We start from the raw sequence: 144,179 nt of genomic DNA on the forward strand, positions 1-144,179 counted from the left end.
ACTACCGGCACCTGGATGCGCCTTTGAATGCAATGAATTTAAGTTTGGCTCGCCTTCAAAAACTGTCAACACCTCGGCGAGCATAGGAAGTTATGATCGACCCATGTTATTTGTCAGTTATTTTCAGTCTCCTGTCCGGCTGATACTTATTACCTTAATATATGCATGCTAGTTAAAGATATTACAGCAGCAAAAACAAACCCACTAGTTGCGAGAGGCAAGAAGTGCTGACGGTCGTTTTTGAACCGTAAACAGTTCTCGCTTTCAGTAAAAAAATCTTAAAATAGGAATATAAGGCAAACCAAAGTATTCCATTCATCTTGTTGTACCAGTATTGGCGTAATAAGTCAGTGAGATTCTTGGCATGTAAATTCCTCTTTGATAGTTCCATTCGACAACGCACTATGCAGAACTGCACATGGAAGACACTTATACCCTTTCAGCACTTTAGAATGGCTTTCATTTAGTTCATTTTAAAAGCGAAACTTTGCCCCCATTTCCTATATCTCGCGTGCCTGTATCCAGCTCCGAATTCTTTGAGAAACCTGCCTCATATTCAGTGCTCTCGACTTAACCGACATGTTCTGAAGTCGAAGTGCAAATATTTTCAAATTCCCAATTTCTCTTGTGGTAAATATTCATAATAAAGATTGCCGTCATCGCTGCGTGTGATAGAGATGTGTTGCCCCGTTGCTTGTTTTGAGTAGATTGAAAATTACTAGTTGGCTTGCCACGTGCGTATGCAGAAAGCTGCACACCAAGATAGCCGTTTTTCTCCCTTTATGAAAAACTGCTTATTCTAGATTGGGTTATGATAAATTTCCGCTAGTCAAAAGCTTACCTCAAACCTGTCAACACTTCACAAGTTACAAATCCACAAAAAAAGAACTGGTTTTCTCAATGATGTTACCTTGCGGTTGAATGCACAAAAACATTTCATAGGTAAGTGCTTTTTGCCGCTGGCCGGCTAATATCTCTATTTTGTAAGTATCCGACCTCACACTTTGCCGACGTTTGTTCTTGGGGAAAGTTCTTGCACAACCCAATTTTTGCGAATGCGGGCTCTATTACCTAATTTATTCAGTCCCCAGCATATATTGTATAAGATTGATTTTCCAGTTCGTCTGGGTAGTGCTCGTGATGCAGCATTGGAAGCTCTTTTCAGCATTTTACCATCCAACCTTCTTTTACCGTGAGCTACTGAGATAATAACTCCTCGGTGTGACGTGAGGCCGTCTGGTTGTGGAATAACCATGGCACCCTTGCGGATAACTGTGGGCATATACAGAAGTGTTCAAGGATGAAACGTTAGACAATGAGGAATAATGACAAACGGTAAAGCGAGACAGTGCGTTTTTCCGAGAAATTCAATGTTTATTTTATTTCAAGCTGTTCTTTTTAGAGCAAGAAATAAAATCTTTGAACTGCAACATTCAGTAACTTATTCAGATAAAAACATTGAGCTATTGATCCAACATAATATACTTGGTATAATTTTTTCCTGTCATATAAGTTGGGTTGCTCATTTTAATCAACTTCACAGTGAATTTTCCGCAGTAGCCGGTGTGCTGGCTTGCTGTAGAGCTCTCTGACCGTTAAAATCCAAGTTACAAATTCATCATGCTTTCTTTACCTCCCAATTTTATTATTGTCGTTTAATATGGGGAAGCACAACACAAACGAACATAAATAAAATAATTACATTACGAAAGGCGCTCCTCCGGCACATTGCCAATACCGATCCCCTATCGACGACAATTACATAGTCACGCAAATACCAAGTTATATGGGTAGACAGCTATTACGAATATCGCGTTTTACATACGTTTTTTGCAAAAGAAGAGTTGAGAAATTGGCTTGCATCCATAGCGGCCTTGCTGCGCCATAAAATACCAGTACATCTAAGAAACGCTGAACCTTGGTATGTGCCGTTTTTTCGCACTAAATACAGATTACGATCTATTGCACAGAATTTACCAAATATCCATAATAATTACGTTGACACTTCTCATTTTTCTGGCAGGGAATTGAAGATATGTTTTGTTCACATATAAACATTTCTATATTTCATGTATAATGATACTGATTGTGTGGTGCTCTTTGATCATTTTTTTCTTAATGTTATCAAATATCTTTGAATGTTGTTTGTTTCTGTATCGCAAGACAATTATCCTGTCAACAGGCTTACATTTCAGAATGTTACAATTTTTTGTTTGGTTTTATATGTTTGATGTTATAAAGTACTCTCTGTTATCGCCCTGCCATGTACAACAACGTCTCTTGGGTCCAGTCAAGCCGCTGATGGCAGCTTTTAGCCCAGGAAGACGTTCCTAGTGTGTACTAGAAGAATATAAAATGTTGAAGTTGAAGTTTAATTAGCATATATGCGTCACCCAGATTGAATATAGCCGAAGCGCACTCCAGCTTTCAGCGGATTGGTGTAGTATAAGAAAGCTGACGTATGTTATCAAGATGATGCTTTAGTTTGCGTTTGGGGAAGGCACGAAATCAGCAGCTGCAGGGGTTCAGAAAATCTTACGACCCCACTGCGCTTTACCAGGGAAATAAGATTGAAAACACAAGCTATCGCTAGTTTATAGTACAAATATACTTGATTATGCAGTGAGCTCTTTGTTCGAGAAGCAGGTATTCGAATTTGTCTCGCAAGAGATCTCCGCTGGCAATCTTTAGGTGCTAAGCGTTAGATGTCGTTGCTGCAAAAACAAGACTCGGCTTCATTGTCAAGCGAGCGTAAAGTGCTTATTTGAAAGAGCACACTGCGCGTTCCCTTCCGCTATAATTGCCTCCTTTAGCACCTAGATAGCTTTAATAAATAAGGCAACAGATTGCCATTTTCGTTGGTATACCTACTGAAAGTTCATGGTATTTAATTGCCTTTAAATTTTTTCCCAGAGATCTCCTGGTATTTCACAAAATGTTTCCGCGCATGTTTCCGTTCTAAAGTGTCGAAATACACAGGCAGTTCAGTCATGAATGTGAAGGACATTGACTCGGCATCCCGCCCGTGTGAAAGTGCATGTCCAGTGAAAATGTTGACCACAAGCACTGCAGCTGCAGAGGATGGTATGCATTGCTATATTGCTTTGCATTATTGGTAGTAAAGAGAGTAATGACAATTCTTTGAGCATGCAGCCACCCATACTGGTGTTACAATAACATTGAAATTGGTAGCAAGGCTGGCTATCTTATGTACGAAAGGCAAGGAACGCCACTCCCCACCTCGCAAGCTGCCGTCACTGCGGCAGCTTGCACACCAGCAACCTTTAACGGGAACCGTATGCAGTAAGCACTACGTGCTTCGCGTTGTTATCAAGCGCGCAATATAATCAATTATGTCATTCCTATGCTTGCTTTGTGCTTGTTCTTTACTGAAACGCATGGTGTTCCGTATGGAGTATTTCTGATTTCAAAGAATGAAAGCAGTGTTCACTTCTCTTATTTGAGTGCCGGGTGTTGCTGTTGAAACTTCATTGACACAAAGAACTATGCGCGGCTTTTTTTTCTGGGTGGTTCCTTCTGAAAAGCTCCGCTGAGTGCTTGAGGCGTTTCTCTTACAAGGGTACGAACCAGTGCTCCGGGTATAAGCGGCCTCACGGGTTGGCCTACATTTTTTCGTAACAGACGCTGACACGATAAATTCCTACCAGTGAGAGGTCAACAGCTTCGCTGTAAAACGGCTTCGCGAAAGAAATCATTTTAGATCGATAGCTGAACCACAGATAGATGCGCGCTACCGAATGAGAAAAACAAGAAATGGCCCGCCGGCGCATTCCTCTGTTAGCGTGTTTCGTTTGTAATTCCGTCACGTAACAATATTTCCTACAATCATGAACCAACTGAGCTTAATTGTAGCTGTATTGCCCAACCTAGATTCCTTCACCCGCTGTCTCTAGTTAATCGTGTCGTTAGTGCGGATTTTTCACCATAACCTTCTTGCAATATCCCAGATGTCGTTTTTTTATTGTGCAAATTTTGCACCTGTTCACCACGCTTTATCCCAGAAACACTACAGATTATCGCTCGCAGCCCGACATAGAAGTAATTTAGGGCGCAAAAAAACGTTCCTTTTAAATCTAGCCCTCGTTCCTTGGTTGCTTTAATTGCGTGAATTTTCAGTAAATAATAGGCATAAGCCTATAAACTCCTCATTTTCTGTTTCTATGCAAATGACATGTTAAGATATAGTGAATCAGAATTAGCGTCCAAACACTCAAGGTTCCAAGGGTACGAGCGACGCATGTAGCGCTGATAAAACCAGATATCTCCAATGGCCTGCGTCTAGGCATGACACCTAATTGTACAGTGTCCTCGACTGCTGTCCTCCTTATCAAGGCTAAGACATCTGAAAATAATTACTCAAATAGCTTTGAAAACAGCTAAAATACATTGGGATAAATAAATGTACCCATTCTGGTGCTTTACCAATGTACGTTCTTACAGCGGCACTGCATATTGCTCAGGTGCCTTGCATTTTACGTGTTCGTACGTCAAAAATAACCGTGAGCGTGGACCTATGTCGGAAATAATGAAATACAGGGCTGAGCCACGCCGATGGTGAAGTAGGCTTCAAGCACGCTCTCCGTAATAAAAATGGTAAATAAGAATCAATAGAAAAATATATCAAAATACAATGTCTCAAGTATTTCGGTATAGTGGGCTTGTTATTGAGCAGCATATGGACTCACGAGCAGGAGGCGTTGCCACATCAGCAGAGGACAAAATGCAGGCCAAGACATATGCCCTTGATTCGCAAAAGCGCAATTGAAACGACTGTGGGGATATCTGCGACGTACAAGCGAAACACGGAATTGTGATATCCAGTTTGTATAAATACTAGGCCCACCCAAGCGTCATATCGAAGAGGTCGCAATCACGCACATTGCGTAGATTATCTATGATGACATTACCCCCGACATCATCGTTGTAAAGTTCAATATTGACACTTCAGAACCAGGCAACACATGGTTCTCTTAGCTTGTGCTAGAAATTTTTGGTTTGAATTGCCAAACCAATCCAAGTAACTCAACTACTCGGCAACGGTCATTTATTGATTTAATATTGACCAAGAAGCTGCCTAAGGTTGTAACCGAATCAAGCGTTCTAAATCATGGTAAATACAAAGCTATCGGTATTAGAATTACCAAATCATAAAAATTAATATACCTACGCTTTCTAACCGTGTCTGAGGTGCTACAGCACAGCTTGTCGACCCCCTGCAAATTTTTTTTTCACGAACTCAATCTTCCTCATTTAGGAATCTCAGATATCTGTGATATACTACATAAAGTTACCGTTCGTGGACTGCGGCGTAAATTAATGCTCTGAAATTTGCATTCTTTTGTCATTATTGCCATGTTGTCCACGGCTCATTTAAGCACCAAGGTCACGCTTTTTCTTGGTTTCCGTTGTCACGTGTTATGACACTACTGCTAGCGTTTTATGTGAAGTCGTCTTTCGAGACGAAGACGATTTTATGCCTAAAGTGCTATTTACACTTACATTTGCAGTGTTGCTACGTCGATGCTAGAAACTTCCGGTTGTGCATCACAAATATGGTTTGCATTTCGACTTTCTATTTTCAGTTGCCTGTTTTTGAAAACATACGTTTTTCTCGACCTGCTAGCGCGTCAGCATAGGAATCGAGTTCAGTGACAAGCAGTGCAAAGGCAAGGGAAAAGTAACGGAGGCACCTTATCGCCTGTAGATTCAAGAGCGCGATAGCTCAATGCACGAAAAGCGAACAACTGTACTAATAATTTACATGTACCGAAGAGTTCGCTTGGTGCACTTGCTGAATGCCGATGCCTTTCTTTCTTCAAGAAATATGTCCCATGTAGGCTAAATAAAAGTACTTTGAAACACGCTCCAATGCTGAAAGCGGTATTTGACGAACTTCATTTAGGATGACGGTGGTAAAGAATCTGCGTAAAATGGAACGCACATGCAAGAGCACGGGATGTGCAACAAATTACAGAACCAGGAATCGAAAGTAAACATTGTATGATCTGAAGGACGACGTTGTGCGCCTTTCTCCGGGAACAGCGCTTTTTTCCGAAGCAATAGCAAATATACTTAGCACACCGCACGCAAACAGACAACCGGTCGACCCAAACCTCCTTAGGTGTAGTTACTTGGGATAACGCTAACTTTTGTTAATGTTTAGGCGTTCTAAAACAATATATGTTGTTAAGAAGCCATGTTTCTGGTACGCATATATGGTGGCTCTATTGTCCATGTGATGAGTTTGCTTTTGTTGATATATTACAAGAGGGTATAGTGGGTTGAATTTCTTATTACATGAAAAGAATTATATGTCGTCATTCAGCCACATTCTAACACAGCCTTATCTATTGCGGCTACCGCCAGTTATTAATTCTACGTGACAGGTTCGTCCTCGAAAAAAGCTTTCAGCACGGACGTATATCGTGAGAAACACGAAATCTAACGCTTGAATGAGAATTTTCTTACATCATGTCCAATGACATTATTCACATTTACTTTCCAGCGTAAACGTGTGTGACAGCCCTTTGCCAAAGGTCACGATCGCTTTGATTCGTGACGAACAGAGCACTTCCACTCCGCAAGTTCGCCATTTCGCCAATACTCCACGGTAGCGTCACCGCTGTTCTTTGTGTTTACACTGTCCACGCCGCAGCATTAGTGATTACTCTCGCACCTCCCGCTGCGTCTATTTGTCGATAAGCGTTCGCCTAACTAGAAAGGTTAAAAATCAAACATCTACGTCCTAATGCTACACACCAGCGACCTTTACTGAAAAGCATTATAATTAACATGCCACCAATACCTTCCTCCGAACAGTTTCGTGGGTCGCCCTGCGTTCATAAACAAGTCCTTTACCATTACACATGTGTTTTTTGTTATTATAACCTGTCATCTGTACATGTTCTGTATTTCGTTCCACTCCTTTTGTTACGCCTTCGGGCCTTAAAATGCACTAAATAAATAAATAAATAAATAAATAAATAAATAAATATTGTGCCCTGCTGTCAAAATGAGCTCACATTTTCATTACCTTTGATAAGAGTCTCCGGCATAACCCAGCTTACTCGACCCAGCCACAAATCGGGGACATACATGCTTTAAATATATAGTTGCCAATTGCCTTTCAAAAATTGCATCAGCCTTTGAACAAAGAGTGAGCGGCATGTCCACGACATAACTTTAACGATCCGATGCCTGGCCTCATCAATGTTTATGATCGCAGTGCCATTTCTACCGGTTTTTTTTTTTCCGTGGGCGCCCATGGTAACATTTCGAGGTCGGCATCCGATATGCTCTCCCGAGACCAATACAAGACAGGTGACAGCATTGTCCTGACAGGTGATGATGGAGAGCCTTGTCGGTAAACAAATTTATATAGGGGAGGCGGAGAGGGTGGCGGAGGGGGCATAATGACACGTGTATCTTTCACCGGTTAAGAAATGTTCAGCGTTATCATTCGGACACAGCATGCGCCTTGTCGGCAAACAAATGTATATAGGGGTCGCGGGGAGGGTGGCGGAGGGGGCACAATGACACGTGTATCTTTCACCGGATAAGAAATGTTCAGCATTATCATTCGGACACAGCATGCGCCTGCATGTACCGAAAGATTCTCGAATGTTATAAATGTTTCAACCTGTTGTCTGATGTCACAGAACCTTATGTAACCTGGTTGTTTGAGCGACGCGAATTCTGTGCTACTTGCTGGAAGACATTGGGCACTAGCCATTACTCTAGAACCTTCGCTGACTCATGTATAAATCCGATGCACTAGACCCGCTCATGAGGTTTTGACGCTCACCGACCGTGTTCGCCGATATCGCTTTGCTTTGAGTGCAACTTGCTTTTATGAGCCCAAGATTGCCCAATAAAAAAGTTTATTTCAGCATTCATAGTTTTGCTGGTGTATTGTACACCGCCACCACAACGCGACAATAAGACTTAAAAAAAAATAAATCCCCCTGAATAATGCTTGCTAATTGCTCCAGCCTTAACTAGTATTGTCACCGGTTCGAAAGAAAGCCTAGGAAGTGCAGCGTCCCAGTGCTCCTTTATGTGTCGAAAAAGCTAACAATCCACTGAGTACATTATATGCGCTAACCGCAGAACAAACAAAGACTTGGGAATTCAAGAAATGTTAGGCTGTGCGCTGAACTTCGACTTAACCCCCCGTGGTTGCTCAGTGGCTATGGTGTTGGGCTGCTGAGCACGAGGTCGCGGGATCGAATCCCGGCCGCGCTGGCCACATTTCGATGAGGGCGAAATGCGAAAACACCCGTGTGCTTAGATTTACGTACACGTTAAAGAACCCCAGGTGGCCTAAATTTCCCGAGTCCTCCACAATGGCCTGCCTCATACTCAGAAAATGGTTTCGGCACGTAAAACCCCATAATTTATTTTTTAGGAATTCTTTTCAATGAAAGCAGACACTGCATATGGTTCAAAAACGTCCGTCAGCAATTCTAGCCTGTCACAGGTAATGGGTTTGTTCTCGTCACTGTAGTTTCTCCTCTTAACTGCCATACACAGTTTGAGGTGATAATTATCTGATCCCGACTACAGACTTACATTGACTGACTACTTCATTGGTCGATCAGAATTCCAGTATATTCGTATACTCGCCGTGGCGTTAGCGTGTATATTAAGGGGAGTCAATCTTAAAAACAGTGCTTTGAAAAGCACATCCTCATGCCGGTACTGGTAATTTTATCGCGTTGCACTAACTCAGGTGCACCATATTGAGTTAGCTTCTTTGTGTGTATATCTGTGGCTAGCCTCGCTTAACATAGTGGGGGAGAGAGGCAGATCTCCCACACAACTGCGTCACGGAGATTGAAAGCATGGGTCTAGCTGTGACATTTGTGCAGAGGAGTTTTCAGACTAAGCATTAACGTGCTGACGCCACTGCAACTAAAGTCATTGCAGCCAACCGAGCTCAATGCGACAGAACCAACATTTACCGAAGTGTGAGATGGGCAAATGCAGTTTAACATGGCTTTCAAAAAGGTGTAGATGCGGTAAGTGTCAAAAGCTACATTTCGTATTTCTTGGTACACAAATTCCTACCGCATTCGTCATGTTTGTAAATGTCATGGAGGGTGCTACTCCGGATGTTTATCGTATTGTGTATGAATGCGACGTACTAAAAGCGTTCCAGAAACAAAAACACGGCTTAAGAAGGTGACATCCTGGGAGAACTGGGTGCCGTCGTAGGCTAACGTCACAGAGACGCCTGACTCTGTACGAAGCTTCTCATGTAACATACCTATTTTTAAGAAAGAGCCACCTTTCTCCCCTGCAACAATTGAACCATCTTGCCCTTGTGTCATCACGAATTAGACTGGACGGCCAATAAACGCGTTGATGTTGCAAAATTATTCAACAAATTTCTGCGGAATATACTAGAAAACTAAATGTTGTAGATTGTTCTTCAGAGAATTTTTTCATCAGTACTCATGTTCATTGAGCAATGAAGTTGAAGTGCGCAGTTGGTCATGTTACGTTTTGTTTTCTGAAAAACTATTATACCACCTAGAAGAAAATTGTTAGCAAAATATTTTAAGAGAAACGTCATGAGTACATCTCCAGCGCACACGTTCGGCCCTTAAATCGGGTAGAGCCCTATCAAGCTATTCAGGCTTCCCAAAACTACTTAAGTGGTGGTTAAAATCCCCTTCGCCTTTTCCCATATCTTGTAAACGGCTACCTGTGCTGCTACAAGAATATGGTAGCGATGGACACAGCGCTCGATAGATACTGAACCTGTGCCTGCAAGTTTGGCTTTTCTGCCTTCAGGCAAGTGTCCGCCGCGCAACCTAAGTAATTGTAACATTGAGGTTATTCAGAAAATATATATTCGTTGTTGTCATATCGCGTATGCCCTGTCTTCCGTAAGAGAATAAAGTAGTGTACCCGAGCCTTTTTGTGATTGATAGATATAATTACGGACTTATTCCGACTGGGCAAGTAACCACGTCTTAATACCATAGCCTAACAGTCTACCTCATCAGTCTCACTTCAATGTGCAAGGATGAAAACCTAACTCGTACTATGGTAAGTGCTTTTGCTTTCTACCGTGTATCCACCATCCTATTCGTTAGTATGCGGTAGCGCTGTTATGAACGCCCCCCAATGCGAATTGAATTATAAAAAAAATGTAGTGTGCAGAAAACGTGCGCATTTCTAGCAGCCTCAATGTGGAACACTACTGCATTCAACAGCTCTTCTGTTCATGTTAAGGAATCTATGATCTCGGCGTACAACATAATAATACACAGATTATAAATTCGAAGTGTTGTTCAAAGGACGAACAAGTGAAGGTAGTAGTCAGGTTTAAGGTTCGGGTCGGGCTCCTTGGTACGTGTTCCACCGATACATGGTGGCAACATGCTGGACATGAGGCAGCATGCGATACAACTGTGGTCGCGCCGCCTAAACAGTGTTAATAGGCGTTCCGAATTCTGGCGTGATATGGAGCGGCCCCAGCGATACTGTGAGCTTCGCGCCTGGGTCGTCCACAAGACCAGACCACAAGACCAGAATTTCAGCTTTTCGCTCACTCTTCATTCCAATTTGTTTGATGACCAAGAGATGTATTCTGCGACGATCACTTTCGGCAGTACTATCGCCTTGGCCACCGGGCGGGCGCTGATAGGCTGGCTGAGCAAAACTGGACAAGCTGATTGGCTCCATGGGCACTACGTCACGCGAAGATGATAGTATCGCCGAAAGTGATCTTCCGCGAATACGTCCCCAGATGTGTACACCGCCGCTCAGCAGAAAGGCTGGTGTTTAGTGTGCACAATGGAGCGCACAATGCTAACAGAGGTAACGCTTAGCACAATGTTAAGCGGAAGGCAGAACGCTCCCCTGGCTTCGCTGCCGAGGTGACTAAGTGGAGCGTAGTGAAACGTTATTCTGGGTTCGTCATTTTTCCGGCCAAAATGACGGCGGGCTGCTCGCCTTCCTGGACACCCGATAGCGTGCGTGTATCAAACAGGGCCCCAGTCGTCTGGCAATAATTTCCGCGACTGCCGCAGACCATGTGACCTCATGTCCTCGGCACGCGGGCCGCGCATGCGCCTTTGTTACAAGTACACCATGGTGACCACAGCATGGACAACGGCTTGAGCGCGCCTCCAGTGGTCATATAATTTATTATTGCGAAAGCATTATATGCCTCGTTGCGCGAAAATCCAGTGTTGCTGTATGCGGCGTGACCGAAAGATGGTACCAAAAATGGTCGACTGTGCGAAGAGTAATCACAGGTAAAGAAATGCTGGGATTGACGCCAAATGTGTCACGCAGTATCCTACAAAAAAGGTAAAGTATTGCCATCTGAAAGAAAATTCGGTAAATTTTGGTCTGGGTGGGAATCGAACCCAGATCTCCGGGGTGCGAGACGAGCATGTTTGCGCGATTCCAAGGTGTATTTTTTTCTTAATTTCCAGCTTGGCTGCAAGCCTCAAAGGAGTTTGTGATCATAGATCACACTCGTTTTATATGTGGTAAAGTATCGAGCATTGACCCCACCTCTTCATCACACCAGCTAGTTATGGTTGACTAAAGTTTTGCGACACGTCACTGCCTCCGAAATTGCTTCGCATATGTCACTTGCTCTTCAGGTTTCATCGGTGCGGTGTTTACAGCGATGCGCTCTCGACTTCCAAATCACAAGTGTATAAAATGTCGATTGCCTGCTGCGTGCGTCATTGCACACGCCACGTCGTTACCTTCCACGCATCACTTGCTCCTCGGAGTTCATCGGTGCTGTGCCTGCTGCTATGCACTGTGTAGCATCTGCCTCAGCTGCAGCTGTGAAGCGTCGTCGCCCACAGAATCATGCAACAGAAGCCGAAACAACGGCACACACTTATAAAGACGGCATAGTCACGACAACTCTACCATTAGGCATAAAATAAAACTAATTGGTCTTCATCAAGATGATCAGAATGTTTCCAGCCTGTCGCCAATGTATACGCAAACACACACCCAAATTAAGCAGAAAGAACTTTAATGCATATTGAAAACATTATTCAAAAGCATTTCACCTGTGCGATTATAATTGTTTCGCATTCCCACACGTAAGCAGTCTTAAGTGTCCTTGCTGCTTCTGCTTCATTCATTCATTTTTTCACAGTACTTTTGAAGGCCGCCAATGAACGGGATTGTGTAGGGTTTGGTGAGGTAAAGCATAATAAATATAAAATTATCGCAATGTATTACTCGCAAGAAAAATACGGCGAAACATAGAAAAAATATGGTAACAGAGTTCACCAGTTAAACGGACACTAAACAGAGAAATGATTTCTTCTAGATGTGTCCTTGTTACAGATTACCGCATACCGTAAGTATTTCATGTCAGAAATGTATCCTCACTTCCGGCAAGGACAGGGATTATTTAAAAAAATTTAATGATGTAATTCAGTACAATAACTTCGGAAGAATATGTGAAACAGCTCATTTGGTTTTGCAAGCGGCTTCCAGGTACAAAGGCGTCCTTAGTCTTCTGTCAGTACCCCTAATATCATTTAAACTGCGCCTTGAGACCAATCAGCCTCAGAATTCAGAATGCGGTGGGAGCCTTAACGGGCGTAGGTATACCCGAATGTAAAACAGTTAATGATGGCCACTTCGGTCAAGGAATGAAGAAGTCAACTCAATAGAAGACACTTTCTTACTGCTTCCCATTGTGCTTGGGATACGTCAATTCTTTTATACACAGTAGAACGTACTTTATCACCCAAATGCGCAAGGGCTGCTGTTACTTATTGTCGTCTGGGTTTATTTGACTAAACGCACGTGAATGCCTCCTCCCTTCTACGCAAGCAGGTAACCATCGTAACTTTCTGCTGGTTGCATGTATAAGTATCATGCACTCCTCGTTTTCAGATCTAGCCGTAGCTTCGATGTTGATAATGTACGCGGAGCTGTTGCAGGCCAAGCCGTCTAGTGTATATCAAAGGCGCAGCATAATCCAAGGGCAACGAAAACGGCAGCATGTAAGGTTCGATTTGAGACGGGCGTGCGTAGTCCGATTCTTCGAGGCAAGACGTCAGAGCTATGATTACGAATGCTTACAGTCATCGAGAGAAATCTATTCAACTTTTGGGGGGTCCCATGACACCTCGCATAGCGTAACACGCAGTATTGTCGCAAAATAGGCGCAACATTTTTTTACTAAGTAGCAAAAGCTTGCGGGTAGGTATAGGTCAGCACAAACTCGATGCACTTGAGGGAAGCACGAAATAGGTGACAGTCTCTTTTGTGAGTTTTTCATAAGGGTAGAAGTAATGCCCATTGAAATTCACTGGAGAATGAAAACTAAGCGTAGGTGTAGTCTAGTGTGGCTTCCGGAGCTCTTCCTTGATCAAAGAAGCCTACAAACTTCGCACTGTAGAGAGGGTGCGCGTATTCGGCTAGTAAAAGCAGCGCCCTTCTATATCTTGACTCGATTAATAGCAAAAGAGCATATCATAGCGTTTGCCCCGTCGCAAAATTAATATAATAAGACGTGTTTGTCCCATCAGCAGAGGGGCAATTCTGTAGTATTCTACACTCTGGACCATCCATTTCGGAAACCACTAATAACCTGGAATTTATAGACCGATAAGGAACTTTCAACGCCAGACCAAATGTACTTGTCCACTAAGTCACATTTATAGAATAGCTCCCCAGGTGTATGAATGGCTTAAAAAGGAACTGTCAATGCAGCATTGTGTCTTCCAATACCTGCACAAATAAGATCTCGCCCCGAGTTACTTTAACACGTTTAGACCGTTTATAAAAGGCCGAAGAGTAAGAAGCCCCACATGTCAAAATTAAGTCACCTTAATAGCATTGAAGCTTATATTCGTCGTCGGGGATATAATGTAGAATACGACGCACAAACCCCACCTTACTCCCCGTAATTTATTTGGAAACACCCTTTAAGATAATCATTTGGCTGAGCCCCTTAACATACTTCGCTATCGCAGCTAACGATGCCCTTCGCAGCCGAAACTGACATATATTCTTTAAACAATATCATTAACAGATGTATGATGCAGCAATGCTTCTTTCATGCAAGGTAGACAACTCTATCTTTCATTAAATGTATTGCTCTCTCGTGAATTGAAACGACATCTGGAAATACAGCCTGGTGATTTGTTTAAGGTGTTTCATTGATGATACATTTCAGTCTCTGCCGTAGTATGTGGGGTTAATATGAAAACATATTTATTGCTAGAGAGAGAAAAAGGAGGCTAAGTGACGCTGAAGATGTCAGTACTGCTACGTGCAGGGCCTGGTGGTTCAGATGAGATGTTTGAGAATGTGAAACACCGAAGAATGCGTTAAATGGTCGCCCTTAGTATGAAACGCCACTAAATTGGAGTACATAAAGCAACTAGCAGTAAAAAAAATATGCTAAGGGAAATGGTATCTCATATCAGGACAAGCCACTTGTGAAGATTTCTACGCCTGCCCGCCAATTACTACCCATTACTAAGTTATTAAAAAATATGCATTCGTAATGGTCATTCTGCATATGTGATGTTTACGAAAACGAACACTGTGCAATAGACATGCCATTTTGTGATTGATTGGCATGCATGTAGAATACAGCACAAGCAGCAAATAGGTTCCTGAAAAACAATAGGGTGGCACTAAACTGAAGAACGAATGGCGATATTTTAATTTCAGTGGACGCATCAGGCTCCTTTCTAGATCAGTCCTTATTTACCTAATTAGGTAGTGTGCTGCACTGTTCTTAATAAATTGTAATGCCAATATAAACATAGGGGTTGTGTTGTACAAACAGCTGTGGGCTTTCGAGCAAACTGATTGGCAGCTATACTTCTGCAAAATAAAAGAAATCAGAGTGCTCTCTTAATGGTCTAATGCTTCTTTGGTCTGTTAATGCCAATACGTAGTAATACAATTATGTAATCCACAGCTTATAAATTCCCAGCTTCGAGCATAAGGAGAAGCATTCACAGTCATTGCAAGGTTCAGCGTTGGTCTCGACTTCCTCTCGCAGTGAACAAAAAGTTGTTGCTGCGGGAGTTGTTAGACTTTATGTCAGAACGAAGGCCACAAACACATACAAATTCAATATATCACGTAATAAAGCTCGCCCCATTTTGTCACCTCATACATTACATCACTATTGATTTCATGCACATGTTTCTGCACTTCGCGCTTTCATACCTCTGAAAGTTTTGTACAGATACGTCAGGGAGACTTGTTGACGCGAGGTAGTGATGCAAATGCTGGTAAAAGCAGAAACAGCCCCCTCGCATCTAGCAGGCATGTCTCAATGCATGTGTACTAAGGTGGCCCACCAGCCTTGCTACACACGTCAATCCTTGATGTTGCATGAGATAAAGCATGCGAAACCCTTCCCTGACAATAATCGCTCGAATAAAGCATTAGAAAATTTGAGCTTGTTCTTTACACTGCATTCACTGACTGACTGACCGACCGGGCTGGGCTGGGCTGGGCTGGGCTGGGCTGGGCTGGGCTGGGCTGGGCTGTAAACGGCTGAAGTAGGCAAATAACACTAATTGCATTAAAAAATCTTTAGGCTGTATAAACGACGCAACCATGATGAGGTACGTCAAAGAACTTTTGCGTGCTGCTGAGGACGTACGAGCACAAGTTTAGAGTTATGATGTAACTAGACACGCAGCACACAATTTTTCACACATGTTCAGCCTAAGGTATGGCTAGTAGAGTTATCACGGTCTAATTTTGTACTGGGCACAAAGGAGCAGAAGGTGCCACCGTTCACGGGGCGCACGAAATATCCAGTGCTTCTCGCAACCGCCGCACTCCGGAATGGTAATAATACATTTGCTTGCTCAAAGCTGGGCGCATGCACTCATTAGAGAGATGGGCGTGGCCTGCAATGGTCGAAGGGTTTGGGCTAGAATCGGCATCCCCATGGCTTGCTCTGTCAGCTTATATTACATGTCTAACCCAGAGGCGGAATAGCCGATCAAATGTCAAATTGTTGCAATGAATGGGGCACTTGTCAGGCTGAAAACTATTGATTAGCTGCTGCTTGAGCTAATATATATATATATATATATATATATATATATAAACTGTGACAAAGTGAGTTTTTTCAAAGGATACCACTCCCCCACTGATATACAAGCATCCGGCTGAACTACACCTGTAGGAACGCAACACGCCAAGCTAAATTTTGCCCCGACTGCCTCAAGCATCGTGCGACGACTGTGCCCGCTGGGCAAGTGACACATGTATGATCGAATAATGTATTTCTTCCTCTATACCACGGTACAAAAGAAAGCTGCATCCCTTTTATTCACGCATAAGAAAGTTTATATGATTCGCCATTCAATTTGACATCAACATCTTATAAAGTTTCTGTGCGCAACAATCTTTTGATAGCGTAATTCAATTGTGAAAGTATCATTAGTTGATCTTTAACCCTTTACTTCACCTTGTTGCATTTACGCAACATTCTGATGAACGGTGTTAAAAACCGACGCAAAGTCTGTTTAGAGCTGTCTGTACATGTTGTTGAATTTCCGCAACATTGTTCTGTAAAACGCGCCGCCTTGTGCTGCCATCTGTGCTCATCCTTCGCATCTCCTACCAAAACAAACGTGGTGGAGGCTGCATGCGCCCGCGAGCAAGGATATAGGCAAGTTTTGCGAAATATAAATGTACTTGTCCACAAGAAAATGTGCAAAAGAAATTCTTACGTGAAACTCCACATCCTCCTGACTCTGTAAATTCAAAAAAAACATTGTTGTCTCGAAATAGTTTGTTCCTGGCGGCGGAACGTTGCTATGTTGCACAGATGCAACAACGTGTACATGGTTCATTTTCTTCGGAAAAGTGAAATGGTTCCCAAACGCTGGTATGGCTGAGAATTTCCTCCTGATAGTGAAGGCAGTAACCTTTCAATTAATCACGGCAACCACGAGTGTAAGTCTGTTTCAATTTAATATGTGGGCAAGATGTTTTCTGGTCGAATTTCCTTTTTTTCTTCAAAATTATACTGTGGATCCACACATTACTGTGTCGCGTCGTCACAGGCACAGCCTTACGTCTGTGCTTTTATGTTTTGAATTTTGACAATAACCCGAAAACACTACATGGCTTCCTGGCTGCACGGAAATCTGCATGACATACTGCACGAAGTGTGGGAACTACCTGTGCTGCACAAGCATGTACAAGTGCTTCTGTTTGTTCCACACTAAATCATAGGTGCACCAATGAGTGTCACGTGCAAATAAGCATCTCAGAATGAATCACAATAAGTCGATCTTGCACTTTCAACTTCTTCTTTATTTGCACATTGTTGCAAATACGCAACATACCCTTTTTCTGCAAATTCAAACCGCAGAAATTCGCTAAACTAAGTTTCCATGGGAGTACAGCTACTGTTATGCTTCCCTACAACTCCATAAATAATATTTTGAGGAAACAAAAAATTGTGCAGTAAAGGGTTAATCTTTCGGATTCACCACTTGTGTACTGTAAAAAGTACCTCTAATTGTCTGATGTTCCGACTGAATACGTTTTGCAATAAAATGTGTGCAACGGTTGCTTTCAATCCCGGTTTCCTTAGCACTGCAGCCCAATGTTATGCATTACCCAATGTCCAAAGCTGGTGTGAGAGCTCCCACGTATGACAGCATACCGCAAATTGGTGAAGTTCCTAAATATTGCTAATCTCCATAAGACAAGCCAGTAAGGCGATCATTGATACCAGCTATTTCCGTCAACTGCACTCACCACTGCACAAGACAAATTTATTTGAACAGTATCAAAAGTAAAAATAACAACTTCAGCAAAAAATCTCATTGATAAGTTCTTAAAGGCGGTTAGGAACAGCTACAACCAATTTTCTGCATAGAAAAACTTGAGGAGTCTCTCAGCAGCACTGCACAGTCAGTATATGTGGTGTCCGAGTGGCTCGCTTCTCAATAGCTACTCAGAACCCTAAACAAGCGGCATGCATTGTTGCTACTAAAGCAACAGCCAAAGCCAGAACAACAGTGGAAGTCACAACCGAGGCCACAGCTGATGCCGCAGCCAATGCCACAGTCGGTGGTACAGCCGATGCCACAGCCGGAGGAGATGCCACAGCCGGCGGTGATACCGCAGCCGATGCCGCAACCGGAGCCGGCGCAACGTGTAGTGATACAGCTGCACACGGCTGTAAAGCGAGCAGCGCGGGTTCCTGACAAATTGCCCGAAGACCGGAAAGTCGTTATGATGCTCCAGTCTCTGATGAATACCCTTCCAATTCTCTTAAATAACCTGCACACTCCATCAGTGCCAAGTGCATTGCAAGTGCTGGATGCTCTGAATTCAATACTTGCAACTCTTGAGTAAGCATCATGGCTCGCCCGCCTCATTATATTCGCACTGAAGTCAGAACGGCCGGGGTTTAGCTTAAAATATACTGCCACCCACTGCAACGTACTGCTGACGCCCACCGGATCCTTGGTCTTCACTGGTGACTTCAACGCGCATCACCAGCTATGAACCACCAAGATTGACGGCAGCCTAACGTATAAACGGAGCACTTGCTTTGACTTGACTGATTTCCAAGCACTTTCCAAGCACTTTTCCAAGCACAGTCATTGTTCCCTCTACCCCGCTTTCCTCTTTCTGTTCCCCATTTCCGTTCTCCCAGTGTAGGGTAGCAAACCGGACGCTCGTCTGGTTGACCTCCCTGCCTTTTCTGTCTTTGCTATCTCTCTCTCTCTCTTGAACACGCAGCAACTTTGGATGATTCCTGTGTAGAAGTTCTTATCTCGTCTGGGTTTTAAATGAGTCCTCTAAGGGGTCTCTATTTGTGTCTCGAATTATGGTAAATGTGTTGTATCCTGCGTGTTGAAAGGACTAGGATTAGCTCGTGGGACTTTTACAGGCGCGGTGACGCGAGTTTAGGCTTTTTTGGAGCGGTCGAAAGATCCTCGCCTTCCTTGGACGCTGGGGATGCCGTCTTGCTGGTGGTTGTGTCCACAGCTTCTTGGGAGGCGGTGGACACGCGCTCTTCCGAGCGCTGTGTTTGACGTGAATATCTCGGCACGTTGAACGAGCCCTTTGAGGCCACCTGTGCAGAGTTGAATGGCCCCTTCTGGGGGGTGGGGGGGCGGAGCAGCGCGAGCTGCAAGCGCCGGCGTGACAGATGCGTCACCGCCGATTTACTGCATGTGGTACGGACGGCCGCCGGAGGCCATTGTGGAGCTGTCCCGTGATGCCCCACATCGGCAAAGCTGCTCTTAGGCGGGTATCACACCCGTATACGTGCCTCCTCGAAAGAGATATTTTCTTTGATTGTGACGATTTCTTCTTCTTTTTTCCAGGATGGGTACGACTGTGAGTACGCGGCGTGCTCCGCATCACAGTGTACACAGTGGAGAGAGTGTTCTCGAAAGAATCAGAGGTATGTTCATGCGCCCTGAATTTCGCACAGCTTTGGCGGCCACGGCCGCTCTGTGACCTGTGGCTGAAAAGTAAAGTAGGCATTTGAAATATCTGAGGGGATTTGGCACATATGGCCTAACTCGGAGCTTGATGTACCCAGCCTTATAGACTCGGCTAGAACACTTGAGCCGTATGTGAGAGTCAGGTGTCGATTTTTTTGCTATCACGCCTCATCTTAATTATTTTGACATTGATAACATTCTGTTCACTGAGGCCCTCCAATATTTCAGTCTCAGTGAGCTCCAGCAAGGCATCGTCCGAGATAATGCCGAAGGTTGTGTTCATCGTACTGTGCGGGGTAATAATTACTTTGGTTTTCCCAAATGACACTAGTTTTGGCACTTTCTCATACTGCTTCTGATGGCGGAGTTCGAAGGGGAGATCACCGCTTGCCATCCTAGATGCCTCATACTAGTTTTTCAGTATGAATGGCATGAAAACGGGAAAACGATTCTTTTTCCCGACCAAAAAACTGGAATACTTCATCAGTGCGCCCTCTTTTCTCAGGGCGACCAGGGAGTTGGGAGAAGGAACTATTGATAGAGGAATGTGTAGTTTTGGGCAATAACGCCAACCACCCACCGTAGAGCCCTACAAGGGAACACTACAGGAACTGTAAAAACAGGTCCTGCAAACGCCACCTGTATGTTATCACTATAACCAAATTTGAAATAACCTATGTTGGTTTTTTCGACAATGTTAACCCTTGATGCCTGGAAAAATTGGAAGGGGTGCCAGGCGAAGAATGGACAGTTGTAACGTCAGAGAAAGTCGAAGGTTAAAGAGAGAGAGACAGGAAAAGGCAACTACCGATTTCCCGCGGGTGGGTAAGTACGGTGGTGCCGCCTATGAGAAGCAGAGGCTAAAGAGGTATATTGCCTCCGCCGGGGGCCTAAATGTCCGAACACGCGACATTAGCTCAACTCCCAGGATCCTTCTTTCCCCGACACGGGTAAGCCGAGCACGGCTACACGCGGGCGGGGGGGGGGTGCAACCCTCGTGTGTTCTGTACGTGGTGGCACAACTCACCAATGTTTTCCCAATTTAGGCAAATTCGAATTCGCAAATAATCTTGTCGATGATATCAAGAACTTTCTTAGCAGGAGTATATCTTTAGCCTTCGCAAGACACGAGGCTCTTGAATTAATGTCTAAGCCTAGAGTGCATGCCGCGCTCTAACCTCATCAGTAAGTTTCCGGAAATCACATATAATGTTCCTTATGATGAATGCAAATTTGCTTGTATGGAAGAAACAGAGAATTTAAACAGCTGCATTATGCAACATGAGAATAATGTCGGCGGGAAGCAGTCTTCAATAAGCACTGCATCAGGAAGCACTGTGGCTCGCACACATAGACTATCGAGCAATAATTATGGGGATGACTTGAAATTCTGTCTGTGGAAAGAAATCTTTCTTCTAATCTATATCTAAACTCTTGGATTGTTCATTCTACTACCACTACCTTCACCAGAAGCGTTCATATTTATTATCCTATTTGCGCGGAATTATCCTGGTCAATATTCAAGCCTTCATAACCTGCTTTTTTTCACTGCTCATTTTTTGCGGGAAGGAGGTGCCCGTATGAAGACCATACCGTCTACTCATTTCCCGTTTTTTCATAAATGAAAAGGGAAGAATTTCGCACTTCAACTGCATTGAACTTGAGCAAGTTCTATGTTTGAAACAGTTCATCATTTTTCCCTTAGCCATGTTTGACCCCGCTTGTTAGCTAAGTCAGCAGAAACGCTGCAGGAGGAAGGTGGTGACACTAAATTACACTTGTGCCTCAGGGGAGCTTTTCACGGTAATGTAGGAACTGCTTGTGGTCTTGGCTTCTGCAGACAATGTTTGTGGCCTCGGCATCTTTCTAGAAGGCCATGGCCATGTCTAAGAAACCTTGTTTGCACAGCATGGATAAAAACGATAATTTTCTGAGCGAAGTCTTTTTAAAGGAACTCACTTAGGCTGTGTTCGCAGCTTTGCGACACAAAATTGCCGTATGACTGGCCACTCAAGAATCTTTATGTATATTTGCGGGCTTTCTTCTTAGAAAAACAGTTTTATGTAGAACACAAGGAGCAACTGAAAACTGTATGAGGGAACCTTCTTGTTGCTCGAAAATTTTTTCATTTACACTTCATCTATTTGAGAAGTTTATTACCTAATTAAGAGTATTTATAAGGCAGAATGCCGAAAATAATATGAGTATCTCCAAGCAACGGAAACAATGTTACCTTGATTCTGTCTAGTTAGACGGAATTTACATATTTATAAATCTACCTGCTTGATAGTTGGGGGCGCCCTATAGTTCACAAAACAATATTACAATTTTCAAAATCATGTCGTGCGTGTTATTCGTGGCTATGGGTGCTTCAAAATGATTTTTTTAGTAAGGTGCGAGGAATTGTGAAGTTAACCTGTTTTGCACAAGGGCATGGAATGTAGGTAATCAAGCACGAGGGCAAGTTGTGTTCACTATTCAGATTTTAACTAAGAAGCTGTTGAAAAACAAAACAGCGCAGAACACCTAAATATTAATGCAAAATTTGGAAATTTCAAATGAACAAGAAACTAGTTTTCGGAAAATGCAGCAGAAAGTCACTAGATTATGTGGAGTACACCGTTACTATGTACTCCAAGTGAAGTAGTAGTACATACTACTTCACTTCGGCATGATATGAACCTAACAATCAACAACTTCCTGCAGAATATTAACACCACTAAATGAATTGGGCTTTGAAGATTCTGGATCTGAAATTCTCAACAACTTTTTTATGACGTTTAATGTGTTAGGCTCTATTTGTATTCTTGACAGCAGGCACTCAGGAAGCAAGCTGGCCGCAAAAATGCCTCTAAAGGCAACATCAGCTCAAGTCTCAACATAGAGTTGACCTGCAGATGAAGCGGATAATGCATGGGAAACATCATGAACACTTTTACATCATAAAAAGTGGGTCACTCACGCAGCCATGAAATCATACGATGCAGACACATGATATATTGAGGCTGATTCGTCTCCTGTTGTGAAATCTGCCTCGACTATACAAATAAAGGGTAAGAATAAAGAAAGAACTTCAACATGGTAACAATACGTTGGCCATTTGCAGTCTTTTTGGCTTATAGCTTGCCTAGTGCAAATATACTATGCTACAGTACTTGTTTTGTCCTTTACCAGCCACTTTAAAATACAATCTATTGAGGGCCCTTGCCCTCTCTTCTTTTTTTTTGCTTCAGAAACAGTTTACCATGTGTTCAGTTGGCATCGACAAAGGGGCAAATACACTAAGCACGATTGATTCCTAATGTTTTGCTGGATGCCGCTCACTGCACCTTATGCATGAGAAGCCAGTGGAAATGTCGTGTCGTGAAGCTGTTTGTCTTGGAAGTAGAGCATACGGTACACCTACAATTGTGTTTGATCAAATAACATTGCTACCGTAAAAATTTTTTGTGGTTTTTGACAGTTTACGAGATGTCGTCTCTACGTGTCTGGTAAATGCGTTTATGACAATCTGAGCCCGTATACCATAGTGTTTTCTTACATAAAGTGTTTTTCTCATTTACTAGTGGTTCCAGTGCGCACCACTTATGTTAGCGAAGCTGTGGGTGCTCCAATGGAAAAATTATGGACATCTTTACAAAACACTGTTCTGGCTTCTTTGTGTAGCTTACGGCACAACAGGTAGGTATTTTAGACGAAGAAATGCTACACACCCGAGCAGACGAAGTGCTGCTGCAAAGTCGTGAAGCGTCAGCTTCCGATACAAGGTTGGCTTCAGTTGAGGCCGCTCGATGTGTTTTCACTCCATGTAGTAGAAGTAAATGGTGTGGACACTTTTGTACGGGCTTTCCTTTCTGCTCGTAACCTTGGCAACAGCTCACACCTTACTTTCTTTAACCTGCAACATGTCGAGAGAAAGTCGTATCACTCTGTGTTGATTCTATGTCTTCATTTTTGTACACGATCTGCCTACATATTCTATCAAATCATTAAAAAGCAATTGGCGAATTTTTACTATTGCTGCTATACGTGTTAACCATGTTACCAGCCCTCTGACATAATGCAGCAATAGAAGCATACACGTGAAAGCTACACTACAATTTAAGTTTACCTGAGACTGTAAGAGCATGCACTATGGGTACTGTATGCTTTACCCTATGTGAACTAAAAGGTAATTGTCAATTGTTTAAGGCGTATTCTTACTTATTCCGTGTCATAAAACCGCGCAATCAATGTTCCAAGTTCACACATCGTTGGCTTTTGCCTGCTTATGTGTTTGCTTCCTACTTATAATTGCAGTAATCCTACTGCTATAAGAAAATTAGAAAAAATAAATGCCGTGGTAATCTCCTGCATTTGCCGAGGGCAGGAGCATTGGCCTGCAGCATGTGGTTGAAGCTGCATAAATATACAGTTTTCACACAGCCTAATTGTTCAGCAAGTAGTGAATTGGTGCGCTCTGCACCTCTACATGACCAATGCAATCTATATATTAGAAACTGCACTGAGGCTGCTGCTTGGTGCTGTTCGGCAATTAAACTTTGGTTTTTGCTGTACAGAATCGTTTAGGTACCAGTAGCTTACTCAGTGATAAAATGAAACTTGGAGCACTGGTGATCTGCGCATAAAGAATGAGACTGTGGATATAACAGAAGAGGAGGACCATGGACCTCTTAGAAAAAGAACACATATTGCGATAATAATGTTATGTGATGCCACATTAAACAGAAAGCAATGATTAGACGTGGACGGCGCTTCCAGGGCTCCAAGGTTAATGGACAGGAAGTATTTCAGAAGTGCCCACGAAACAGTCAAACAAGGCAAAGTTGTGTTTACTCGTGTGCGTCTGAACACAGCTCGACACTCGGTAGCGATTCCACTATTACTGCCCAGTGGTCTAGCTCGCTGCAATTTGAAGTGCCAAGAAAAAGTAACCACAGAAAACTGCGTCATGGTCTTGTCGCGAACAAGAATATGACGTGAAGTACATTCCGAGGCCAGAATGGATCTAAAAAAATCTTGGAATATATTCATGCAAACTACTAAGCTGCATAAAATGTTTCACATGATACATTTTCCCGATGCACCAGTGTGCAGGGTTTTATAGAAAAGGTCAAATAGATGTAGTGCATATGCCATGCTAGGATGCTACGCAATAAAGTGATCTCTGCTAATACAAAAGGCGTTGCCTTATGCCTTAATGTTAACCAAAGTTGACGTTATTCAGAGCCCCGTAAGTTTAAGCATGCAGGCGAACCACTTGGTTAAACAATAGCGATGTAATCTCTATGCATACAAGTATGACCCATGTATTTCTGCTTTTGTCCAAGACAAATAATTTTCCCATCTATATCTATTGACATAGTGACCCTAATAGGAACACTTCATTTGAACTTCACAGCAAATAGACCTGTTTATGCTAGCCTCCTACAATGCCGAACTTTCGTGCATGCTTTGCAGAAAAATTATAGTGGTATCGCCTAACTCTAAGGCTACACTGGACTGTAGCATTGCAGCACACATCTACTAATGTCCAATTTCATGTGTAACAGCTTGTCATTTGCTTACACCACCTTAAGCGCAAATTAGAATTAATTCTCCTTGTTTATCATTTTTGCGTGCTACACCGAAATCGCATGCAATTAACCTATTAACTCAGAGAACCTAATTTGGCTTATATAATACCTTCGCATACTGCCACAGCTACACTCTTCCATATGTGTTCCAAAGTGAGGGGGTGCTTGTCCACCAGCACTGTAATATCACTAACACTGATCGCCTACACAGCGAAGCCGATGGTCATGATTTAGTTTGCAAAATTCTGAGAGATAGAAAAATCCACTCACTTTGAGAGCAAGAATACTGCCTTAATTTGAGAGAGATGAGCCCAATGCAGACAGCCGACCTCTTCTCAGCTCCAGCAGGACAAGAGCAACTAGTCTTTATGTAAAAGAAAACGATCCATTAGTAAGGAAAAGTTACCTTGTTCCTGCTGGATATCAATACAATGTAGTTTAATTCATATCTTCTCTCCTATTTAGTAATACAACCTATTTATTTGTAAAATACTTCGTAAAATAATCGTCTGTGATTATTGCACCGACTTCTCTGGTATGTCCAATTTTTTTTCCAACTGATACGACATTTGCAGCTTGCTTACTGACACGAATGCCTTGACTGCTCAGACACCATTCGAAGTAAAACGTCTTCCTGTGCCGGAAGCAGTTGTACCAAGGAAACACAGAGCAGAGCAGCCAGAGCGAAGATCTTTTTTTTTTCGTCACTACAATAAAAACATGCATGCAAGCAAGAAAGTAACGATCACACGAAGTGAGCCACCGCTTATATCTGAAACGTTTAGTTCCTTATTTTAACAGAAATTCTTGTCGTATCGGCTACAGTATGCTCTTAAGCCGGTACAAGCGTGAATACTAGTGAGCGATTGAATGCACTTTTATTCTACACTATTAAAGCAAGTGAGCAAGAGGGTCACACAAAATTTCAATCGCGATAGAGCCGATCTCGCTGCCATCAAAATCGATGTGAATTGATAGCGATCATTTTCCCCATTCACGCATCATTTTCGCCCTAAGGTGGCCTTTTCAAACAATAATTCTGTTCACGACGCTCACTTACCATACATCATTTTATCAGTAACGTTGTGCAAAACGAAGAAAATTAAAATGGGCTTACCTCATGAGCAAGTTACCAGCGTGCGTAGTCTGCCGAACATTAGTTGAGAGCAGCCTATCGCGTGCCCAAGTGCATACTTGGAACCCGAACACAGGACAATTTCTCGGATGAGTGTAGTTTTGTAAACGAGTGAAACACATTCAGCGCCAATATTCTTGCGCTATGACGGCACATGACCAGCACACAAGCGTGCACCACGCAACGACAAATCCGGAACTTTGCGAATTCGAACATGCCGAAACTCAAGCAGCGCCACAATCTATCGATTCCTGTTCTGCGCTACCGATGCCTCAATTTCTCTTCCTTGGGACCTTGCTCCACTATGGAGTGCAAATCAAGGCATATTTACGGTAAACTTACAATTTTTGTATTATGAAACGATAAACGGCGGCTGACTACACATGTGCATCTTTGTCTACCACTCCTTAGATCGGAAGCACAGAGCGCGCTGCCCCTGGTGGTGCACTCTGTGAGCACAATGAACAAAGCCATTTCGCATTTTGGTGTAGCAAGTGCCTGAGAGTCTTTCAGAAGTCCGTTAGGGAATTAAGAAAGTGTGCGCCAGTTTTTTTAACACATTATAAGCAAGACTCAATTGTGTAGTTGTCGGTCAATCGCCATGGCCTTGACATCGTCTGGCTAAGCCCAAACGGATGGTGTGCACACAGGCCTTCGAATGCAAGTTAAGTCTGACGAAAACGGCACTTGCAGATTTCCAGCTTTTTATACGGTTAGCATTCCTAGCCTACGTCAAGTGTTTTGAGCATATCTATCTATCTATCTATCTGTCTGTCTGTCTGTCTGTCTGTCTGTCTGTCTGTCTGTCTGTCTGTCTGTCTGTCTGTCTGTCTGTCTGTCTGTCTGTCTGTCTGTCTGTCTGTCTGTCCGTCCGTCCGTCTGTCTGTCTGTCTGTCTGTCTGTCTATCTGTCTGTCTGTCTGTCTGTCTGTCTGTCTGTCTGTCTGTCTGTCTGTCTGTCTGTCTGTCTGTCTGTCTGTCTGTCTGTCTGTCTGTCTGTCTGTCTGTCCTCTTCCTCTTCCTCTGACCCACTCGCCGAAGTCGTGTACGAGCTTGCACTAAGGTATGTCTTCGTGGTCGTGATGCCGTCGTGGTAGTTCAATCGTCGTAATTCCAACTTTGTGATCTGACTGTCGTCATTTAATCGTCGTCACGTTTTTTACGGTGACCCATTGGCCCAAGTTGTCTAATCGCTGCGTCCACTACATATGTGCTCATGGTCGTGATGCCGTCCCTGTCGTTGCATCAAGGTCCGTCCATTTTTATCATCCGATTCTCGTCATGCCATCGTGTCCACGTCACTTTCATTGTGCAGCCGGGCTGCATTCGCTGTCACGCCACTGTCGTAGTCGTTCCATAGCCCTGACTTCAGCTTCGTCAACCAACTCTCCTCATGCCATCATCAACAATGCAATTTGGTAAGCCGGCTCTCATAATGTGAATGTCATGAGACGCAACCTTCTTCCCATGGTCATCGTCACGCCATTGCCGTCATACATTCGACGCTATCCTCTTATCTTTAAATGGTTGTCATGACGTCGTGCTGATTCGACTCTCGACATGCCGTCGTAATCATGCCATCAGCGTCAGGCAGTGGATATTATAGCATTTTCCTAATTTCACTGTCGTGCATACGTTGTCACTTAGTCGTCGTGATGTCGTGGTGGTCGCTCCATTGCCATTATTCTAACATCGTCATCTCACGCTCGCGTTGCCACCGTCACCATGCAGTAGCCGTCGCACAGTCATCATCATATTATTTTCTTCACGACGTCGATGTCATACAACCTTTGTACTTCCACTGACGTCACTCCTACTTTGTCATTATATGATACTCTGAGCAGACGTTACATAGCAGCAAGCACGGAATGTGACAACGCTCCATGCATCTGTAGTTTGCCGCTATATAGCTGTGAGAGTATACTAAACATTTGTTAGATGATGAAACATGATCATTCGATAAACAAGTACACGTGTCAATATTTCATCAGCAGGAATTTGACTTTGTACCAGAATGTGCCAGACGGCTATGTATTTCTGTACGCGTAAGGAACAATCGCGATCCGCCTTTAACTGCGTTAGGCTTACCCCAATCGCTCACCATTGCATAGCAGCTACGCTCACCAACCGTGTCCTATCTTCTTCGATTGACAAAAGAAGCTAAATTTAATATGGCAGTCCCCGTGTGTGAGGGTTTCTTGAATGTCTTGTATTGAATCCAACCTTCAACGGCTCTTACAGGGTATTTGCCGTTTAACGCGCCCTCCTTCAAGCAGTCAAAAAGCGTGCCTAGTTTATGGAATGACAAATCAGCCTTGTTTGACGCACTACGAAGTCGTAGAAGTGTCGAACTGAGTGCATTCCATTCAGTTGCACTAAGCCTCAAATAAATGACTTTGGACCTGTAGGACATATACTTATATTTGATTTCCACTAACTGGCCTTTTCTACGTAGCTGCAAACAAAACATTAGTGCACCGCGTTGCTGTGGTTCTATGGGTCAGGAACAGATATTAAAATGTAAAGTGCAGGTACAGGGATTTTACGCTTTTTGTAGATTGCGTCTGGAAGACACCCACGTACCTTCATTAGCAGCTTGTGCAAGAAACACGTGTGTGTCTTCGAAAAAGAAACAGCCTTAGAATGGCCTGTTCATTCTCTGTGCAGTGTGCAGAGCGTAGAACCGCTTCTATTTTGACTGATGCAAGTATTTTCATGTTTTTTATTCTCGGGTTATTTGACGGCACGAAAACTTTGCCTCAAAGGTCCTCTGCACTTTTATTTTAATTTAGGATTATGTTATAAATGAATGTTTCGGCTAAAGGCGATCTGTGTTGTCCACTTTGCTGAAACCACACTTCGCCCCCCTCCCCATATTACTCAAATGGTATTCCACCCCTTGTGGAAATAAGAGCATCGGAGCAGCATTTGGGCTTTCGCCTGCCGCCGCGACCTATAGGTTGAGTATCCACCTAATAGGCGCGAAGTATTGGGTTCAACTGCTAGTGCTATCAGAAAACTAAAAGATAGATAGGTAAATATACAGGAATATAAAAATCACATAGGTTTCCTTACGTGATTGAAAATCCAGCTCAGTTCCCCTTAATCCAGTGTAATTCACATGAATTCGTCTTGCTCTAAATTCCAAACTCTACTTTAATCCACCTGAATTCACGTTGCGCTGATTTGCACCAAATTTATTTTGCCCTAATTCACTTTATCTACTCTATTTCCCCTTAACCCACCTTAGTTATTTTCCGTTCACCATACTCCCCCTTAGGTCACCTTAGATTAACGTGTCCATCATTTACCTCGTCTTAATTCCCACTAAATACGCACAGCTCTTATTATTTAACGTTTAATACCACTTACGGCCTTCTGTATTACTATGGAGGTCGTACAAGACACTGATGACAACACCTCCTCCCCATTGGCTGCGCTGACAGGAGCCACTCGATGGACGCACAAGTCCACTTGGTTACTTAGCCAAATGGCTACGTCGTAACGTGTGCGATGACGCACGCACTATGCACACCATTAGTCCACCATAGCTGTCGAGTGGTAGTGGCCTCCCGGAGGCCCGAGCTAGATTACAGCCGAGACCCAAATTCACCAAATCGGCTTCTCCAATGCACTAGTTTACTTTGTGTAGAAGCGCTTTATTGAAAGCAAAATACAAACAACATTTTGACCGGCTTGTGTCCTCGGCGCCTCTACCGGTGGAGTAAAGATGGTGGTATGTGATTTATGTCTTTGTAAGCGCTTTATTTTCGTGTGTAACCCGAGACTATCCACGAGGTACTTAAATGAACGCTTGGTTGGTCTTTTACTGAAAAGACTATCGCATACGAAGTCTCAAACGCAGCTTCTGGCTTCGTTAACCTTTTCAGTTAGGCGTCGGTGCCTCGCCGAGTAGTTGTAGTGCGATGTGGCACAAACATCTGCTGAGCTGCGGCGGGGTTTAAGCAAACACGAAGAAAAGCCTCGAGGATAGCGTGCAGCATTCGGGCTGTGAAGCATTTGCGTTTTACAACGGGCTTACACGTCACAATTGGGGTTTTGTGCTTCCCCAAAAGAAATGCCCCAACGCTTAGATTTGGAGGTGCAATTGCTCATGTCTATGCAAGGTGCATCAAGGCACCCAATTGTAAGTGTTAGACTTCGTATTTCTACGTACTTAAATCGTTATAAGTAAATAACCAGCAAAGCAAGACCCATAACGTGTCGGTATTAAGACTATGATTGAAGCTGTTATGACTGCGGACAATTTTGAATGTGTGGGAGTGTGTACCATGTACATGGTTCTAGGAATAAGGAAGTCACCCCCATGCAATGTCATGTCATGCATTACCGCAATCACTGTCTCAACATGCATCATATCAAGAAAGCGTGTAAATAACGTTATCATGCGACGTAAACGCTACATTGTAACATAATCAATGTAACTGATAGCCCTATCAAAGCAACTATACAGAAGAGAAGCTTCAAGCCACCAATTTCGAGGACACGTGTGGTTCCCGTAATTCATATACTGTGATATTGTACATTGATTATTTCGGTTGGTAAGCGTTGTCAACAAATGAAAGCTAAAAATCTAAGGATTTATATCATTGTTCTCAATCTTCGAAGTACATTTTATTTATCTTTTCATTGCCTAGTGCCAACACGTGTTGTGAAAAGAATGCCAAAGTTCGCTCACTGGACCTTTGGCGTAAACTGCGTCATGTACCACGTCAAGCGAACACTCGGATATTTGTAACATTCGCGTATTGCACTCGGATTGCCGTCATGTGAGTCAAGGAATTTTATATGGTTCTGCAGGTTGTAAAATGTTTCATCTATTTCGTTTTGCCTGCGCTTCACTAGTCTGCGAACACGTTTTAAATGTTGACACGCATGCACTCAACGCAAACCACTTGCTTTAATACACGGTCTATTCTACATACATTATCCAAATGGCTACCATATTAGGCATCAAAGCACGAAGATTCAGACAGTGGTCATGCAACAATGAAATAATGAACGGCCATTACATCCTTTTGGCACCTACTCGTTGTGGCAACCAAAGGCGCTGGCACACAGGCGGCTTGTGTTGGTAGTCCCGTCAAAAAGGGTGATTTTCGCGTATCGGTGCCGTATACTTTACACCCTCGCGAAATGCAGAAAATAGCGAAGCCAAAATTTTCATTTATGTCACAGCCTCCACCGGTTACTATAACAGCAGCGTGGTCCAAAGATCGCAAAGGAGCAAGATTATTTTCCACGAAAAACTATTTTAAAACAGTTGAAGTGCAACACCTATATACCCATACGATTTTATTTTTCTTCGAAATGTGTTTTTGTTATTATTTCCAAGTCCCTTCATTACAAAAGAAAACTGTCAAGCATACCACAGAACAGAGTGCAAGGCATATATGGAGGCAATGGAATTTATCGGCTTTTTTTTTCACGCAAGTGTTTCATGCCGGGAGTCACCAAAACTTGATGTAAAGCCGTGAGCAAAAGTATGGGAACCAGGAATTGCACGCTCAAGCTTATTTTCTCTTCTGTCTGTAAACTAAACTTCAAACTAAAGACTGTAGCCCAAACTTGGCATTACCAATTTTCAAATGCACTTCTGAGTTTCCTTTTTGGCGTGTTAATTATGTAGAAATTCTGTTTTTCGGCAAACCTCTGGTCCGTATACTTTTCCTCATGGGTGTACGTACGTAACTCAATCAACATCACGCTAGCTCGTTGGAATTCGCGCGAGATTGCACTACTCTGTCATTTTGTGAGAAGAAAGTTGCACGGTTGGAGAACGCTCCAGATTCTCCAGATTCACCAGATTGTGTACCAGGTGGTGTTGCCGTCCGGGCATCATTAAAGTCACTGAGCCACCAGAAAGCTTTTCTCTTTGCCGCCGCGCCACCGATTGTCCAATCGCCTTACGCGTTCAAACGTCATCATAAATTGTACACGCCGCGATAAATTGCAATCATAGATAAAACCAAAGGGGGTCATCATCACGCATCCCGTCTGTCGCCTTAAGCTAATCTTGTTACAGAAAAAAGGAGAAAATATAATAACGCTAACGATAGGCCAGTGTAACTACTATCGATATTTGAAAAGGCTTGAAAAAAGTAACTTTGTCAAGATTGCCTAGCTTTTGCAATAAGAATGAAATAACACACACTGCACACATTACCCTCATTAAAAAGCACTCAACAGAACTTGTTCTACTAAAACATAAAAAGTTCGTGTTGGAATGCTTCTGAGAAACAACATTTGGCCCTGAGAATCTGTGTAGATATTACAAAAGCCTTCGACAGTCTAACTGCTATGTATCTCTAACTTGTTCCTAAAAGCACTAGAAAAGAATAGATTTTGTCTCAAACTCCTAGCCCTCCTCCGCGCATATTTAGGTTGTAGGCACCACTTCATAAATATAACTTGCAGTTCATCGGATCTTAGGCCGATTTTATCTGGTGTTCCACAAGGAAGTATTCCTGGTCCACAACTCCTAGCGCTGTGTTTGATATGAAGGCCTCGGGACGATGGGTGAGACCTTTGAGGCCACATGCCCGGAGGCCGATGACACCTTCTGTGCGGGGAAGCGGAGCAGTGCCACCTGCAGCCAGCGGGGACGCAGATGGCTTGACTGCCGACTCAATGCGTCTGGGCCAGACAGCCTTCGGCAGCCGTTTTGTCGCCATCCCCCGACGTGGCACATCGGCAAAACTGTTTTTGGGCAGGTATGAAACCCACCTGCGTGCTTCCTTGAACGATAGATTCTCTTTTACTTTGATTGTCATGATTTACTGCTCTCGTTTACAGAAGTGGCAGGACCGCGAGTATGCGGCGTGCTCCCCATCACAGTTATTTCAGTGTAGAGCATTTTCGCAAAATTCAGCTGAGTGTTCGTGTGCAATGCATTCTGCACAGGTCAGACAGCCACGGCAATTATGAGAACTGTGGTCGTATCTTTGGCATTTGTAGCAGCGGAGAGGGTTGGCCATATAAGGCCTTACTCGGATTTTAATGTAACCAGTTTCTCTGTTTTCTGGCAGCACATTGGAAGCGAATGTGAGAATTATGTTTTCAGTGACAATTTCTTATTCGTCAAAACTCCTTTTTATTGGTTTAGCGTTCATAACGTTTTGTTTTTTACATTATTCTAGATGCTCAGTCTTGCTAAGTTCCATCAAATCAGCAGCAGACATCACAACGCGGATGGTGTTCATATTGCAATGTGGGGTCACTGAAACAGGTATATCCCCAAAAGAGACTAGGCTGCGTAATTTATCGTACTGCTTTGTGTCATAAAGTTCAAGGAGGAGGTCGCCACTTGCCAGTCTAGTTGCTTTATAGCCGGGGCCAATTGTTTCGGTTCGACATTTAGAGACGAGGAAAGGGGAGATCATTCTCCTTGATTTTCCTGGTTTCTCTTAGTGGACTACTTGGCAACATGGAAAGTTCTCGGTGTTCCGACCAAAAAATTTAAACACTTCCTCGGTGCGCCCTCTTCTCGGAGGGCGATCGGGTAGTGGAGGGAAGGAACCCGCAATGGTGTAGACGTGCAGCTCTCGGCAGCAACGCCAACCACCCACATGGGGTCTTGCAAGGGTACTCTGCAAGGTGTGCTAACGCCAGCTGTACGTTGCCACTATAGCCAAATATGACGTAGCCTAGGTCGCTTACTCACACAATGTTAACCCTTGCTGCCAGGAAACTCGGAATAAATAAAGAAATGAGATAGAGACAGGCAAGATGGAAAGTGAGAGAAAGACGAAGGTTCGAGAGAGAGAGAGAGAGAGACCAGAAAGGCAACTACTGATTTTCCCCAGGTGCGTCAGTCCGGGGGTGCCGTCTAGTTGAAGCCGAGGCAAGATGGATGTGTTGCCTCTGCCGAGGGGTTTTAGAGGTGCTGACACTCAGAATCGGCTCAACTGCCAGGATCCCCTTTTCCCCGGACATGGCTAAGCCACGCCCGGTTAAACGCGGGAGGTCCAACGCTCGTGTGCTCGGGTACGTGGTGTCACAGAGCACCAATCGCCTGCTGACACAGACGCCCGGGCGGGGTCCAAGAAAGCAATCTTTCTGCCCATTGTTAACCGATTGCAGCGCGATTGCTTTACCGGGATCGGCCCACGCATTCACTTGGCTTACTTTACAACAGAAACTGACCCTTTTATATCAATATTTAAAATTTTTGGGCTTTACGATGCAACACTACGATGTGGTTACGGATGACGCCGAAGTGTGTGACTCGGGAAGAATTTTGACCTCTTGAGAATCTTTACCGTCCGTCTGAATTGATGTACCGCAATATCTCCTTCTTTTTCATTTCCCTTAATCTAACTGCCCCTGCTGCGTGTGGGATCAGACCGATAACCTCGAGCTCATTACTGAAACGCCATGGTAAATAACCTATTATGGGGGTCTCCCAAACCTTTGATGGGACATATATTGGTGGCAGGATCAGCACACCATGTGAGCACATTTGATTATTCCGGTCCTGTGATCAGCTCAATTTGGTTATGATAAATAAATTGCAGATATAACATCTTCCACTTTTGAATAGGAGTGCAGAATTGTGAAGCTGCGAAAACACGTGCCGTAACACGTTCCCTGAAAGCAACGCTGCCAGACATCTCCCATTCCATCTTATTTCCAGTCACCAAGGCAGAAATTTGTCAAATACTATTATCACAAAAAGTAACGCAAGACTTTCAATTTTCTACGCCACTGAGAACGTTAGCTGCTGAAAAACTCGGTGTCATATCGCTTCCGTATCAGCCCTCCCCCCCCTTGAGCTGAGCTATACATGCATATTTCTTATGTCCTTTCAGCCCAGAACGTCGTCTTTGAGTTAGTTTAAATGTTAAACTGTCTGCCATGCCTAGACTTCGTATAAGCGTCCTGAGCCGACGACATTTCCTAAGAAGCGAAAGGTATGCTTTGCTACTGACGAAAGCAATGAGCTATAAAGCAGAAATGTATGTTTAGATTCGCTGCTGTAGGGAACATTTCCCTGAATTTGACGTAGTAGTTCTGCGGAAACCCGCAAAGTTGAGAGAAGTAAGTAATAAAGGGAAAATCAGACATCCACCCGTTTCGTAGCAATTGCTACAAAGGAAACCCATACGGGTTCCTTTGTACAGAAGTACAGAATTGTGAAGCTGCGCAAACACGTGCTGTAACATGTTTCCAGAAAGCAACACTGCCAGACATTTCGCATTTCATCTTATTTGCAGTCTACCTGGCAGAAATTTGTCTACTATTATTATCACAAAAACTAAGGCAAAGCATTCAATGTTGTACGTCAATGACAACGTTAGCAGCTGAATAATTCGGTGTCATTTGTCTTCCGTATCCGCTTGAGCTAAGCCATACATTCATATTCCTTATGGTCTTTCAGCTCAGAGGTTAGTCTTCGAGTTACTTTAAATGCTATACGGTCTCCAATACCTGGACCTCGTGTCAGTGTCCTGAGCCGATGACATTTTTTATAGAAATAAAATTATGCTGTGGCACTGACGAAACCAATGGCCTTTAAAACCGAACAGCATACAATTTATTATTTGGATTCGCTCCTGCAGGGACCACTTCACTGAATTTTCGGTATAATTGCTGTGCCACATGGAGACACGTTGCTCTATTACATGCTTGGATGCGGGCCAAATGAGATGTATTTTACTCAAATTTTTCGAGCGCTTAATCTAAGTACGTGTTGGTACATAAATTACAGCCTTTCAGTAGAACCATGTAAAATCGGTAGCGCCCCTCGAATCCCTCAGTTCATCTTACTTTATTCTGAGCTGCTCCTACTACACGATGTTCCGATAAGCTGTTGTTTCTCGAAAGCTATAGCGAAAGTGCCGACAGTGCAACTATACTATTTTAATTCTTCAATTCGAAATATTTTGACGCCAGTAACAGACGGTGCTTGTAGCTCCATGACGACCTTAGGCATCAGTTTTGCAAAACATACAAACACACTTTAGTATATTAACTTTGCATAGCGACAGACGCGGAGATACAGTCATTTATTATTCATGTAGTCAAGGAAGAAACACGGGCTGCTTTGAGCAGCGGAATGAGCGCTCCCTCTCTACAGCGCACGTTTTAGCCTTCCTTCTTCAAAGGAGTGCTCTCGAAGCCACACTAGACTACAACTACACGTCGTTTTCATTCTCTGGTGAATTTCAGTAGGTGTTTCTCCGAGGCTTATAAAAACTGTTCAAAAGGATTGTTACTGATTTCTTGCTTCTCTCAGGTGCACTGAGACTTCGCTGTCGTTTATCCAACCTCAAGCTTGGTTTACCTACTCAAAAATGCTGCGCGTCTTTTGCGACAACATTGCGTGTTACATTACGCAAGGTGTCATGGCCCCTGCCCCCGTCCAAAAAAAGAGTGAATAGATTTTTCGCGACGACCACAGACACTTGTAACCACAGCGCTGATGTATTGCCTCGAAAGATCGGAGTGTGCACGCTCGTCTCAAATTCAACTTTCCGTACTGCCTTCTTTCTTGCCATTCGACTGTGCCGTGCCTTTCATGTACACCAGAGTGCGCGACCTGGAACGATTCCGTGCACATATAAACAATCAATGATACGGTTACATGCAAAAAAAACGCGTGATTCTTATATAAGCAACCAGCAGAAAGGTACGATGGGTACCTGCTTTCCTAGGACGAAGGGAGCATTCAGATGCATTTAGTCATATAACCCCTGACAATATTAGACACCAGCAGTTCTTCCGGATTTGGGTGATAAAGTAATTTACACTGTGTATCAAAAATTACGGTTCGCAAACCCTATCGGTAGCACTAAGAAAGAAGCTTCTATTGAGTTGACTTCTTGATTCCTTGAAAGAAGTGACCATTACCCACTGTTTTGCATTCGGGTATATCTACGCCAGCAAAGGCTTCCACTACACTCTGGATTCTGTGGCAGATTTCATCTCACGACGCAGTTTGAATTGATAATATGGGTATTGACTTAAGAATAAGGGCGGCTCAATACCCTCACAAAGGCAAGATCAATTGAATTCCCAATCGAGGCATCCGTAAATGTAGCACGTTGTAGAAGGACTTCATGTAGGACTAGTTGTTGTTTGCTTAATAATAAAATGTGGCGCGTAGGTACAATTGCAAAGAAGAGACACAGAACACACCACAAGCACTGCTATTGCATTGAACTATGCGAATACAAATCGTGAGTCATAAGACAGCTCAACTATGCATGACCTTCCTCGCTGAAGTCTGCCACGGTAAGGTCACAGCTATTTTTCACGCTTCCCGTCTTCGCGTCAGAGCTCTGTGGCAGACCTCCAGCTACGTTTACAGTACGAAACACCGACTTGACAGCCGACGAGAGGGGCAAGGAAGCTATGTCTCCGTTCTGCCCTTAAGCAATTGTAACGCAATATCTTTATTAGGAACGGCCCAAGCATGCCTCTTTACTCGGCTCATTTACACCAGAAATTATCACTTTTATATGAATATTTAACATTCTTTGGCTTTACGATGCAAAACTACGATGTGGTTACGAACGACGCCTAAGTGTGTCACTCGGAATAATTTTGTCCTCTTGGGAATGTTTATTGTCCTTCTGAATTGAGGTGCCGCACCATCTCCTTTTTTGCATTTCCCTTCATCTAACTGCACCTGCTGCGGGTGGGAACAGACCGATGAGCTCGGGCTCATTACTGAACCACCATGGCAAGTAACCTACCACGAGGACCATCCATACCTTTGCAAGGCCATATTTTATTTCCAGGATCAGCCCACCATGCGAGCACGTTTGATTATTCCGGTTCATTGATCAGGCAAATTTGATTATGATAAATAAATTGCAATTATAATATCTTCCACTTTTGAATAGGAGTGCAGAATTGTGAAGCTGCGAAAACACGTGCCGTAACACGTTCCCTGAAAGCAACGCTGCCAGACATCTCCCATTCCATCTTATTTCCAGTCACCCTGGCAGAAATTTGTCAAATACTATTATCACAAAAAGTAACGCAAAACATTCAGTTTTCTACGCCACTGAGAACGTTAGCTGCTGAAAAACTCGGTGTCATTTCGCTTCCGTATCAGCCCTCCCCCCCTTGAGCTGAGCTATACATGCATATTCCTTATGTCCTTTCAGCCCAGACCTTCGTCTTTGAGTTAGTTTAAATGTTAAACTGTCTCCCATGCCTAGACTTCGTATAAGCGTCCTGAGCCGACGACATTTCCTAAGAACCGAAAGGTATGCTTTGCTACTGACGAAAGCAATGAGCTATAAAGCAGAAATGTATGTTTAGATTCGCTGCTGTAGGGAACATTTCTCTGAATTTGACGTAGTAGTTCTGCAGAAACCCGCAAAGTTGACAGAAGTAAGTAATAAAGGGAAAATCAGACATCCACACGTTTCGTAGCAATTGCTACAAAGGAAACCCATACGGGTTCCTCGAAAGAAAAGCCTCATAGTTGAAGAAAAATTCGTCCTGGTCCGGGACTCGAACCGGGGACCACCGCCTTCCCGGGGCAGCCGCTCTACCATCTGAGCTAAGCAGGCGGCTAGCAGATCGCAGGGCGAATTCGAATTTGTCGACAACAAGAAGCTAATGCATGAGTTTGACGTAGTAGTTCTGCGGAAACCGGCAAGGTGGAGAGAAGTAAATATTAAAAGAAAAATCACACATCCACCCGTTTCGTAGCAATTGCTACAAAGGCAATTTGCTACAAAGGGTTTCCTTTGTAGCAATTGCTACGAAACGGGTGGATCTCTGATTTTCCCTTAATTATTTATCTGAATTGTTAGCGTAATTGCAGCTCCACATGCAGAAACATTGCTCTATTGCTTGTTTGCATGGCTGCTAAAAGAGCAGATGTCTTTTACTACAATTTTTCGAGCGTTTAATCTAAGTACGTGTCGGTACAACATCTACAGCCTTTCAACAGAGCCATGGTAAATCGGTAGCTGCCCAGGAATTGTTTAGTTTACTACATTTTATTCATAGGTGCTGCTACTATACCATGTTCCTATAACCTGTTCTTTGTTGAAAGCTACAGCGAACATGTCGACAGTGCAACTATATTATGGTAATTTTTCAATTAGAAATATTTTGACGCATGAAAAAGAGTGTGCTTGTAGCCCAATGACGACCCTTAGGATCAATTTTACAAAAAGTTTAGTTCAATGGTGCATCTTCCACAAGCCGGCCACCTTCACTGTGTCCATCGTCCCATCTATCTCGCATTTTCCCCTAAGGACTATTCTTGCATAACTACACTTGTAAATACTACTTTTCTTCAATCACTTATGCATATTGTACAGAGCCCCCGGAATATGACCTCGGCTTAAGTTGCATCGTTAGGTTAATAATCATTAGATAATTTTTAGGGGATGTTACTTTTTTAAATATCCTTAACGTATGCACCAGCTAGCGCTTCAAAGCATTGTGATAGGCTAACGATAGCGAGGCTAAACAGACGGTAAACTTTTTTCAGGATAGTGGTACTGTAATATAGTACTGTATCTTTACCATGAGCTACAAAGAATGTTGTATTGTAAATTATATTGTATGATAAATACCGCATGTATTGAAGCGAAGGAATGGTTTCTATGCATGCCTTATCCCCAGTTTACATGAAAAGAACTTGTGCTAATGTCCTGTAAGTGAACAAGAAATTTGGCGTAAGCACGAAACAATTTATTGATAATAGGCTATGGGCAGAGGATGTAATAAATTATTTGAATAATACCTTTCACAGCAATATTGAAGCCTATATATATATAAAAAAATATTCCCTGGTAATATTTAGGTTCGTATTAGCGCTTTTGCAACGCTGTCCTACTAACCAAACCGAAGGTAATAGTTGGAAACATGTTTCAATGAGTTCAATAAGACCAAGCAGGCATTCCACAAGGATTCATTTTCGGACCTTTCCTGTTTTTATTTGGTCCAATTATTTATTATATACTTATATATAACAATTATTCTAATATAATATATAGAACATATTATTTTTAACACTTATATTTTCATTTTAATTATTATATATTGACGAACACTAAAGGTACTTAACGCCAGAGCGAAGACGACGAACGGCGCAGGTATGCACCGGGTTTTTTTAGTGTCGGCCATTGTTAAAAGAAGGCTGTTCTGTTTCGGCAAGCCCGCCTTAGTTATCTTCGCGACATAATGCTGGTGGAGGTTCTGGGTACACGCTTCCATTGACGGAGGCACAGCGTTCCCCTGACACGTCTCCTCAGAGCAATCCAGGAGAGATTACACCCGTGCACGTACGTACCGGCCGCCGTCTGCGAGGGCTCTAACCCGAGCGCGGTCATTTGCCCGAGAGTATCCGGATGATGAACCTGAGCCCACCGCCTTTTTCAGCGGCTATTGTGCCGGCGCAATTAATCATCAACCATTCGCAGGCGCCGAAGGTATTCTTCGGAGATGCTACTGAAGACGTGGAAGATTGGCCAGACCACTTCGAGTGGGTCGCCGAATGCAATGGGTAGAACAAAAACCACAAGCTGCGCAGCGCGTATTTCGTTCTCCAAGAGTCTGCGAGGATGTGGTTTCATAAGCATGAAATGGCTTTGTCTTTGTGGGATGAACTTCAACAACCGCTGAGCGCCACATACTCCAACACGGGCAGAAAACAGAGAGCGGAGTTGCCAATACAGGCAAGATCATAAGCCCCGAACGACAGTTACCATGTATACTAAAGAGAAGGCTCAGCTTTGGCCATGTGGCCGAAGACAAGCAAGTCGGATATCTGATGCGACGGGTGAAGCAAGAGATTGTTGAATTGAATTGAATTTTATTTCTCGTTCATTCAAACGAGGGTAGGCTGAGACTAAAGGCATAAAGCCTGACAAAGGTCTCAGCCCCCACGAACGGCAGGTTTGACAGCAGATCACACACATATGCACAATTTTGCGCGTTACAACAGCATTGGTTACTGTGAAAATTCATGGTAGCAATGTCCATGGTCATTCGATTCTTCTAATGTACAGTACAATGTACAGCAACGGTTAAGTACAAGTAAGCATTTGAGATCCCAATGATATGCAAAAGTTCTACAATTATACACTAAATAAACGTCAGCGAATTTATGGAGCAATATAGGGCAACAACGCGCATAAAAACAAAAACAAAATAAAACATCCTAATTGTGTGCCAGAAGTAATAAAGAGCTGGAAACAGCACGTGAATGCAAACATATTTGTGTTAATACAAAACCTAACAATGGATATTAAATGAAATAATATATCAATCCTTAAAAGAAAGAAAAATATGTAATTCATGGCTGAATCATTTTTATTCACGCATTTATTCAATTTTAAAGTATATGTCTTACCTATCTAATCAATATCTTATTCCTTCTTTAAATGTCTGTAAAGAAGTGTTTAAGGATACAGATGCACTGTAACTGTTCATTATTTGTGTGGACTGATAGAGAAATGTTTGTTTCCCGTAATTGGTCCTTGCTTTTGGCGTGTGTCGTGAGCTGTGTCACAAGAAGTATCCGGAGAGTTTACATTCACTACATTGAGCGCATGGATTTTTCTTTAGGATTTCTAGAAGATTTTGCATATGATATATCCTATCCGCACGCACCATATCATATTTTTGGAGTAGTGGACCGGTTCTTAGATCTGATAAACGGCCATAGTAATTTACATATAAGCGGATAACTCTTTTTTGTAAGGTAATAAATTTCGTGTAATTTGTTCTCGTTGTTGTACCCCAAACCAATATAACGACGCAAAGCTTTGAATAAATACGTGCATTATGCAGTTGTTTTTTTTCAGCCTTACAGGGATCAGGTGTGCAATTTTAGAGATTACACTGATGTTTTTGACAATTCACCACAAATGGAATTTACATGTGTATTCCATAACAATTCTTCACTGAAATATATTCCCCAAAATTTTTTTGTTTGACCTACCTAATAAGGTAGTTGTTAAATTTTACTTGTATTCTACCCTCAATTCTTTTATTAGGCGCCCTAAATATAAGGCAGGTTGTTTTAGTTGCGTTCAGCTGGAGTTTGTTGGTCGCCAACCAGTCAGATAACAAACTTGTACATTCATTTACACACTGCTGTAATTCTGTTGTGTTATCAGGTGTAAAGAACACATTTGTATCATATGCATACATTGCCAACGTTTGTGGACCTGCTGAATCTGTATTATCATTAACATAAACTACAAATAGCAACGGTCCTAACTTTGAACCTTGTGGGACACCTTGATGTAGGGTATGCATGTCAGATGCAGTAGCTCCCAGTTGCACAAACTGTTTCCTATTACATATAGATCTTTTCATCTAGTCATCCGCAACGCCTCGCACTTCATATCTTTCCAATTTTTCAGTTAGGGTATAGTGGTCTATCGAATCAAATGCCTTTCTCAGGTCCGAAAACAGTAGGCTAGGCTTTTCGAAATCCACCCATTAAACTAGCGGACTTCCTTGCTGAAGCAAGAGCATTTGAAAGGGCCCTTCAAGAGCGTGCCAGACAGTACGACGGCAACGTGATGGAACTTTCGAACAGCCCCCCTAGCATGACTTCGGGAAACAACCTCGAGGGCCTGCGTGACATGATCAGGGTTGTGGTACGAGGAGAGCTCCAGAAACTGCAGGTAACCGACGCGCCGACAGCACAAATTTATGTGGCAGAGATTGTGTGCGACGAGAGAAGACAAGTCATCCAAGCTCCTGAACGTTACGAGGTACCACAACGACTGGAACCAGTCTGAATGATTTATGCGGACGCTGTACGATGACTGTCGCTCTACTGGCCCTCAAACATCATTCGCCCCACCGCAAAAACGGAAGTAGCATTCAGGCGTCGCAGTCCACCGTCCATCGAGGAGTCGAGGCCGCGAAAAAGCGACGTCTGGTGGGCTCCTGGCCTCAGGCCCCTATACTTTCATTGTAGAGAGGCTGGCCACGTCTACAGGATGTGTTCCTTTTGGCTCGTGGGTCTCAGTGCGTTCCCTCCAGGTGCTCCTCGTCCGCGATCTGGTGAGTGCCCTATGGAGATGAAGAACTTCATCGTGCGTCGTGGGAATTCATTCGAGCAACGAAGGCACGAGCCCTATTCTTCATCGCCCGCTCGATAACGATCACCCACTGCCGTGTTTCCTCGAGACAATCGTAGGCGTCGTTCGCCCAGCCCTGCAAGGCCGGAAAACTAAGCTACCTCCGGAGTTGAGGCCGCTGACGCCGAGCGCATCGAATACCGTGCTTTAGGACGAGAACGCGGATAAGACGAGAAAGCGGACAATGTAGATTCGCAGATTTACGTACGTCAGGGTCTCCATTATTCTGCCCAGTTGCTCGACGGACATACTCGGAATGGGCTTTCCACGGGTGAATGAAGCCGTAATCAACACGAAAAAAACCTAGTGTGATGTTCTCTACGGCGAAAGCCATAGCAAGCGACGCTGTCAACAAAAACCACATCGGAAACGCCTTACGCATCGCCGATGACAACATAACGGTACCACCAAGGAGCAGCCAGTGACCCTGGTAACGGGCGAGGCATTCGACGGTTATGAGGGCATCGCCGAGGCATTCTGTTAATGCTAGAACGGAACAGGTACGTTGCGCGGGGCCTCGCCCAGCTTTAGAATGGACACTCATTTGTCCTACTGACAAAATTCAGCAACGAATATCAGCACTTACCGCAAGGCACAGCAGTCCCTTTCCGTCATGAAATTGGTGCCCTTTGGAATGTTGCCTCGCTCGAGATGGCTGACCTCCAATGTGGAGACAGTACACTGCTTCCCCTCAGTCTGTACCTCCAGGGAGCTACGTTGTTCTCCCAAGACCAATGCATGAGGGTGGAGTTCTCGCAACCTCCGCAACAATGTTCGCTACAAAAATAATTTCGAAAACAGCCAAGAAACGTTCCTTCCCGTCGTCCCAGTTTCACTGCGCGAAGTGTTGCAACCGTGTCATGACGACCCATGCGCAGGACACTTAGGCTTTGCCGGGACGTTAGTGCGCATACGACAGTAGTGTTACTGGCCGCAGCTGTTCTCGTCCATTCAGCGCTACGTGAGGAGCTGCCATGATTGGGAGCAGCGCAAAGTTCTAACTTTGACACTTGCTGGTCTTCTGCAACCCCTGGACCCTCCTACACTACCGTTTCAAAAGGTTGGAATAGATCTTCTTGGTCCATTACCTACGTCGTCCACAGGCAGCAAATGAATAGTCGTCACAGCGGACTACCTAACGCAGTACACAGAAACAAAAGCTATATCCCGCGGAGCAATTAGAGATGCCACCATGTACATTGTTCATGACACCACATTACGTCGCAGGGCACCTTTCGTCTTAATAACCAACACACGGACTGCATTTACTGCTTACTTAATGCAGCAGATCGTCACACCGACACACACCAATTATAAGAAAACTACAGCCTATCCCCCACGAAATAATGCACTTACGGAGCTCCTCAATAGAACTATCGCCGACATGATCTCGATGTACGTTGACGTAGAGCACAAGGTATGGGACCAAATTTTACCGTAGGTGATATTCGCATACAATACGGCTGTGCAAGAAACCACCGGATTCACACCATTGGAACTGGTTTATGGGTGCCGCGTAACACCTTTAGACGGCATGCTCTCGGTCGACAACCAAAAAATGAAGCAACAATGCTGACGACATCATCGGCCGAAGAAGCTCGAACGCTGCCTCGCAACCACATCCACCTCCAGCAGAGTAATGACGCCCGCCGTTACAACAGTGACCGAAGGAAAATCCAGCATGAACCTGGCGACTAAGTTTGGATCTTGACGCCCATCCGTCATCAGGGGCTGTCGGAAAAAAATACTGCGTAGGTCTTTGGCCCGTACAAGATCAGGAGGTGACTCAGAGACGTGAACTATGAAGTAGTCCCTCAGAGTACTACTATGAGCTCGAGCCTGCGATGGCCACGAGCCGAGATTATCCACGGAGTACGGATCAAACCGTACTACGGATGCGAACACGTGTGCGTCTCAAAGACTTTCTCCGGCGCCCTCTGTCGCCCTACGATCAGAGACCGGGGGGAGTAATGACGCGACGTAAGCTGCCCACTACAAGTCGCGATCAGCAGAAGTCAGCCGCCCACTCAAGGCACTGATCTCCAGAGAGAAGACGAGGAACGACGCCGTTGTGGCGGCCCCGGGATTTTTTGGTGTCGGCCATCGTTAACAGAAGGCTGTTGTGTTTAGGCGAGCCCGTCTTAGTTATCTTCGCGACAATATCCTATTATTTGGCCCTCTCCAGTCGGCTGCTTAACAATAGATTACAATGAACAATATATTAACACTCCAGCAGCGAAGCTAAACGTCGATATTGCGAATATTTATGTATGGTATATGGTACCTTGCTAAAACGGCTGTATTTCATTATTGTCAAAAAACAGTGATAATGACATTTAAACTTCAACTGATTACAAATAGCAAGATTATTCTTTTAATATCTTTCCATGGCATTGCATTGGAATATAAATAAACGCGATACTGACGTAATCCGATGACATAAAAGAGAATTTCCTCGCATGGACCACCGCCCTCACGGACTCTTCACTCGCGGGCAACGGCAACCCAGACGTCTCGGCCACAGGCAGAGCGATGCGGCAGTGGACGGGGGGGGGGATCGCATGACCACTTCCAGAGACATCACGCAAGAGTACCGACTGAACAAATGCAAATACCCACCACCGCACGCCTAACTTGTGTTTGCAACCTTCAGCTTGCAGATTACATTGGTATATTGACTCGATAGCGTTGCCAAATTGCCAGACAGGGTTGCCAGATCAGGCTATTAATAGAGATATTGAGCTAGTTTTTGTTCGAGCTGGAATCAGAATTTTCCTCTTGACTATGCGACTATTCTTGGACTACATCTTTTTCCGGTGTTCTTTTTACATCTTTCCTGTTTCTTTTTGACATGCACTAAGTTCGTTCTGCTGAATCAGGGTGCGTCTTTGCGCATAGGTAGCAGAGAGGCTGTAAATATTGGGGCCATTTTGCTGAAGAACAATCAATTTTATTTTATGCCTGATGGTAGGTATTTCGTGACTATGTCGTCTTTCCTTGTGTGTGTGTTCCCTTGCTTCATCTTCTGAGGCGTGCTCCCGGTGGCGACCGTGTTTCGCAGTTGCAGCTAAGGCAGCCGCCTCAGAGTGGATCCCAGTAGACACAGCACCAATGAAATCCAATGAGCAAGTGACGCACGGAGCTACATGACGCAGCGACGTGACGTGTGCAAAGATGCGCGAAGAAGGCAATCCAAATTTTATACACTAATGATTTGTCGTCTAGGGCACATCGCAGCAGACACAGCACCGATGGAATACAAAGAAGAATGGCACATACGAGGCAGTGACGGAGGCAGGGACGTGACCTCTCCAATGACGCACGTACTAGGCACACCTGTAGTCGCCAATTACCGTAGTGCCACCGTGGCGTCGGTTAAGCGTGCGCGTTTCGCACCCCGGAATTCAGGTATCAAATCCCATCCACACCAAATTTTCTTTCGGAAGTCAATAATTTACCATGTTTACAGTATCCTGCCTGAAAAATCTGACGTTAGTCTGAGCATTTTTCTCATGTAGTTATTCCTGGCGCATTCGGCCGTTTTCGGTAACATCTTTCAGTCACGCTGCCTACAACTACATCGGATTTTAAAAATGCGAATGTAATGCTTTCCAATTATTAAAATATAAAACCACTGGAGGTTTCTTCACGCCATTGTCCTTGCTGCTGCCACCGTGGTGTCCTAGTAACGACGGCGCATGCGCGGCCCGCACGCAGAGGGCATAAGGTCACGTGCTCTGCTGCATTTTTGACGACGATTCAGAGTGCAAGAAATTAGTTCTAGGCAGCTGGGGCCTTTCTTAATATGCGCACCCTATCAGGTGTCTATTGAAGCGAACATCGCTGTCGATTTGGTAGGAAAAAGGGCGCACCAACACGCCACGCTCAATCGCCTCGGCCGCGGAGCCAGGGGAGCTTTCTGCCTTCCTCTGCTTGTGCTAGCATTGTGCGCGCTCACACTCACATACTAGCCTTTCTGCTGAGCAGCGGTGTCTACACATTTTCTGGAGACGCACTCTTAGACAAAAACTTTCGGTGATACTATAGCCTTCGCGTGACGTAGTGCCCAATCGGTCCGTCTAGTATGCCCAATCGGCCAATCAGTGGGCGTCCGATGACTTCAATGGATTGGGAAAAGTTTTCAACTAGCAATAGTCGCTCCTCAGTAAGAACTTCACTGGATGCAACACTGCCTCTAATGTGGCTAAGGTTACCGCTCATTGCGCTCTGACAAACGCGGATGTTCTTCGTCGGTCGCGCCTCCTGTACGACTGAGGCGCAAAGTCCGCAATGTCCCTCGCGGCGATCCATATCACGCCAGCATCCGAAACGCCTCTTGGGCGCCCCGTTGTGTCGCATGCTGCCTCACGCCAGCCTGCCACAACCACGCATAGGCGGGACACCGTCTGAGGAGCTCGACCCAAGCATTGAACCATACTTCTACTTTCACTTGTTCGTACTTCCAAACAAACAACCACATTATATTCTGTGAACTATAAGCTTACACGCCACCATCACAGAGACCTTAAAATGAACAGAAGGGCTGTTGGATGGACCAGTGTTCCCAATTGTGGTTGCACACGTTTCTGCACGCTACATCCTTTATATTTCATTTCGTATTACAGTTCATAACAGCGCTACTGCCTACAAATAAATCCCAGGGTGAATGCATGATACAACATACAGGTGCTTGCCATAGTAAAAGTTAGGAACTTGTGGTTTCAGAATGATGTCAGAGTGATGAGGCGAACTGCCAGACTGTGGTATTAGGATATGCTTACTTGCTGAGTGGGCATCATTCTATAGTTATGTCTATCAATCACAAAAAGTCAAGGGTACTCTATTGCATTCTCTTGCCATACACAGCGCATACGTGAAATTGCAACCACGAATATATATTTTCTGAATAACTTCTACGTTATAGTGGCATATATTGCGCTACAAACACATGCGTCAAGGCAACGAACCAAACATGCAGACGCAGGATCAATGTCTGTCGAGCGCAGTGCCCAGCGCCACCGTGCGGTTGTGGCCACGGAGGTAGAGGTAGATAAAACATGGCAAACGGGAAAGGGTCTTTAACCACCTAGTAAGTAGTTTTGAGAAACCTTATTGCTTGGCTGGGCTCTATACTATTGAAGGGCCGAATGTGCCTGCTGTAGATGTACGCGTAGGGCTTCTCCTAATATCCGTAGCTAAGATTTATATGCAGTTTAAGAGTTTTTCGGAAAACAAAACGCGAGATGACCTACTTCGCACTTAGACTTCAATTCCTCTACGAATATCAGCACTGACGATAAAATGCTCTGATGACCAATCTACAACATAAATGCTTTTGAAGTTTGTTGCGGAGAAACTTGCGAAGAAATGCAACATCGACGTGTTTATTGGCCATCCAGTGTAATTCGTGACGACTCAAGGAGAGAACGCTTCAATCGCTGTGGGGGAGATCGATAGCTGTCACTAAACATTGCAAATGTTAGTTGATAAACACGGTAGAGAGTTAGGTGTCTCATTTCCAATAGCCCACAACGGACTAGGTTCTCCCATGATGTCGCCACATTAAACCGTGTTTTTCCTTTCGGAATGCTTTAGTACTTCGCAATCACACACAAGGTGATATACATCCGGAGTGGGGCCCTCCGTGACATGCAGAAAGGTGACTAACGAAGTAGAAATTTAAGTACCGAAAAATGCAAAACGTATCGATTGACATTTACCGCGCCTATGCCTTTTAGAAAACCATGATATACTGCACCTGCCGAACTGACACTTCGGTAAATGTTACTTTGGTCGCACTGAGCTCAGTCGGTCGCAATGACCTTTGTCGCATTTGCGTCAGCACGTTGAAGCTTAGTTTCCAAAATCCTCTGCGCAAACGTCACCGCTGTGGTCCGTGCTTTCCATATTCGTGACGGAGTTGTGTGGGGCATCTGCTCCTATGCCTGTCTGGTGACACTAATCACAAAGAAACACAGAAAGAAGCTAAGTTCACGTGGTGCACCTGACTTACTGTAACGCAATAAAATTACCAGTACCGGCACCTGGATGCTCCTTTGAATGCAATGTAGTTAAAATTGGCTCGCCCCACAAAATAATTAGCCCCTCTATGAGGGGAGGGATATATTGAAGTTATGATCCACCCATGAAGTTATCACTTATTTTCAGTCTCAAGTCCAGCTCATATTTATTACCTTAATATATGCTTGATACTTAGGAATAATACCGCGAAGAGAACCAACCCATTACGTGTGAGAGGAAAGTGCTCACGGAAGTTTTTGAACCGTACACAGTTCCTGCTTTAGGTTAAAAATATCTTAAAACAGGAAGATAAAGTATACCACCATCTTCCACTTATCTTGTTTCACCAGTATGAGCCTAAGTCTCTAAGATTCATGGCAGTTAAATTGATCTTTGATAGTTCCATTCGATAACGCAGTATGAAGAGCTGCGCATGGACGACAATTATGCCCTTTCAGCACTTAAGAACGGCTTTTCTTTAGTGCATTTTAAAAGTGAAACCTTGTCCCCAATTCTTAATCTCGCGTGACTGTCTCCAGCTCGCAATTCTTTGTAAAACGTGCATCATATGCAGTACTCTCGACTTAGCCGACATCTTCTGATGTCAAAGTGGAAAGATTTTCACATGTCCAATTTCTCGTGTGGTAAATATTCATAATAATTATTGACGTCATCCCTGTGTAAATAGAGGTGTGTTGCGCTGTTAATTGTTTTGAGTAGATTGAAAATTATTAGTTGGCTGACCACGTGCATATGCTGAAAGGTGCCCAGCAAGAAAGCTGTTTGTCTCTCTTTATGGAAAACTGCCTGTTCTAGACCGAGTTCTTTTAAAGTAAGGCTAGTGAAAAACATACCTAAAACCTGTCAACACATCACGAGTTAAAACTCCACTTAAATGAGCAGGCTTTCTCAATGAGGTCCCCTTGCGATTGAATGCACAAAACATTTCATAGGTAAGTGATTTTCGCTGCTGGCGGGTTACCATCTCCAATATGTATATGACCGACGTCTCCTTTGGCCGACATCCATTCTTGTCAAAAGTTCTAGCGCAATCTGATTTCCGCGAATGCCGGCTCTATTGCGTGATTTGGAATTACGTATAGAAAACTTATCAACAACGCCGAGACAGTATCATGCAGTATAAAATAGCATTTAGCGTGCATGCGACAGACTAGTCCTGTCAGAACCACCATGCTTATGAAGGGTGATGGTTTGGGTTAGTTGGGTTTTCTTAATTTAATGTGGTACAGCGTGCAGTAGGACAGAGGGAGGCAGAAATTAATAAAGAGCCGAAGGCATTTGAAGCTACATACTACAAAGAGCTAAGCCAGCTTTGCGAGCTAAACAAAACCACATATTTTAGCTATCTCAGCAAAATAACTTTGCCCAAGAATCTAATCTGAACATTTTAACGGAAACAATGTCATGAAAGCCCCGTTAATGCCTTCCTCGGAACAAAAATTCTAAAATAAGCAATCTGATTTCTTAGAACGTGGTCTATTAGCCGCGAATGTCTTTTTTTTATGCTGGTCGCCTATTTGATCCACGCCTCTTTTCGTCGTCGGCGTCGCCGTGGAGGTCTCCACAAATTACATGTACGTAGGCTATGCGCTATTTCATGCCGTATAAGCGGGTTGATTCCTCAAGAAGAGTATTACTGATGCTATTCATACGAAATAATGCTTTCTCACTGAATATTCGTCAGAATTTTGTGGAGGGCAGCCCGTAAACTCAGGCGGCATGCATTCAATATTTCTCAGATTTTCAAATATTAAAAGGGGAAAGTAACATCAGTGCTCAAATCAGAAAGCAGGGTAATTATAATGTCGTGGCTCTTTACTGGCTGCTTAACGGGGCCTGTGCGACGTCAACACAGCACCTAGACTGTCTGAATACAGAAGTACACAGAATACAGAATGCAGAACAATACAGAAAGAAGTCAATACAGAACCTACACGTCTCAGTTTGCCAGAAATTTTGGCGGACTGAGCTAGTTGCACCCGCGTACAGTTAGGACACATTCCGAGAAGTTCACGCCCATGCTAGAACCTTGCTATCGCGATCAGTGATTCATCCGTTCGGCGAAACTGCAATTCCTAGATTATTTTTGCGTACCGCTGTGTGCGCATTTGTTCTTCTCGGCCTTTCGTTTACTCTTTCTATTCAGAACGAGAGACGTGTTTCAACTTTACTAAATAACAATTGCTGACATTTCTAGGCATCGTTGAGAAGGGCTGTGCTGGAATGTATATAAGTAACATGCCATGTTTTGGATACTCATCAAGCAATACGAAGTTTCCGCGATGATTTCTGTTAGAGAACTGTTCTGGTGCCTTTGCATCCCGCTGCTTGCTCCGAGTTCTGCTTCAGAAGACATTGTACCCGATAGTAAGTATCCCTTCATTTAATTAATAATGATATATTATTAGGATTTGAGTTGGAAGTATACTACGTTACCAATGTGGTGTGAAAGTAGACTCCAAAATTTTTTTACAGTGGTAGTCAAAATTTATGCAATCTGTTTTTTATATCTTCCATGCTGGAATATGTTTCACCTCGCATAAACGAAATTTCTGACTAATTTGCAGCGGCGACACATATGGCACGAGCATTTCTTTTTTTTTTTGTTGATCCCACAAGGGCAGGCTAGAATGCGACAAAGAATACGAAGAGCGCATTACAACAAGTTCTCTTCCAATAGTTTAGTCTACTAAAGGATACAAAGAGGTAAACATCAGAAATGTTATTGTGGTTACGAGTTCGGTGGAAATTAGAATTGCAGTATAAAAGTCACGAAAGGGTTTTCCAACGTGATTGGACAAAATATGGATACTGCATATTCCATAAGCTGGTTGCTATAGAAACAGACGTGTGTAGCAGTCTACCTTTACTCTTAAGGAGACTTCTCAATGTCGAAAAAGATTTCCTGGAGCTGCATTGTAGAACTTGGCAAATAATAGCCAGAATGCAAAGGAAATGAAAGACTACAATGCCACGCGTCACAAATACCAGGTGATATGCTCTCTTTGATGAAGTATCGAAGCGTCGCGCGTCTGATACTAAAAAATTGCAAGTGCTATATTGGTGCGAACAGCTGCTGAGTTCCGCTGTTCAATGCACAGTGCCATTGCCGCAGCGCAGAACGTGTTTGCTTGAAGCAAACTATGCTTCGTTTAATGATGCCTTTTGAGATGCAGAAATGTTGTCCGTGAAAAGCTGCTACAGTTGAATACATGCTCTTGCACATGTTTCAATGGCGGTCATTTTTCCTATCACATTCATCAATTCACGCGCAATGAAAGAAGCGGAGCTCTTGCCTTTTATTGAAGATTGCTACAAGCGTATCGTTGAAAATAGACTATTCCTTGAATAGCTGTCTAGTTTTGTTCTCGTAACCATTGTGTACTCGAAAAATAAAATGATAGTGATACCGTTTTAATTAGGCATGGGATCACACTGCAAGAGGATATGTTGGATCCCTATTTATTGGAGGCTCCATGACGCTATTTTCACATTTAACATAAGTGGCTCTTGTTAAATTGTCTCTTGTTGAGTTTGCGCCGGAACAATGTCAGCCACATACCGAATGAATAAAACGATATTTTTAGCACGCCAGCAAAATACATTGGGTCGCTAGGCAGTCCCTAACTTCATAGTTGTAAAAATAATGCATCTGTAATGTAGATTCTGTGCACATGGAACCGCAGAAGCTTTCTTGCTGCGATTACATTTCAATTCATTGGGACAGGGCACCGATAGCAAACGTAGTTTAGGAGGATGCGTTGTTGGGCAAGTTCGTTTATTGTATTTCGAGATATTGGGTGCGTTTGTAGACTATCACAAGGAAGAAGACGGGACAGGCGCAAACTAACAACTGAGGTTCATTTGAGTGAAACACTTAAACATCAGTTCCTGCCAGCGCAGGCACATCAGGGTATCAGTAGCAGATAATAGGAGAAAGAACACAAAATAGAAAAAAAGCAACGGCGTGGGTCAGGTAATCATATCTTCTAGGAAACGTACCTCACTAGTGTAAAGTATGATCGATGTGTCGCTGATGTATGCTTGTCCCTTCTTTTTTATATAGTAAGCATCTACAAGCTCTCGTGCTTTTTCGTCACTGCACTTGCAAAGGATCTTAACCTGGTTGAGCTGAGGCCTTTATGTGGGACAGGGATTCACGAGGTCTTGGTGCTGCCATCATAGTTAAAAAACATCGAAGCTTCTACCACTGAATATTGTGTTCCCGAATGTGTGTGGTGTAATCTTACATTTCAAAATAGAGTGTAGTTCATTGCCGTAGTATACAGACCACCTGCCTCTGCACCATAGTTTCTGTATTCACTAAGCAAATTCTTCGGTGACCATGCTAAGAGGAGCGTGAGGCTGATAATGGCTGGAGACTTTACTGTGCTACGCATTACCTGGCAAGGTTTATTGCTCGGCGAGACAGAAACAATTAGCTCAGAAAAACTCTCGGACATAAAATGTTGCTATGTCATGAAAAATAAAGTGTACGAGAACCAACTAGGGTTAAAGAAAAGTCAAAGTCATTATTGCACCGCGTGTTCTTATCGCACAACATGTCGCATTACGTCGCAATATACATTAGATATCTTCGAGGGCACATCAAACCATAAAATGTTGTCATTTAACATGCAGACTAGTGTATGCAGTGTAGAGATACCGTTCTTTTCGGTAAAAGTGAAATAATCTTAAAATGCAGATGACACCTCCAACATCGAGTTTATGATTAAAATTTAATTACTTCAAGCAAGCATCAATGTGCGAGTCTTTGGAGCAACCGTGGAAAATATTTAAATATAGCATCATAACTTGCGTTGAGCGCCTTGTTCCTACTCGTATTAGGAAAACTAGTAAGCGAAATCGCTGGATAACACGCAGCATTATCCATATCAACCGGAAAATTAAATTATTACGAAAACAGAGCTACAGAAGTTGCAGCTATAAAAATTGAGATGAAATAAACTATTGTGAATTTGAAAAAAAAGCCCTTTGATTACACGCTGCCCCCCCTCCCTACTTCAAAGTTCACCACACAAATTTGGCGCTACTTCAGTGAAAGAAACGAAAAAAATTGAACAGATCGAAAACGAGGGAAAAGTCTTGGCAGGAGTTGAAGAGCACACTACTACCAAAGGTTGCTACAATGTTTGTTGTTCGAAGTTGTTCTTTATTCCTGCAGATTAGGATTCTTTCCACCTTGGTAACACTTTGATCGTGAAAACCTTCAAGCAGCTCTTCGTCTCTAAGGTCCAAGAACTCGTCTTCTGATATTATTCAACGGCTCCTATTCATGTGCCGACACAGCGGCTGCTACAACTCCAATACACTTCAAGTCATTCTTTTTCTCATATTGAGTTTCGTCCTTCAATTCAAGGAGCAGGTCTCCATTGGTCATCTTTGTGGTTTTGTAGACAGGTCCGACCCTATTTTCGCGGTATTTCCCCACGAAGAAGGGGGAGAATTTACGCACGCTCGTCTTTCCTTCATCATGCATTAAATCGTACTTCGGCGAAGTGTTCTTCACTGTTTTTCAAAAAGAATTGGAACGCTGCATCTGTGCACCCTCTTTTCCGGGGGCGAATGAGGGAAAGCTGTTTACTGAGAGCCAAAATATAAGGATCATAAGAAAGAAAGAAACGTAGTACTTCGTTATCGTCAAAAGAAAGTTTCTAAGACGCTTTTGCTACTGTACAGAGAGCAAGAGATGGCATAACCAGGACAAGTGCAAAGCAATGCAGTCATGCAGCTAGAGCTGATGCTATTGGTTCCATCCGCTAAACGCAACAAACATTAGAGTGTCGAAACAAATATAAAGCGGGAGACACACGGTCCGATTTGGTGTCCGATCTGGCGTCCGACGTGCCGGAACGGCAGCCGGAATCGAGGTGTTTTGCGGTGCCGAAGCGCCGGATCCGACGTCCGGTGTGCGACAAACCGGGCAGATTTTCATCGTCAGACGCGTCCGACAACCGCACCGTCGTCTGGCCGCAGCGAAGGACAGCGCGGCTGGCATGTGACGTTCTGTGACGTTCCCTCCACGGAGGCGGCGCTGGCGGGCCGGTTTCTCGCAGTCTTCTTTTTTTTTCCTTGCCTGCTGCAGTTTGTTTCCGACACGATATAGTTACCAGTTCAGTAAAATTATCTGGAACGTGTGCCTGTTATGAAAAGCAGCGCCTAGTACGCTAGCACTAAGCTACTGGCATGATCGGGAGCCGTGACGCGAGGGCATTTCGCGGGCGGACATCACACACCGACCGTCTGAGCGAGGCTGCTCGCTTGGCTTGCACCTTTGCCCTTCGCAAAGACTGCGTCGAGTAAACCAATTGTATTTAATTACGGGGACCTAAGTGTACAGTGTTAATTGTTTTGGTAAACATAAGCGCATTTCGACGAGCTCGGCCTGGATTGCAAGCGCTGGCGGCCGCGGCGTCTGTCTAGCTAGGCCTACCGGCCCTATCGCTGGCTGTTAGCAGAGTCGTCAGTGGACAACGCGCCGTCGTGAAGGGTTCTGTCACTTGCAGGGGCATGATTTTATTGGCAGTGTTCACGTAAGGCGAAGCATTGTGGTGCAGAGTCGTTTATATTGCGCTTCTCGACGTGGATTTGAAGTCAACCTGGGGGGCTGGATAAGGGCGGAGCATACGCGTCGCTCGATCTTTCGGATGCACGCACCGTGTGCCCCGAATCGTCGTATGCCGCATGCCGGAGCATGCGGCGCCGCACGTCGCATCGGACGCCGAATCGTACCGTGTGTCTCCTGCTTTACACTTTGTTCTGTCTCTTCTAAGTACTGTGGGAAGATGGGTTTGAAAGCGCGGAAAACTGCGCTTCTCTTCGGCGTTATTGCTGCAGAAAATTCATTGAAATCACCACATTCGCTGTCGCGGAGAGTTTGCCGAAGTAGAAAGTATTTCCTCTATCTAATCTCCTAACTTTATACGCTACCGTCGGGGTAGGCAGGCGGTGAACGTCTTGCGTTATACGTTACATTTACTGACACCCTGTCAAAGACGGTAGCGGAATGAGGTGCGACGGGTATCCAATATGAACTCTATTGCTGCGTGAAGCAACGATTGTAGAACTATAATTGCTTGTGAAATTTCGCGTCTGCTGTACTAGCCACGCGGCGCCTGACGGGCACATTCTGACTGCCAGATACAAAATGACTAATTAATAAAGGAACAAAGGCAATGAAAGCCTGAAGTATCACCAACCATTTTATTAACAAGCTGGTGCGCTTTACAGGCAGGTTTTATGTAGGCGTCGTAGTGGGGCATAACAATTCTGGTCGACTGGCCAGGATTAGGCATACGCATTTGCTTATTTGATTATAGAAATACCAAAAGTCCAATAATCCGTGAAATATATTCCAATATTTCATGAAGATATCGATGTGCTTAGAGATGTCTGTGAGACAGCATAGTATGTTGAGGTTTTTTGTAGAAAGGCAATAAATAGGAATGCCATTATTATGTATATTACGTGCATCATTCATCTGCCTGCAAAGGTCGCATAAGCCACAGCTCTAGTAGTTTCTCCTAACTCTCGCATTGACGTTTGTGATCATTCCTAACCTATCCGTGATATTCAAAAATAGGCTGTCGCAGGTGGCATAATTCTGATCATGTAGCAGGATTATTCAGACAAGCGAAGATTACTTCTACGAGAAATCAAAACAAGTGCAAATCATTACGAAAACAAGCTAACAAACTTCCTAATTATTTATTTTGAAAGCCATCGGCCATCGGTCAGGTTGTGTAGTTCTGTTGGATCGCTGTCTAGCTTACAGTACTAGTTTGACTGTTTTAGTCGCCCGTAAAACTCATGCTTGTACTTGTATAATGGCTAAAAATTATACTTGCGCCCTTTTCTCATACCTAATGAAAATGTGCTCGCTTGCCGAGGGATTCAATGTTATGCGACGCTCTGTGTGAGTTGTCTGTATCTGTCTTAGTGGATTTTAATTGGGAGAGAACTTGTTTTGTCATATAGTTCCTACACTGTAAAAATTGTCATGTTGCACAATTCTCACTGGTTCAGAAGTCCAATTGGAATCTACTCTAACCCATTTTATCACTGGTTCAAGTGGGTTGTTAACTGTTATAAAATACTCAATGAATTTTCATCAAAAACATATATGAGTGCCTTGTGAAACTCAAGTTCACTTATTGTGTGGTTCGGGTAACTAAAATATAGGGCCTTAACAAGCAAACGTGTTTCATTACAGTATATGGCAGCGCTCGTTTGTCCCCAGGACACTTCATTTTGCCTAGTTAAGGTAGCTGTGCATAGGTACCCCAAAATGCCTGCCTCAAAATATTTAGGAATTGACATGAGAGCACCACTGAGGGAGCCTGGAAACGGAGAAATTCAGTGCCTAAGCTGCCAGCATAGCAAGTATATTTTTGCGTCTACGCAGTTGAAAATAAGTACATTTGCCTTAGACATTAGATAAATAGAGCTAAAGAGTTGGTAGCGTAAATACACTAACAAAAATGACAGATTATAACAATATATTTAGATCAATCAGTATCTTATTATTCGAAGACTCGATAAAGTAACAACGAAATTTTCATGCTAAGAACGCATTCAACGCATGCTGATAGCACTTGCCACCCCATTTCAAGGATACTGATCATACTTCGGTTTTTTATCATGTTACTTGCTGCCGTAACTTTGTGTTTGATACAAATAGTGAGTTTAGCAGCGTAAAGCAATAGCCCGATACCGACATGCGGTAGTCAATGAGTACAGAATAATTTTGACCGCCTAGTGTTCATGACCATTCAGCGAACCCTTGTTAAATGAGAGATCTAGCTTTCCTCGCTGCTCGAATTAGGCCACGGTAGCTGAGCATGGACGAACGAAGTATTTTTTTAGTATCAAAAAGTGCTCGATGCATTTCGAGGCTTAAATCACAGATCTCCTAAGTACCTTATCATAGCTACTGCTAAACTTGTATGTAGCTGCATCCAATGGCAGGTTACACTGTCGACATGTAACGCCTGAATGATAAGGAGAGGTGGTGCGCTTTCGAAGACTTTAAACATGACAAGAAATATGGATTTTTTGGCGGAATTATCAGACCGTTCTTTTTGAAAAGCAAGCGTTTGTGATGTTTTCAGTGTCTAGGGTAGGCTACATGAAACGTTCATATTATGTTTAAAGGGCGTACAAAGCAGGGCTCAGCCAAATCATTACACTGCATTCATGCTGAGAAAAAAAAGGGGGTACCGGAAGCACAATTCTCAAAAAGCAAAAAAAAAATTATAAAGACATTTCATAGGCAGAAGCGTCACGAATATCACGTATTTTGGTTTATACAGTTGATCCACTCAATAGAAACATTCATTGAAAGAATTTACGGTGCAAAAGAAATGCTATGATGTGTTCCTGCAGTCAGCCGAAATTTACGATTGGCATGTGGGTGACCCCTAGCCCAAGTTGAAATTGGTTGCAGAGCCAAGTTCAACTTGGTATTCATATGCCTGACTGAGATTCGCTGTAGCATTTAAGTTGAGATCCTGGCTATTACTCCTTGTCCTTGCTTAAAGTAAACATGACGTTTTAGCTTAAAATTTTGTCTTTATTTTCAGTTTAAAGCAATAGATATCTTGCAGAGGACATGAACTAGGATTGCCAAAGTTGCGAAATATTTTTAGACTCTCATCTTTATGTTCCAGGTAGCAAAGAGCAACCCATTGGTGAAAATGTTACACTGTACGCTTACGTCTTTTATGATTCGGCCTACCTCAACAAGACGAAGGAAAACATTCAATATACTGAGGTTGTAAACAGCCAAATAAAAGAGTACTTCGAAAAACTATTCGAAAAGGTAACCACACAATCATGTTCTAGAATACAGCATTAACGAGTAGAATTACATGTACTCGTACGACAGAACGACGGAAAAAAATTGTCTATCCCGCATGCTGGTTAGCACTGCTGGAAACTACCAAACTATTAAATTTGTATGCCGCTTCGCATTCTCGACACTGGATGTTTACTTAAGTACGTCTGAGTTCCTAATGCATGATAATTGTTGCGCATTTTTTAACTTTTGTGAGTTTAGATTACGTCAGGACATTATAAATATAATTTGAATAATATAAAACGTCCGAATAGCATGGTCTATATAAATCTACGGCTTCGTGCTGTCGACACCGGAAGTTTAGTTGTGCACCTCCGAGTTCCTTATGCACGGGATTTTCTGCGCATTGTTTAACTTTTCTTGGTTTGCACTACGCCAGGACATTATAAATAAAATTTGTATATTTTAAAATGTTCGAATTGCATGAAATCTATAGACATCTAACAATTTAGCACATGGTAAGGACACGCACGCACATCTCCGCACATCACCGCCAGTGCCTCGAGAACTGTCTTCATTGTCTTAAAGGCCGCGTTACTGAGGTGTCACGTATATGGTTCAGTAAGGTTTTGGAGCTGCTTTCAATAAGCATGGTCCCGCTTGTCTCGTTTTCTGAAAATTCTACATTTAGAACGTATATTCTAGCGCTTCATAGGAAACAGAGTGGGCTAGAGGCAATAACGGCTACCGACAGAGCGTTTGGCATCTACAGCCACTATGTGAACGCAAACACTGCTTGCGGAACCTCACTTTATTAGTTTTTTTGTGCCGGCTTTGCAAATTTGTGAGCCGAAATCGTTCGCATTTACTTACATTGTGTGCATGTAATTCTGGACGATTCGGACTCCTTCGAAGCTTTGACCTTCCACCGTTAGGAGTCAACGCAATCAACGAGTTGGCTGTGTATCATTGCGGGTGAGGCTTGGAAGAGCAACTAATGTAAATGGCAGTCGTCAAGGTGGTGCATAGTACAGTTTTTCTTTCTGTCCTCTGGTTGCATTATTAGAAATGTAGTTTGAGCTCCTAAAGCAGTGCGCAAAAGTTCGCATGTGCTGTTTCGAGCGCAGAATACAGATATTTATCATAGCATTCGAGATATGAAGCCAATGAAGACAGCAGTAGACAGAGAACGTCCAACTTGTTAAACAAGATGTACGGACGCACTTCGTAAATGCTGTCCGCTGGGAGAAAATAACTATTTATTCATTTGAGGTATAAGACTCCCCACTATATTTAAGAAAAAAACACAAGGGTGGTGTTTCCACTGCCACGCAAGCAATGCTCTAGCGCCAATACGACTTCCCGCTTCGCAAACGCTGGCAGAGCAGGAGACGAAACGTCATGGACCCTGCTCATTCTCCTTCGCGTTTACGCTGGCAGTTCCCCAGCGGCCAGTTGTCGTGCCTTGCCGAGTGCACCGAGCTACTTCTAATAATAATAATAATAATAATAATAATAATAATAATAATAATAATAATAATAATAATAATAATAATAATAATTTTAATAATAATAATAATAATAATAATAATAATAATAATAATAATAATAATAATAATAATAATAATATGCCTTTATTCATAAAAGCAACAAAGTGTCAAGGCCTTAGGAAAAAAGTTGCTACAAAAGCAACTTGACTGGTACTAATAACCAGAAGGTCCAAACGACAGCAGAGAGCAAGGAGCGGGAGAAAAAAAGAAGAAAAAAGAAAAGGGATTACTACTCCCATAAATTTTCTAACATTTCACGATTGCATTCTTCTATTCCTAACGAGAGACGCAAAATTACAACTCTTTTTTATCATTGAGCACGCACGCACTTTCAAGGCCCCATGAGCTGTCGACTGCACCGCCGCTACAATAGCACAGGGTCAAACGGCAGGAAACGCGTTAACACGCGTGATATCAAGGGGGTGATGACTCTAAAAGAACTAAACCTGCAATTTAAGTACGTGGTATGACGTAAGACTATCGGCACAGCATTCTAATAAAGCGTCATTTGAGGCGCAAACAATGAGAAAGCGAATTTGTTCGAAATTCTCAAGAGGACAGGCTGATGTGCGAGCTTGCATGACATTATTCACTCAGTAGCGCGCAAATCACACGGAGAGCGAAAGAAGCAGACGGGACACGTTTCGTCTGCTTCCTTTGCCGTCCATGTGTTATTGCGCCACTGTGCAAGTAGAAATTCTGGCTGTTTTGAAATTCTTGCAAATCTAGTGGTCCGTGACGTCATGCTTATTTAACATTCATTGAATGTTTCATGCTTATCATCCAGTTTTATTTTCCTAACATTGCGTTCTTAGCGTATGTTACATAATTCATGCGTATTTCCCATTTTCTGACGGATGGATGCAAGTGCACATAGAAGGGTTAGCCACTTAAAATACATATACGGTTGGTTCGCTCCTGTTTTACGGATTCCCTTAAACAAGGCTCACATATCTGTTGAAAATCATATGCAGTTTCTTGACACGTGAATAATATATTTGCCGCTCTTTTGGCATGCGAGAGCTCTGTTAGCTGGAATATTTTTGCTACTGGTCATCCACAGCTGCATTATCAGTTTTAAAGTTTGATCAAATTGGGCTGTGGCTATTCTTCTGGAAGTATATACTGGATTAAAATGCGCTTTCCTATTGTAACACGAATAACGGAAAGGAGTGAGGAATGACATGGCTGGAGGTGTTGGGAAGTTCAAATGTTTTATTACCATTTGGTCATTTAATGAAGAATCCTATACTATAAAGCAACACCGTATATAAAATTTTTGAACTTCAGTGTAGCTGCTTGTTCATGAAATGTATGTGAAGAAACAATCATCCGTTTTAATACAAAACAGAAGTGTCTAAAAATGTCAGTAGCACGTCAACATTTCAACTCAATAGTAGGTTCGCAATTATAATTCAGCAGTCCATACACGAACCGAATAAATCAATAAAAATTTATTATGATGTATATACGGAGTGTTATGCTACTATGATTTCAATGAACTTTACAGCACACAAAAATACGTTTTTTGCTTTATTCTGTGTGCACGTAAGGAAAAAGAAAGCACGGTGGATGCAGGAGCCGCCACGCCATTCACGGCCTCGCAACAAGATTGCATGCGTCTTACGTCGTTTATTGGCAGACTCAGTATCTATCATTGAGCGGCTATTTCTGTGTATTTGTAAGTGCCTTCTAAATCATTTTCAAAACGCAATAACCGAATGCAAGCTGGACAAACGGCGAGAGAATGAACTGCCCTGGTACGGCGGCACGAAAACATTCACAGAGAAACTCCTCTGGGAATAGTCTAAGCAAGCGCAAGCAATGTGCCACTCGCTCATCTCCATGCTGCCCAGTGTAATTATCAATGTTATGACGCTTGATGCGATCTGTATACAGCAGTCGTTATCAACATTATCGGACTCGATCCGAGCCTTATTTAACAATTATCAGTGGGTATCAATGTTGGCGCATTCGATCCAATCCTTATCAACCCTTACCTGCCTTTGTGAACCTTATTAGATATGACCCTACCCTTATTTACCTTATCGAACTTATCCGACCTTTATCAACGTATATCAGTGGTTGTTAACATTACCAGCATTGATCCTACCATTAAATGTTCTTCTCCCTCATTAGCACCTTATCTATCCGCGTCGAACCTCTGTGCACCGTGATAAGACCCCTACAACCCCTAATGACTCCTTATCATCTTTATCAAGTCAATCACTGCTTATCGGTCTGTGTTGTGGAACGCGAAGCGCACGAACCTTCATAGATCGGTGGCATTCTTTTCGGTCGAGGAACTCCCCAATGGAAAGCGCACATCACGACCACAGAAACGCAAAGGGGATGTGGTGTATTCGGCATTAAATTTATGTAAAATCATAATTTTTCTGATGTCTACCATGCGCCAAGTTGGCTCTACATGTGGCTCCAGTTATGCCTTTTATTACAAAATCACCAACTATTTCCAGAAAGCCTTCATAGAAACAATCATTTATAGAATATTTTCTTTATAGTGATTCGTCGTGTGACAGACTGGTTTCTTTGTTGGGTAGGCATACAAATGCTTACGCGTTTAAACAGAATGCAGACGATCATGAGACAGCTACGAAATTGCTCGATGGATTCATTCTATTGATGTAAGTACAAACCGCGGTTGCGAGTAACTTCGGCCCTATTGACAATCACTTGCAGTCTGGCAGCAACTGACATTCAGAGGTTCCCATGAAGGGTAAAAAAAACGTAACTTTTTGTAAGAATACGCCCGTAAAGTATTGCAGGAAAGGATCATTTATATTTTTATGCGTAAAATTAACAATACTGGTGGCATAGATATAATTATGCTTGTTAAGCCCGTGAAAAGAAAAATAGAAACATGGTCTTCTTATTTTTTTTAATTTACCATGCCAAAGTATGCACACGGTGTAGCAATGGTGTGAAAGCTGGAAGTGTCTTTGCGGCAAGAGTAAACAAAATCTTTAGATAGTTGGTTGTGTTCATGTCAACGTGTCTTTGGATAAGCGCTAGTAGAAAAAAGTTTGAAGGCATATGGAATATGACCTTCATTTGTTCGTCGAGATGTCGCACTCTTCTCAGTAGCAAATATAGAGCGCGATAACTTCCATTTTTCCGCAATATTTTTCATCCTTTCCAGGATGTGCTCGAAGAAAAAACTTCTGAGCAGTTGTAGCCGTATATCCGTAGTAAAATTAGTCCAGGTTTTAGTGCAGCTTGTTCCATAGAAACGAATTAGTTCAAACCTGACAATTTTCTCATACCTGGTACCCATTATAGGAAGCGGAGGAAAATGGAGAAAATAAATACATTGTTTTTTTTTGGAATGTAGAAGTAAATTTAAATGAGGGGCAAACATTTTAGGAAATTTTCTCATTAACCACACACCCATAGAAAGTTGACGAAGAAGCCCACATTGCAGCGGGAACGAGTGAATCACTGAACTTCCGCAATTTGAAACAAAATAGACGCATAAGTAGAACGTTGTTCTAGTGTTACTGATCTGATATGCAGGTTGCAATGTAGTCTGATGAGCATAGAGTGATTTTTTACCTGCAGTTAGAGAACTACCTAAGCATCATTTTGCAACAAGTCACTACCAGAATAATTTGAGCATTTTTGATTTCTAATCTACTGAAGACTTGAGCTTCACTGGTGGTTGTGTTATCAGTGAGCGCCATTCAACCCATCAGTGTCGTTACATAGGTTTGAAGAACCGAAACTTCAACACAGTAAATTCAAATAAATGCTGACAAAAACATGGCTTCAGCGCGATTAGTTTTAACGGACGTTTTTTAGACAATACATATTTTGTAGTTACTTTTGGCATATAACCCGACCTGAATCTACGAGTTGTACTTTTCATGAGGCAGATATTAATTGCACAAAAATTTAAAATCCCCTCTTTGAGTAATTGCAAAATTTCGCGCAGTGTAATATAATAAAAGCCACTTGAAAGAATTTCCATGAATCACTCGTGTTCCGAGATAATATTTTGAATGGGAGGCGAAATGCGTACATTGGAGTTTCAGGTATTTGTGCCTAAGTGCACAAAACCGTATTTGTCCTTGTGGATCAACACATCATTTTTACTTCAACTTTGTCGTTAAATATAGCAGTCTGGTCCAATAATTTTACTTTTTTTCTCATTGGATAGGTCTTGCAAGCTAACCGGGTAAATATTAGGTAATTGCTATGGCAGGTGTACAGTAAGTAAATAAAAACAGGACGTGTGATACAATACTCATTATGCTCAATTGCAATTCCCTCATTTACTCTGCAAATAATGTTCGTCTCTTCAAGCAATACCGTTCAAGGATTAGTATTGTGCTATTACACACGTATTTTTTTTTAAATCGGCAGTATCATCTAAATAGGCACCAGTATAGCTCTGATAAATCTGCTTTGAGAATAGGCATTTAGATCTGTGAAGTGTAATAAACAATATTGCTGCAAAAAACATAACTGCTTTTCTTTCAGGTTGAATTGTACTTTCGCAATCACTCAATAATGATAAGCGTCAAGATAGGAAGCGTCAGTGAGGTAAGTGTACAATGTGACTCTCAAGGCGAATGAGTCATCACGAAGCGAAGTACACCTACAGTAACTTTAACAATATAGCATGAAAGTTCAACAACGTGAGGCACTTTAAGGGGCAATAATGTCTAAATATATGAGCGTTGTCATTTTTCTTTTTCAATGGGACCAATGAAAAAATGCAGTCAAGCCTGTTACCTCGCGCATAGCTCCTGCACACGACACCTTCAGTGATCGCGGCAGTTGAATTGCACGTTCCATGCTGTAACCTGCTGATTACCGATTACGAGTGTTCATGTTCCCCTGTTAAAGCTACGAAAATTGTTGCATTTTGTTGTGTACTATCTTTATTATCACGTGAGACTTTTCATCTTTAAGTCATCGATACTGGTGAGAGGTGCAATGGAACAGTCTGAATCAAATCGAATGGAGAGATCGAAGAAAAGCCACATGAATACATTGATGGTGTGCACTCAGTGCGATAAAAAACTACGCACATTATTTGATAGATTCTTGTAATGTTGTTCATTGTTGTACGCGCTGTCTGCGGTAGTCTAAGCAGTTCATCTCGGAACCATAGGAATAGCAGCAATTAAACAAGAGCAGAGCACTTCACCACTTGCATGTGGATTGCTGCGCTTTCTATATGTATCGCGTTCAATACTACAGCTCTGCATGTCAGTTTGAGCAGGTTTAACAGCGAATACACATGCCAAAAAATTCATTTGCTTATGTAGAGGAAACAAATTCACAGGCTGCCTAAAAGCGAACTATTCTCATTGACTGACCAAAAAAGTTTCTAAAGAAGTTCGCTACACCATGCGTTAACTTGGGAGTGGCGCCGCACTGCAGGATCGTCGACTCAAGTCGCACGAAGTCATGCAGGCGTCCCCGCTTGCGTCCGGCTTTCTCGGCCAAACTCTAATAGCAAAAGCTACTACAGATATGCTAGGAGTAGCAAATCCTAAATAATTTCGTTAGGACAATTATCTAACCAAAATGTATGAAATTGCAAGAACAATTCTAGTCTAACTTTTACTAATAAACACTTGAACGGTACTACATGTCAGTTCTCTTTATCATTGCGGCAAGGCAGAATGTGGGGACCATAAAAAAGCAGCATCCTGGTTTACTCTCCGCTAGCCTTATCAAAACCTCCTTCCCATCTTGCATCCTCAATATAGAAAGCAAGAAGTGAAATATGTTTAAAAACATCTATCGCCGTTACCTAGTGCCTTCCTGCTATATATGGTTGCTTCATTTCTTCCCGAGCATTCTTTTTTCAGCCAAATTTTGCAAGCTTTATAAATCATCATTAAATTTCTTAAGATTTGAAGGTATGCATATTTCATTTAGCGTCGTTATACGCTCGCTCTTAGGTACTTTATGATGCTCTTGGCTACGAGTTTATTGCTACTACTAGCCGGATTGAAATGAATATTAGAATTCAGTGAAGAAAAGATATTAGATATCGTAGCTTCTTTCGAAATATTGCCTTTAAAGCAATGCAGTGTTAGTTTTAGGGCTCCCTCATAATTATTACCCTTTTGACATTATTTGGTTCGAGTGCAGTCATTGATGATCTGATTCATATGCTGAACTATCCAGGAAAATAAACTAATCAGCGTTTGACTATTAGATAACTTCACTGTGAGATGATTTGTAAAATTTATTTAAAAAGTGCAGAGATGTTGGGCTGAGGTAGACTCCTCTTGACGGCTTCTCTACATCTAGATAAAGGAAAGATGCACGAAGGGGTGTTATGAAAAGTTTGAACCAGAAAATATGGTGTCATAGAAAGAGCAGCAACACTTTTGTACTTTTTTGGGGTCTTGCATGTCGGCATTTACAAGGTAAAGTTAGGCCGGAACACGAAAATGTTTGTATTATATACTACATGGTTATTATTGCGTAATGAGTATGCTCCAAGTTGATATTCGTAAACGTTTCAGAAGAATAATGTGAGACTTAACTGTACTAGCTGAGCCATATTTCTCAGGAGAACAATGCTCTTTTTATTCAAATTTTTTTTTAATAGTAACAGGGCTGCAGTTGCGAAAGTTGACGTGACAAATCTCCTGAATGCTCGCATATTCCTTCTGAGGATCGCCTACTTCTTTCTTTCTAATTTGCTCCTGCAGAAAAATGACCTGTCGTCCTATTCAGGTAAATCCTTAGACGAAAGAGCCACGCTGAAGAACGTTACTGCTTATGGAAACTCTTTAGGTCAACCATCAAACACCATATTTTACCTTTTTTCTTGGTGAGTATACTCACATCTTCTGAAATAAGAATGTTAGGATGACACGGCAAAGTTTGCATAATCTGTCTATGCAGGTTCAAGTTAGAAGTGATAAGGGTAGGATTGAGATCCAGGTTTTGACGGCAACCCGTCTGCTCGGAAGAATGAATTGTGCAAAATGTATAGCGCCCACCAATCGTTGAAAACCAGAAGGAAAAACGAAGATATTTCGGTTCCATTACGGAAACATTTTTCACAATCTCATTTTGAACAACGCTCCCGTAGCGAGACCGAAACATCTTTTTTTGCTTTGTTTTCTACGATTGGCTCGCACTCGATAATTTCCGCCACAAAACAATAAGAGTTGCTTGATTTTTTTCCTAATCATTGCTTATTTCTAGCATGCAGATAGTCAGCCATATATGTTTTAAAAGGGTGTTCAAAATCTAGCCATCGCCTAATGCTCGAACTTTCCCGCACACCATTCAGGCCGGAAGTAAACTATGTGAACACCATCAAAAATATTCATGCGGTTTTGCTAGCTTAAGCGCAATGCGCGTGATGTACTCAAGGATATCAGAAACCTATAAATTTCTTTAGGAAACTCATCAGCATGAATAAGAAGTGATGAGAGAAATTGTTACGTTCTCGATACTGATTTTCTGTATCTTGTCTCTCGCTGCTCTAAAACAACAGTCCATTTTCGATTAGGCGAAAATAATGGTGTGAAATGTACAATAGCCTCCATGTCATCAAATTGGCGCTATTGAAGTTTTCTGCTCATTTCGTGCGAGCTAGTTTTAATAATTAAATTCCGTGCAACCCCTCAGTTGCTTTTCTCTGCTAGAAGTTGGTAAACCCTCGTTGAGATCGGCCCTGTTGAGAAAGGTCAGGATCAAAATAAGTCTTCAGTCCATGCTCATGTCAAAGAGGCTTGATATTCTGCTTTACGTGCGTAAAATATAAATTGGAAAAACTTATCAAAAATGTACAAAGTGCCTCTAATTTTTCACCTCCATGTACGTGGGCTGAGCTATGCTCTTGTGTCATGGGGCCAGCAAAAAGTCCTTTGTCGCAGGAATGAGGCTTCGTTAAAAAAAACTTTCACTTAGCACACAATTCGTATGAAAGGAAAAAATGTGACATGACAGAGTGCTGCTGACAATATAGTTGTATTGCTTGCACTGCAATAATCAGTGAGATGTAAAAGGGGAGAACAGATAAATCTGCAGCCAAGTTGTTCTGAAACTACGATATAGGGGGACCCTGGCATGGCTAGTGTGGCACTTGTTTTAGAAGACTAGGCAAGCAATCTCGCTACCTAATAATCTTTCTTGATGGGGCACTAACACAAACGCTCCCCGCCTTACATATATGGAACGCCCTTACATATCTCTCTAGCGCTCACTTCCTTATACCTTTATTTATTTATTTATTTATAGTGTTGGCCGATAGGGCCATTACGGAGTGGACATTTTAATACTTTTTACAGCCTTGCACGCTACAAGCACGAACACATTAAAGCATAAACGATAAAATTCAAGCGCTGCATACGTCACACAGTGTATACCAATACCTCAAACAACATATACGCAATACTGCATGTGCCCACAGTATCTCATTTGGCCACAGTACCACAGTTTTTAAGCATCGGTGTGTATTTTTCAAATAGAGGCGTGCCCTGCCAGGTGACTTTCACTAACCATCCCCAAGCACCTTCCCTGTTACAAAGTAGTCCATGCTGAAAATCACATGCCCTGTTGGTATAGGATAAATTATTTTGCTTACCCGTGGCACTGGTGTTAACAACGAAAGCGGTCATTGAAACAATTGCTGAGCACGTGGATGAATAGAATCTTTCAATAAATATTTAATCACGACAGATATAACGGCCAAGTTTAAATTTACATGTAGCGAAGCTTTGCTTAAATGTATATATGTTGCTTAAACTCTTGTCGGTATGTGCGTTATTGCCATGCCAGTGCAAGGTTATATCAAAATTCTTCGCGCCAACAACATCATCAACATTGTAAGTAGTCTAAACAAAACTTCCTTGCTGTGGCACCAGCAGTGTGACAAACAATGCGAACATCTCGAAGAGCTATTTGGCGTTGCCACAAAATTAGCGTTTGTGCGAGTGTGACCAACTAGAGCAACGGGCTGCTTGCTGGGCGACCAAGTTGGGATCCCACGATCGGGCATGGAATTACTTTTTTTTCGCATAAGCTATTCGGTAATAGCAGTAGCATCCAGTAGCAATGGTCAAGACAATACAAAGAAACCTTCTCTTGAACGGCTACAATGCATTTACTGAAATATTTTCATCCTGCACAATACTAAATTTACATCCGACACTCCTTGAGCGTGGGGGGAGACCTCTTTGTGCGTACTTTATTACTATCTTTTCATAGCGAGCGCTTGCTTAACAGACTCGCCTCCGAGACGTTGCTAGTCATGGCGGTGGTGTCTGCGCCTGCTGCTGCTATCGTGGAAAAAAGATCGCGTCCACACACAACACTCGGCGCCATCTAGTGCTGGCGCAGGAAAAATTGGAGGGCGCTTTAGCTTCGCCTTTAACAGGGCAACGTGATAGTACTTTAAGACCCCTGACCGCTTCTCATGCTTCCCCGAAGCTGCAGTTTATGTAGCCGAAATGGTTGTCGGGAAACGCTGGCGGCGAACGCTATGCAGGAAGGCGAGATTTCTCGTAGAAAAGCGGCCTCTAGCGTGAGCCGCGAAGGGTGGATGGATGTTATTATTGCCCCTTTTGCAACGGGGCGGTGCGGTGTCCACCAAACTCTTGCTATTATATTGCCTAATGTCCAACATAAGTTTAAAAAAGGAAAAGGAGAAAAATGAACGATGAATTCGCATAATCAAACTACCCAAACCCCTATTTTCAACTTTGTTTTGTACGCCTCACTTGGTTGCAGTTTCCCCACTTTACTACCACCAATCTTCCTCTCGCCTCTTACTAATTTCTGTTGCGGACATGTTTTCTTTCCCCCTGCTCTTACTGAACCGAAGGGCTTCTAGGAGGCCAGTGGTGTCAAAATCGGCCGATGGGCTGATATCTTCACATTATGTAAAAATATGCTCCATCGTTTCCTTAGCTTTACCCAGCAAACACATGCTTCTATTCCCTACTTATGCTCGCCTTATAAGTGCATGTTCTAAGGCAGCCTTGTCTCGCTTCTGAATGTAATGAGATTCCCTTTGAGTTATCATAAATTATTTCTACCCACATTTCATTTTTTCCTCTGAGGTAGTTTCTTATGGCAGGTTTCTTTTCCATTGCCACCATCCATGAGATTATTTCAGCCTCTCTGACCTTTCGTTTGACGTTCTTTGCTGCTGTGTTGATCACCCCACAGGCCATATACTTGCTGGTAAGCTTCCTAGTTCTTTTCCTCCACTGAGTATAAATGTCTTTTTTTCTGTGCAAATATATTAACACTCTCTCAGCCTATTTAATTTCCTGCCTATACCTGAGTCGTTCTTCATAATGAATTTTACTGTGACCTCCCCTCACTTCAAGCTAGTCCAGCCGATATCACGCTGCACAGCTTCACTTGTAATTATGGGGTTTTACGTTCAAAACCACCTTCTCATTATGACGCAATCTAAGCACACGGGTATACGGCCGCATTTCGCCCCCATCAGAATGCGGCTGCCGTGGCCGGGACTCAATCCCACAACTTCGTGCTCAGCAGCCTAACACCACAGCCGCTGAGCAACTACGGCGGGTAGAGCTTCACTTGTAGTCTTCCCGTTATTGCCCAACACGACGCGTCTGACTGACCTTTGATAGCCATCGAGTCCTGATTGTACCCCTGATTTAAAGCAAGCAACCGCATTTCCAAAAGTAAGTCCTGGAATCATTACACCTTTCCACATACGTCGGAGCACCTTGCAGCTATTGTATCCCCTTAGCGCTCTGCAATTCATTTTTGGCTGCATTTCGCTACCTCTTTACTATTATTGTTTTTTTCCTGTGTTTATATATTATATATATAAACACAGGAAAAATATAATATATAATATATATATTATATATTTATATATTATTATATTTTCCTGTGTTTTTTTCCTGTATATATATATATATATATATATATATATATATATATATATATATATATATATATATATATATATATATATATATATTGCTTTGGTTTATTCATATACAAAGGTATTTATATTGTTTTACGCGAAGCAATTACTGTACCTGTATGGACACTGTCTGTTCACTGTTTCCGTTGAATACCATTACATCTGATTTCTAACACCAAAGTTCAGACCTACATTCGCACCGCCCTGTCCACAGATATTATCCAGACGTTGCATATTAGTTTGCTTGTTAGCTAGCAACACAATTCCCTCCGCATAAAACAAACATGAAAGCTGCTGCTCTGCCACTGTACCCGCTTGTTTGTATGAGGGATTAAACCCTTTATTACTTCCTTCTAGCGCCATCTTCGTCCTCACCAATTACATTATACACATCAGTGGGAATAAAAATTGGAGGACCCTTAAGCTTCGCCTTCAAGAGTGGAACGGGATAGCGTTATCGCACTCCGTTCGCACAGCCCACTCATTCGCTCAGCATGCTCTTGTGTCACACAATGACAAAACGTGCGCCAGAGCAAGCGGAACGAACCAAAGAACTTGGTGTCTCGGAGGGAAAAACGATCTACGCGAGCCAATCGGCACAGACAGCCGGGCGGCGACGCGCCATGAAGGCGGACGCGATCATGGGGCTGACGCCTCCATGGAATTGTCGTCTATCTCGTTTGGGAGCGCCACGCATACGCATGATTCCTCGTCAGCAGCATGGTGCTGACGAGGAATCGTCAGCACCATGCTGGCGGGGATGCTTTCACACCAGACGCGCTACGGCACAGCGATCACGTCAGAGGCGTCCCGCATCGGACGCTGCACCTAGGAATCACCCTGTGAGCGGAAAGAGGAGCCGCGTCGCCTAAACACGAGGGTTCGAGTCACGCACGCTGCAAGTAGGAAGGGGAGAGAGCAAGAAAACTTATTAAACGCAAGTGTTTTGGGGCATCCTCGCACTGGTCCCCGCATGGCTCCAATGCGGTCAAACGAGACGAAGGGGAGAAGGGGGCAGCGCCGTACATTGGGAGGAGGGGGTATTCTGTGTTTGCCGCAAGATGGCTCTGCGTGCGCGCTAAGCGCAGAAGAAATGTAGCGGAAACGTACTTGGCTACGCGTTTAACTGCGACTTTTCTAATTTCCATTCTGTAATTAACATTGCATGAATTATTTACATTAACTAATTACATTCTGTAAATTATGTAATTACATTCTGTAAATTACATTCTGTGTTTACAAAGGAAGACGAAGACAAGCGCTTGTCTTTGTCATCGTTTTTGTTCCTCGTCTTTGTTTGCGCTGTAAGTGAGGATTGATACCATCGCGTATGTATCGCTCTTCAATGAAACACTTTGAGATGAAACACCTACTTGGAGCCCTAGATATTGGCCGATCATCATCATCATCATCAGCCTGGTTGCGCCCACTGCAGGGCAAAGGCCTCTCCCATACTTCTCCAACAACCCCGGTCATGTACTAATTGTGGCCATGCCATGCCTGGAAACTTCTTAATCTCATCCGCCCACCTAACTATCTGCCGCCCCCCACTACGTTTCCCTTCCCTTGGGATCCCGTCCGTAACCCTTAATGACCATCGGTTATCTTGCCTCCTCATTACATGTCCTGTCCATGCCCATTTCTTTTTCTTGATTTCAACTAAGATGTCATTAACTCGCGTTTGTTCCCTCACGCAAACTGCTCTTTTCTTATCCCTTAACGTTACACCTATCATTCTTCTTTCCATAGCTCGTTGCGTCGTCCTCAAATTGAGTAGAACCCTTTTCGTAAGCCTCCAGGTTTCTGCCCCGTAGGTGAGTAGTGGTAAGACACAGCTATTATATACTTTTCTCTTGAGGGATAATGGCAATCTGCTGTTCATGATCTGAGAATGCCTGCCAAACGTACCCCAGCCCATTCTTATTCTTCTGATTATTTCCGTCTCATCATCTGGATCCGCCGTCACTACCTGCCCTAAGTAGATGTATTCCCTTACGACTTCCAGTGCCTCGCTGCCTGCTGTAAATTGCTGTTCTCTTCCGAGACTGTTAAGCATTACTTTAGTTTTCTGCAGATTAATTTTTAGACCCACTCTTCTGCTTTGCCTCTCCAGGTAAGTGAGCATGCATTGCAATTGGTCCCCTGAGTTACTAAGCAAGGCAATATCAACAGCGAATTGCAAGTTACTAAGGTATTCTCCATTAACTTTTATCCCCAATTCTTCCCAATCCTGGTCTCTGAATACCTCCTGTAAACACGCTGTGAATAGCATTGGAGATATCGTATCTCCCTGCCTGACGCCTTTCTTTATTGGGAATTTGTTGCTTGCTTTATGGAGGACCACGGTGGCTGTGGAGCCGCTATAGATATCTTCCAGTATTTTTACATACGGCTCGTCTACACCCTGATTCCGTAATTCCTCTATGACTGCTGAGGTTTCGACAGAATCAAACGCTTTCTCGTAATCAATGAAAGCTATATATAAGGGTTGGTTATATTCCGCACATTTCTCTATCACCTGATTGATAGTGTGAATATGATCTATTGTTGAGTAGTCTTTACGGAATCCTGCCTGGTCCTTTGCTTGACAGAAGTCTAAGGTGTTCCTGATTCTATTTGCGATTACCTTAGTAAATAGTTTGTAGGCAACGGACAGTAAGCTGATCGGTCTATAACTTTTCAAGTCTTTGGCGTCCCCTTTCTTATGGACTAGGATTATGTTAGCGTTCTTCCAAGATTCCGGTACGCTCGAGGTCATGAGGCATTGCGTATACAGGGTGGCCAGTTTCTCTAGAACAATCTGTCCACCATCCTTCAACAAATCTGTTGTTACCTGATCCTCCCCAGCTGCCTCCCCCTTTGCATATCTCCCAAGGCTTTCTTTACTTCTTCCGGCGTTACCTTTGGGATTTCGAATTCCTCTGGACTAAGTTCTCTTCCATTATCGTCGAGGGTGCCACTGGTACTGTATAAATCTCTATAGGAATCCTCAGCCACTGGGTATTTGCCACAAGGCGTGTGACACTCTACAACAACTAAAAAGAACACTAAGAACGGCCACAACCGGACAGTACGTCTACAACTCAGAAGAATAAATACCAGCCATGCGATTCCAGAGCGCACGCCGACAACAGCAAATATTTACCCTCTTCTTCCTCTTACGCTGCCTAATGCTGCAAGCCTTAAGCTGCCGGAGGAGGGCGTCACAAGGCCTTCCGCCAAGGCGGGTTGTCGACACGGTGACACGGCGGCTATGAGATGTCAAGTCTGCTGGGAAGGGACTCTGGTGATACCGATGTCCACGGGCAAGGTATGACGAGGTGCCTGCAATGCAAGACACTTCGGTTCGAAATCATTCTGGCAGCCAGGTCATGCAAGGGCGCACAACACGAACCGCACACGTTTACCTTTTCTGTCTTTGTTGCTTGCTTGATGGCAAGCCTCCTTAAAGTTGTCAACCAATTTTCATGCTACCCATTTTTTGGTGCAATGCAAATCTTACCAGTCAGAGTGTCTAATCATGAAGTGCTAACGCGGAAAATGCCGTGGAACTTTCTTGATCAGAATTTTCGGAAATGTAGTCGTTCACTGGAAGCATGCTGAAAACGGTGATACCTGAGCGCGACCGCGATTATACGCCGGCATTAGTTCGGGCAGGTGAGAACTGTGGCCATAGCTATGAAAAAGTATAATTTTGTTTCTCAAATCTATCTTCATTTCATTGATGTTAGCTGCATAATAGCTGCATGTTTTCATATATTTGCTATTACCTGCATGTTTTCGTGATTTTCGTCCAACTGCTCTGATATTTAACCACTAAAAACGTAACCAAACGTGATACGCCGTTCAGAGTGTTGCCGTAGCTATTGCCCGACTTTTTACTTCCGAACCGTAGAATCAAGCTTGAATGTTTCATTACAAGTCAACTGCAATTTTAAGCAATAATTATGCTGTACTTAATTGGAGTCGACTTACCTACAGTGATCTCTGACTATATCCGAAGTACCATGATTTCATCATCAGGCTTCGCCACTTACTGGCTTTCAAACTTTCCTTGCTGATTTAAAATTGTAATTTCTATTTAAGACATCAACAGCGTGCTGGTTTATATCACTATAAATAATGGTTGTTTCATTTCCATAAACCTTTCACAAAACATTCTGGCGACTTGTCAGCCCCTTAAGTTGTCGGAAAAGGGCGCAACAGAGCCCCACATAGACAGGACATTTAAACGGTCACGGTGGCGATGCGATGTCAAGTCTACTGTACATGACGACTTTTATGACATCAATGTTCACGGGTAAAGCATGATGAGATGTCTCCAGGACAAGACGTGCATAACTAGGACATTGCTACCAGCCGTTTCGTGGTAGTGTGCACGCCAGGAATCGTGCACGTTTAGTCTCCTCTTCTTTTTGTTCTTCCTAATTCTGCAAGGCTCCTTGCAAGATCATGGTACAGATTTTTTAGCGTTTTGTTATGCTGGGCTGAATAAAACGCATCCGACGACTTAGCAGACTGCACCACACATGCATCAGGTATGTGCCGCTTTTGAATGTGTGTCTTTCTCGTCAACGCTTTAGTGACCTGCACCATGAGTTCACTGGGTATGGGCCCCGCGTCAATGAACCTCTCGCCTACTTGGCTCAGTGCGATGTGTCACTGAGTGTGCGCCAAGCAAAGAAAGGAACCTCTCCTTTGGTGCTCGCCGGCGCACCGTGTTTTTCGCTTTGGACACCATGCGTGGAATTATCGACAGCAGTACTAGATGGCGCAACCCGTTTGCGAAGAAGCGTCAGAGGAGCCTGGCTGCCGCATGGCTCGTTTCTGAGCATTCACTCGTACCGGCGCCCAACGCCTGTCGGAGGCCACGCACAGGCATCGCGTCGGTGCCAGCAGATGACACCGAGTGTTTTACGGACGTGCGAAAGAGGAGCTCCCGTGCAGTACAGTCATTAGTAGCTAGTTTAGACGGTGGGAATATGTTGTGTCTCTATTCTGCTTCAATTCTGTATGCAGTATCGTCGACAGTAAGCCTGAGATGAGTTCTACAGAACATTTATTTGCCTATAGGGGCGTCTCAAGAAAACTTTCACGTACTAAAGGTGTTTTTTCTTCTAGATATCCTCTAGGTGACTTAGGATGATGCCTATGGAAATTGATTATTTGCAAGTGAAGGGTTAATGTAGGGTCCTTGTGCTGTGCACCCGATGTGCAGGCTTCGATGGCCTTTATCAATTCTTAGAAATATTTTTCAGCGACTCTTGCATTTACATGAAATAGGGAGGCATCAACCATACATTTCCCATATTGGTTTGTGTTAAATAATAAAACATATTATTGGCTGGTGACACGCACACTGCTGGAAAATCTGAACTCATTGACTCCGTAATCAAAAGGCTGTTTCATTGTACACACTACAAGCCCTTGCAAAGCGGCCTATTTAAGCAGAAAAGTAGCAGGGTATCAGGAGATAGGGTTTATCATTCTGGGGAAGTGTAGCTACATCACACTATGGGGAGAGCATTTCATAAGTTTATTCTGAAGATTGTTGTTTGCAATGTTCTGTGTTCGACGAACGCACTTAATGCACAGAACGTCATGATTTACTTTCGGCTTAGATTAAAGCCCTTGATAGAAACTCAAGCTCTAAACACCGGCCTTCTTTTTCAATTTCAGGAGCACATTTAGATTCGCCTCTACCAGCGTAACTACCGGCGCAGAGAGTCAGTCAGGTATGGAAGTTGAAAACTGTAAAACTCTAATTTGCTAAATTGTGTGATTACTTAAGCGCAGGTTGTATTGCCGCACTCGTGTCAGCGTTGGTGTTGCCGTATGAGAAAAGTGAAGCCGCGCGGAAATAAAAAATTTCTTGCTCAACTGTGCATTCGAACCACTGCCCGCCGGGTTGCGAGACCACCACGCTAGCCGATTAAGCCACTGCCGGTTAATCGTACGCGCCCTTTAAGGCCGGGTTTTATATGCATGGTGAAGCAGACGCAGAGCAAGGCGCGAACCTATCACAGGCGTCCCCTCCCTCCGGAGTAGGGAAAAGGGTGTGAACACGTGAGCACTCGCCTAGCGCCAGCTGTTTTCCGTCACTTTATGCCCGGCTATCAGATGGAGAGGCCGCGATCCGTGCGTTCTGCCGAAGAGCAGGCTGTGTTGAAGGAACGGCAGCGGGAGCCGGCCGCAGGCTTAAAAACTGCATGCACAATAAACAAAAAAAGAATCTAAATCAGTGAAATTAAATGATAAAATTACTATTACTATAGTCAATTGGCTTAACGTAGAGAGCGCAGTAATTATTTAATCAATTTCGTGTCGTGCGTTCCGCCTAAGAATACACGGCGTTTGATGAACACCGCCTGGAACACGCTCGAGAAAGGAAGCGTCGTCTACGTTCCGATCGCACACTGAGCGAGCGTGAAGCGGAAGCTTTACGACAACGAAGAGCCGAACATCCCGAGCTTCGATTGCACCCCTCTTCACAGAAGTCAAAAGGCGGTCAATTTTTAACCCCAAAAAGAATAAACTCTCAATTCCTCTCGACATTAACACTAATATATATTCGCCTGACGATTGCGATACGCTGATGAATCGCCAGTGTTTCGGTGCCGAAGAAAAAAAGAGAACATTAGTCGTACGCAAAATGTCATGGTTTTTGCAAGACAGACGTGTCTAAGAATAGAAAATATTCAAAGGTTGTGTAACATTTACAAATCTTGTACCTGTGCTGTCTAATATGTCATTATCAGGCACAGACATTGATCTAAAATTGATGTTGTACACTGCGTATGAAAAACGCATAATACGTATGTATAGAAATAAATTGAGCCATTTCTGCAGGTCATCAATCGCCTCACACTAAAAGCTTCAATACACCGCATAAAGAGGCATGTGTCGTTGCCATGAGATAAATATACATTTGAACATGGGAGGAAACTGTTGCCCTTTACTAAAAGAAAAAAAATCGGCTTGCAGTGTACGCTCCATGATAACTTTATGCCAAGCAGATATGATTTTATAACTTCGAATAGTGCTTGAGAAAAAACAAACATAATTCATTCCATTACTCTCATTATATTGTAAGGCTTTAGTGGCTGCGGACGGAGCGCACAATCATCAGCGCCTTCAAGCTCTGACGGACATTGTACACTAGTAGGCACGTAGCCATGTGCAGAAAACCAGCGGCAAGAATATACGTTATCTTCCTCTAATTTTTGATCCGTAGATCTGGCCCTGAATTATACCTTTTTATACAGCAGTAGATGCTCAGTAAATAAGAATATTAGATGATAAATGCCTGCCCTTTTTCATATTGTAATGGCAATAAAACTGGCGGCATGGCAGAGAGTCGATGTTACCTCAAGGCGAGGTGGAAGTGTTACCATAGCCTTGAGTGTTTCTTCAAGATACCGAAAACTCAGCAGTTAACGTGATAAGAAAAGTCTGACATAGATAATGTAAGGTGAGTAATCGCTGCATCTTATCTAAAAAACACGCATCATATTTTTCCATACTAAAAGAAATTCTCATCATTGCAGTAACGTCAAATTTTTCAGACGGATAATTTTGACTGTACCACAATTTATTCCGCGAAGCTAGAGCACTTTTTAGGTGTTTGCCGTAATCTGGTATTGTTAAATAGTTGCGAATAAAAACTGTAGACAAGGTCGTTCCACGCACCGATACCTTTAGGTAAAGCGCCCCAAAATATACCTAAATATAAGAAAAGAAAAATGTTATTATTTTAATATCACTAACTGGAAGGCGCCTCCTGTTCAGACATGCTGTAACTGTCTTGACAGTTGTGCGGTGTGGCAGCAAAGCACGCAGACACCCAATGTAACATCTACAACTAGCACTCTTCCCCTCCTTACCTTCGACTGCCGTAATCTTCTGAGGCCACGAATAGGAAGTTCGCATAATTAGAGGCCTCAAATTATTCACACGCCTTAAAGTAATGTCTCCCATCCGAGCATTTGGTTTAGTATGAGTCATGTAAAATCTAAAATGAATATGTAAACTGCTATTTTGGTGAATGTTTTGATGCTTATAGATCTGCTTGGTTTCGGATAGCTTGGTCAAAAGAACGTTAGAAACATGATTTTGCGGATATTATATGAAAATATATGTTCCTTGTTCTCAAGTATACGAAAGCCGTTCGGACAGAACGCTTAAAGGAGAACCTGATGACGCTTCTCCGAAAGCAAGAAAGAATCTTGGCTAATGCTGTGAACTATAGTTTTCCTAGATATTGCATAGAGTGGTCTTCGAGCCCTAAGTTTCTGAATTTCTAGAATTCCTTTGCAATACAGGCAGGAATAAATATCGAACCCACACAGGAAATAATAATAAGTATTCGATGAGAAACCGAGTTTTCATGTCGATGTAGTCTGCATGTTGGAGCTTTGCGTGGATGCTAACGTGCAATTGAAAACTTTCCGTTACATTGCTAAGGAATATCGACGCAGACGCTTTAAATGAATGGCATGCTTGAAGCACTATTTTGCAGATATAGGATATAAACTCGAAATTCATCGACCTCATATTTTAGGAAAGCCCCTTCTTAAACTTCTTAAAGTCCCCACAGGGGCGTCTGCGGCAGCAGGCGTTTGGTGTGCTGCGATACCACGGACCCGAGAACATGAGGGCCGGACCCTCATGGGCCCGCGCGTGTAGCCATTCGCGGCTTAGCCGTGTCCGGGGAAAGGAGGATCATGGGGGTTGAGCGGATGCCGGGTGTTCGGACCTTTAATGCCCCCCGGCGGAGGCAACACACCTCTTTGGCCTCTGCTTCACGTAGACGGCACCACCGGATTGACCCACCCGGGGGAAATCGGCAGTCGCCTTTTCCTGTCCCCCTCTTCAATCTTTTTCTTTCCTATCTTCTTTCTTTTACTGTCCTATCATCTCTTCTCTTCCGTCACTTCCTAATTTTTCTAGGTGGCTAGGGTTAACCTTGTCTATGTGCCCTCCCTTGGGTATGTTATATTAGGTTATAGCAGCAATGCACGGCAGGCGTCTGTAGCCTTACACGTTAAGTGCTACAGCGTCCCCCTGTTGGGCTCCATGGTGGGTGGCCGCCGTTGCCACCGAAAATGACCGAAATATTATGGGAACACCTGCTGTCCACGTCGACTTGATCGTCTCCCTCAAAAGAGGGGACGCACCTTTGAAATTCTATGCCTCTTCAAACCAAAAGAAATTTTCCCCTGATTCCAAGTTGTTCACAGCGAATAAACGGAAAAACCAGCTAGAACCGTATCCCCATTTCGTGTTGCAAAAGGCTTGACTGATGCACTTGGCCCAGGCTATAAGGTCAACAAAATGTTGTGCGGGGACCTCCTCCTTGAAATCCATGAAAAAGAACAGCACAGAACAATAAACAAACTTGTGGCATTTGGAGATATTCCTGTTACCGTTTCCCCTCATCGCTCTATGAACACTGCACGCGGTGTCGTATCTGATGCAGATCTCATTCACGTGTCCGAAAGAGAGCTGTTAGAGGGCTGGAAAGAGCAAACTGTAACTAACGTACAACGAATCATTAACCGAAGAGAAAACAAAGAAATTCCTACAAAGCACCTGATCCTCACCTTTGCCACTTGCGATCTGCCACAAACAATAGAAACTGGATACACAAAGATACCTGTCAGACCATACATCCCTAATCCAAGAAGATGCTTCCAATGTCAAAGATTTGGCCATGGATCGCAGAGCTGCCGTGGTAAACTCACATGTGCGAAATGCGGAGTCCAAGGCCACGCCTCAGATAAATGTGAAGCAACACCTCACTGTGTAAACTGTGAAGGTGAACATCCAGCTGCACCCGATCTTGTCCCAACTGGAAAAAAGAAAAGGAAATAATCACCCTAAAAGTACACGAAAAACATCCCTCTCAAGGAAGCACGAAAAAGGTGCTCGCCATTCCTCACCACAACGTACGCCGATGCGATGCGTCAGGGGGCAGCGCCGCACCGACCTGCGCCACCTGCCCGGCCCGCGCACAGCGAGTCGTTCGCCGTGGCGCCCCCGCCACCGAGGTGGAAGCAGTCAAACCTGCTCCACCCACGAAGACACAGAGGCTGGCTACCCCAGGTACGCCGGGCCTAAAGACCACGCCTCGCCAGACGAGGTCTGACAAACAAACTAGGAGCCCGCACGCGCGGACGTCCAGTGCTTCCCAGGAGGCAGCGGACACAACACCGGCACGTTTGGTGCCAAAAAACTAGCGTGGCTCTCTCGAGCTCGCCAAAACAAACAAAGAAACCCATAACTGGGCCAGACTACGTTCCTCTTACCTAAGGTACACCACTACACACCTGAACGCAGAACATCTCTCATCTTAATAAAACGGCTGTACAAATTATTGATTGGAATGCCCGTGGCATTCTAAACAACTTAGATGACATCAAAGAAATAATACAAAAGTTTAATCCTAGGCTGTTCTGCGTTAAGAAAACACACTTGAAAACGTCAAAAACAAACTTCTTGCCACAATACACATTATTCAGCAAAGATCGCGATGATAGCCATGCCGTGTCTGGTGGCGTGGCTATTATAGCTCAGAGGTCAGTTGCTTGCCAACACCTGCACCTTCAAAGTAATTTTGAGCCAATAGCGGTTATGGCGATTCTATTCGACAGGTCGGTTACGGTCTCTCCCCTCTACATACCACCCGAACATCGCTTGAGACTAAGGGATTTCGAAACACTAGTCAATCAGCTTCGGGAACCATTCATTTTAACTGTGATGTGAACGCCCATAATACGCTATGGAGCGACTCGCGCTTTGATGCAAGAGGACGTACTATAGACGACTTTCTTTTATGTACCGGTGCAGTGCTTCTGAATAAAAAAGAACCCACATTTTATAGCAGTACACATAAATCCCATTCTTGACTAGACCTAAACATAGCCTCTCCATCTCTAATGCCGTACGTTGATCGGAAGGTCCTGAAAATCTCCTATAGAAGTAATCACTTTCCTATTCTCTTTAATTTATCAAAACGCGCTAAATGCCCTCCACAGATTCCACGATGGAAAATCGATTCGTCGAATTGGGAACTGTTTCAGGAGATTACATATCTACAGTACGATGATTTGAGCTCTTTAAACATAGATGATGCTGTGGAATAATTAACAGGTTTTATAATTGACGCTGCTGAAAAAATGCATAAAACAAACTAACGGACTTGCTAATAAGCGTCGTTTGCCTTGGTGGAATGACGAATGTAAAGAGGCTCTCCTCTGCGCTATTTATGCCTCCGGCCAACATGTAACGATATGCTGGGTGCCTGCACACAGAGGTATTGAAGGTAACGTCCTGGCAGACCGAATTGCTACCTCCTTAGACACAAAAGCTTGCAACATGTCCGTAGCCGTTCTGGTCTCAGACCTAAACCATACTTACGGAAAAAACTCAAAATCTATTGGCAGCATAAGTGGGACGCTGAACCCCTTGATAAACTCCACCCAGTTAAACCACATTTATGATACTGGCCATCACTGACCAAGTCAAGACAAAGTGATGTCCTATTCTGCCGTCTCAGAATAGGGCACACTTACGGTACACATAGCTTTTTCTTGAATGGCGATGAACGCCCATTGTGTAGTAGATGTGGGGAGACACTCAGTGTTCAGCATGTCTTCCTAGAATGCTGCGAAACACAAGTCGTGAGGGAAAAAAATTCTCTTTAGCATACAGTCAGTGTACACCACTTCACCTGGCACTGTTTCTAGGCAGGGAATCGCTATTTCACATGCAATCTACCTTAGTGTTTTTAAACGACGTTGACACGCTCCACGTTTTCTGTCCAAGAAATTCGTAACATGGCCTCTTGCGAGAGGCCACGGTTGCGATGTGAACCTTTGTTATAGCACATGCCTCCAGGCCCTTGTACTCAAGGGATACGCTGAGGCTGTTGTGCTATTCATCAACAAGAATCACCTGTCCATTTTTATGCATGTAACGCAATTACATCGTTGTTGCACATCCAATACTTATAGAATACCCTACTTCAGCCATTCTCATATTTTTATTCCTTGTGTATTTTATGCAACTTATAGCTCTCAGTTTTAGGCCTCTCTACAGCCAAGTCACTCAAACATTAGTCCATTCAGTACTCGTCAGCACTGTCTTGCCGCTATTTGGCCATACTGGGCCCTTGCGCCAATAAACACTACATATCATAATCAATTTCTTAAAGTAAATTCAAGTGCAAGTTTTACAGTTATAAAGTGCTAGTTTATAACGACACAAACATATATATTTATTCTACTCTATTTGGTGAGAATAGCTATGCTGCGACGACACATTTCAGAAGAAAGGAAATGTTACGGACACAGCGATGAGATGGAATATTGCCAGTTCTGTAAACAAAAAAAAACATGGCTACAAAAATATAATATGCCCAGAATCACTGATTTGCGCTTTGCTTAGGGAGAATCAGGCCACTTCCAAAAGCTTGGTTTGAAGAAAGAGGTCTGTCACACACGTTCGCCTATGCCAAAAAAAATTTTCGCAAAGCACAGTTAAGGCTGGTGAGCAGCAGAGGAGCAAGGTATAGCACTGAAAGTTGGCGACTGTTCCTTCTCGATATGAAATGACGCGCAGATGACAGCATTGCTATAAGCCTCATGGGTGCCCCTGAAGGAACATTGACGTGAAATGCCAATTGGGCTATCTAATTTCACGCTCTGCGCTGGCTGTTCCGAAAGCCCTTCCTAGTGTTTTCAACTGACCAGTTCGCATGAGTGACGATCAAGCAGCTATAATTATTCCTACACCGTGCATGTCCAATAACTTTGTCCTAGGTAGCTTATATAAATGGAACTGGAGTCACTGTTGCGCGAAGTGCAAATATTTTAAGTTAGAAAAATAAAGCGCTTGGCAGTGCGCGGATGCATGCGGCTAGAATACTCATAATAAAGAAACACATGAGTGCGATAATCAGTTCTTTGCCAATAAAAAATGCCTGCGCACCACGTTTCTAGCCGGAGAAGCAAATCGCGGCATAGAATTGCCAGGTGCCTTAGGAAGTTGTGCGCGTGCTTGTAAATTTGATGAATGGCTTTTCTGAGGTGAATACAGGTATAGAGAAATATATAGAGAATTTTTCCATAATAATAAATAATCGTGGGGATTTCTAAAGTGTGCCCCCAAATAAGAATATTTAATATGAAAGCGGCTTCTGCGATTATTAAAACTGAGATGACAATTCCTTCTTGATAATATATTAGAGCTTCCCACAAGTTTGCGTTGTCTACTCGGTTCAGCATACGTAATTCTTGTAGACAATTCGACAAACCGTTGTAGAGGACGTGTAGGTCAAGCGCCTCCCGTTTAGGTAAAACTTGTTATTTGGTGCGACAAATTTACTGCTTCTTTCGACGTGAAACGAAGTAATAAGTAAAGCTGAAATTTTAAGTCGGTCTTGTTTTAAGTGCCATAAGGTACAGTATTGTGATAAAAGCGTACAAAACACCTGAAGTGAAAAGAATAAATGGTCGGCACGCTGTGAACATAGTCTTTGCCTTTTACGTAGATGCTAAGTCTATAAATAACAGCCTACCAATTCAGCTTCAGGAGTTGTGCATCAACATAACATTACAGAGAGTGGGAGCAAAGTCCACTGTTTTGATTTCGATGTTACTTTCTTTGCACAGCCGTGGAGACGGATGGAACGTTTTGCACGAATAATACCAGCGGTGCAGTCATACTGCACGCCCATGAAACTGGGACTGCCTGGTCGACAATCAAGGCAACCGCGTTTGTGTGAGTTTGAAAGTGGTTATTGCACTTACGAAGTGAGAAATCACAGTTTGGCCTTATTGATTTTATTATGAATGCTTAAGCAAGAATGGTTTACCAGGTGTACTTTGAATTTGAGTAAGCAATCTCATACATATTTTGTCCACCTCAGGACATCTGCCAAGAAAAGCTTGACATAGACAACGTGAAATTATTTATTATTGGCGCGGTGCACCTATTTTACCTTGTTATTTCACAGGAGGCTTCCTTTTGGACCGATATGTCATGTGCAGAAATTCTGAACCTAAACAATAAGGATTTGTAGGACAATAGAGTTACACACAGCAATGTATTACTTTTTCATAGTTTGTGTCATCGCAAAACACGCAGCATCATCGGCTGCAGGAAAATGAAGTCGAAATGCCTTGGCTCTCAATAAAGCAGGAACATAGTTTCTGTTCATAGTCGCAACTATCGTCCAAATGTGTCCAAAATAAAATCGTGTTCTGTGTTCCTTGCTAAACACCAGCTTGACAAATGGGAATGCTAGAACTAATTTATAATTAGTAATATGTGGAAGTATTTCCCAAAGAATGATAAGTAGGAGCGTGACTGACTCTAGAGATTTATGGCTATATTACATAGCAAGTTATCACACTATATATGGAAGTCGTGACACTAGGTACTGGAAGTTGAGCATCACAGAAAGAATTTAACAGCAGATAATAGAGGCTTAAGAAAGCTGAGTTACAACGCAGGAAATGTCTATTTATTAGTAATTCTTGACTCTGGGAGATAAAACACTATGCTTTTTTCTATCATCTGTATCGCTGTGAACGCCTTGACCTGTTTTCGTTTGAGGGTATACCAAGATGCTTGACACTTTCCATCGTTGCACGCCTTTTACTTTGCCATATTTTATATAAACAATAGTCAGTAACAAAACCATGTTCGCAATCACAGTGCTATAAACTCGACCCGGCATGACGAACGGGATAATTCACGTGGCCATGTTTGCAGCTCTTAGCATTCTTTTTGCATTTGGTTTACGCTGCCGTTAATCTTCTCATGGTAATGCAGCTCATTTCACTGCCTACTCCTTCTGTATCTAGTTCTGGTCCTTAAAAATTGGCTTGAAAATTAGTATTTTATGCACCACTGTCGAATGATAAGAATATGATTTCTAGTGGAACAAAAATAACTGCATCGACTTAGTGGAATCTGCAATAAGGCCGTGAATACACCACGCTGGCAGCATGACAGCATGTCTTGTTACGTGGGTTCAGCATTGCGGACAATAGGTTGTATTGTCGCAATACGAACACAAAAATTGTGAAGGTTCTAATTAGTTCAATTTCAACGTCAGCTCGTTTTTGGACGCATAGACGCAGCGTGGATCATTTGCGCATACGTAATTGCGATAGAGCTGTTGTCCGTCCTTAAAGAAACACATAATCTTGAGGGGCACAACAAAGCGGTAGCACTACAGAGGCTTAACAATTCCGTCAGATGCTATTTTGCTTGCGCTGTGAGCAGAATTTATAAACGTTTCCAGACAATTTTTAATAATGGGAAAGTAAATACGTGAGTTTACCAAAATAAGATTTTTCATTTTAACTCGGCACCGTCATACAATCTCCTTGCTTATAGATTGCGGCTGACACCTTAAAGGCAACTTAAAGTACCCAAATTATATACTAATTACGTCATGCGCTCGTACATGTGGAAAGTGCACATGGGCCTAGTTTAAGTAATATTATTAAATATTTGCCCTTGCTCGTGAAATCTATTAGGTGCTAAATGTTCGACCATAGTAATTTAAACCCGATCGCCTGCTTTGCTTTCTATGTACAGATTTGGGTCGCGGCACTTCACAAAGTTTTATGAAGAAGACCGGAAAAAGATGAATGCCACGTTCTTGTATGTATAATTTAATTCATTATATTCTTATTTGCAAAACGTGCTTTTTGTCATACGCGGATGCTTCAGAAACATATGGCTGCAGTTGCGAATATAAATTCTCTATTCCGTCGGCATGTTTGCTGTGCTGCCATAAGTATGTAGTACTTTTGCGGATCTTATTGGAGCCATGCTAGTTGAACTAACGCATGCCTGAAAAATTGCACTTAAGCAAAAAACAAAATTGCTTGAACTTTGGTCCACCAAGAGCACGATAACTTGTTCAGTACAAATGGAGAGCTTTCACGGATGGTTGCGAGCTCTATATGAGGGCCGAAACGGCAAGAAACATCGTGCAACGTGAATAAATTATTCAAGCTGAAAAACAAATGCACGACCGTGCCAATAGTGTGGGCAATTGTGCTTTGCCCAAAAATGGGAGTGTTGTTACGGCGAAAGGCCTCGTCTGGTAACAACTTATGAAACGTAGTAGCCATTGGAGAAAACATCGAAGGACACTATTGCTCTTCCAAATAACCACGTCGAGCGTGGTTTCTAAAGAGAACACAATGTAGATGTTGTTACTAGGCTTTATAGAGGTTATGGTTTCACTCAGTTTGAGTATGGTTGAATGATGCATGTTCCTGCAACATCTCGATACGAAGACGTACCTAGCAGCTAACCAGCTATAGCTCGTTACATGTGCCATTGATTCTGCGTAGCTAGGTTCGTTACAACATTATAAAGTATATATACGTGCTAAACGCGTAAAGTACTAAAATATTACAAAAATAGCTTCATATCATTCTATGTTCCTGGTATCAAAGCAATAACAAATTATTTTGGTCGATTCCAATAAAGCAACCAAAGAGCGGGAGGTACAAGATAAGCGCGAGCAACATGCAATAACCGTAACTTCAATAAATATGCAGCCAAGATATCTTGATGGCACCTTAATTGTTTCATATTTAAATGTTCAAGCGAGTCATCGTAGTGCTAAATATAAATTAAAATGTTCGAGTTTCACCTGTTCATACGTGCCAATATTTTGGAAGTAAAGCTTCAGAATATTATATGGCACTTTTAATGCGTATCACTGTACCTATATAATAAAAATAAATTTTATTGATTGCACTGCTCAAAAAACTTTATCTGAATGCATCGTGGGTTAATGACTCTACAACCATCTTTGTCAGGCATCCTTGTCATGGCTTTAATGGGCCATGTTATAAAATACGGCGGAAGTTTCTTGCTGTAAAACATTGAAGGAGCTGTGCCAAACAGCAAATAGATTCAGATATTCTGGAATGCTGAAAAAGTGAGCTGAAAACAAATTAGCTACACATATTGCCATTTATTTAAAAAATAAATATTAGTATATGTATGCATTTTATTATAATCATGTCATATTTTGTAAAAAAGCCGAGTAGTCGAACACCTTTCTCGATAAACTTTCTCTCAAGGTTTGAGGGTAATGGCTGTATAGCTATCCCTGTACGGCGTTATACTGCAGTTAAGCCTTCATTACGGTTCTCGCTTAAAATAACGCAACGCTGTTTTTGTGCTTAACATTTCAGGATGTGTCCCAAGCATACCACAATTCCAGATGTGTTGGCGTGTTGACAAAAGCGAGCTGGCAGCTGCGTACCTACACAACTTCCGTTGTCCTCAGTAAAAACTGCTGAAGGGAAGATGCTATTGAAATAAATTGCTCAGTCTTTGGAAAATAAATCGTTAGGAAGATATCTGGCTTAGGCTTTCAGCGGTAAACAATGCGAATAGTTTCTAATGCACACATTCCTTACGTGTGCCTGGGGCGTATACAATACTCTGAAGTTGGTTCTCACCATATGTTTCACTTACTATATTTTATAAGAAAAGTTTTTTCGGCCTCTTCCTAGTTTGTTACTTGCTTCTATTCGTTCATAACCGCTATCAAAATACTATGAACGCACTACATTCGGGTCACACAACCTACATCCTGTCTACACTCTCATGAATATCTTATCAGCCACAGTCGAGCGCCGTGTTTATTTGAAGATTGCTCGCTCTATGAGTACTTCATTCACTCACGCGATTCATTATATATGCGCACAGCAGCAATTTATATACATGTGAGAAATAGTCGCCGCAGGTTCTTTCGGCCGTTCATAGTGATCTTGCGTTTGGCAACTGCTGGCCTGTATTACAGTACACAATAACTATGCCGAAACTCGGCCGGCAATATTGATGACATCCTCACCAGCATAAATTTTCAACACGGAAGACTTCTAATTAGCATGTTCCGTTATCATCCACAGAGAGGTATTGCACGCAATCACGCAATGATTCAAAGTCATGGACGTGGCGTAGTCGGTAAATAAAAAGAACGGCACATTGTACTTACCGTGTGTTGTGTTTCGAGGTACCATCCAATGAGCTAGTTCGATTCCAAAACCCGCCGTGCACCCACACGTTCAAATGGTTAAAGCGTACCCCGGCATTGCGTTCGACTTTCTTAAGGGTTGATACACTTTGGAAAGCAGCCTACGCCCTAAATTCCCGTCCAGACCACAAATCCTCATCCTACCAGAGGTCAACCATTCACTTCGTATGCGGTAGGTATTGGGCTCAGATTTCAGGGCCACAGGAAACTCACGGGTTTCTTCGAATCAACAGAGACGTCCCATGCCTTGCTGCTCGGCTTCTTGTCAGGGTTCACAAATTGGAAGTGGGCGCAATAGATATTTAATGGGTGCTCTCTGGGCACCTCTTCTGCAACCACAGACGGCCTTGTTGAAGATCATGCTCTGCAGCTGTGGGAGTCAAGTGCTGCCGCCGGGTACGAGCTGGTAAAATAGGTACAAGCGAGCCCCAGGCCTGCGCTTGGCCATTATGGGTAATAGAAAAGAGGTGTTTGATTCCAAACTTAAGGCGTCCCCACTCCGATAGTTGCGTTAACCCTTAAAAATTCCGTTAATCCTTAAAATTATCATGCCATAGTGTTGAAGTGCAGAAGGTTGCGCAAGGATAAGAAGGAAACCCTGAAGTTGAACTTTGCAGAGCTATCAAGGCATGCCTGTGAGCACAAAAATTGATCTCTTCTTTTTGAAGAAGAATTGGTCGTACCGTAGAAGTGAAACGAGTATTCTAAAGACCAGTGGCTGCTTCGTTAGTCATTCACAAATACATATTAATAAATGAGCGCAGCCTTTTAATGTTTACAGTTCTGCTCCAAAGATGAACCAATGACGGCGATAGAAAGCAAATGAAGTCAGTGAGTGCTGCGGTCCGCTTGAACAGAACTTGTGAAATTACCACATGTCTTAGTCGTATCAGACGCGATAGTGGGATCGTATGTTGCTAAATTGATTCGCCACCACATACTACGTCTTTAGCGAGGGAAAACAAAACAGCCGTAAAATTCCCGGGTGGACGCGGATACGAGCTCATATGCATGAAGAAAATAAACAAGTGACGGGGGCTGGCTGTGCCTCTTCATGCCTGGTCGCGCTTCGTGTTGTGTTTGTGGCCGCACCTGAAAGCACACTCCACAATGTTTCCGGAGATAATGCGCAGAGTCACTGGAACCTGCAAAGTGCTGCATACGTTGGAGAGAGCACATTAAACAATGCAATGTTGATAGCGCCAGATTTTGTGCAATTCGGCGCTCCGGCAGCAGCATCTCGGCTGAGTGGTTTCGCTTGCATCGGTTTATAGTATAGCAACTCGACGCATCCTTTATGCCCCATTATTTAAAATATAAAATGCTGCTTTGATAATATATGCTAACTCCTTATACAGGTAACTAGGATCACCAAATCACCGCTAAATTCCACGAAGCAAAAGAGCAGGTAGGATGGCTGACCTGTCTCCTGTGCTGTCACACTCCACTCCTTTCGACTGCTCCATAAGATACATGTTGATGGCGAAGACATACTTGTTGGGCATTAATAAGGTCTACATTGTGCCTAACTGCGGATCCTCATCAATGCTTATAGCCTATACACGTGGGTTCCCGATTAGCATCTCGCGCTCATAAAAGCATCCACATACTAAGCTCCTAACTTACTCGTAACTTTTCAAAGCACTGCAGAAATCGCAAGGAGCTCTACACATTCAGTGTATTTGCTATACTAAAGAGTGAATGTTAGTTGGAGTGGTTGGCGCTAACAAATTGAGGCACGAAACTTAACCTGCAAACAGTGTAACATACTCTCTTTTATCTGACGAGCAAATAAATGCAATCGCGCGTGGTTTTTAACCGTGTCCTGAGAACGCTTTACTCGCGCTGAAAACGATTCCTAGCGTTCGTCGTCAACGAGGATCAAAATAGCCCTAGCAACAGTACTACGAGAAAGGCATGCGTAGTTTTAGAGCAGGGTAACAACAAAACACTTACGAGAAACATACTTTGTAAGAAATGTGTCATTGCTGCAATATAACAGTTTCTTTATTTCTGATCATGAAGATGAGGGATGTTGGGAGAAAAAGCTGAGAAGCAACTTCACTAGCTCCGGCGTTCCGAAAAATGTACTTTGTCAGTCGCTGAGCATATCGAAATGAGCATAATCGACATGAAAATGTGGAATGTACGGCAAACTCACGCCCCTCGGAAAAGCAGAATATTAGCAGCATATTCAACAGTAATACAACTTATTTTGAATGCAACGGAACCTAAAAAGAGAACGCTGAAACATCTTGCATTATTGCGATAAGCACGTGACTGCAGTCTAATTTACCAAACTAATCAAACAAAGCGAAAATTTTAAATTTGAAAACAAAGCACACAATTATTTTTGGATGACCCTTCCGTAGCGGTGTTTTTACTGTCGCATAAGACGCCAAAGACTTGAAAAATTATAGACCGATCAGCTTACTGTCCGTAGCCTACAAAGTATTTACTAAGGTAATTGCAAATAGAATCAGGAACACCTTAGACTTCTGTCAACCAAAGGACCAGGCAGGATTCCGTAAAGGCTACTCAACAATAGACCATATTCACACTATCAATCAAGTGATAGAGAAATGTGCAGAATATAACCAACCCTTATATATAGCTTTCATTGATTACGAGAAAGCGTTTGATTCAGTCGAAACCTCAGCAGTCATGGAGGCATTACGGAACCAGGGTGTAGGTGAGCCATATGTAAAAATACTGGAAGATATCTATAGCGGCTCCACAGCCACCGTAGTCCTCCATAAAGCAAGCAACAAAATCCCAATACAGAAAGGCGTCAGGCAGGGAGATACGATATCTCCAATGCTATTCACAGCGTGTTTACAGGAGGTATTCAGAGACCTGGATTGGGAAGAATTGGGGATAAAAGTTAATGGAGAATACCTTAGTAACTTGCGATTCGCTGATGATATTGCCTTGTTTAGTAACTCAGGGGACCAATTGCAATGCATGCTCACTGACCTGGAGAGGCAAAGCAGAAGAGTGGGTCTAAAAATTAATCTGCAGAAAACTAAAGTAATGCTTAACAATCTCGGGAGAGAACAGCAATTTACAATAGGCAGCGAGGCACTGGAAGTCGTAAGGGAATACATCTACTTAGGGCAGGTAGTGACGGCGGACCCGGATCATGAGACAGAAATAATCAGAAGAATAAGAATGGGCTGGGGTGCGTTTGGCAGGCATTCCCAAATCATGAACAGCAGGTTGCCATTATCCCTCAAGAGAAAAGTATATAATAGCTGTGTCTTACCAGTACTCACCTACGGGGCAGAAACCTGGAGGCTTACTAAAAGGGTTCTACTCAAATTGAGGACGACGCAACGAGCTATGGAAAGAAGAATGATAGGTGTAACGTTAAGGGATAAGAAAAGAGCAGATTGGGTGAGGGAACAAACGCGAGTTAATGACATCTTAGTTGAAATCAAGAAAAAGAAATGGGCATGGGCAGGACATGTAATGAGGAGGGAAGATAACCGATGGTCATTAAGGGTTACGGACTGGATCCCAAGGGAAGGGAAGCGTAGCAGGGGGCGGCAGAAAGTTAGGTGGGCGGATGAGATTAAGAAGTTTGCAGGGACGGCATGGCCACAATTAGTACATGACCGGGGTTGTTGGAAAAGTATGGGAGAGGCCTTTGCCCTGCAGTGGGCGTAACCAGGCTGATGATGATGATGATGATGAAGTTTAGTAAGTTAGGTAGTTTATGTCTTAGCATTTCTCTCCCGTAATTGGTTCGACATAATTGTACTTCCCAAGTCTCTGCTTGGCGAACGGAATATATATGGGTTGTCTAACGCAAGGAGGGTAATTAGATGAGGAAGTGTCCACGGTTTTTATCTCTAATGTGTATGCTCTGGTAAGATGATTACAGTATAGATAAGGTATTCGTAATATATCATGCCTATGAAGAAGTGGTGTTGAGGAATGATCGAAAGCTACTGTATATATGAGTCTTGGAATCGTTTTCTGAAGGCAGTTTAGCCTTCTTAGGTTCGAGCTAGCAGTAGATCCCCATAAAAGATGACAGCAAGTTATACGGAAATGAAAAAATGAGTTGTAAATAAGCATAACTTTCGTGCGGAGAGTTCGTTTGTTAAAGTGACTTATTACTAGGATGCTGGAGAGCTTTCGTGCAACATAACTAACGTGGTCATCTCAAGACATTGTCTCTGAAAATATTCCTCCAAGCATCCTAAATGTTTTAACAGTATCTATTATCGAACACCCCGATGGGGCATTTGTGCCAGCAGGTATTTGGTGCGTTGCGACATCACGTACCGAAGTCGTACAAACAGCTACACCCTCGCAAATCAAGGCTTCATTATGCGAGCAAAAACATTTGCAGCAGGGCCAGATCCCTGCACAGATACGAAATGTAATGGTCCGTAGAAATAGCAAATGTAACACTTAAAATAGGGTGCATCTATGCTCCTTGCACCTTGCACAATTGCACCTCCAACTCAAAGCGTTGGAGCATGTCGTTTGGGGACGCACTGAATTATATTTGTAACTTGTAAGCCAGTTGTAATGCGCAAATGATGCATAGCTCGAAAGCTACACGCTATCGTCGGGGCTTTTCTTCGGGTTTGCCCTGACCCCGCCGCAGCTGTGTAGATGTATCACTCACCACCCACTATGCCAACACGGCGAGTTACTGACGCCGAACTGAAATGGTCAACGAAGCAAGATGCTGCGTAGTGAAGCTACACATGAGCGACATTGTATGTGATAGACTTTACAATGAAAGACTAGCCAAGCCTTTGATTAAACTACCTCTTGGATCCTCTCATATTGCAAACCAAAATACATCTTTTACGAAGACACCAATTGCATTTCACCACTTTTACTCAACCGACAGGGGCACTGAGGAAACGCAGGCATCGAAAGATCGTTTACATTTTGCTCTCCTTGAAGTGCTTCTAAGCAGAGTAAATTAGCGCATTTCAAAATCCGATGTGGTGAAATATCGGTCTGCGTGGCAGTCGAGCCCGGGCCTCCGACGTGCTACACGAGCACACTTCCCCGACATCACCGCGACTGCACGGTTATCGTTGACTAAAGCTGTGCCTAGCACATGCATCATCGCACACGTCACCACGCAGGCATTTGGCTTAGTAAACGTGTGGACTTGTGCGTACATCGTGGGACTCGTGACAGCGCATCCAATGGGCAGTAGGTGATGGCATCACCGTCTTTGTATTATTTGTATTGCCTCAAAATTTGCCCCTATTCATAGCGATATTTACCTGAGTAAGGTTGACAGCTGCTAACATAAAGGCTTAGGTGATTGCGTTATGAACATATTTTGTTACGTTGATCATTACCTGAGTTTGTGCAATAGGGAAGAATTCGATTCCGCTCCTACCACAGCAAGTGAGCAATTTAAGCTTTATGGAGGAGGAATAAAGTTTACCAAGGAATTTCCTCAATGACGCGTATTTCAGTTTCTAGATATTTCCTTGGTATTCGAACAAAATCACGTTTGTCGGCAGTACTCCCCTAGATCTTCGAAGCCGTTGTTAAATTTGCAATCCAAGCATTCCAATGTAGTAAAAAACGGAATTGCCATGTCGTGCTTTAACTCTTCTCTCACCACATCCTGCATGCACAAAATGAGCGGCAGTTTTAATGCACCGGTCCGACGCCTTTTAGAAGTAGGTTATACAAACGTTGCAGTGGCCATTGTGGCTGAACGCTTATTGAGGTTGGTTTCGAGGCCCCCGCATGGGCGTCTGTGTCAGCAGGCGTTTCGTGTCTTGCAACACCACGTACACGAGCACATGAGGGTTGGACCCTCCCGCGTGTAGCCGTGCGTGGCTTAGCGTGTCCAGGGAAAGGGGGATCCTGGGAGTTGAGCCGATGACGGGTGTTCGGGCCGTTAAGGCTCCGGCGGAGGCCACACACCACTTTGGCCCCTGCTTCACATAGACGGAACTCCACACTGACCCACCTGGGGGAAATCGGCTGTCGCCTTTTCCTCTCCGCCTCTTCAACCTTTTTCTTTCCTATCTTCTTTCTTTTACTGTCCTTTCATCTCTTCTCTTCCGCCACTTCCTAATTTTCCTAGGCGGCTAGGGTTAACCTTGCATATGTGCCCTCCCTTGGGTATAATATATTAGGTTATAGTGGCAATGTACGGGTGGCGCCTGCAGCCTTGTCCGCTAAGTGCTGCAGGGTCCCCAAGTTGAGCTCCGTGGCGGGTAGCCGCCATTGCCGCCGAAAAGAAAAGAAAGTACTACGGGAATACCCGCGCTTTGTCGCAGATTTGATCGTCACTCTCCAAAGAGGGAACGCACCGATGACCTAACCACATGCTTCAACAGAAAAAGAGAGACCTATCAGAAATACCATGTTGTACACAGCGAAAAGTCCAAAAAACAGGCAGATTTATTTCCCCTTTCATAGCTGCAAAATCTTTAACCGAAGCCATAGGGTCAGGTTATAAAGTAACGAAAATCGCTAGCAAAGAACTGCTTCTTGAGATCCCTCAGAAACATCAGTATGAGAAGCTTGGCAGTCTTGTGACATTTGGGAACAGACCAATTTCTGTTACACAGCACCGAACAATGAATAGCTCACGAGGAGTCGTCTCACAGGCAGACCTCCAAGATTTGACAGAAGCTGAACTCCTGGAAAAGCGGAAAGAAAAAAATGTCCCCAATGAAAAACGTAACATACTTAGACGAGACAATAAGGAAATTCCCGCCAAGCGTCTTGTCCTAATATTTGCATCCAGCGTACTGCCTCAAACCATCAAAACAGGATATATCAGGTTAACTGGCCACCGTATATCCCCAACCCTGGACGATGTTTTCAATGTCAGACGTTCGGCCATCGCTCGCAGAGCTGCCGTGGTCAAATAGCTTGTGAAAAGTGTGGAGTCCAGGGCCACGCCTCCGACAACTGCAGTGGCACACATCACTGTGTGAACTGCAGTAGCGACCATCCAGCCTACTCATGCTCCTGTCTGAACTAGAAGAAATAAAAAGCTATAATCACCCTCAAAGGCAAAGAAAACGTTAATTTAAGGAAGCCCGTAAGAGGTGCTCACCTTTCCACAGCACACCTATTGCTGATGCTGCGCGTCGGGGGGCCCCGTCTCAGGGGCCATTGCCAAGTGCCCAGCCCGCATGCAGCGAGCAGGTACCTTTGGCTCCTGCCTCCAGGGTGGAAGTAGGCAAGCCTATTTCATCCAACCAGCAAACAGGCCAGGCTACCTTTGGGTTGCCAGCCCCAGAAGAGTTGTCTGCGGCAACCTGCGCTACACGCAGCCAACCCGCTGGACCGATAGCGGCCCCAAAGCTAGGCGAAGCGAAGGCTGCCTCATCCTCCCTGGTCCCTTCCAGCACTGGCAACAGCCTACGCAGCTAAATCCCACATAGAGCCCCATCGACATCCGGGCTGGTGGGCGCAGGGGTCTTGCCTTCCGAGGCGCGACTCTCTGGGAAAACTCGCACACAAGAGAGCGTGTCCGACGCCTCACAAGAGGCAGTGGACACTACACCTATCCTCACGACGCACCAAGCGCCTAAGGGGCGGCGACGCTTCCTCGAACGCTGCAAAAAGGGTAAAACCACCGTTACAGGGCCTAGAAAGAGCTCTGTAATCTAATCTCTGTAATAACTACATCTGTTTCTGCACACACAGCACTAATTTCCTTCAAATGTGGATACACAAATAATTCAATGGAAGGTCAGAAGTGATTCTTAGAAACCGTAATGATGTGCAAGAACATATCCACAAACAATCTGAAAGTGCTGTGTTTACAGGAAACACACTTACAATCAAAACGCACAAACTTTCTCCGAAAGTATGTTGCGTTCCGCAAAGATCGCGATGATGCTCTCGCATCCTGGCGCAGTGTTGCCATTGTGATTTGTAAAAGTATAGCGTGTCAATCTTTACAGCTACAAATGCCTCTTGAAGCAGTGGCTGTTCAAGTTATCCTCCTGAAGAAACTCATTACCATTTGCTCGCTTTACATACACCCACATTACAACTTACACAAACATGAATTTCAGTCCTTTATGGATGATTTGACAGAACCTTATGTTGTTCTTGGGGATTTCAATGCGAACAGCTGCCTGTGGGGTGATTCTCGTATAGATGCGCGAGGTCGTCTTGTTCATCAGTTCCTTTTTTCTTCTGGTGCGTTTCTTCTGGACAAGAAGGAACCCACATATTACTGTCTTGGAAACAGAACCTTTTCTTCATTTGGTATCAGCATAGTTTCCCGGTCTATACTGCCTGAACTCGAATGGGATGTTAAGAACAATCATTACAGGAGCGATCACTTCCCCATACTGCTAAGAACATGTAAAAAAACGAACATCCACCGCAGGCTCTTAACCCATTAGGGACCGGTTTCTTTTTTTTCTTGCTATCATGAAATAACTCTTATATATTAACTTATCTTTGTACTAATAATTCAAATACAAAAATTATTACTCTTGCCTAATTAGTTTTTGAAATATAGCCGGTTACCATATGGTCACACTGGGCCCTTACGCTACAGCAAAATACGCGAAATGAAAAACATTTCTTTCAAGCCATGAAACATCACAAAAAACATACATAGCGAATACTCGAGCACTTATTTAGTGTGGTATGGTTAGAATCGTGGAATACACATGCCGTCGTCTTACTTTGTGCATTGTGTGTGCACTGCGCTGTTGCAATTATCTCATGCACACATCCACCTCTTGCCATAAGGTATTGGTGCAAAAAAGTGGGCCATTTGGTCATACCGTGTACAAATCAGGACATCACCAGTCTTTGGGATTCTGGGTTGACCAGGTCGTCTATGCTTATTGTCCCATCGCTACAGGTAGCTTTGGGCAATTTGCCTGCAGGAATTCCCCCTGCGTGACGTTGAACCCTGTGCTAGGAATTAGCGCCCAAGTGTTGCTGGTAGATACATCACAAACTGAAGTGAAAATCGACCACCACCACTTTTTGCCATGGATTACAATCCTGTGGGCGCCTACATTTACATCAATCTGGTACGTGCCTCTCATAAAACTTGTACTGAGCAACAGTGCTTTTTGCGGGCCACCTTGATTCGCTTCTTCTCCCCGCAGGGGCGCCTGCACAAGCAGGCGTTTGGTGTGTTGCGACACCACGTACCCGCGCACACGAGGGTTGGACCCTCCCGCGTGTAGCCGTGCGCGGCTTAGCCGTGTTTGGGGAAAAGGGGATCCTGGGGGTTGAGCCGATGCTGGGTGTTTGGACCTTTAAGGCCCCCCGGCGGAGGCAGCACACATCTTCGTCCTCGGCTTCACATAGACGGCACCTGCAGACTGACCCACCTGGAGCACATCGGCAGTCGCCTTTTCCTGTCTCTCCCTCCTCGAATCTTCATCTTTATCTCCCACCTTATGACCTTCCTGTCTCCTTCTATCTTCTTTTTACTTCCTCTCTCCTGGCGGCAAAGGTTAACCCTGTGTGGCTATCCAACCTTGGATACACCATATTTGGTTATAGTGACGGCGTACGACTGGCGTCGTGCAGACTTCTATGCAAGCTCTGCCGTGTCCCCTCGTTGCGCTCCGTGGTGGGCGGTGGGCGCTGTTGCCGAATCTATATATTTTTTCATGGAAACTTCTTTCCCCTCCCTTGCTGATCGCCCTCAGAAACGAGGGCGCACCGAAGATGTCTTCAAGTTTTTCGGACACCAAACCTAGAATTTTCCCCGCTTCCACGTTATTCGTTCCGAAAAGCCAAACAAAGCAGTGCGAAACATTTCACCATTCCTTGTTTCAAAGTCCCTGACTGATGTTATTGGTCCAGGATACAACGTGTCGAGGATGGTAAGGGATGACCTCCTCTTGGAGCTCCGCGATGTAAAAAAAATATAGGAAACTACCGCAACTAGTGTCATTTGGAGAGACCCCCGTAACAGTAACCCCGCACCATACAATGAACACCACCCGTGGAGTTGTGTCAGATGATGATTTGCTTGAGCTGACTGAAGCGGAACTGCTGGAGGGCTTCAGCGAACAAAATGTAATCAATGTCAGAAGAATTGAGATGAGGCGGGATGGTAAAGAGATTCAGACGAAGCACCAAATAATTACTTTTGGAACAAGTATCTTGCCCGAATCAATCGAGGCCGGGTGCATCAAGCTCCGGGTTAGGCCCTATGTGCCAAACCCACTCCGATGTTTCAAATGCCAGCGCTTCGGTCATAGCTCGCAGAGCTGCCGAGGCCGCTAAACTTGTGCAAAATGCAGTGCTCAAGAACACACCTCTGAAGCTTGTGAGAACGCGCTCCACTCTGTAAACTGTGACGGGGAGCACGCCGCATACTCGCGGTCATGCCCCTCCTGGAAGAAAGGAAAAGAAATCGTAACGATCAAAGTAAAAGAGAACATATTCAAGGAGGCACGCAGGCGGATATCGTACCTGCCCAAGAAAACCTTTGCCGATGTGGCGCGTCAGGGGGCAGCGTCACAACGGCCTCCGGCGGCTGTCCGACCCACAGGCAGTGAGTCGGCAGTTACGCCATCTCTCCCCGCGGCGGTTGCAGGTAGCGCTGCTCCGTCAACCCACCAGACAGGGCCACCCACAACGAAGGTGGGCGCAGCCGAGGCTGCCCCAACCTCCCCGGCCCCTTGCAGCGCTGGCAACAGCCGCCGCAGCCAAATCCCTCAGGTAGCCCCATCCACCTCCGGGCTGGTGGGCTCAGAGGTCTTGCCCTCCAAGGCGGGACCCTCTCTGGTAACCTCTCGCTCGCAAGAGCACGTGTCCGGAGCCTCACTAGAGGCAATGGACACTACACCTATCTCCAAGTCGCACCAAGCGCCTAAGCAGCGGCGAGGCTCACTCGAACGCTCCAGAAAGGGCAGAACCCCCGTTACAGGGCCTCGAAAGAGCTCTGTAACCTAAGGCATCACCTCCGTTTCCATACACACAGCACTTATTTACTTTCAATGTGGATACGCAAATTATTCAATGGAACGTTAGAGGTCTTCTTAGGAACCTTGATGACGTGCAAGAGCTTATCCAAAAACACAATCCAAAAGTGCTGTGTCTACAGGAAACACACTTAAAACCACAACACACTAACTTTCTCCGACCTTATGTCAAGTTCCGCAAAGATCGCGATGATGCTGTCGTATCATCAGGCGGTGTTGCTATTTTTATTCTTAAAAGTATTTCCTGTCAGCATTTACAGCTACAAACGCCCCTTGAAGCAGTGGCGGTTCGAGCTGTTCTTCTAAATAAACTCGTCACCATTTGCTCGCTTTACGTACCCCCACACTACAAATTAACGAAACATGAATTCCAATCCTTTATAGATGAATTGCCAGAACCTTATGTTCTTCTTGGCGATTTCAATGCACACAGCTCCCTGTGGGGCGACTCTCGTACAGACGCACGAGGTTGTCTTGTTGAACAGTTCCTTTTTTCTTCAGGTGCGTGCTTCCTGAATAAGAAGGAACCCACGTAGAATCTTTTCTTCAATAGATCTTAGCATAGTTTCCCCGTCCATACTGCCCAAACTCGAATGGGAAGTTACGACCAATCCTTACGGGAGCGACCACTTCCCTATACTGATAAGAACATATAAAGAAAACAAATATCCTCCACAAGCTCCTAGGTGGAAGATAGACACAGCCGACTGGGAGAAATTTCGAACTCTCACTAACATCTCATGTGCCGACATGTCTTCTTTAGAAATTCGTACTGCTGTGGAGTATCTTACATCTTTCATAATAGATACCGCATCAAAATGCATATCCGAAGTGAGTGGTCTGGCATGCAAACGACGTGTGCCGTGGTGGAACAGCGAATGTAGGATCGCCCATAAGAATCAGAACAAGGCGTGGGGGTTGCTACGCGCTTCTCCCACTGCAGAGAATCTTATTAACTTTAAAAAAGTAAAGTCCCAAGGCAGGCGAATCCGCCGACAGGCCAAAAGAGAAAGTTGGCACAAGCTTTTGTCGAGTATTAACTCGTTCAGAGATGAGGCGAAAGCCTGGGACAGGGTTTATACGATTAGAGGGCGGCAAACATATTCACTCCCTCTGGTAAACACACAGGGCGATATATTGCAAGACTAGGCAGACTCACTTGGGGAGTATTTTGAGAGCATGTCAAGTTCAACAAATTATTCACAATCCTTCCTCAAATACAAACAAATAGAAGAATGTAAGCCTTCCATCAGAAAATGTCGTCAGAATCAACCATACAACCGTCCTTTTAGTATTGCAGAGTTTAGAGCTGCCTTGAGCGCATGTAAGAGCTCTGCACCTGGATCTGACCGAATAATGTATGAAATGATCAAAAAACTACACAATGACACGCAAGTTACACTACTCGCACTTTTTAACACTATTTGGGCTGTGGGATACCTTCCAGCCGCATTGAAACAAGCCATTGTTGTTCCTGTTTTGAAGCAAGGCAAAGAACCTTCCTCAGTGGCATGTTACCGCCCAATAGCCCTTACAAGTTGCCTTTGTAAGGTATTCGAAAAAAATGAATTATCGCAGACTCATACATTACCTTGAACTGAACAACATGCTTGATCCCTATCAGTGTGGTTTCAGAGAAGGGCGCTCCACAACTGACCATCTTGTACGCATCGAAGGAAACATCCGTGACGCATTTGTACACAAGCAGTTTTTCGTATCCATATTCCTCGATTTGGAGAAAAATACGACGCAACGTGGCGCTACGGAATCTTAAGAGACTTGGCAGAAATGGGCATTCATGGTAATATGCTAAACCTAATAGAAAGCTATTTGTCCAATCGCACATTCCGTGTAAAAGTCGGCAATGTACTGTCACGTCCTTTTACACAAGAAACTGGTGTACCCCAGGGAGGCGTGCTTAACTTCACGCTCTTTATAGTGAAGATGAACACGCTTCGTGCTTCATTACCACCGGCCATTTTTTACTCTATGTATGTGGACGATATTCAAATAGCTTTTAAATCCTGTAACCTCGCAGTGTGCGAGAGACAGGTACAGCATGGTTTGAACAATGTATCAAAATGGGCAGAGGAAAACAGATTTAAAATCAATCCTCACAAAAGTTCTTGTGTCCTTTTTAAACGAAAGAGAGGCCTGGTCCCGGATCCTTGCTTAGAACTGTGTGGACAACAAATTCCTATCAACAAAGAGCACAAATTCCTAGGTATTATACTTGACGATAGACTCACTTTCATTCCACACATCAGATATCTCAAAGAAAAATGTCTAAAAAGAATTAACCTAATGAAACTTCTATCCAAGACTACGTGTGGTAGTGACAGAACGTGTCTAATGAATCTCTACAAGAGCCTAATACGGTCACGATTGGATTATGGGGCCGTAGTGTATAACTCTGCCGCCAATAGCACGCTAAGGATGCTGGATCCTGTCCATCCTCTAGGTATCCGCCTAGCCACTGGTGCTTTCAGAACAAGCCCGATCGAAAGCCTATATGCCGAATCGAATGAGTGGCCGCTCCACTTACAGAGATCATACGTCAGCTTTACTTATTTCCTTAAAGTGCATTCCATTCCTGAACACCCATGTTTTAATACCATTACCGATATGATGTATCCTACACTTTTCCGCAACCGTCCGTCTATAAGACAGCCTTTCTCGCTGCGTGTGAAGGAGCTTAGCGATGAAATGCATGTCCCACTCCTGGAGCCCCGCTTAATGCGCCCAACCAAGCTATTACCTCCTTGGGACTGGCAGGTCACAGAATGTGACGTATCCTTTCTAAAAGTTTCAAAGCATGCTCCAGAGGTAGAAATTCGAATGCGTTTCCTAGAACTTCAGTACAAACACTCATGCACAGAGTTCAACACAGACGCTTCCAGGTCACATACCGGAGTATCCTATGCAGCCGTCGGTCCTTCTTTTCCGGAATTCGATGTACTACACCCAGAAACAAGTATCTTTACGGCAGAGGCCTACGCTATATGGGGTCGGCTGTAAAGCATATAAAGAAAGCAAAACTCCAAAAAGCCGTTATATATACAGACTCCCTAAGTGTGGTGAAGGCCTTAATGTCACCCTACAAACATAAAAATCCTGTACTTACTGAGGTCTATTCCGACATGTGCAAAGCTTATCTATCTAACCAGCAAATCATCATATGCTGGGTACACGGCCACAGGGGAATCGAGGGTAACGTTTTGTCAGACCAGATGGCTACGTCAATTGCTCTCCGTGCTGTTAATAATACTGCTTTGGTGCCTCTCACTGATCTGAAACCTTACATACGAAAGAAACTGCGAGGCCACTGGCAACGCATACAGCCGACTGGGATAAATTCCGAACTCTAACTAGTATCTCATGGAATGACATGTCTTCTTTAGGAATTGCTGCTGCTGTGCAGTATTCTGCAGCCTTCATTATAGATGCCGCATCTAAATGCATATCTGAAGTAAGTGGCTTGGCATGCAGACGGCGTGTCGCGTCGTGGAACGACGAATGTAGCATCGCTCGTAAAAAACAGAACAAGGCGTGGGGGTTGCTACGGGCTTTTCTCACTGCAGAGCATCTTAACTTTAAGAAAGTAAAGTCCCAAGGCTCGAGAACCCGCCGACAGGCCAGAAGAGAAAGTTGGCAGAAGTTTCTAACGAGTATTAATTTGTTTATAGATAAGATAAGAGGGTAAATAAGTTAAGAGGGCGACAAACATATTCACTCCCTTTGGTAAATACACAGCGCGATACGCTGCAAGGCCAGGCAGACTCACTTGAGGAGCACTTTGAGAGCGTGTCAAGTTCAACCTATTTTTCGCAATCATTTCTCAAATATGAACTCATTTAACAATGTAAGCCAGTCATAAGAAAATGTGGACAGGATGAACCGTAAAACTCTCCCTTAGTATTGCCGAGTTGAGAGCTGCCTTGAGCGCATGCAAGAGCTCTGCACCGGGATCTGACAAAATCATGTATGAAATCATCAAAAACCTTCACCATGACACGCAAGGTACACTGCTCGCTCTTTTTTACGCTATTTGCGCTGTAGGATACTTTCCAACTGCATAGAAAGAAGCCATTAGGATCCCTGTTTTGAAACAAGGCAAAGGCCCTTCCTCAGTGGCAAGTTACCGCCCAATAGCCCTCACAAGTTGCCTTTTTAAGGTATTTGGAAATATCGATATTCGGCGACTCATCCGTTTCCTTGAAATAAGCAATTGATCTCTATCAGTGCAGCTTCCGAGAAGGGCACTCCACAACCGATCATCTTGTACATATTAAAGGAAATATCCTGGACGCATTTGCACACAAACAGTGTTCCTTATCGATAATCCTCGATCTGGAGAAGTCGTACGATACAACATGGTGCTACGGAATCTAGAGAGATTTGACAGAAATGGGCGTTCATGGTAATATGCTAAACCTAATAGAAAGTTACTTGTCCAATCGCACCTTCCGAGTAAAAGTCGCTAATGTACTGTCACGTTCTTTTACACAAGAAACTGGTGTACCCGGGAGGCTTGCTCAGTTCCACACTCTTTGTTGTTAAGATGACACCACTTCGCGCTTCCTTTATACCGGCCATTTTGTATTCCGTCTGCGTGGACGACATTCAAATAGGTTTCAAATCGTGTAACCTCGCAGTGTGCGAGAGACAGGTACAGCATGGCATAAACAAAGCGTCAAATTAGGCAGAGAAAAGTGAATTTAAAATGAATTCTCACAAGAGTTCTTGTGTTCTTTTTACAAGCATGGATCCTGGTTCGGGATTCATGCTTAGAAGTGCGTGGTCAACAGATGCCTGTAAACAAAGAGCACAAATTTCTAGGTGTTATACTTGACCATAAGCTCACTTTCGTCCCACACATTAAACATAATAAAGAAAAATGCCTTAAAAGAATGAACCTAGCGAAACTTCTATCCCAGACTACATGGGGTTGTGACAAGAAGTTTTTAATGAATCTCTACAAGAGGCTGATTCGGTCACGATTAGATTATGGTGCCGAGCTATATAACTCAAACGCCCCGAGCCCGCTTAAGATGCTAGAACCTGTTCACCATCTAGCTATCCGCTTAGCCATGGGCGCTTTCAGAACAAGCCCGACTGAAAGCTTATATTCCGAATAGAATGAGTGGTCACTCCACCTCAAGAGATCATACATCAGCTTTGCATATTTCTTTAAGGGGCGCTCTAATGTTCAACATCCATGTTTTAATTCCATTACCGATATGACGTGTGCTACACTTTTCTGCAATCGCCCCTGTTTAAGACAGCCTTTCTCGCTACGTGTGATGGAGCTTAGCAATGAAATGCATGTCCCACTCCTCGAGCGTCGCTTATTGCACCCAACCAAGCTTTTACCTCCTTGGGAGTGGCTGGTGTTAGAATGTGACGTATCCTTTATAGAAGTCACAAAGCGCGCTCGAAAGGCCAAAAGCCGAATGCATTTCCTAGAACTTCAGTGTAAGCACTCTAGCTCAGAGTTCTACACAGACGCTTCGAAGTCAAGTGCCGGGGTGTCATATGCAGCGGTCGGCCCATCTTTCTCGGAATTCAATGTACTGCATCCCGAAACAAGTTTATTTACGGCCGACGCCTACGCATTACTCTGTGCCGTGAAGCATATAGGAAAATCAAAACTTCCAAAACCAGCGATCTATACAGACTCGCTAAGCGTCGTGAAGGCCTTAATGTCACTCAGCAAACAAAAAATGCCGTATTTAATAAACTTGATTCGGTCTTGCGTAAAGCGTACTCATCTATCCAGCATATCATATTATGCTGGGTACCTGGCCATAGGGGAATCGAAGGTAATGTTCTGGCGGAAGAAATGGCCAGTCTATTGCTAAATAAATCGGAGAGTAGATGTGCATGGAAATGAAATTGTATTGATACTCTGCAGGAACAAGGTAACTTATCATTACTAATGAATCATTTTCTTTTATCGAAAGGCTAGTTGCTGTTGCCGAGCTGAGAAGAGGTCGGCTGCTTGCACGGCGTCCATCTATCTCAAGTTATCGCAGTATTGTTCCTCTCAAAGTGGATTTTCTTTCTCTCACCATTTTGCTACCTGAATCATGACCATCTGCTTAGCTGTGTAGATGATCACTGATAGTGACATTGGAGTGCTGATGGACATGCACCTCTTGATTATTCCAACACATATGACATAGTGATGCGGTTGCAGTATGCGAAGGTGGTAATATGTAAGCCAAATTAGGTTCTATGAGCTATTAGGTTATTATATTTACGTGATGTGATTTTGGTCGAGCAGGCAAAATGATAAACAAGAAGTAATTTTAATTTGCATTTCTGATGTTGTGCAAACAAACCAATTAAGCTGTTACACATTAAATAGGACATATTTAGATGTGTTCTAAAATGCTGTTTTCCTGAATCATTTTAGGGTTTACTGATAACAGTATAATTTATCTGTAAAGCAAGCAGAAGGGTTTACAATTGCAGGAGGCTAGCATAAAAAGACGCCTATTTGCTGTGAAGTTAAAATGAGGTGTTCCTGTTAAGGTGATTATATAAAATTTGTGTTTTAGTTTTACTCTTGTATGAGGCTGACATTAAAAGGAAAATTTATTTGGACAATGACAGAAATGCATAGGGAATGCTTGCATACATAGATATTACATCTCTTTTATTTAACCGAGTGATGCCCCTGTATGCTAAAATTTATGGGGCTCTGATTGTATAATGTCAACTTTTGTTGGAACAATAAGGCAATGCCGCTCAAATTTCCCTTCATTTACATTTTAATTCACACGCACTTTCAATACGAAAAACGGGTGACCAAGGTAGTGCGCGTGAAGTAATATTGTATCGGCCAAAATATTTAACTGACGTGCATTACTACATTATGATGAATATATTACCTGGTAGAATACGGACAGCAATTACGAAATTAGTAGGCCCACGCCATACATGTGGGATTAAAGGTAGGAGCACGCTGTCAAACGTTCGCAAAGCACCAAGTGTGTTGGAATGATTTAATGTCATGCACGGTTAGGTCGCAATGTTACAGAAAAAGCACTTGATAAGGTTGCGCACGATGTGTTTATGTCCGCTTTAGAACATTTGAACGATGGATCAAGTTTACTCGAAGGGGTATACATAGCGAACAGCCAGTGCACTACAAAAATCATCATTAATAAGTGGGTCGGATAACCCACTCAAGTGAAGCGGTGCGTTCGACAGGGTTGTACCTTATAGCCAGTGATGTTTGTACTATACGTATATAGAATGCTTTTGCCTCAGTATACTAAAAAGCGATAGCAGAAGAAGTTTTATATTCAACTCCTATCAAGTATTAGTCAGATAGTAATTACGAACGTCGATTCGAGGGTGTGGAAAAAAAGTCGCAGTTTTGCCCGAAAGGCGAAATTTAGTCTGCGGTTTGGTTAACTTGCAAATCAAAGGAAGGAAGGTATCCGTATTTTTCGTGTTTACAAGTGAAGTGAATGTTTAGCTCTAGGGAGCTTAGGTGGTTGAGTACATTGGTGAATAGCGGTGTATTCGTAACGCAGAAACAATCTTGTTGAGTCCTCAAACCCCATAGAAAAAGACAATCAGTTCCCTTGTGAACGCGAAAAAGGATAGCTTCCATTTCTTGATTTAAAAATTAACCTAATAGTCTACCAGAAAGCAACACGTACACGTCACTACCTACAATGTAATTCTAATCATCCTGCAAGCCGGTGGCAGTGGCAGCGCCCGCCGTGCGAGGGAAAGTAAAAAAGAACCCGAAAGCTCATCTTCACGCATAGCGTTCGCTACAAGAGTTTCACGGTAAAGACCACAGATAAGCTGCTGTTCGGTGGAAGAAGCTGCTGCAGCATACAAAGCAGGGAAGGCGTAACTACACTTTCATATGTAATTAAGAACCCACCTGGCGACTGATATATAGTGGGTTCTGATAGCACTATGGAAAGGGCACGCATAGTTAGGATCGCCTAACAGCAGCAGGAACACAATAAGCGGAGAGGGGAACAGTAACGTCAGTATGCAAAACAGGGGGCATCGTGCTCAGGCTAGGCAGAACCCAATTCAAGGCTAAGTCTCGTTGGTCTATCGGATTAGGTGATAGCACAGCATCGCCGGCCAAGAACCTTCATGCGGGAATTGCAGTCCATATTATTGCCCTAAACTTTCCTGCACTACACAGTACACTTGTCCTGGACGCTTCTCTGCACAAGAAGCAGGGTACAAATACACATAACACCAGCAAATATATTTGCAAACAACGTCGTAAAAGGCCATTGCTAAGCATATTGAATAATAGGCAACTGGATTCAGAGTGCACGGGAAGGTCCTCCGACGGCGCAGCGCTGAAATGAGAAGAGCACTGAATAATTGTTCACCGCCGCTAGGGAGCAGCACCTGTCTTGATGGCCTGCCGCTTCGATGGCTTTCTCGGGATCCGCAGCAAAAACGGCGGAGCTACAAACCGCTTGCACTAGTGCGGCCGCTTCCAGGAGGGGGGCGGGGTCTTGACGTAGTCGAACATTTGGCAGACATTCCGCCTAGGTCCATTGGAGTACCTGTCCTTCATACACCCTGACCGTATCTGCGTCCATTCCCTCCTTTACCTCATTATCGCTTGTTCTGACTAGGTTGCGAAAAGCGATGCTTGTGTTTTTTCGGTGGCGAAAATCGGTCTCGAATAGGTAGCTGCGACGACGACATTTTTTTATGTCACACGACGTTGTGCTACGTAAATTTTCCGGCCTCCAGTACTGTGAATGGGTCATAAGGGTGATGACCTGTGGATGAAATGGAATGCGCTAATGGCAAGTAGATGACATTTTTAAATCTGTAGAAACGGACACCAAAGACAGAGGAAGACGGCAAGAAAGATTTATTTAAATCACTCTTTAAATGAGAAATATGACGCAAAAGAACATCAGAACGTTGCATCTGTCACAGCTGCGTGTATAATATATGTTCACTTGAACCATTGAATTTTATTTCCGCATATCAGGTAATTCACTTACATTGCATCTTGATTCTATCAAATTTCATAGAGGAAAATGAAAGAATGCTTCGCTGCCTGGCTGTCATCCCACTGTCATCAACATGACAGAACATATCGAATTTGTTCCCTTCTGGTGCATTTCCTGCAATGTAAAGCGTCAAAAAACTGTAATACTGCATTTTATCGGAGAGGTCCTTGAAGGTCATATGAGCGACAAAACTCCTTTCAAAGGTAGCTATGTATAGATTATCGTCAATGCCTTAAAGATAATTATATTGAGCCGTGCAAGATTATCTACTAGAATATTGACAAACATGCATTGCTCATTCTGGTCAAGCATGCATTGTTTATTACATATAAATTTAATGCATGCAGAATAATCTTCATATTGGTACCTTTCTTGGACTTTATGTACTTACGTGCTCTTAAGCAGAGATATTACTGGTGGTATATTTCCACGAAGAGCCGCCGACCACGCATTTTAGTGGCTATTGTGCTCAAAGTATATGAAAAGTTCACAATTATGACGTTTGAATTCTCTCCACGTATGTTTATCACGAAGCTTAACCGTGAAATGCTTCAGGCGGGAAAATTTATGCAACTTGGGCTCCGGTATTATAGCATGGCTATCGTGATAATTGATTTTGCAGTCAGAATATTTTAGTGAGGATGTTGTCACTCTAGAACTTCTGAATGAGCAGTGGGTGAACTAGTAGAAAGCGTTCTATTCTTTAAACACAAACATTTGCAAAGCGGAAAGTGAATAGGGAGTTTAACTTTTGAAATAAGCTTGAATAGAATAAAGGACGGCGCTTTTTACCGCTCTGCAACGATTTTGTGCACCTGAGTAATATTTTCTTATTTAATGGTACCTCGCGAAAAGTATCGTAGTCCATCCAAACTGCCCTCTGCTTGAGTGAAATAAATACTTATATATTAGCTTGGTGTATATGGCAGTTCTCAGCTCAGTACAATATGTTCGGTTGTGCCGCCTGCTACAGTGGCATTTCGAAGTGACGAGAAAGTAGAAGTGCTCCTAAGCAATGCTTAGGGCACACCTCAGAGAACTTCACGTGAAGAATCCGTATGCAACTTTTGTGCAATTTGTATGATTCAGCGTTTGTGCAATCAGTTGCCATCCCTAAACTAGGCTATATTCAGAGTGAATACTTTTAGGTTTTCCGCAGTTTTTAATTATCCCATTTGCAGATAACCTAATTCTAGTCATAGCACTAGATTACTGAAAGTGGCGTGCATTACTTACAGGAGAAATCGAAACGCATATTCAACTAATAAAGAAAAATGCACTAAATAGCTTCCTACTTCTTTATTCTATAGCATATATTAGAATTTACGAATTGCAGCTGGTGAACTTGCAAGGCGTATCCACTTAGCGTTACGCTATAAAACTCTCCATAAAATTGCACTGTTACTCAATTTTCCTTTTTAACAAAATGCTGTTTTATGAACTGAAGTACAAAAGTACCTGGAATGCTCGTGTATTCGGTCCCAGATTTCGGGAAATATCTTAAAGTTAGCGTCGTCCTGCAGAATAATTTCAAGTGGATGCGTTTTACAAACTCAACATTTACAATTAGTTAATTACAATATATGCCACAAAGTAATTATTTAGCAGATATTTAGTGAATTTCCGTAACTTAGTTGCCCATAATTGTTTCGTTTTATCATGTTACTAAATTCCGCATCTTCGAATGAACCAGTTCAAGGATAAGAAATATTCAATCTGCCTATTGTAAAAAAACTCACAAAAATTAAAATGGTCACCCGGTATGTGGGCACGATGGCATCAAGTTTTCAGTCATGTAACACATTTTTCACTCCACATATGTTACAATCTATTAATATCCAAGCCTCAGTGCAACCTTGTATATTTACTGTGTTACAAACTTTTCATAAAGCACCATAGTTCTGGTGTCCCATGGCGTACGTCAGCATTCTGCTATAAAACAAACAATTATTTGATCATTATTATGTTAATCGTCGTCTTCATTCTTCTATGTACAGGCCAGTTGCATTTTTTGAGCAATATATTAGGGAAAGTGATGTAATGTGCTGTAAAAAATTCCTGCAGAACCCATAGAGATGTTATTCCGCTTGGCATTGAAGCAATGTTACGAGGCACCGTTTCGCCAGCGTCAAAACGTGTCACTTACGAGGCGTGTCTCGAGCTGGGCCCCTTTCGCTATTCCCTGTGGGCAAACTGGGCTGTCTAGCACCAGCACCACAATGTTCGTGCGTGCCGGATGTGCGAATATACATTCGAAAGAGATTCTCTTAATATTGCCACTTTGTCTTAACAGTGAATTATTCGGCTAACGCAAAGGCGAAACACAAAACGAACTGTCTTGAAGCTGTTTTGACCTGAAATGTTATACTCGGGTTGAACGATACTTCCGAGTACTTGATTAGGTAGTTGAAATCTGACCTACGGCTCAAACGCGTCGAAAATTTATGCATGATTTATGGATAATTTCAGTATAACGACTGGTGCTCGCGCCTTCGAGAACGTACAACAGTAACTTCGTCACCCATGCGATCGGTTTACAAGCTTCACCGACACCCTAATCAGATGTAATTGGCGACTGCAGTCAGGAGTGACGTATGGCTTGGAACGTGCAAAACAACTATCCGCCTGTAGGATAAATGGAATTATGAGGCACATAACAATGACCCACACTCTTTCTACCCTTTTTTTCAATGTCCCTTTCAAACCCGCTCTTCTGAAGAATATGGAATAACTCTACCCTGGTATTCCTAGAACCTATGCCATATTCCTCCACTGACTTTTCTCCAGCCTGCTTCTTGCCTACCCTGGCATTGAAGTCGCCCATCAGTTTAGTGTAGTATATTTTGAATTCAACAATAGCCCATTTCTCGTCTCCATAAAGCTTTGGACATCCTGGTCATCATGACTGGATGTAGGGGCGTAGACCTGTACGACCTTGAATTTATACCTCTTATTAAGTTTCACAACAAGACCTGCCACCCCGTCGTTAATAGTATAGAATTCCTGTATATTACTAGCTATATCGTTATTAATCAGGAATCCGACTCCTAGTTCTCTTCTCTCGGCTAAGCTCCAGTAGCAGACGAAGTGCCCGCTTTTTAGCACTGTACATGCTTCTTTTCTTCTGCTAACGTCACTTCGCCCTATTATACCCATTTACTGCCCTCTAATAGCACTTATGCACTCGCGTCACTACATAACGTTCTAGCGTTAAACGTTGTCAGGTTCAGATGCCAATAGCGGCCTGTCCAAACCCAGAGATTCTTAGTACCCTCTGCTGCGTCACAGGCCAGACTGCCACCGTGGTCAGTGGCTTCGCAGCTGCTGGGGACTGAGGGCCGGAGTTGGATTCTTGTATTCATATAGGAGGTTGTGGCCAAGTACTGCACCAGGGAGGCCAATCCTGCTCCGATGAGGGAGTGCGTCACCGATTCTGTTCACTGGGATTCGGCCGCACTGCAGGCCTGTTTTTGCAATTTTATCAACACGCGGATTTTCTCTTTTTAATCGGGTGGAAACTTTCGCGACACCGGGATTTGAACCACGGTCCTCTTGCACGTGAAGCGGAAGCTCTACCTCTACGCCACCGCTGCCTTTAAGGCATGCTCGACTATTTATAAATGTTTATATAGCGAAGATGTATATGGCTAGCCGATCCGTACGTCCTTCCCTCCATCCGTCCGTCTGTCGGTCGCTGGTTCGCCAAAAACTCTTCCGGCACAAGCCCATGCTGACGCGCGAAAAAGAAAAATATGGAAAGAGATGTGCGCTGTTAACCAACACCACCTACATAGTTCAATGCCTGTTTACTCCGATTCATGAAGTCACGCTCCCGGCCCAAAATTTCGATTGAAAAGGCTGGCATGATGAAAGCGGTGAAGCGGAGCGCAAGCAGCAACTCGGTACCGAGGATCCAGCAGCCCACCTACCCGTCCTTTGATGAACCATCGCGATTAACCCAGTTAGAAACACCGGGCTGCTCGTTTAGACTTTGGTGATTAACCATCCGTTTGGAGTGCTTGGGCGGCGATTTTATTTCTTCCAGTCACAGAAAGGATTGTCATAACATCCTTCAATATTTGTGTGGTGCTCCATGAGTGCTAAACGCGGTCGTTTCTGCAGTATAATATTGCCTACTTCATTTCTGCAATTACACTTGCGTGCTAATTATTGACGTTCACACACTTTCTCCTTACGGAGTGACGACGATGTCTACATTATTTAGGAAAGAGCTTACCGGTAAAGAAACATATATCTGCAAGAACGGAGGCCTGTATGCAAGCTAATACGTTGTCGTGGACGTGCTGGAATAATATGCAGAATGCGCGATATCCTTCTGTGTAGGCTAGTTACTTTCCCAAAAATGACATGTATATATATATATATATATATATATATATATATATATATGTTTAGATATATATATATATATATATATATATATATATATATATATATATGTTTAGATATTTGGTCACGAACAATAGCACTGATCTTTCATTAAGTAATCGTCAGCATTGCCGAAATGATGTTTAATCTTCGAATAGACATTTAGTTGTACCACATTTCTTGCGTACCGATAATCTTTCGCTCCATGGATTATGATGAATATTTAAGTATAACTTAGTGTATTACGAGTTTGTAAGAGGAAATATGAGTTAAATGCAAAAATAAATCTTGCCGATACTAGCGCACGCTACGTTTACAAAATTATGCATTCTGATTTGAATTATAAGTAGAGATGGAACGTACGAGAATGTCTCCTGCATCTTCTGTCTATCTTCTTCTGTAATATTTGGGAAGTTGTTGGAGCCAAATCTGTTGAAAAAGAAAGCAATATAAATAAATATGTTTGTGATCGGCATAGTAAAACATGCAACATCTAGGAAATAAAGAGAAATGCCCCCCTTATTTGGGTAAGGATCACGCCAAGCTCTTACAACTTCTTCCACGCGTACGTGTATAGTAGTAATACAAGTAAACATCAAAACAACTGTCATGACAGGCGCTTGGAGTCACCTAAGAAATATACAGTGTAGCTCCCTGCACAACGGCTATGTAAACGCAGGTACTCCTTTCCCTTTACTCATCATTGATACAGTTTCTTTTTCTCAATGCAGTATTTTAGATTAACAATATCAGCAACAATAACCTTCTTGAAAACAACAGTTCCATATAACCAACACTTCGATTCGTTTATAGCTCACAAAAGCTATCACTCGTCATTGGTTGCACATTGATCTTGTACTATGCTCGTTGCTTAGAACGATTAATGCTAGCATCGCGCTGCTTCAACGTTTTTTCTTAACCGAGGTTTCTCGTAGTATTCGCCACAGAATGACAAAAAATGCCATTTTTCTACCGCCCCCCGGTTTTATAAATGACAGAGCCTTTGACGCCCAAACATCCAAACGAGTGGTATGTTGCACAACCGCCTAGGCATTTCTACGTGTTCGTACGTCTGAGACCTGGTTGCGCCGTCTCTACGTCACAGTGGTGGCATCTTCGGAAATGAGCGCCTTCGTGCAACGGCGATCTTGTCGAGGCATATACTTGCTGTTAACGGTTCGCGTTTTGTGTATTGAATTGCAGAGATTGTGTGTAGTGGGCGTCTTCGCAGCAATATGGCGACGTGGGACATGCTGATGACTGATAATGAACCGACTATTCAATTAGCGGTTTGTCATTGAAGGTGCCACAAGGAGAAGTTTCGCCGCCAATATCGAAGCTTTGCAAGCAACCGAACCGAGGCGTGCCAATTGCAAGTCTGCTCAGGCAATCTTGACGAGAAAAATTACTCCATCACAGAAATCAATACAAAGATCTAATAGTTCATGGCTACGATCCCAAAATAACCAAAGCCTTAGAGTAACACGAGGGCGGCAATACAATCAGTGGAGTTCACGCGGCTTCTAATTCATCTGCCGTTCTTGTATCTCTAGGCATTATTGCCAGCCCATTGCGATAAGAAATTGTAGTTCATTCAGGCGGTCCAGCCGGTGTGCAATCAGACGTAAGCGTGAACACAAGAGAAGGAATGCAGTGGAACAACTACCAAAGCTCCTGGCACCTGGATAGTTCAGCGTCTTCGAGGGTGTCAGTGGTTCTGCAAACAGTCCGATGACACAGTCCTGCCTAATTTTTAATGTGATCATCATCAACATATTTACAATCATTATATTTTATTTATTTTTTCTGAAGGACAACGGCCTCTTACAATTACTCTAGTCGTGCGCTAGTGCATTCTAACTTGCGCCTGCACATTTCCCAATTTCGTCACACCTCTTGATTTTCGGTGTCTTCGACTGCACATCCCTTTCCTTGGCTCATACTCTGTAGCCCTACTTATGCGCCGGTTATTTGCCCTAGGCATAACAATGGCCGGCACAGCTCAATTGCTTTCATAATGTCCACTGGGAAATAGGCTATCCTCGTTTGATATCTGATCCACACCGCTCTCCCCCTGTCTCTTAACGCTATCCCTAGCATTTCTCGTTCCATCGCACTTTGCGCGTTCATTTAGTTTTCCCAGAGTTTCTTCGTTAACCTCCAAGTATCTCTGCCTAAATTAACGGGTAGATTGCAACATCTTACGTCATAGAATCCTATGAAAGTACCCAGGACCTGTATTAGATATATATTTGTTGCATATTATTCCGTTCACTCTGTTTCGTGTGTAATGTTGTTACTTCCTTATTGGAGTAATCAATATGATGTAAGTACAATGCATATGTCTTAAATGGGATTATGATGGAATGTATGCATCCACAATGTAGACAATATTGTACTCACATTTTTTGCTTGATGCTCATTAACAGCACTTAAAGTATGAGGCATCCACCAGCACTGGCTATTGGCTCGATACGTTTCTGAACAAGCCTTTGCGAAAATACTTTATCTCTAATACAAACGAAGGCACACAATGCCAGCCTCTAACTTCAAATCTACAGAAGTTAGGTAAATGAACAAATGCATATCCAAGCGTACAGCGACGGCTACAGAACTGATATGCTTGACGGAGAAAAATTACTTTGCCATAGCATTCGTGAATGAAATGTTTGGGCGCTTTCAATCACTTCTCGATCACATTGACAACCTGCTCGCATTGCTCATGTGGAGTTCTTATTACATGTATGCCATCTTCAGAGCTCTACTAGTTGATTCAGAAGCATTGAATCGGTCTTAAGAGCTTGAGTTTGCCAACATCAAAGAAAAGTGTAGTCTTGAACGCGGTCCTGGTTCGCCATGTACTGGTATCTGGCTGTTGCTCATTGTCGCACATCAAGGAGACGCCTAGTGTGTTTCACTTGTGGGCAGATCAGGTAATATCTATTATAAAGTTCCTCAAAATCCAGGTGAAAAGGTGATAACAGAGGTATGTTTCACGAGTGAAATTCAATGTTTGTCCTACTTTAACAGATGAACAACTGAAACGAGGCTGCTCGCCTAGGCAACTTGCCTTGGCGTTAGCGTTATCGGTAGTGCCTTTCATGGTGAGTGGTCTTTTCACGTGTGAGACCAATGTGGTGACCCCATGTACTAATCTCTCAGAATGCCATTCTAATATACAAGCGAAGAAAAGGGTTTTCCATGACTGTTGTTTTAAGTGGGGCAAGACAGGGAACAAAACGGGCAGCGCTCAGCAGCAAGCCAATCAGACACGAAAGGATGGAAACACCAACTTTCTATGCTTCTTGATATTTTCAAATTCCGACCTAATCAAGTGTCTCAGGCCTCCGCTACACCGAGAACACCCAAAAGCGAGATCGATGAGTAGTTGGAAGGCGGTTTAACAACAATTTCAGCATGCAACAGTTTGACCACTCTGATGCTACTTCAAAGGACAGTCATGCGGACTTCCTGAAGCATTGGCGCAGCCAGGTTCGCTTGTTGCTGGGCACAGAAACCAGCGCACGTTTATAACACTTGACTTCAGTCACGTACACAGCCCAATGTTTCTTCGGAATATGTGTCTAGATCTATTTACAATCCGAAATATCAAGCACCCTCAAAAACTCTCTGTCACTGTGTCCACGTCCTAAGGCCAGAGCACATGACATCAATAGGCCTAACTGTATACACGCTTGAAGGTCGGAAAGTCTACACGCAGCAAGCCTCGACCATAAGCTGTAGTATTGGTTTGGTTTGGTTATAGATTCGAGAAAGTTCACAGTATCACATGGCAGTGTAGTGGCAGACTTTCACTGTTACCAAAAAATGTAACTGATAACTATTACAAACACTTCTCTGAAAAATGTAATAATTGCAGTTACCAAAGACTCCCACACAAAAATAATTGCGCAACTGCTAAGGCGAAGTCAACTTCTTTAATATTACTTCTCTCACTATTTTTACTGATGGGGCACAAATGCAGTATTTGAAGGACCTGGCCGAGCGATTTCAATGCCTCACCAGCCGCCCTTCTGAAAAGCATTTACGCGCTCATATTCGCCTCTTAGCGAATTCTTAGAAAAGGTCAACAGGGTGTACCTTGGTTATCTTCACTAAGAATGGCTTTTCCATATTTCGTTCCGTAATGTTCCTTGGTATTCTTGTGAAGGCATCCGGAAGCAAAACTGTGAACGCGCTTGCTGTACACGCTGCAGAGAAAGTCTGTTGTACGGTACGAACACCTTCCTCTCAAAATTGTGCATGGGTACTCAATGTCATGGTGTTCCCGTATGGGTCGTGTGTGAATTGCAGCACTTCATTGTTGCTGGGTTTACAGGAAAGCCTTCTAGAAAAGGTCTGTCAGAAACTGAAAAATATTTTCATAGGTGATTCCTTGGCATCGACGTAGGAAATAACTTGCGCTGTCGAGGGGTAGAAGCGCCGCTTCCATTTGTCATCCAATAATCGGTAAACCTTTTTCCGGCGCCCTTCAACTAATTGTTTGCCATGCAAACTTGACCTAAATCTAATGATCGCCAGAGAATACACCCGTTTCTTGGCAAACGGTGGTCAATCAGGAAGGTAATTTATATGAAGCTGCAAAATATTCAGTCGTTACACAACTGTTCCTGTGTTGCAATCGCAACAATTGGCGCATATGAGAAACATATATTTAAAACGGGTAGAAACCAAAATCTTCTGCCTCAACCAGAGAAGTTATAGAGTGCCGCAAGCGAAGACGTATTAGGCAAAAGCTGCTAGCGCCTATGCAGGCCACATATAGGTGTTTTCAGGGCAGAGAGACAATTATATAATATAAAACCTTCCGGGAGACTTGCGCAAATGTGCGAGCATGCAATGTCATATGGTCCAAGTGTACCTGCAGTTCGCTGATTGCGGATAGGAGGTAACCCATGTTCCCATTTTGCTCCCTTTTTTCAATTTAGCTACCACCAAATTAAATGTTCAGGGCAACTGCGTCTTTGATAATGGCTTATTTTGTGAAATTTGTAACTGGTTACATGTAATTGGTTACCGAAGAAAACATTTCTGTTACTGCGAGTACTATCAAGAAAACAAAGTAAAGGCTCCAGAAAACGTTATGAATTATTCATATTACTAGAAAGTATATTTCAATACAAGTAATTATTTGCACAGAATTCGTTACGTACAAGTAAGTGTGACGGTGCCTGCAACATCATCAAGCTATTTTCATGTTCCCTCTAGGAAGAAGACCTCTTTCTGCGATGTCTAATTAACCCTTTCCGGCGCAAACCGATTACAACTGGCGCGTGCAAGTTTCCTAATTTCATCACTACTCGTAGTTTTCTTCCGTCCTCGACTGCGCTTCCTGATGGCTCCCATTCTGTAACTCTAATTGTGCACTGGTTGTCCATCGACGCTATACACGGCCTGCCAAGCTCCATATTTTTCTTTTTATGTCAACTAGAATATCGTGTATAACCATTTTCTCACTGATCCACACTGATCTCTTCCTGTCTCTTAATGTTGCGTCTAATGTTTTTTGTTACATATCTTTTGAGCGGTCTTTAACTTGCTCACGAGCTTCTTCGTTAACCTCCAAGTTTCCGGCCCTGTATATTAGCGCAGGTACAATGCAATGATTGTACACCTTTGTTTTTAACGACGGTGCTGAGCTCTCAGTAAGCACTTAGTAATGCCTGCCGATTGCTCTCCAACCCGCATTTATTATTTTTTATATTTCCTTCTCATGATGATGGTACTCTATGAGTAAATGAGACAGCGAGGGTTTGCCATATGGTGCCAGCATTCGCGCCACCATATGTTCAGAGTTGCCAGAATTAATCGGGGCACGTATTGTGTCCTACATTTACTAGCGAGCAGTGAAGACACACTTTGAACAGCTCAGTTGAGGCCTAAGCACCGTGGAGATAATTCGCGAGGCGCTGTATTAGGTCAATTTCCTTAACATTTATAAAGGTAGGTCAGTAATGAACATCACCGCCCACGTGATGACCCATGGTGTGACTAAGGAACAACAACTTACAGTGTATTTCCCCGAGCATCGACGTCCTAATATCGATCGCACTACCTCTACAAAGTCAACAGCAAGGACAAATAAACATAGTATGTCACCAGCAGTAAAGTCAGCAGACAAAATATTAAAAAAACAAGCACGTGAAAGGGATGCCACCAAATTAGATCAATTTAGGGTCCACAAAGAAAGGAGTAATAGAACGGCCGTGCAGTGAAATGTCTTTTTGATCACGTGAACTACGGAGAAAAAGCTCCAAAAAGAAAATGGAATGGGAGTATAAACGAAGAGTGTTCATGAGGAAATGACGAAGGGTGAGTATGCCAGTAACTCCGTCGAATGCACTCTGGGAGGCACATTGCATAAAGTCTGGTCACACTGGGCCAACAAGACATCGAGTTCGGTCTGAAGATATCTGGCAACAGGGGTCTGGGCAGTGTCGACGTCTCTGTCACGCTGTGCCGAGTGTGACAGCTACCGAGTTGGCGCATTGTGAGGAGCCGACTCATGGATAACAGCGCACACGATTTGGTTCTCACATCGTAACGACACGACGGCCCTATCGCTGTGCTTGAGTGGTATCTGTGTAACTTTTGCCTCTAATTTTTACATCGGCTGCTTGGTTTTCATCAGCGTTTTGCATTATCAAAAATTATTGCGCGGACTTTGTAAGAAATTGTGAAATAATTCGAAGGTCTGTCCGGTCGCTCTTATAAAATCACTATATAAAGGTCGCCAGATGTCTTCAGACTAAACTCATTGTCTTGTTGGGCCAGTGTGACCAGACTTCATGCAATTTGCCTCCCGGAGTGAAATGTATCTTACAAGAAGCCGCTTTGTCCAGCCAATCTTGTGCTGCTGCCACGAGGATCAAGCAATGCTCCTGGTGATGGTATATACAGAGGAAGATGTATAATGGACGATGATATGCAGAGAAGATGAACAGGAAAGTCGGGCAAGTGTTGCGCTCACAAGATATACAGATAGACGCGTTGAGTGGTTCAACGAGCTCGTTGATTTGGAAGGAGAACATCATGCCTGAGATTGTAGCCTACAGTTAAACACTAGTTTCCTCGAAGCAAGAGTTTCATTCGCACATCAGTTCCAAAGTGTTTCGTTTTTTTTTTCTTTATTGAAATTAATGAGCACAAGTGTTTTCCCCTATGTTTTCTCAGGTGTCATTGTTTGTAGGCTTCGTTTGATATGATTAATAAAAATGGGGCCCCTCGGTTAACCCGCTTTCTCGTCGTTTATTACATAACAAAGATCTCGAATCAAGAACATTGATGCCCTGAGGTAGAATATGTGGGTTTATTGACCGGTTGCCCTCACTCAAAAATATGGCGTATTCACGACGCCTGCGGCAGAAAGGATGTTCCACATCCGCCGCCAAGGTTTGTGAGGGTTGATTCTCTGAGGGCTGATTCTAGTAGTAAATCAAAAATACCCAAGAAAGTATATGGGAAAATGGTGCCGCGGTACCTCAATTGGTAGAGCATGGTACGCCGAATACAAAGAAATAGGATTTTCCCCAGCTGCGGGAATTTGTTTTTTCATCCACTTTCATTTTCATTTATTTATCATATGTTCCAGTTAGTAACTAGAAGTAATTTCCCCTAATGTTTCTTGGGTGTCATGTTTGTTTGCTTTTAGTGATAAGACTAACAAAAATCGGGCCCCTCGGTTTACCCACTTTCTTCTTGTTTATATATATATATATATATATATATATATATATATATATAATATGATGATGATGGTGAGTATGTACGCGTGAGCATACGAAGCGTACGAATAATGCTCGCAATATATGGGGTGTCTGAGTGAACTTTAGCCAAGGCGCTTGAGGAAAGAGCTTACAAAAAGTGCAAGATACAATTTTGCACACTTATCATTGGTCCCTCTCTGTCAAGTCACTTTGGCCAAGATACGAGAGTTTCGGTCTGTCTCCGCAGTGTCTTGGGCAGGCAGGTTAATAGCGACGCGCTCTGCTTCAGGAGTGTAAGTGGCAGAGTTTGCAGCGTGCGCCGAGAACGCGCGAGGGCCTCTGCTTCACGCTGTTGTGTGTCTCACCGGACCAAAGCGAGATTCGGCTGTCGAAGTCGTTGCTGTTGTGCGCTGCTTAGTGCCACAATTTTTATAGCCATAAATACTTGTCATTCAGGTATAATTCTTGATATACATATGCGTATTATATTGGGTTGTGAGTCCTGTGTTGTGTGTGAATTGAATGAGTGTTTTGTGGAATATATTGTCATGAATCTGGCGGTTATAGCTGAATTTAACGCTGTAACGGAGGCCGGCTTGCAGTGGAAGACGCTACCATTGCGCTTCTAAACCTGGTTATGTCCGTATTAGGTGGTACGTATCTGCCTCCATCATTGGGACTAAGCAGTATGTACACGCACCACTCATTGGCAAATGCGATTTAAGGCAGAAAGCTGGGCTCCTTGATGGGTATCCGTATAAGGGGACATTGTACTAGCGCGTGAAAAAGGACCATGGCCTGCATGAGCAAACCTAACTTATCTTTGACAGCAAAGGAAATAAAATTCTTGCACGATAGGGTGCCATTGCGCATGCGCTTCAGTGATTGACCGTGCAGCACGCGTCCTTTTTACCTAAGGATCTTTGTCCTCCTCAAAATGCCATTTTTCAGTGCCTTTTTTCACGCGCTACTGCAGTGTCCCCTTATACGGATAAATGCGACCATTTCCACGTGGATATCACAGCTGGTGGAAGGGCCACCCCGGCCCGACGCCTCCTAAGCACAACTTTCTTCGCCCTAGTAAGGTGAAAGGGGAGATAGCTAGCCGACACACGGTGCCATAAGAGCGCGTGTGTCCTACCCGAGAACATTTTGTGAGCTTGGAGTGAGTCAAAGGGTCGATGCGAGAGGGGAATAGACGGAAGATCCTTATTAGGAAGGCAGAGTCATGCTGGTCAGCAACAATGACGTATGGCCCTAAGTCAACTGTGTTTTCGCATAAGTATCTGTCACAATATTCACTGTTAGTATCCTCTCGCAGATGTCCATCGCGTTGTAAACCACCTTGAGTTACTGAATGGACACTAAAGAATCGCTGACGATATCTAGTTGTTTGATTGTGGGCAGCTTAGGTGTGGCATCTTGCAAAGCGTTGTGGATAGCTTGAATTTCAATTATTCGAGCGCTGGCTCCTGTAGATAAATAACGCTGGTGTCAATTGATGACATTTTGCGTAGTACTGGGGAAGGATGACCTCCCCCGGTCTGGAAAGATAGCAGCCTCCTTATTGACTATTTTCATGGCGATCCTGTGGGCGCTGCCATGTTGACCACGCCGTGCCGCCTCCATTGCTAGCCTCAGCTGCCTCCGTTCATCTTGGGCACTAGGCGTGAATGCAAACACGACACAAGGAAGGAGACGGGACAGGCGCTCTGTCCCGTCTCCTTCCTTTTAGTCGTGTTTGTGTTCGCACCTAGTACCCAAGATGAATTTTGACCAACTCGCCCAACAAGATGTCCTGTTATGCCTCCGTTGCCTCTGTGGTTACAATGGACGTACATGACGCCGGTGCGGCTCTGAAAAGCTATGTTTGGGCAGGTACCACAACGGTGAGTGGGTGGACGACTCGCGAAGATTTAGCTACAGCTTCAAAGGACATGTAAGTGCTTTCGCAGCTCATCACGCTTTCTCTAAACGGCTCAAGCAGCGTGTATGGTGCATGTAATAAAAGCAGGGCTAAAATTTATTCGAAGTTATTCCAGCTTTACGCTTATGAATTGAATCCGTATCAGTGAGTTTAACTCTTTGTTCCTTATTGAGCAAATAGTTTTAAGGAGTCGCTTGTGAAGTTTCTGACTCAGTAACTTCCCGGTGGCGATCACTATCTAGTTCATTTGCTGCCTGAATTCGTCGTGGGTGCGTTCAGTTGCGATAGATTTGTACTTGCTGGGTACAAGGCTTCTTATGTAGATGATGTTCATATTGTAGTAGGTTGTAGCAAACATGTTTTGCCGCTTGCATTTCGCTTGTGTGTGGACCGTTACAGAGCTTTAAGCCACTTCAGCCTCTATCATTAGTGTGCTGTCGGTATAGCCACCGTCAAAGATGCGTCGACGCATTGCCGCCAGTGTGCGCCCGTTTATTTATTCTTGATATGTTGGCGGTAGAGAAGGCGTAAGTTTGCATGTCAGTTGAGGCGGGTGTGTGTAGATAACGTGTGTGAAATTTGCTACGTGCCCAATAAAAAGTGGCGGTACTCCGTTTGTCACCGTATAACAAGTGGTGCTCACTCAGGCATACGATCCGGGGTTCAAGTCCTTTCGCGGAAGGTTATAGCGCTACAACGCTGGCGGGTAAATGAAATTTTTTTTATGCGCAAGAGATGCCGTGCAAGTCGAAGAGCTAGCAACATGGGTAGTCCATATGTACCAGTAGTTTGTGAACTTTGACACAAAGATTCATTCCGTCCTCTAATACGCTTGTCGCAATTTGCAGCCAAGTACTGCACACGTCTTCACTCTATCGCTCCATATTTTGCTGCACGAATGGAAGACAGTGCTTTAGCGAAAACCCCGTTTCTTTTCCGACAGCTGATTGCACAGAAGCCGGGGCGCTATGACGTAAAGCTATTTCAAACTTTTCTATTTCAATTCTGCAATCAGCCCTACGCAATTGGTCAAAAACATTTTGAACCACCCCCATTACTCCTGTCTGTCATGCGACGTCACGAAAACCGCTTTAGCTCCCCATGTGATATGACGTGAACACGCTGATTATCCATTACTGAGAGAACAAAAGAAAAATAGTTATTTGTGATTCGATGCTTTTTCGCCATCAGCGCTCGGCTATTGGTCAAAAGACCTCGGGTGGAACCAACTTCTCCTGCCTGTCACGCGACATCACCAAACTGCGAGAACTCACCACGTCAAAGTGACGTGTACGCGTTAAAGATGCATAAATATGCCGAAGAAAACTGAGGTTCTTTCTGAATAGCCGCAGACTTCCCCGTTCCGAAAAGAATAAAAGATGGCTGCCGCTGAAGGCCCAGGCACTGGCTACTCGCACTTGCCGGAGAGCGTGCGTTTATTTGCGTAGAAAGAACCTTTTTGCGTGGCCGTGCAATTTTTTCGAGCACTTTCAGCATATTTACAACCGCGTTCTGCCAACTCTTTTTTGCTGAGAATCTGTCTTACCGGCATTCTTAACCTTCCGCTGCATGCCGTCGCTGTCACCGTAAGATTAGTAAGGGAAAGCGGACCAACTGTATACGCTGGCACCGCCCTCTTCATCCGGTTATAGATTTTCAGTTCACTAGCTCGGCCCCATCGACTCTCTCTCCACTAGAGCGTGCTCCTGGCCTCTTGTCAGCCAATTAGATAAGACAAGCCGCTCAGTGTAGGAAATGTTAATTGATGTTAAATCAAACAAAGTGACCTCCTATGAACGCGGAGAGCGTTTTATTGGTATGTTGAGACAACCCTGTGGGTCACCGCCCGATGCTTAAACAATAATGCAACAGTTTTACGTCATAGGTCCTAGGGCAGCAAAGGTAATGGTTTTGAATGCGTGTACTTTCGCTGTGCCAACGTGCGGTGCACCGCCGAAAGTGTCTTCTCGTTTCTTTAGGGCAAACTGCTTCGTGAAAAGAGTCAACTGACTTTGCAGTTATGCGTGCATGATACACCGGTGGTATTGTGTTAATCAATAATACATGTTGTATGGCTGCTTCATAATTTCATTGGCTTATTAGTTATGAACCCGGCCAATTCCCGGGCAGGCATGGCTAGAGCTGATCGTCCATCCGAGAGCAGCGTTGAAAATGAGCATGCAATACAGGGAAAATCGGAACAAGTTGTCTTTCTTTTTATTCACCCGTTTCTTCACGTTGCAAGATTAACTCTGCAATGGTTTTAAGCTCGGCATCTTCCTGCAAGGTTGGTATCGGATTGATTCTGTGTAGTGCTATGATTGTGAGCATAGCATTGCGGTTGATTTTCGTCAGCTGAGCCAACTATGCCAAGATCAGCCGTTAAAAGTGTGCCTGATAGAGAATTTGGAACTGCGTCAGTCAGCAGCTACGTCAGTGCGAGCTCGAGCTACTTTTGCGGCAATGCGATGAATAAGGTGAACTGGTTGTGTCGAACTCTTTCTGATTTTACACCGCTGCGTGAGCGGCAAATATCAAGACCGAGTATGCGGGCCCCAGAAGCAAGAATTCTGCATGCGCCGACTCTAAATGTAAAGTTGTGCTGCGTGATCGTTTTGTTTCATGCCTTTTTCGCCACCACAATATAGCTTGAATTTTTGGCGGAAATGTCCAACCCTCCATTCCGAATGTAGGGCGGCAGAAAATCAAGGGCTTCTTGAAGCTGTGGAGGTTCTCTAGAGACATCTTTATGCACGGAGACATTATTCGAATAGATTAAAAACTTCACGTCTGGAATCCGGTATAGTGGCCAGGCTAGTGGTATTAGAGCAACGTTAAAGAGGAGCCAAAACGGAACCTTTGGGACTCCGCTGTTCGATGTGAAGCACCATATTTGCCGTCTATCTGCCCTAATGGTAAAGGTCCAACTGTTAAAACATGAGCAGAAAAATATTATGACCCGCGGTGGAAGTCTGAGCTTTATGAGGTAGGCAATATTAATTTTATGGTCTATATTGCCATTATCTTTGTTATGACTGTTGCTACTACCGTACGGACAGCGTGAACGTGGGATAAAACCTGTAAAACATCGTCGGACGAGATAGAAAGTCCTTCTTCAGGTCCCAAGTAAGAAGGGTATCCAATCTAAGCAGGATGATATTTATTATGAAGTTCAAGCCACCAGCAAACACGTGTTGCCAGCATCTTTTCAGAGAGCTTGCAGGCAGTTTAGTTAGTGAGATTGGGCGTAAAGCCATCGGGTTACCTGTGTGCTTTCTCGATTTCGGAATGTGGGCTAGCAGTGAATAATTCTTAAAAGGGGGAGCGTTACCAGTATCTCATACGTAATTAATAGTCTGAAAAAGTGCGTCAGGAGCTGCTCCTTGCACATTCTTAGAAAAACTCACAAAGAATACTGTCGAGATGTGTTCTTTTCTTCAAAGTTTCAATCGGCGCTATTAGTAGGCCCATGCTGAAAGGGCTGGCTGTTTCGTACTTGGCAATTGGAGAAGACTTGTCTATTTCGGGGCAGTTAATACATGACCTGCGATCATACTTTGGTGAAAACACTTTAGTAGCATGTTCTGCAGATTCATGTGGCGTGCTCTGCATTGCTAACCTAACGCTCGCCACAGGGTGAGATTGCTTATGAGCGCGTTTCATTGAGAGGAACGTACGCCAAAGTAAGTCAAGTGTTTTAAGTACTGCTGATCCATGTTGAAGCTGATCTCCGTAGGCGAAGACGGCGTCACAGGCTAATCCAAAGCGAAAGAGAACGTAGTCTAGCTTAAAAGAGTACTGACACAAAATCCCGAAGTCTTGTTAACGTGCAAGATTCATTTATGTTGACACACACATCGTCTGCAAAATATCAATGGTGAATGTAGCTTAGAACGTATTTAAAATCAACTTTGAAGTTCATGCGCGCAGCCAACCCAAAATGCAGCTCTTCGCGACATCGGCATTAAGAAAGGATTCTAAACAACAGGGAAAACGCTACGTCACGAGTTTGCGCTGCCGTTGGAGCGGCCCCTGCGAGCAAGTTGCTCGCCGCTCCAATCGCCCCGGTTTTTTTCACTGCTCTCGATAACACAAGAAGTATCTAAAATTTGTTTCTGACACGAAATAACTCATAGAGTATAGTGACCTCGAAAGTTTCCATGTTATAAAACGTTGCGCGAAATAATAAATCGTTAGCATGATTTTTATTCGCAAGTGAACAGCGCAGCCACAGCTGCACTCGTCTCTGCGAAGCGGCTCGCCTGGCTAACGTGTTTTCTCATCGCTACCTACGGAGCCGGGAAAATAATTCTATTGTCACTTATGAGTAATATGAATGTGCATACGTTGATAGCGTTGACGAGTATAGGCGCTTTATTACGAGCGGCGGAAGGATTGCAAAGGGCCTTCGGCCTCGGATCCGACAGCCAGCGAGCTAGGTCTGCACCGTGTCCCAACGAACGTCAGCTCGCCTTACTTGCTCGTTTGCAACATTCGGCGTATATGAGCGGCAGGAGTTGTCCGAGTTCGTGCGCACCGCTGGACATTTAGGATGGACCCCGATGAAGTGCATCTGGATTTGCTCGTTTCATTTCGAGCGTGCCTGGTTTAAACAAAACATGCCGAGCTTAGAGCAGAGCGACGATCTTCCACCAAGACTCCGAAGCTTGATGCTATGCCCACGTTTACCCTGCCTAATGCTCTGCTCCGGAATATGCTTCATTCCCAAATCTCCCTCGACGAATGGCTCGTATTGCTTGTAGGGGTGCGCACCCATCACGAGTTTACAGAGGAGATCGTCGTACGCATATTGATAGCTGTCACAGGCCGAACTTTCCATTAAACAGTGGGTGGCCACGTCTGAATACGGTAGCGACTCCTTCCTGCAGCAAACAGTTGCCGCTGGAGGATGAAAACGAGGATAACGATGATGGCGAAGACATCGCAAAGCACATGCAGGCGTAGCTGACGAACTAGCAACGCGAAGCTCGCGCGCCGGCGAGCGCGCTGGTTTACGCACGTGACATTTTTTTGCGATCACGTGCTTGCTGTGCTTACGTTCCTTTGGTCCATGTCGTTTCTCTCTGAAACCGAAGCTTGGACTGGTCGCTACAAACAAGACTCCAAATAATTACCTGTCGCGCTCTAGACGAAATTATGTTTCGTGCCGTAATCACTGGGTCATTATCTACTTACTGCAGCAGAAAAAGAAGATCGAACATATGTAAATGTTTGGGTCAGTACTCTTTTAACGATGGTAAGCAGTCCGGTTTTGTCGTCGTCAATGGTACATATGTTTGCCACATACTACAACAAGGGGTCGTCGATCGCATTGGCATCGTTCTTGTATTGCATCGAAATTACTTTCAGCCACACGGTCTGTATGTCTACTTGACTGCTCATCCTTAGCATCACCATCACGTAGTTTCATTGATGGCAACGTTTGCGATTAACGCCTGAAGCATTTTATTTTCTGCTTTTATATTGTCAGTTGTAACTTGGTTAGCAAAAGAAGATTACTTTTGTACTCACATCATGGCTGTTGCCTTTTCAGTCGCCTGATACGGCATACCTCGACGCTTATGCCATATAACCGCAGCGCTTGTGTTCGGGGAGCAAAATGTTCCGTTTGTAGTGTACACTGCATAAAGAAAGTCAGATTCAAGGCAAGAAGGCAGGTAACTTGCTTCTTAGTCAATATGTTTATACAAATATTTCGCAAAACTTTCTAACTACATCGGCCTTCTGCGAAAAAAAAGTGTTCGGAAAACTGTGGGCATAACAGTCAATTCGTGCAAATTCATAAAACCCTTATCCGAACAAACATTTTCTCATCTACTTATTTATTATTTAAAATATGGTCAGCGACATAAGCAACCTAACTGGAAGCGGTCACGCCTAACAAATATTTATGTGCGAAATTGCGCTCACCTAAAAAATTAAAATAGAGTTTTGTGACTATACGCATTTACAGAGTGACTCACACATATTCGAAAAGTGGTCACATAATTGCACAGTATATTCACAATTGCTAAGCGTTACACTAGTTAAGCACACAATCATCTGATAACACAGTATTAGTAGTATCATTCAGGAATTCTCTTCTGGTCACGATACTCCGGCGTAACATTACGCCCGCCATGGAGGCACAGTGGTGTATACACGAACAGATAATAGGCAGTGAAGTAGGACGCAGGAAACATGTCAGAAACGTACACCGACTATGGCGCAGGGCTCGGGTGCCACTTTCGGCTAGTGAGAATGGTGAGTTTATTATGCACATTGGCGCTTCATTTCTTTGCATCTGTCCCCTGCCGGGGACAGTGACGCTTCTTGACAACACTAAATAGTAATTGCTGTGAGCTTGCAATTCCATCCTCTTGCAAGGGTGCCGACAAAAACTTTGTTTTGTTTCTTTGCCGACGGGGAATTTCGAGGCAAATTGATGCGAAGAAGGACACGGCGAGTGACTTTCGACTTGAAATGTGACTAGAAACTCTCCCGTTTCCCTTGCATTAGGGTCAAGTTAAAGATTCTCCGGTGGCCATAATTAATCTGGAGCAGATACTTGAAATAACCTAACGCGATAAAAACCGCAGAGACAAGGAAGGTGAATAGAGACAAGCGCTTGTTCTTGCCCACCTTTTTTGTCTTCGTGGTTTTTATCGCACTAAGTTTCTACTTCATGTATGGAAAACCAATCAACTTTTTGACAAACGCAGTCTCCCGCGACAGGGTTCCTTATAATCAGATCAGGGTTCTGGCACGCAAAAACCCAGATTTCAATCTTGCATTTAAAAAAGAGAATTTTGACGTCTATGATTTTATTCGTGCAGAAGAACGAAATAAACAGAGAAGGCAGGGACGTTATTCAGAAATGCGCCTAGTTGGCTGCCCTGCTCTGGGGGACGGGAAAAAGGGAATCGAACGATAAGATAGAGAGAGGGAGGGGAGGAGGAGGAAAGCGGCGGTGAGCTCGCGCACGCACGCGGAGCACCTGAGCGCGTCAAATACGTCCACATAGGCCAGTCGCCCTCAAGAATGACAAGAGTCCCTTCAGAGCTTTGTGGACTGACGAGCCATGGGAACGATCTTCAATTACCACCTGCACAGACAACGGTTGATTCTCCAGTCGTCGCAATGCGATAGATAATGTTTGTCTTTCCGAGTGAACTTGTTGACAATGGCACAATAAATATTTGATGTTCTCTTCCACGCCGCAGACACCGCATGCAGCACTGTTGGTCAATGCAATCGAAATGGTGTGTGCCTTCGTGAAAGCCACTCCCAGTGCAGACGTTTGAAAAGCAATAAGAAAAAAGTGAGAGGGCAGGCATGTTAACGAGAAATGTGCCTGGCTGGCCACTCTCCACTGTCGAACTGGAAAGGGGGAATAGAGAGATGAGATACGTAGAAAAGGGCTAGGAAAGAAAGATATGTTGTGTTCGCGCACGAGCACACATTGGCTCAGCAAGTCAAAGGCACTCACGCACGCAGACGCCCTAAAGAAAGAAGCAATGCCCCCACCGCCTTGTGGGCCGACGGGCGATGAGGACGGTCTTTAAGTAACGCTTACAGAGACAATGGTCGATCGTCCAGTTGTCGCAAAACGACAGATAGTCAAGCTAAACCTAAATTTATTGCGAACATAATTATATAGCGAATCCAGGTAAAAGACTTGTCATGACCGTCGCCATGATGTACCACATCAATTTCATGTGGAATAAGGTTCTACTACGTCACACGTTCTGTTTATTGTGTGTGTTAGCGAAAATGTGCGAGGTTAAGCAGAGAAGCTTGGTGTCCTGATGCGTGCCTTCTTCCCACGCACTCAATGGCAAAGGTCACTTGAGAAAGCGTGCGTTAGGGGGGGGGGATGGAGAGATCAGTGCACAGTAACGGAGTAGGGAGAAAGGCACGTCTTGTCTTCCAGCCCGAGCCTCACTCAGCTCCTTGTTCACAACAAGGGGCCGGATTGTGAACAAGGCGCCCGTATGGGGAGTGGAAACACCATTAAATGTTCAGTTTTCTCGGTCGGTGTATGTTTCCGCGCATCTTCAATATCCATTTTCACGGTCAGACGGACTGCCGTCAAACTTTGGATTTCATTGTAGAGGATGACTGCCATTCGCGAATTATTGTTTTCTCCCCAGGCTAGGGAACATTGCTTTTTTTTATTCGTCGTATTGTTCTAGAGTGCAGTACTTAGGCGCCAGTTTCTGCATTGAGCGTTGGCGTACCTGCCTCGCCGTCTCTCGTAACCGAGCGAACGAGTATAGCGAGAGGTGAAATAGCGAACGCAGAACACAGCGCTGATTGAAGGCGGCGACAGAGAAAAGAGCGCGAGGAGGAATGTGAAGGAGGAGCATACGGTCAAAGCATGAGGCAGAAAGCGGAGAAGGAGAATATGGAGAAAAGTTGAGAAAAGAAAGCGTAGTGCAAAGCAAGGCCGGCTCTGCGGGGACGATCGCTATGAGATGACACCAGAGTAGCCCGCCATCGTCTGTTCATCGATGGCACGCAGTGAACGTGTTTACCGATATCATGCATGGAAACAATGCGCTGCATGAGCAGAGGTCTGTCGGCGGCGGATGCTGTGAATCGCGCCCAGGCGTCACCCACGCACTGCCCCTAGTGATCTCCCGATTTCTGAGGGATTCGCACCGCTCTTTTCTCTGATTGCAATGTGGCACACGACATAGAATGTCCTCGCTAGTCAGTACATTGCGAAATGAAAGCCATTTATAGCGTAGCGGTCAATTTTGTGTTAGGGAGTATCGTAATCGGTGGTGAATTTTCGCAACTATACTCTTACCAGTTGTACGCCAGTCATCAATTATTTGTTTATGCAAAACATATCAAGCATTGCTGAACAGGACAAGAGCTTCTGCGAAATCCCGCCGTACTGAGATATTAGCCTCTCAACGTCACTCTTGATCCTTTATGTTCTGTAGTTTGAATAGTTCGAAAGCTCCAGTGATTACCATTGCGTAGATACTGTCACCTTGCCTTCGGCGTTTCACGTGTGGTATTCTCTCGCTCTTTTTCTCATTACTTAAGCCTAATGTAGAGTCGCAACAAATAATTATAATATTGTCACGTATGCTTAATTTATTCGCTTGCTAGGCAATAACTCCGCGACTCAATATATTTCTACTGAATTGAATGCATTTTCGTAAACGGTGAAAACCACATGTAAAGGCTTCGTATATTCTGCCAATTTCTCGATTACATCATTGATGACCTTACACTTAAAGGGTTACAACTAGCAAGCCTGAAATAAGAACGCCACTTTTCTTCAAGATATGTCCACCTATCTGTACAACGGCCGTGCTGTCGGAAAATTTTCGTCTGGTCACTCCAATATTTTATCACCGTGTGCTTCTGGCTGTCGAACTTCATTTTCCGTGCTTGTGTCGACAGTTAAACATAGATCGTTGCTGTTGCGCTGCTAAGGACGAGGCCACGCGATCAAATCCCTCCCATGACGCCAGCTTTTCGATGGGAGCGAAATGCAAGAAAACCCATGTACTTAGATTTTGCTGTAAGTGAAAAACAAACAGATAGTGAAAAGTATAGCAGATCCCCCACTACGGCATGCCATAAGGTGTTTTTGCCATATAAAACTCCGTAATTTATTTACTTAATCATATGTAGTTTAACGTAAACATTAAATTTGTAAACCATTTTCATTTTCACGTAGATGAGCTAACAGCTCATTACCACGTGTTTAGAGATGTTAATGACTGAATTGAGGAGATATGAGAGGGGTTTCCATAATTCATAAAGTAGAAGGAAAACGGCCGAAAAAGCAAAAAGATTGTTATTATTGCTGAACTATAGAACAGTAAACTGAATATTCAATAATGTATGAATGAATTGGCTACATATATTAGTTATACATACTAAGGTACATTTTACTTACACTCTTTGAGAAGAAAACCCTACTCTTTTCGTGCCGTTTTATAAAATTACTCTTTTGCTGCTTTGAGTCCTGCACAAGAATTTACTCCAGAAGCACTACGTTGTGATGGAAGGAAGAGAGAAGAATAGAAAAAACGTTTAGTGACCTTGTGAAACGTAGTCCCGAAAGATGTCAAAGAAATCTGGTGTTAAATTGGTCCGCCCTACGAGATAAAATACTAATTGCTAATTGTAGCCGCATCGCACCTCGCGCAAAGCTGGGAGATCAGGACAAAGAATGCGACGCGGTCTGGCCATGGCACGGGCGCCACTAAAATCTATCTTGGATGCATTGCAGCAATGCATTGTTTCAAGTATATTCTTTCAAGGCATCAATAAGCTCCGATATAAGGGAGAGGCAGCATCAGATTTAGTTGCCATGATGAGGTTCCTTCTAACTTTCTTCTCCTTCAATTTAGGCTTCTCAAATGGTAGAGCACGGCTGCTTACCAGATTAAATAGTCAAAATTGTCGTTGCTCGTTTTCACTACTTAGTGGAGCTTACGGAGACTTGGAACGTATGTCACACGTTCAACTTTGTGGCAGCAAACAGTTATGTCAAACAAATTGCAGACCACTTCTTGCTATCAGTTATACAGACATCTATCAATAAAATAATCTCAGTGCCCTTCCACTCTATGAAGAAGGATGACCAGCGAAGCTGTCTATCTGGGACCCTTAATAGCGAGCTGCACCTCTACCACGGATCGGCCCAGCATTGCACTAATACGGGATCGGCCCACGTATGGGGAGTGCTTAACGCTTGCTTCAGCTCCGCTGCCGGATGGCCCGGCACTGCACTATTTTCGTGATCGGCCCACGTATGGGGAGTACTTAACGACTGTGCACCTCGACCGCGGGTCGGCCCGGCACAGCACTGTCTTAGGAATCGGTCTAAGTATCGGGATTGCTTAACGCGTGCTTCACCTCCGCCGCGGTTCGGCCCGGCATTGCATTATATTCGGGATCAGCCCACATATGGGGAGTACTTAACGCCTGCTTCACCTTGGCTGCCGGATGGCCCGGCACTGCACTATTTTCGGGATCGGCCCACGTATTGGGAGTACTTAAGGCCTACTTCACCTCGGCCGCGGGTCGGCCCGGCACTGCACTGTCTTAGGAATTGGTCTACATATCGGGATTGCTTAACGCCTGCTTCACTTCCGCCGCGGTTCGGCCCGGCATTGTATTATATTCGGCATCGGCCCACGTATGGGGAGTACTTAACAGCTGCTTCACCTCCGCTGCCGGATGGCCCGGCACTGCACTATTTACGGGATCGGCCCATGTATGGGGAGTTTTTTTTTTCCTGAGTGCACCGACACGAAAATTTCCTTGGACGGATGAGGTACACAGCTTTGCTGTAAAATAAGTTCTGCAGAATGAATCAAAACGTACATGCAGAAACATTGTAATAATGAAGCCGTGCGTCAGAAGTTTGTTTCAAGCATGCCGTGCCTGCTTGAGAAGCCGTATCAAACATTGTCACGTAATAATGCCCAGAAACGCCAAGTTGACGGCAAGGCCTGCATCTCCGGTTTAGCAACACTAGCTGACGCTATATTACAAGAGAGCCTGGTATGGATTACTTGCCATCGTATTAGTGGATGACAGTAATTGAAATGCCCATTAGTCGAATTTGCTAGGGAGCTCTCTGATAGATGTACCTTGACATCTAAAACTTGTGGTGCTTTTTGTTTAACAAAGTTAATAATTCGAGATCAATTCCTATTTGCGGGGCGGCTAAGATATGTTAGAATGAAAACAGAAAGATCACTGTATCGCAGGTTTAAAAACATAATCGCCGATAAATATTCTCGTTCTTCAGGAGTAAAAAAAAACGTGATTTTTTTCGATAAACATGAATGCTCTTTAACATCTTTATTTCACCTCTGCTCACGCTAAAAGAGTTGAGAATAAAATTATATATAGACTGTTTTACTTACCCATCATGAGCTGCATTGAACCGGTTTATAATAGTTTGATGCATTCAGTTTTTATTTCTTAAGGTAGACAAAACCGAATATAAATATGTAACTTATAACGAGGTCGCCACCCTACAGAGGTTTCATCCAACAAATCAGTGATGAGCCCGTTAGACTGTTTTTTCTAAGTTACTACTGACGACCTGCGCGTGTTAGAATATCCGGGAAGTTAAAACTTCCATATCTTACTTACCCACAATATTGTTTTTCTTGGTACCTTGTCCTTGAGCTGGTTTTCCACGCCTGAAAGTAAGAAAAACATCAAGGTACAATTAAAGTCACACTAAGTGAACCGGGCAAACCTGTAATTAGTAACTCCATTAATTATAGAAGGCTGGAAATATTCATTCCATGAACATTCATGTCGTGTAGTCATTTTGTGTATAAAGCGACCTTACTTATCATAACTAATTTACCAAGGCATGTCAAAGGATTTTGTCTGGACAGAACGTCGAAACTGTTGCCAAACCGGGATTGCCGCAATCGTAACCATGCGGAAAGCTCCACGGAGCATGAAGTACTCGCGATAACGTACCACATATCTGACCACCACATGAAAGCTTCATTGGAGAGAAAGTACATATAACTTGACCTCTCAGTATTATATCCCAGATGCTGCATATGAATAAAACTAGGAGAGACAACACTGAGTGACAGTAAAAGATATGCTGATTCATCCCATATTTAGGACTCTATGTAAAGCGATGGTTTCGTGTGGCGGGTAATTAAAAGCTTAAACTTTGTCCATTTCTCCCAAAATCTATGGCCTAAAATGACACCCATGCATGCACTATCGCATATGCGTGCTGAGAAAGTTGAGAGAGAGACAGAGAGAGAGAGAGAGAAACAAGTTTATTGAGCCGAGCTCGACATCTTCGTAGACGCCGTCGATGGAAGTGGTTCCCTCTTCACGGGACCCATATGCTTCCCTAGCTGCCTGGCCCCTGGAGATCAGGACGAGCTGGTCTTCCAGGGCCGTGCTGGTTAGCAAGGTCTCCCATCGCTCGGTAAGGGTGGATGAGGGATGGGGTAGGGTAGCGGGGCAGGTAAGAGGTGGGGGGATCGCCTTGATGAAATCGCATACACCAATGACGTGTTGGAGCGTGCCTAACTGAGTTTTGCAGAAGTTACAATCCTCATCATACCTTTCCGGGTACATCTTGTTTTGAAGGTAAGGGTGCGGGAAGGATCCTGCCTGTATTTGCGTGTAGATCGCTTGCTGTTCTCTGCTTAGCGATGTGTGAGGATCGGGGTAAAGGCGCCTCTCCGTCTTATAATGGTTCGTAATATCTCTGTAACTAAATATGGACTGGGGCTCACCTTCCTCAACCCGGTGTTCCATCTCTCGGGCGAACTGGTGGGCAAGTTCGTTGCTCTCCAGCCCACAGTGAGGCGGTGTCCATATTAACTAAACTTTCCTTTCAGGTACGTCGCGTTTACTTTTGAGAATATCTAGTGCCGCAAGAGACACCCACCCCTTTCTGTAGTTATACGCCTTTTGCGAGTCGGTGACAATTCTTCCCACGTCGCGCTGCGCGAGTGCTAGCGCTATCGCGGCCTCTTCTGCCACCTCTGGAAAAGACGTCTTGATGGAGGCGCAAGTTACGAGCACATCCCGCGTCGTAACTGCCCGCGTTGCTTTCGATGAAAACTTGGGTAACGAAGCGTCTGTGAAGAGAGTGACCCCCTCTTCCTCTTCTACTATTTGACCCAAAGTCTCCGTGAAGGCTGCTATACGAGCCGCTCTGAGGCCGTCGTTACGACCCGACCTCATGTTTCTACGCAGTGGCTTACTGTGGATTTTATGCGCCCACAACCTGCGTAACGGCCCCGTTTCCTTCCGCTCTGCCTCTTGCCAGCCCAACTTGGCAAGAACGCGACGTCCTACCGACGTCTGACTGAGTCGAACACTTTGATTAGACAGATGAGCTTCTATTAACTCTTCGATGACGTTGTGCTTGGCCATGCCGAGAAGCTTGTCGGTCGAAGAATGCTTCGGAATGCCCAGCGCCATCTTGGTTGCCTTTCGTATAATGACGTTCAACTGGTCCCTGTCTTTCTTCGGTAACTTGAAGTACGGCGCCGTGTGATTGATGCGCGACGTCAAGAAGGCCTGGACGAGCTTCAGTACATCGTCCTCTCTCAATCTCCTTTGTCTGTTTGTGACTCTTCTGATCATGTACGAAATTTGTTCCATTGAAACTTTAATTTTGTCGATCGACGCCCCCGCCTTGCCATTGTTCTGGAAGATGACACCCAGGATGCGTGCTTGTGTGGTTAGTGTTATGGTCGTCCCGTTGATGGTGATGCGTACGTTCTCTTGGTCTCCTTTCTTTCTTCTTGGCTTGATGACGAGTAACTCTGACTTCTGTGGCGAGCAACTGAGGCCGCACAATTTAGCGAACTCGTGCACAGTCTTTGCCACTCTCTGAAGGGTCTCCTCCATCCAACTCTCCGACCCTGCCCTCGATGTTCACACAGTGATATGTCTGCATCGAGAGCGTGATCTATGCCCTCTATGTCTTGAAGCAATGTCGGGAGAGGGAGGAGTGCCAGGTTGAAGAGAAGCGGCGAACGAACTGATCATTGCGGGGTGCCTCTGTCTCCCAGGGCGATCGGTTTCGCCTTCTCCTCTCCAATTTCGATAATTGCCGTTCTATTGCTTAAGAAATCCTGCACATATTTGAATGTTCGCTTTCCGCATCCCATTTAGTGCAGGCTACGGAGAATACTTTCGTATGTGACGTTATAGAAGGCCCCCTTGAGATCGAGCGCCAGAATAGCTCTTGGCGTAGGGGTCTTCACATGCTTGATAACTAGCTCGTGTATTTGCACCAAGACGTCTTGCGTGCTCAGGTGCCTCCGGAATCCGTACATGGTCGGTGGTATCAGATCAGTGACGTCCAAATGTCTCTGTTTCTTGAACACCATACGCTCGACCACCTTCTCTACACACGACGTGACGGAGATGGCGCGTCGATTGTCGACGTGGGGTGGTTTCCCCGGCGTGGGAATGAAATGCACCTCGGCTTCTTTCCATTCTTTTGGTAACGAACCCTTCTTCCAGGAGGCATTGACGAGGTTTAGCAGTTCAGCTCGGCTTTTGTCGCGCATAATTTTTAGAATTTTGTATGTAACGCCGTCAATTCCCGGTGCGCTGCCTTGATTACTTTCATCGATGGCCGCAACTAGCTCCAGTTCGGTGAAGGCTTCGTCCATCTCGACGTTGCTATCGCCTTCATACACGTGAGTCGGGTTACCGCTCTTCTCGGTCTTGAGGCATTTACTTGTGAGTTCACGTATGAGCTTCTCCCCGTCCCCGGTCTTGTGAGGTCTCGAGCGCATGCGCTCTTGCTTTTTAACGGATCTGTGAGGTGCCGCAACAGCTTCCAAGTCTTCTTCGTAGACAGTGTGCCTTGCAGGTCGTCACACATCTTCATCCAGTTTTCCCTGCATAGTTGTTCCGCCTACTCAGTCACTTGCTTGTTGAGCGCGTGTATACGTCTGCGAAGCTTCTTGTTATGTCTTTGCCTCTTCCACCTTCGAGTAAGACGGTGCCTGGCCGTCCACATGTGACTAAGCCTGCTGTCTACGAAGAAATTCGCGTGGTCGTAGTAATCTTCTGCGTAAATTTCTTGACAAATTCGCGTTGCTTTTTGGCCCACGCCTCATAAGTCTTGGTGTCTCGGTTTTCGTCCTCGCGTTCACTGTCTGCGCTTCTACGTAACCGGTCCCAGTCTGTTATGTGGGCTTGACCCAGTTTCGCCTTGATGTCAGTCCCCCCGAGGGTTACGCAAATTTTATCGTGATCCGCGCCAAGATTTTCCCCCGTGTTACGCCAAGTTACGTCGAGGTTCCCCCCAACTAGCGTCAGATCAGGAGTGGTGTCTCTGACCGTGCTAGTGCCTGTCCTGGTCGATACGCCCGGTTCGTTGACCACCTCCATGTCGTGATCCTCTATAGCTTTAAGCAATTGGTTTCCTCTTTTGGACGAATATTTATAACCCCACATTGTGTAGGCGGCGTTGAAATCTCCTAGCACTAAAATCGGTCTTGCTCTAGCTTATTTAATGCAGTCAAATATGGTGCCCTCAAAGTCAGTGACCCTGCTGGACGGTCGGCAATAAGCATTCAGGACGAAAAAGTTCTTGTCCCCCCCCCCACTCTTCTGCTGTGAATTTCGATGAGCGTATGTTCGCAGCCTCGCTGAGCGGTCACGTGCTGTGCGGCCGCCACGTTGCTGCGGACCAAGATCGGAGTACTCTTTTCGCTAGGGTCCGTATAGGTAATGTATCCCGCGAGCTTGGCCCGGCCGTTGGTCTCTTGTAACGCTATGATATCCGGTTTTTGGTCCAATTTATCAACGAATAGTTGTAACTCCCCTATCTTGTTTCTAAAACTCCTACAGTTCCATTGAAATAACGTCGGAGTCTCTTTTTGCTTTCCTTTAGCCTTCGTCATTTTCTACTTTTTGAGCGGCAGATTTGCGCACGGAACCAACTTTCCGCGGCCTAACCCGTAGATTAAGCCGTGATGACTTCATCTTGGCAACGGTGAGATGCTTATTTTTCGCATCCATCGTCATGACTCTAACGGAGAGTTGGCTGTATTTGGCCTCCACATTATCCATTCTTACTGTTAGACTGTTCATTTGCGCAGACATTTGGAAAACTTGGCTGGAGATTTGCGTAAGCATGCTCATGACTGACTCAAGCGGCGATTGCCTCAAAGAATGAGTCGCCGTTGTTGCGGCGGAAGTACACCTCTAGTTGTGGCCTAACGTCTGGAGCACCGGGCTGATGTGCTGTAGAACGAGGTTTGGTCCTGTCATCGTACATGTAATTGATACTTTTTTCTAGGTATTAGGCAGGACACCAGCCGCACCGAGCATGTACGCTTAGGAGAGCAGAGCAGAGCTATAAAATGCGCACAAAGCCAGTGACATGCTGGAATTAGAACCACAGCAAAACTCGGGCTATCGGCCATTCACATTTGGAGCATGTGCAAGTAAAATTCCCAGCAATAAAATACGCCTGATTTATGCGACCATGACAATACAGTGGAGATCCTTCGTTTGAGCAGTTATAATAAGAACGTGAGTTCTTTGTAATTAAATCGCATGCGTTAAAATGTTTCCCACAGATGACTGGTTCATGTGGAACTGTGTGCGAAAATTTTAGCCACTCGTGAAACTCACTTATACGCGCACTAGAGCGCATGAATACGAAATTGATTGTACAGGTCGTAAAAACAACAAATACTCTAATTTTCTCGAACGTGTACCACATTTCGCTTCACCCGTTTTCGCCAAATATAAGCTTTACCTAATGCAGCGATAAGTGCCGAAAATACGACGGTTCAAAAATAATTTGTAACGCTTCCTATTAATAAAGACCGTTAAAATGACACAGCAAATTCAAATTAGAATATCTCCCATTTCTACTAAATAGAAAGTTTGTGTAACGTACAGTTCGCGCGGGTTATCAGGAAATGTAGCTTATATCGGCAGCGTGACACTTTAAAATACTACCGTCAGAAGTGCTTTCTAAAAGTTGCATGTTATCCACAACCATTTAACTTGCAACATAGGTCGGCAAGTCGTTGTCGGCTTGCAATTGAGGTGTAGAAATGCCGCTAAAATGGGACCTTGGCAACGAACGTTGCCATAGCGATGATGTGTACATCATGAAAAGGCCAGAGAAGGTTACACTTCCGCGTACAGCTCTTTATTATATGTTGGCAAATACGTTCTGCGTGGCAGCGTCTTGTAACTAATGTCAGAGCGATAGGTGGGGGGACGTCTTTTATTCTTATTGAAATAGGGCAATCTGCCTCTATTCCAAAAAAAAAGTTCAGTTTTGTTCTACATAATAATGCACCTTTATTGCGTGCTCGTAAGCTATGCTTGGGGAGGTTTCGCTGTTTTGTGACGTCGCGTGACAGACAGGTGAAGTGGGTGCAGCCCGAAAACTCTTGATCAATAGAGGAGGAAAAATGCCGAAAAGGTTGTTTAAACGGAATATTTTTTTATATAAGTTTGTGTAACTATGCTTAATTCGTGTGCACATGTCATTTAATATGGGGAGTTAGTGAAACCGCATGACAGACGAATGAAGGGGTCTGTCCTGAAACATGTTTGACCAATCTTGGAGGGTTGAGTGCATATATTGAAAAGAAACAGTTTATCATGATAGATTTGCGCTGTAGTGTCCCAGTAGGGAGATTATTTTTTTCTGTTGCCAAAACACCCTCTGGAAAACAAGATGACACACTACGAAAAAGGAGGGAGCACAATTGCAAAATTAGACCATAGGACCTTCCTAGCTCTCACAGAAGTTAGGCATTTTAGCTTTCTAATGCGTGAATAATCGTTACTTGTGCATCTGTTTTTGTAAATTCTCTACCCTGATGCTATACACCCTCTGCAGCAATCACAAAATATTTCAAGTACCCCACTGCGTTTACGTACCTGATACAGTCTACCTGACCCCTTTTTTCTGACTATCTGTTGCAAAGCGACTGTTTTGACTGCTGCAGCATGACGTAATTCGTGCAGCCAGCAAATAACTTTAGATTCTTTTTATTCACAATACTCAGCAATATCGACTGTGCGATAAATTGGTATCTATCTCAGTTGAAATTATGATCTTTCACTACAAGTTAGCCAGCGCACGGGTCGTATAACGTAAAACTATACCAATATGTTTTTATTCCGACCTCCTGACGTCAAACCTACGTAGCTGCCTACGCAAGCATCGGGCGGTCACCCGCAGGGCTTTCTGAACAAACCAATCAAATGCTCCCCTCGTTCGCAGCAGGTCACATTTGTTGGCTTGAAAAACGAATAACATTGACTGCGCAGAGCGGCTTGTCTTATCTAATTGGCTGAAAAGAGGCGAAGAGCATGCTGAGGTGGAGAGGGATTCGATGGAGCCGAGTCACTGCACTGAATATCGATAACCGGATGGACAGGAGGGTGAGAGCGCCTGCGATTGGTCCGATTTCTCTTACTGAGCTTGCGATGGCTCGTCGACCATCGCGGCGGCATGCAACGGAAGCCTAAGACTGACGATAAAACGGATCCTCTGCAAAGAAGAGTTGGCAGAACGAAGTCATAAACGCGCCGAAAGTTTTCGGAAAGGTTATAGGGTCACGGAAAAAGTTTTATTACACGCAAATAAACCCATGCTCTCCGGCAGGGGCGAGTAGCCAGTGCAGGAGCGATCGGCGGTAGCCAACTTTTATTCCTTTCGGAACGGGGCAGCCTGCGGCTATTCAGAAGAAAGTTCAGTTTTGTTCGGCATATTAATGCATCTTTACCGTTTACGCATCACTTCGACGCGGTAGGTCTTTGCAGTTTTGCGACGTTGGGTGAGCAGCAGGTGAAGTGGGTGCCGCCCGAAAACTTTTGACCAATAGCCGAGGGCTAATGGCAAAAAGGCGTCGAATCAGTAATAACTATTTTTGTTTTGTTCGGTCAAATTATGCATAATCAGTGTGTACACGTCATACCGGATGGAGAGCTATCGCGGGTGTCGTGACGTCGCGTGACAGACAGGTGAAGAGGGGGGCAAAAAAGTTTTTGACCAATCGCGGTGGGCTGATTGCAGAATTGGAATAGGTACGTTTGGAATAGTTTTACCTTATAGCGCCCTGCATGTGTTTTTTTTTTTATTGAAAGATGCTGTCCTCTACTCACCCAGCGAAATGGAAAAATATTGCGTTGCTGGAACTGTTTAATGAATGCCCGTAGGTTGTGACATTTTCCAGAGTTTTTATGGCGTCGAAAGAACCATTATGAGCGTACGACAAATTTCTGTTCTGTAAAAACACCAAAACATAAATTTTATCATTTATGCACTGCGGCTATTCTAGATTGTTACGTAGTGCCATATATTTAAAACTGTATAGGCGAATATTATCACGTTCTCTTTTAATGCGAAGTATAAGTTCAACGGAACAAACGTTTCTAAAGTAAGTGTATACGCCGATTCACATAACCTAAAGAGCTTTCGTCAGCTGCCGACGACAGAAAGTTCTACGAAAGAGGGCTAGCAGCCTAACATAATTGTGCCGATCTGCTCCGATCGACCTAGCGCTGGTGAGTGATGGGAAGTGATTTTGCTGCCGATTGGCCCAAAGCCACAACAGATAGCAGAGAATCGCTGGCGTTTTCATCTCAGTGGCGCACTTTGCTTACTCACATTGAGCAGGTTTAGTACATTATTTCCCTAGGCCTGCACTACTGTGGAAAACAGTAACATTTCTTTTGTGCCGCGAGCGTGTACTTGTTGTGTGACACGCTGCGTTTTTCCATGCACGCAATAGCTTCATATTCGATGCTCGTCAAGAAATTCTTATGGGTAGTAGAAAATAGAAGTGCGGTGTTCCTCAACGACAATATGAAAGGTTGATATCACTGTATTTCGGCTCACGTACCTCTTCTTTCCTAGTTTCAGTTTCCACGTTGATAGCTCTACGATAGAATATTCGTCCAGATGCTTTTGAGGATATACCTTTTATGCCAAATCAGATCGA

General features: G+C 43.8%; 1 protein-coding gene and 1 pseudogene across 3 annotated transcripts; one reads left to right on the plus strand and one right to left on the minus strand.

Moving 5' to 3' along the window:
* The first annotated feature begins 8,905 nt into the window (after positions 1-8,905).
* On the plus strand, positions 8,906-89,206 carry LOC142563710 (uncharacterized). 3 transcript variants are annotated; one of them, XM_075674305.1, is made up of 11 exons: positions 8,906-9,041; positions 19,362-19,441; positions 23,051-23,165; positions 51,530-51,699; positions 59,022-59,173; positions 65,200-65,262; positions 67,398-67,519; positions 77,294-77,349; positions 85,288-85,396; positions 87,227-87,292; positions 88,849-89,198. In XM_075674305.1, exons 4-11 carry the CDS (start codon positions 51,576-51,578, stop codon positions 88,892-88,894), a joined length of 738 nt encoding a protein of 245 aa, XP_075530420.1. In that variant the 5' UTR covers positions 8,906-9,041; positions 19,362-19,441; positions 23,051-23,165; positions 51,530-51,575; the 3' UTR covers positions 88,895-89,198. The 3 variants fall into 3 exon arrangements, with proteins under 3 accessions (XP_075530420.1, XP_075530422.1, XP_075530421.1); XM_075674306.1 differs by lacking the exons at positions 8,906-9,041; positions 19,362-19,441; positions 23,051-23,165 and adding an exon at positions 32,823-32,928; XM_075674307.1 differs by lacking the exons at positions 8,906-9,041; positions 19,362-19,441; positions 23,051-23,165; positions 51,530-51,699; positions 59,022-59,173 and adding exons at positions 30,876-30,984; positions 32,633-32,928 and having other exon boundaries at positions 88,849-89,206.
* On the minus strand, positions 47,387-47,501 carry LOC142565113 (U4 spliceosomal RNA; annotated as a pseudogene).
* Positions 89,207-144,179: the final 54,973 nt, after the last annotated feature.

Source organism: Dermacentor variabilis, chromosome 11, assembly GCF_050947875.1.
Source record: "Dermacentor variabilis isolate Ectoservices chromosome 11, ASM5094787v1, whole genome shotgun sequence".
In the NCBI taxonomy this organism is placed as follows: domain Eukaryota; kingdom Metazoa; phylum Arthropoda; class Arachnida; order Ixodida; family Ixodidae; genus Dermacentor; species Dermacentor variabilis.

Bases quoted from the DNA above. Each gene is read 5' to 3' on its own strand.
- LOC142563710 (XM_075674305.1), top strand. From the start codon at position 51,576: ATGTTTTGGATACTCATCAAGCAATACGAAGTTTCCGCGATGATTTCT. The intron at 65,263-67,397 runs GTAAGTGTACAA...TTGCTCCTGCAG, and splicing joins AGATAGGAAGCGTCAGTGAG to AAAAATGACCTGTCGTCCTA. The intron at 87,293-88,848 runs GTATGTATAATT...TTAACATTTCAG, and splicing joins AAGATGAATGCCACGTTCTT to GATGTGTCCCAAGCATACCA.